At 40.5% G+C, this 132,057-nt stretch overlaps 1 protein-coding gene across 1 annotated transcript; it reads left to right on the plus strand.

Annotated features, from left to right (window-relative positions):
- Positions 1-43,829: 43,829 nt before the first annotated feature.
- GPRIN3 (GPRIN family member 3) lies at positions 43,830-121,534 on the plus strand. Its single transcript, XM_081091636.1, has 3 exons — positions 43,830-43,972; positions 60,953-61,204; positions 112,641-121,534. The coding sequence occupies exon 3, from the start codon at positions 112,755-112,757 to the stop codon at positions 115,089-115,091; it is 2,337 nt and encodes a 778-aa protein (XP_080947762.1). The 5' UTR covers positions 43,830-43,972; positions 60,953-61,204; positions 112,641-112,754; the 3' UTR covers positions 115,092-121,534.
- The last annotated feature ends 10,523 nt before the right edge of the window (positions 121,535-132,057 follow it).

A 132,057-nucleotide genomic window follows, 5' to 3' on the forward strand; every position in this document is an offset into this window, starting at 1 on the left:
CTTAACTGTGAAAATCAAAACTTTAAACTTGTACAAGTAAATTTGGAAAGATCTGCTAATGAGGATATGAAAAAATGGAAGGTCATGGTTTGAGTGCAATTGGCTTCACCACACTGGAGAGCAATCTGGCCGTATCTTTCTAATATGTATTACTAACAATTTAAGCTGAAAGTGTGCATATCCTAAAATCCAGCAATTGTACATCTAGATTTTCCCTTAGAAAAACAAACATCTATTTTCAAAAGACATCACAGGATTATTTAAATAGTAAAATGTAGAAAAAAAATAAAATAAAATGAAATTTGAAAACTTAAACATTAATCAATAGCATAGTAAATTGTGGTATATTCACAAATTTTTAATGGAATACTATATAGTAAATATAAAAACAAACCATAGCTACTTGTATCAACATAAATAAATCTCAAAATAAAGCAAGCTGCAAAATTATATACACAGTATAATACTATCAGCTTAAAGTATAAAAAGATACAAAACATTTACCTGTGTGCATTCAAAATATGTACAATTGCATGGGAATTCTGCACAGCACTTCATGGTAGTGGCAATATTGAGGGAGGTAAGGGATCAGGATCAGGGTGGACTACACAGAAAGCTTCAACTGTGGCTGTAATTTTCCTTTCATATACATAGAAGACATGGAAAAATGTTAAGATTTGATAAAACTGGTGTATAATTAACCAAGTTTGTTTTTTATTTTTCTCCATATTTTTCTGTATGTTTAAAATATTTCATAATAGTCAAGCATTTTATAATTCATTAAATAAATATTAAGCATATTTATAAAATAGTGAACAAATGAATCAATAAAATTTGTAATTAAGTCCAAATAAGAGTTAATGCAAGATATTACAACATCCATCTATATAAAGCCCTAATATGCAAATAGGCCGAATGGTGGAACAACCCAACAACTGAACAACCAGTCGCTATGATGTGCACTGACCACCAGGGGGCATGCGCACAGAACATGGTGGATGTCGGCAGCAGGCAGCAGAGCACGGAACATGGTGGGCATTGACCACGGCGGGATGGTGGAGCAGGTGAGCGGGGGTGCCAGACCAAGGCAGGGCACTGGTCGCTGTCATCAGGATGAGCCTCTGGTGGTTACTGAAAACTCTTTGCTCCCACATGCCGTGGTCCTGCCTGGTGCTTGCACCTGCTGCCGGCACCAGCCCCACTTGCACCCGCTGCTGGTGCCTGGCATCGGCCCCGATCATTCAGCGCCATCAGCAGGTGCGAGCGGCAGCTGCAGGCACCGATCGCCCCTCAGAGCTTCTCCACATCCTCCTGCTCCTGAGGGGCGATCGGGGCTGGAAGCCGCCTCTTGCACCTGCTGCCGGTGATGGCCCCACTCACACCCACTGATGGCGTCAGCCCCATTCTCTCCACATTGTCAGAGGGTGAGAGCAGGGCCAGCGCCGTCAGCACGTGGGAATGGTGGCAGTGGGAGCGGGGCTGCTGGCAGACAGGGGACTGGGGACCATGGCAGGAGGGGCCGGATGGGGGCGCAGAGGATGGGCCAAGACCCGCCCCTGTTTCCACACAGCCTCATGGCCCACAGTTTCTTTCAAGGTGCATGAATTTGTGCACTGGGCCCCTAGTTATTAATAATTTGAAGAGTTTAAGTGCCTTTCCCAATGTCACACAGCTAATAAGTGGCAGAGCCAAAATTTAAATTGAGCCTTTCATTGAGCACCTCATTCCTCTGCTTAAAATACTAGAATAAAGTATAGAAGCTAATTTTGAATATTGGAGTGGGTAGGCCTTCTTAAATAAATTATAATACCCAAAGGTAATAAAAGTGAATAATACCAAAAATACAACTAAAATACAAATAACTATTAGGAGAAAATATTTGCAACTTACATCTTTTTTAAAATGGTTGGTAGAATGTAAAGAACTTCAACTCTGAAAGAAAAAGATGATGTGATTAAAAAAAAAAATAAAGCCTATGAAGAGTCAATTCATGAAAAATAATACAGAGGGCCAAAAATATATGAGAAAAATGTTGTAAAATAAAATAATATTAGATAAAAGGAATTTAAACTGCTCATCATATGCACCGTTGGCCAGAGTGTGGAAAAATGCTTTCCTACATCATTGTTGGGATTGAAACTGAATGGTAATTTGGTGGGGTCTTTCAAAACTAAAACTGTAAATATCATGTATAGTGTAGAACAGTTTTCCCTCAGAAATGGAAAGCTATATCTAAATTATTTGAAATAATGAAAAATTGGAAATATCTAAAATGCACATATTGGGGGAATGATGAGACAGAGTATCTATACTATATAACATAGTACAAATTTATTATATATGGTATATATAATTATATACAAAAACTATGTGTGGTATACAAAAATAATGAGCTATGTACATGTGTACTAAAATGAAAGGATCATCAAGAAAAAAAGCAAGTAAAAACATCACAGTAAAGAACAATTTCTTTAGGCCAATTCTATTAACTTTGAAAAAGAAAAATAACAAAATTCAATTATGTTATATATATATTCATATGTTTTCTATATCATACATATTATGTGTATATGTTGCACATGTTATGTATATAATTATAACACATTACACACACATATGGATCTATATGGATGTTTTCTGAGAGAAACATATCAAACTATTATTGCCACTAGAGATGCCGTGATTTAGAGGGGTGAACGGGTAAATAGTCAAAGGAACTTTAACATTTTACTCTGTGTGCCTCTGTTTTTTAAAATGTGAACATATGACTTTGAATTACTTTGTAATAGAAAATTATAAAATATTCAAGGGTTGAACTGTGTCCCCCACAATCCATATTTTGAAGTCCCAACCCTCAGTACCTCAGATCATAACTGTATTCAGAGATAAGAGGTGAAGAGGTGATTAAGTTAAAGTGAGGCCCTAATCCAATATGACTAGTATTCTTATGGGAAAAGGAAGAGACACGGGCTGTGAGAGGCCCAGACGAAAGACCAGAGGAGGTCACATAAGAAGGCAGACATCTACAACCCAAAAGAGAGGCCTCAGAAGAAATCAAGCCTGCTGACACCTTGATCTTGGACTTCTAGCTTCCAGAACTGTGAGAAATAAATTTCTGTTGTTTAAGCCTCCCAGTCTGTGGAATTGTTTTATGGCTGCCCGAGTAAACTAACACACATGCTCAGGACAGCGTTTGGCTTTGCCTGTGCAGAGATGAGCTTAGCAGAAGGTTAGTGGGAGAATAGTATGTGGGTGGCTCTGTGACCTATTCACTTTTTCTTTTTCTTTCCTTGGATATAGTTATCTAGGCAAATAAATGCCTTACAGGGTAGTATGGATCATCTCTAAACATTATTAACCCTTACAGTATACCATTTAAGTGCATTACATAAATTATCTCATTTATTACTCACAATAACCTTTTGTAATAGATGCAAATTTCATTCCCATTTTACAGACACAGACACTAAGCTTAGGGAGATAAGTGAAGTTGAGATTCAAACCCAGGCGATCTGGCACTAGGACTTGCTTTTGTAGCCACTGTTTACTGTAGCTCCCAGACTCCAAAACCACATCCAATTCTTTTCATCTCCTCTCTATTATGTCTGCTGCCTCTGGAGCAGTGGGATATAGTCAGGATTAAATCAGTGTACTATCAAATCCCTTAAACCCTCAAGTTTAATAGACTCCAACAAAGTTAAAAATGAACTGGCCATGCACCATATTACTAATTTACTCACAGACCAGTAATAATTATTCCTTCAAATAGACTGTATGGTACTGAATTAAGACACCCTGTCAAGTGTTATTTTGGTATTCTTTTCTTTTATTGACTACTCCGGCAGCCATACTTCATTCAGAGTGACAGTAAGTACTATCTTACTTACGTCTTTTGTTACAGAGCATCAATATGGCTCCTTTCCCTAGCCCCACACTCTCAAGGATAGCACTGAATACCTACTACTAGCTTTGACTGAAAGCATGGTAAATGATAAGATATCAAATTCTAGAAAGTTACAAATTTTTGAGACGACAAAACTTATTAGATTTAAAGGATATTATTTTAAGGGGGTTTTCTTTCCCCCCATTGAACTGTGATACAAGCATCAGTTTCCTCTCTTTTCCATTGTTACATTGTTATTCTCTCCTACTTTAATTGGGGGGTAAAGAGATTTGTCTAGTATATATTTCTGAATAATTTTTCAGCCAGCTAGCTGAATAGATAGATAGATAGATAGATAGATAGATAGATAGATAGATAATCATATGCTCTGGTCACCTCTTTTAGCTCCTTGGGGCTACAGATCATTGATGAGCCTACCCTGAATTCTGGACTATACTCAGATCTTCTCTCTGGACATCAGTGGAGAGATAACTAAGAGATGTGCTTTGTGTTTAGTTACTGACATATCCCTTTATTGTCTACATCATTATTAGATTATAATGGTGTATTGGAATGTACTGAAGGATTCAGATAAATATATTGAATCTAAATACAGAAAAATTTTTTTAACTATACATGTGATTTTATATTTTAATAGTTCAAAAAATGAGCATTAAAAAAACACAGGCCTTCTCCATTTGGTCTTTTGAATATCTAGTCATGCTCCCCTAGCCTCAGGTTCACAGCAGTAGAATAACACTCAAGTCTCCAAATTATTGTGAGGAAACTCACTCTCTACCTCAAGGTTGGTTTTGCTTTTAAACATGCCCCTATCATCAGAAAATTTATGGATGATGGATATTCCCCAGCAATACATTTCCCAGCACCACGGTCATTCTCCGGGGTGGCCAGAGGTGGTTCTAGACTATCTAGAGACCATAAAGTAGGCTTTTGTGCACTTTATGTAAAGTTAGCAGTCAAAGATTTTCCTGGTCTTCTAGAAGCATCAGTGTAATCAGACACATGAAGCTCTTCCAAAGATAAGCATTCATTCTTTTTTTTAAAATATATTTTATTAATTTTTTACAGAGAGGAAGAGAGAGAGATAGAGAGTTAGAAACATCGATGAAAGAGAAACATCGATCAGCTGCCTCCTGCACATCTCCTACTGGGGATGTGCCCGCAACCCAGGTACATGCCCTTGACCGGAATCGAACCCGGGACCTTTCAGTCCGCAGGCCAACGCTCTATCCACTGAGCCAAACCGGTTTTGGCAGCATTCATTCCTAAACAGAGTAGAGTCTAGATCCATATTTAGGACTAAAAACAATTTCCTAAAAGCAACATGTTCTGCACTGGCCCAGCACACAATAGAAGTCTGGCTTTCCACTATTGAAAAGAATTCCAGTCCTGTCCACCCCTGATTCTCTACTTTTGGCTTGTTTATTAAAAAATACACAACCACAAACCAGTCATTGATCCCTAGAAAAACAAACATTGACACTTTCCACTTCTCTCTACCGTAGGCCTATTCACATTGGCATGCTACTCTCTGTAACAGAATGATGATTAAATATTCATGTCTCCTGAGAACGCCCAGGATGGCAAGACGGCGAGTGGTCCTTCTTCTAAATAGAGAAATAAAGATGGCTGTATCATGTCTTTCAGTGTGTAAATGACATGTGTTTTGGTTTGTGTTAAAGACTGGTTTTGTCTGTTCTTGGCTATATTTACACAATTCTTTAATAATTTTTTAATCTTGAATGATCTCAAGGCATTTGGTTTTTTAACTAATTCCTCAGATTTACAAACAGTATAGAATTAGGATAAATTTCCAAAAGATCATTTTATATAAACAATTACTTCTCTATGGAATGTAAGTTAAATTAAGAGTTTTGCTCAAGTAATTTCTTTCTTTACATTAATGTTGAGCAGGTTGATATTGTCAAAGAAAATAGAATAATGACCTCATAACTGAATTGCATCTTTCTAAACAAAGAGATGTTTGTGGTGTCTAATAGAATAACCTCTGTCATCCTCTCTTCTCTCTGAATTCATCTACTTTCTTAGCTTTATTATTACACAGAAGGTTTCCTTGGAAATGGTATTGATAGTTATTTATAATGCATGGGTATTTTAGGAGATGATTAGAAATGTGTATTTCAGAACTTATTTGCATGTTTAAGAAGAGTTGAAGTTTCTAAGCATGTCACTATTACTTTAAAAATCAAAAATAAGATAATTCAGGATGGAGGACAAATTCTTTACAACTTGAAGATTCTCCTGATTGAACCAAATGGCCTAATTTGTGGATAGGCATAAGAGTAGGCTCCATAAGGGCAGGAATCACTCTTTTGCTTGCTGCTATAGTCCAAGCATCTAAGATAGGCCTGAGTTAGTTAGCAAGAACTACTTGTTGAATGCTTTAATTAATCAATTAAAGATCAAAATTTTGTATTTATATGTAGAGAATGAAATGGAAATGATTTGCCATTTAGCTGCCATACTAAGGAGTAAGGTCCTATTTGCAGAATAATTAAACTATGTTATGGCTAGGCCTTTGTCCTTCCTCTGCCCTCACATACAATTAGAGACAGATATCACAATAGTTGTTCCTTGAATAGAAGAAGCAGCAATTATAAAGTTAGAAGAATTGGGGGCATTGTGGACTTGAGGGGTTGATTTGGGCACTTTAAAATCCTCTACGTCTTGTACTTTTGATGTTTTTAATTCAATACTCACTAAATAATTATTGAATACTGAGTGTGTGCCAAGCACACTTTTAGGCACTGAAAATATAGCAATGATTAACATGGGAGAAGGCTCTTCTTCCATTCAATTGAGATGGATGGGACAGAGACCAATAATTAAAAATAAAGAAGAATATAAAGAATGATTAATTGATCGGTGATTTCAAATGGTGATAACTGCCAGAGAGTAAGTTTTACTGGAATAGGCTGATGTGTAGAGAGTGACAGGTGGGGTGCATTACACATGAGAAAGGGAGTGCTTCTTGGTACTGCAAGAACTGAGATCCGAGTGAGGAGATAGACTCCGGAGCGGGAAGATACGGGAAATGTTTTCCATGCAGAGAGAAACTGCAAAGGCTCCCAGACAGAAATAATCTTGGCAGGTTGGAGGATCAGATCTCCTGCCAGAGTCAGCAGAGGAGAGCAAGCCAGGAGGAATGCGGAGTGGGGGTGAGAACAGAAAGGGAGGGAATGCAGCCATGGAAATACTGTTTTCCCAGTTCACTGGGAAGCCATTGAACATCGTAAAGCAGGAAAGCAATACAACCTGATATTTCAAAGATTATATTAGTTGTTTCATTTTGTTTTTCCTGTTGGTGCTTTATCTTTTGCCTAGAAAAGTAACTTAAGCTCTAGAGACATAAAGAAGTAAGGCCAATGCCCAGAAGAAAAGAAGAGCTAAGAAAGGACATGAAGGAGAGTTCCTTACAAGCCCCTGATGATTCAGATCTAACTGGCCTACACTTCACTTTGATGTAGTGATCATTTCAAGTTTAAGAGAAAATGGTTAAAAGATTTTTAGGTTGACCAACCCCACTCACCATTAGAGGAACGTAGCAGAGTTTGGTCACGGTGCTCTGTCCAGCAAACAACTGGACCCTCAATGAGAATTGGATCCCTGGTGGAAGTTTCCAGATCTTCCATTAAAAGAAAAAGACAGAGACAGAGTGTATAAATACTCTCAATAGTAGTTGGGTTCAGCTGACCCATTGCTTTAAGCAGTGCATCGCATTAAAGCAGCGGTTCTCAACCTGTGGGTCGTGACCCCTTTGGGGGTCAAACTACCCTTTCACAGGGGTTGCCTAAGACCATTGGAAAACACATATATAGTTACATACTGTTTTTGTGGTTAATCACTATGCTTTAATCGTGTTCAATTTGTAACCATGAAATTGGGGGTCTCCACAACATAAGGAACTGTATTAAAGGGATGCGGCATTAGGAAGGTTGAGAACCACTGCATTAAAGCAACACATTTATTCAGCCACTCAGTTTCCTAACCTGCCCCATGACTTTCACGCTTGCCTCCTTGTCCCAGTTCCCTCCACAACTGAAGCTCCGGCTTCTCTTCCTTGAGTCACTACGATTCTCATCGCTCAGGGTTACAGTTCTTTGGTTCCGGTTTTTGCATCTCTCTTTCAGGACACACACAAAAGCTACTGTAGATAGTGAGCCTTTGGACTCTACCCGGTTTTTCTTTCTTATGAGATACACAAGCTGACTTTTCTGATCCTTTTATAATTCTGAAGGTAGACACACCAAAAAGCCACTTTGCATATGCACTCAAGGGCCACTTTAAAATGTATCCACTTCGTTCTGCGACTGTGGTAGCAGGGAGTCAAACCCCAGAAAACAGAGAGAGCCGAGCATGGGGTTCACTGCAGAAGTCCACACGCTGGCATGGGATGTGGTCTAAAAATGTTGCCTTAACATATGGCTTCGAGGGGGGTGGGCAAGTTTCCTGAGTGACTACTAGAGCTGGACGCCATAGGCAGAGAGCCAGGCCCGACTGTGGCATATTGTCTACACCTGTGGGACAAGCTGGGCAACAGTATATCTTAATAGCCTATAGGGTCAAGGGTCCAAGCTGCCCGCTATAAAATTTAAAATGGAGCCAACACAAACAGAGACCATCTGTTGCCCACAGCCAAGAAAGCATGGCTGAGAAATGGGGTGAGATGGGGCAAGTGAAGCTATCACCCCACTGAATCTCCTGGGGGCCTGGACATATGCCAGGATACTTCCTGACTGCATGGAAGGAAGGAGTTGTTTACACCCATCACTTCGCTTCTTCAGCCTTGAACTTGATTCTTTCATCTGAGAACAGGAGCTGGACTACTCAGCACTGGCAGTCTGAAATTCCTTTTCTTGAAAAGAGAAACTCAGGCTCCTGATTCAATGGTGGTGCTGAAATAGGGTCTTAGACCCATTTCTACACAGACTTTCCAACCTGGATGTTTCCACCTTTCTAGGTATAAATACCAGAGTTTCCTAAAAGTTCATGGGTCGTCTAAGTTTTTTGTCCTAAGTAAGAGTACAGAGGAGAAATGAGAGAGAGCAACATGGTATTGACCAAAATTACAGAAATTCTGGCTTGAACCACCTGCATGCAGGTCTGAGGGTGGCGCACTTATAAGAGTGTTCAACACATGCCCACCCAGCGTGGCACAGTGGTTGAGCTTCAATCTATGAACCAGGAGGTCATGGTTCAATTCCTCGTCAGGGTACATGCCAGGATTATGGCTCGATCCCCAGTGGGGGTGTGGAGGCAGCCGATCAATGATTCTCTCTCATCATTGATGTTTCTATCTCTCTCCCTCTCCCTTCCTCTCTGAAATCAATAAAAAATATATTTTAAAAAATAGATTCAAAGACATAGAAGCGTAGAACAGACTGATGATTTTCAGAGGGAAGGCAGGGGTAGGGGGCTGAGAGATTAACGTGGGAATGTATATGCATACTAGAGGCCCAGCACACAAAATTGTGCATGGTTAGGGTCCCTAGGCCTAGCCTGGCCTCCATCGCAAGGCCTCTGCTGCCCTGCCCTGCGATGCTACATGAAGCTCCCTGCCCCAGGACGCTCCACGAACCCCGTCACTGCTCCTCGAGGCTCCCCCCACTCCTCAACTGCTCCAGGAATCTTGCTACCGCCCTGCAAAGCAAAACTCCCCCTCCCCCCACCCTGCGGCTGGTCTGCGAAACTCCTCCCACCCGGTGACTGCTCTGCAAAGCTTGCTGCTACTGGGGTGACTGCTCCACTAAGCTCATGGCCACCCCGTGAAGCAGTTCGCTGCCACCACTGCTCAACAGTTCCCAGTCCCATCTTGCCACCAGCTCCCCCTCATGGTGAGCGGCTCAGGGGTCCGGGGAGCAGGGGACGGAGAGGTGCTCCATGCACTTCATGGTGACCGGTTACCCATTCGGTTGTGACGGCACCTAGCTCTTTATATATATTAGGATATGCATAGCCCGTGGACACAGGCAATAGTATGGTGAAGGCTTGGGAGGAGTGGGTGCAGGGCCTCGGGGGTCAATGGGAAAAACAAAGCAAAACAAAGGATACATCTGTAATACTTTAATTAAAGATAAATTTTTTAAAATAAAAAATAATGCCGAAACCGGTTTGGCTCAGTGGATAGAGCGTCGGCCTGCGGACTGAAAGGTCCCAGGTTCGATTCCGGTCAAGGGCATGTACCTTGTTTGCGGGCACATCCCCAGTGGGGAGTGTGCAGGAGGCAGCTGGTCGATGTTTCTCTCTCATCGATGTTTCTAACTCTCTATCTCTCTCCTTTCCTCTCTGTAAAAACTCAATAAAATATATAAAAAAAATAAATAAATAAATAAATAAAAAATAAAAAATAAAAATCAATGGGAAAATATCCTCGGGTGAGGATTAACTACAACAACAACAAAAGTATATTGTATATATATATATGATTTATTATTTATAAAAATAAACTATACTTAACTTTAAAAAAAGGACCTGCATTAGTATCATTTTCACTAAACAAACGAAATCCAAAGAGCATTTTCACTTTTACAAAAATGTCTCCACCATGCTAATGTAGGCCTTTCAGAAAAGGGAAGTAGCCTAAGGCAAACTCTCAGAAAGCAGGGGATACCTGTACTGTGGATGAGCTCTTATTTCATTAGATTTTCCAAATGGAATAATACACATTACTGTTAAATGCTTCTCACATGTGATTTTAGTGAAATTTATTTATTACATATACAGTTTCTAGGTATCACTTTACAACTGCAAATAATAATGTTGCCTTCACTCTTCCAAAATGTATGTAAAACTTCTTTCTATTCAGTCTTAATACATTAAACAGAACTTACAGAACGTTGTTAAATAATGTCATTGTCAGCAGACTATTTTTAAACCCTTCCATGTGGCAAAATGGCAATAATTTAAATGCTTCCTAGCTCACTTATAATTAAATTGAAAATCAGAGGAGAAATAATCCTAAAGGAAGGATGGAAGATGGGAGGAAGACAAGCATATGTAGGAATCAGCGTGTGGAAAACTGAGAAAGAAGACACAATTGAAAAATCTGGGGTCTGATAAAATTTGATCCTAAATGAATTATTGGGTCCAGTCTGTGCTCCTCACTATTGCACATGAATGAGGATGCCAGACCCTTTCCTGAAACCAGATCTTGAGAAAGAAAGAAAGAAGCAAAGAATGCATGATGCATGAGAAAGTTAACTATAGCCTCATGAGTGGAATCTAAAGGCAGGGTGCTAAAAAAAGGAACGAGTGGATCATATAAAACACTTTTGTCTTCCTCATGATTTCACTTGTGTTAGAGTATTGAGTTCACATTTTGACCTCTGAATTCCTATTTTGAAGTAGAAGCAAACTTTTGTTGTCACTATCTTAGGCATGATCAATTTAATTCATTTTGGGAATGGAAGGAACAGTTTTTCTGAGAAATTTGTGATAAGACTAAAGATGAGGCTTAGAGTCAAAGCAACAAATAATTGAGAGAGATGGAATGAGGTTTTTTCCACAAGGAAAGCTTGAATTTTCTAAATGGAATCAATGTATTGGCAGAATTTACTGGAAGAGGGGAGGTCATTAGAATTGACTACACAGTCACACTGAGATACACTTTCATAATAAATGTTGAACTTGCAGATAGAACCTATGACTCTAGATTTTTTTAAGTTGAGGTTATTCTTCTTCAGAGGAAAGATTCAGAAAGATGCTCCCACAATTGTCAGTTGTGAGCCTCTTCTTTACAGGAAAATGTTCTTTTTCCAGTCAGTTACTTTTCTTTCAGAGAATTTAATTTTAGGGAGCAGGGTTAGGGCGGCAAGAGCAATGAGTGGAAAGAACATGTCTTTTGGAAGCAAATAGCATGAATCTGGCCTTACCACACTTAATAGTTTGGCCAAGTAACTTGAGATTCTGCAAACCTCAATTTACTCATCAGTAAAATAGAAATAAAACTATCTATATAATAGGGTAGTGTAAAGATTAAGCAAAGTATATAAATTTTATGACTTGAGGATAACTGGCATCCTTAAAGTAAATTAAAAGTGTTGGTTCTCCTTTATTGTTAGTTATACAGCGTTTTGAAATATGTTGTAACTTTAATATTTGTACTTTTTAAGCCTTTGTTCATGGCCTTCTCCTTAGCAGCCTGGAGCGTCCATTGCCTCAAAGAAGTTTAGTATCTTTATGCTGGATGAGAGCATAAACAAAAAAAATTATGTTCATTTCTGGATTTCCAAAATAGGCATTTGAAGTCCATTTTTTAAGCAACAGTCCTCAACTCTTGGCTTTTGATTGTAACTTCTGGGCATTTGTGATTAAAGGAAAAAGATGTTCTAAATCCCAAAAGTTTCTCTTTAAACATCAAGGAACAAAGCCTGAAGGTCAGAACATAGTGTTTTCACTATAAGCCACACAACAGGAATGTGCGGGATATGACACAAGTGCATCCTCGACATCCAGGAGATTATAATTGCTGGAACATGTGCATTTTGTATTCCAAGTACTTTAGATATGTCAACCCATTCATCTTTATAACAACCTTTTGTACAGATAAGGAACCCGATGCTCAGAGAGGTTAAGTAACTTACCCAAATTTGCACAGCTCATAATTGACGTCTCTGGTATTCCATCTCATGTGAACTGGCTCCAGTTTGTGCTTTTAACTGTTGCATCTTAGCGCTATAAAAGTTGGTCCTGGGCTCCAGAGGAGGTGCTTGGAGAATATTGGCAGGAACAATCTAAAATCCAAACAATTAGAGGGGGTAATAAAAACATTCTCCCAGTCATTTTTAGAAATTCCAAAGCAGCGGAGGCAATGGAAAAATGGCCTCACAGAGGGTCCCCACACCCACCCCCTCACCCCTGCACCCCACGATGGCACGGGAGCAGTAGACACAGTGACATGGAGCAGCTGTTCAGAAAGAGGACTTGCAGTAGCATGCTCTCTGCTTCCCACGCCCTCCATGACCTGCATGCCAGCAGGGTACCCTGAGTGTCACTGGGGTCCCATCAGGTGCTCCTGGAATTCAGAAATGGGGAGGTGTGCTGAAATGTGCATGCTTGGGAAACACTGGCCCGAACGTAAATGAGGTCTGGACCAGGAGAATGCAGAGATCCAAGGCCCCATCATGTCAGCACACACTGTTCACCAGTCACAGGGCATAAGGAGGGCAAAATGGGTTTTGTAGGTCCTGATGCTTTAGGGAGCCCTGGGAGAAAAAAGAATACAACATGATAAATGCAATGCTAAGAATGAAAGTGAATGTTTCTTTAAACTAAAAAGAAAACAACAAATATATAAAAGCTAAAAAAACCCACGTATCATTAAATCTAGATAATAACAAGTTTTACAATTATTTGTTTATACCTCAATAACATATTTTTATACATTTTTTGGCTGCAGACTCTTTGATCACCTCTTGATATGGTAATTATTTTTGTAATACATTCTATAGTGAAAATAAGAAGGTAGATAATTTCCTCAAGGAGAGTTGATTGACATTTATTTTCTGTAATTGATAGTTGGAAAGCATACATCAAGTGGCCTCACACAGATGTGCCTGCTTTTTTGCCTGTGCCGTACAAACACAGGAATTCCAAGTTCTATTTTGCATAATTTCCATCAGAAAGAAAATATAGGAAGCATTTATAACTGTATACTCTGCTGCATTATTGAGGGTCTCCCTGGCCTGAAAAGTCTCTGTATCAAGTCATCAATGAAAACTGAATTCTCCGTTTACAATTTTACCTTGTGGTAACTGAAGACTCTTCCGTAGGCTTTCTCCCAGGCTGTTTTCCCCTGCATTCCCACACATTCCAGTGCCAGGCATTGTGGGCCTTGTATCCTAACACCGCCCCAGCCCTGCACATTTCCGAGGTGGTGCAGCGGGTGACAGGTATATCTCTAGAAGCCATTTCTACCCAAGGCTGGCCAGCATATAACTTAACTATTCACAAAAGTGATTGGAAGGTAAGTATCACACTCAGTACAAATTGAACTATCCCCATGTCAACTTCCACTTAGTCAGAGCTCCAAAATGACTACAGCCACTCCAAAGCTACTTTACACAAGGGACAGTTTTGATGGAGTGAAAATCAAGTGACAAGTGACAGTAGTCTTAACTCTGTTAAAATCTCTTACTTCTGTAAGTATTATAAAAGCTGATCATCTGAATCCATCACTGTGGCCCCTTCCAAGGGCTCAGAAAAAGCCCTACAAATGAGAAGCCCTGCAGCTTAAGCTTCATGAACTGTAAATTCCACTCTGGGTAGGAACACCTCAGGAAGACCAAGCAGGACAGGAAGACCAAGCAGGACAGGAAGACAGAACAAGGACCAGTGACCTTTTCCCAGGGCTCTAGTTGTCATCCTGGGAACAGGAGTGGGAGCAGAAACACTGACTTATCCTGGAAAAAAAATGAAGACTTAAATTGAAAGTGATAAGAAAACTTGAATGGGCAACTTCTAGTTCTTCCCCATTCCTGGCCAGAATTTGGGGCTCATGGGCAAGTTGAGATCAGTTCCAGAAAATAAAATTACATTTCTGCATTTCTAAGCAGTGACTTTAAATATAAAACCCATGACATAGGAAAAGGAAATGAGTGAAACAGAGAAAAGCCAAGGAATTTAACCCTCTGTCCTAAAAGGAGTGTAAGGGATTATAAAATGCTAAAAAAGGAACAGATAACAGCTTGGATATCTTTAAATAACTTTCCATGGTAACCTCTAAATCCCCAAGGTTCTAGAAATTTTGACCGAGACACGGATCCAAAATGAGTTTATCTTGTCTTGGGTTGAATGTGACATGAACTACTGATTGTGCCAGGTTTGGAAACACTACCTGGTAATTGGTCGGGACACTTACCTCTCTTTTTACCCTTCTCTCACCAGAGAGTGATGGACACAGCTGAAACCGAGTAGTCCATCAGAAGACAATGCAAAGAAATAAATTCAGTGATCCCTGCTATGGAATGAATTGTATCTCTCCCCACCCCCACCCCAAATTCATAAGTTGATGTCCTAACCATCAGTACCAGACAATGTGACTGTCTTTAGAGATGGGGCCTTTCAAAAAGTAATTATATTAAAATAAAGTCACATGGGTGGGCCCTACACCAAAATGACCGGTGTTCTTATAAAAAGCTAAAACTGAGACACAGATAACATTGACAGAGGGAAGACCATGTGAGGACACAGTGAGAAGACAGCCATCTTCAGAAGAAACCAACCCTGCCAACACCTTGATCTGGATCTGGCCTCAAGCAATGAGGAAATAAATCCCTGTTGTGTAAACCACCTAAACCAGCCGTGGGCAAACTACGGCCCGCGGGCCGGATTCGGCCCGTTTGAAATGAATAAAACTAAAAAAAAAAAAAGACCGTACCCTTTTATGTAATGATGTTTACCTTGAATTTATATTAGTTCACACAAACACTCCATCCATGCTTTTGTTCTGGCCCTCCGGTCCAGTTTAAGGACCCATTGTAGTCCTCGAGTCAAAAAGTTTGCCCACCCCTGACCTAAACTGTGGTACTTGGTTATGGCAAACTAATACAATCCCCGACTGGGGTCTGGGCAGAATGGAAGGTTCTCTTTCGGTTAATAAATGACCTTGATATTCATGAAAAAATAAAGTTTTAATACTTTCACATTTATATCTACCATCTTTACCAATTTTTCTCCTCTGGGCACTGCTAGGCCATTCTTACAGGGAAATGTCTTAAAAATTGATATTGTAGTAGGACCTATATCCTTCCTGTTGGGTATCTTAAGCACACAGTGATGATGTCCATGTAAAAATTTCTCTTTCTCGGTGATTTCTCTTGCTTTCTCTGGCAATTTAACATTTCTCTAGGAATTTAATATTTTTACCTTTGAAGTAAATTGCAGAACCTATATTTGAGTTGGGATTGTGTCCTATTATTTTTTTCTCCTATTATATCTGTAAAACATCCGTGTGCACACACTTTTGTTTGTTTGTTATATAGAATATCAATACTTCCTTTTAGTGCCAAAAAGAGTTGTCAGCATTTGAGGATGGACACATGTTTTATATATCAAATAATGGGGGGAAAGTTAACTCATGTTCTATATTTTGCAAGCTTTTGTGTAAAATGAAGTCTCCTTTTGTAGTAGAGAGTCACCATTTAAGCAGAGTCCGTCATGGTTCCCTGTTGAGGTGTGTACAAGTGCCATGGCAACGGTGAAGATTCTCCTTGGAAAGCACCTGGAAGTCCGGGGTGTGTCGGGTCTGCTGTGTTTCCCCTGCATGAGCTTCTGCTCCACAAAGCAGAGTGTGGTAGGCTGAAGAATGGCCTCCCAAAGAAGCCCACGTCCTAACCCCCAGAGCCGGGGACTATGCCTCCGGAATGGTCAAAGGGACCTTGCAGGTGTGATTAAGTGAAAGATCTTGAGATGGCAAATTGTCCTGGATTACCAGGCGGTGTGAGGTGATCGCAAGCGTCCGACTAAGTAAAATGCTGCGCTTTTAAGATGGAGGAAGGGACCACAAGCCAAAAACACAGCTGGGAAAAGGCGAGGAACTGGATTTGCCCCTAGAGCCTCCAGAAGGAACACAGCCTTGTCAACCCAATTTAGATTCCTGACCTCCTGAACCCTAAAAGGATAAATTTGGGTTGTGTTAAGCTACTATGTTCTTGGTGATTTGATACGCCACTAATAGGAAACTGATACTCAGCATGAACTGCAGAGCCTTCCTGCGAGCCCACGCCCTTTCTCGGCACTGAAAACATGAGGAAAAGACCCTCAGTCCCACTCACTATTGGAACGTGAAATAAAATATGTCATCTGTCTGGCCCAATAAATAGCTCATGGGGAGAAATGTGGTGATTTTGTAGCCCTTGAATTCATAGCACTTCCTGTCTGCTCCTCCTTCCCCAGTCTATGTGGGCCTCTTGAACACCCAGCTCCTGTCTTGACCAAGGCCCCTGGCTTTCAGAACCCTGACCACCTAACTCTCGTAAACCCAGCCACAAGGCACACTGGGAAGGAGGATCCCATACTGACATAGAGCAGGGTCTTAACAAAGCAGAACAGAGATGCTAAACCACTTGGGGGGGTGGGGGGGGTGGGGGGGGAGAGGAATCAACATCCGAAGCCACAGGTCTGAGAGCAACTTCTTAAGGTCTAGTCGAGTGGAAGGACAGAAATTATAGCTCACATTTCTCTGAGTGCCCAATTTGTGCCAGGAACTTTATGCACATTATTTTTTAATCCTCAGACAACACCTATGAGGGGGGTATTTTAGGATCTCCATTTTACAAATGAGGAAACTGAGGACTCGGGAAGATAATTAGTTTGCCTCACGTTACCCACCTGGGACTGGGATTTGAACCCCAGGTAGTCTAACTCAGAGCACCTGCAGACTTGAGGCAGTGAGGTCATGTGTGGAAGTATTTTGAAGCTACAGGAGGAAGAGTCAGCACTTATCACCTCCTGGGTGAAGGAGGCGTGAGGAAGCTAAGCGAGAGTGTTAGTGCCCCAGATAACGGGATGGCGTTCAGGGTAGGTCCTCAGTCCTAGAGAAGCAAAGAATGAAGGCAGAAGATCGTCCACAGGAGGACCTGGAGCAGAATGAAGCTGCAGCCCTCAGCTCACCAGGGAACCCAGGTAAACCAAGTTCCTCCCCAGGACGTGGGAGGGGTTTGTTGGGGTGGGGCGGGCAGCAAACTTCCTCAGATGTCACTGACAGCAAAGAAGGAAGTCCCCACTAGAGTTCAGTCCTGGTTTTCACTGCCTTGGGACAAGAGAGGGGCTGACGCTTTGGGTGTTCGGCCACTGTTACTGGCACAGGAAAGGGCCGGATGGAGTACCAAGGTTGATAATAAGGTATGTGGTAGCGTGGTGATGATGGTGGGCATGGAGCCCCTCTGCGTGGGCTCCCGTCCTCCCTGTCGCTGACTATAGTAGTTGTAAAACCTTGAGCCAGTTACTTAATCTCTCTGGCCTTGGCTTCCTTACTGCAAAACAGGGATAATAATAGAACCTAAATGGGAAAATATGTGTACAACTGTGTATACCACATAACAAACTTGCGTTATATAATAGCTGTTCTCACCTGCCCCTCGGAAAGTTTCTTTCTCCCTGCCCACCCCTCATTTACATGTGGAATTTCCCTTACCAACAAGCTCCTCCTACCAGGTGCAGCAGGCAGGATCGGGTTAAATGTATCCCCCTCACCCCGCCTCAGGTTCCCTCAGATTCCCAACACCTGTGCTCACACATCTATTTAGGTAGCACTGTCCTCCAGGCTCCTCATTAACTAGGCTGGTCCTGGATAACAGAACTAATCTCAACTCTCGAATTTGGGGAACTTGAGCCAAGGATTTGACAGTCAAAGTGCAAACTCTGGATTGCTTCACATTTCGTGGTTATAGTGTGTGCTAGGACATCCCAACAAGCATCAGGGAACACTGGGTTTACCTATCACTTTAGAAACCCTTGGGGAGGAAGGGTGTTCATGTTCAGGAGAATTTCCCGTCCTCAGCCTTAAAAAGCAACCTGAATACACATTATCTCGTGCCCTTGCTAAGATGATTCTGGGACATAAGATCCTTGCACTCTGCCTACTAACACTGGAAAAATAAAACCTCCCAAGTAGCTTAGATGCTCGTGAAAATCTCTCCCAGAAAACATGCGGACAGGCACGTGCTTGAAAATTTGCCCATAATCTCAGAAGGTTCACAGCACCCCTGAAACTGGCTGTGGAACCCAAGTTAATTCCTAATTATCAGCTATAAAGCATTTTCCTTTGTATTATCATCTTTAATTTTGCCTTCATTTTTCTATCACCCCAATTCATTCACACTTAAATCCTAATTTTAACAACCACATACAAACACATACATATGCATTCTGCATCTTGATTTCCAAACAAATATCAATCCAAGAAATTCTTAGTGAGCAGCTAATTATAGGCTCAGCATAGGATTACTACACAGATAAAACAGTAAGAAACGTTCCCTTCCATTAATAGGCTTATAGACAGTCCTATTTATCAATAGAATATAGCCCACTATAAAAAGGGGATTGAGAAGAGAGATATATAGGTTCAGAATCTTATCCATCGTGGCTAATAAAATGAAACTGGACTTAATGGAGAACATCAGTGAAAGAACATCTTGGAAGGGTGCAAATTTAATGCTGGCAACATTGCTAGTCTGACCTCACTTTGCTTTGGCTTATGTTAAATTAAAGATCAACCAAAGGACTTGTATGCATGCATATAAGCATAAGTGATGGATGTGGACAATAGGGGGTGAGGGTGAGGGCAGGATTGGGGGGATGAGGGGACTTTGGGGGGGATAAGGACACATTTGTAATATCTTATTCAATAAAGGAAAATAAAATAAATTTCAACCAGCACCAGTATATTTAAAGCTTTTGGAGTCTTCCTCAGAGCTAAATCAATAAAAAGGCCTAATGGCTTCAGAACAAATTGATCAAATTTCTATTTCAAGTCTGACATTTAAAGCAGAGAGTTATAAGTAGCTTATTGGCCCATAAGGAAAACTTACATGTAGAAGTGCTGTAACTTCAACTGTTCTTCTGACAGTGAGAAAGGTTGAGATTTATTAAAATGATGATGACCATAATGATATCTGCCATTCATTGAGCATCAACTATATGCCAAACACCGGTGGGTCCCTCACATGCATTATCTCTAGTCCTTGCAACAACTCTGAAAAATAGGCATTATTTCCTTCACATAGGAGAAACTTGAAGTAATTTGCTTAAACTTACACAGATAATATATGGAAGTATGCACATAAATGGGTAATATTTGCATGAAAGATAAAAGTCACTTTGCTTTATTCACATGAATGTTTTATAATGTAACATTATTTAAATAACACCTACTTTTGTTTTCTCCTATTCCTGCAGCTTATCTATTTTTAAATATCAAATCTCTATGTAGTGTTTCCTCTAAGTTCTGAGAAACAATGGTAGACATGTATTGTTTTTGCCTGCCAAGCATTCATACCCACTTTGAGTAATACCACCTCTATCAACCCTCGGTCCATGTGAATAAGGTGGGCCTGACCCCATCTCTTGGCTCCAGAGCTGAGCATATGAGTCATGCCTAGCCAATAAGAGCACTGCATTACCCTAACTACTGGGTAACTAGTGCCAAGCAGGACAAAGGAGAATTCTCCCCCAAACTTCTGTTGTAATTTTTGAAAAACAAACAAGCAAACAAACAAACAAAAAACTTTTCTTTCACTGGAGTTGTTAGCATAATAGGACAAAAGCCTAGAGACAAAGAAACAACCTGTCTGCATTTGTAATTAGCACAGAGAAATGGAATGTTGCCTGTTGAAGAAAGGCAAATTCCTGGGTCCACCAGTGTCTGAAGCCATCTGGGTTTCTCCATTTAATCATCAAATGAATATCTTTTTTCCCCCTTATTTAAATTTCTTTAACAAAAACAAAATACTTCTAATATAGAGCATAATCTCATTCTGTAATTTTCTATTGTTGCTCATGTTTTTGGAAACACTAAGACAATAAGAATTACTTAGCAGATTCTGTGGTCAGCAGAATAATGACCCCCACCAGATATGCATGTCCTAATCCTCAGAACCTTAGAATATGGTATTTTACATGGAAAAAGACTTTACAGGTATAATTAAGGATAAGGACCTTGATAGTAGATGGCCCAATCTAATCACATAAACCTTTAAAACCAGAAAAGGTAAGCAGAAACAGGTCAAGAAATGAGATGTAAGATGAGAAAAGATTCTAATCAGGAGAGGGACTCTACTTGCCATTATTAGTTTGGAAGCTGGAAGAAGCAGGCCATGATCCAAAGAATGTGATGTTCTCCAGAAGCTGGGAATGGCCCTCAACAGGCAACAAGGAAACAAGTACCTCTATCCTACAACCCCAAGGAACTGAATTCTGCCAACAACCTGAATAATTAGGAAATGTATTCTCCTCTGCAGCCCCCCGAAAAGGAACAGAGCCTGCTGGCACCTTGATTTTAGTCTAATGAGACTCACACCAGACTTCTGGCCTACAAATTGTAAAGTAATAAATTAGTTTCCTTCAAATTCACTATGTTTATGTTAATCTGTTACAGCAGCAATAGAAAACTAATCTGGATTCTGATCACTATATTTGCCTTGAAGAGTCTGGGGATCAGACCATAACACCAACATGTATATTAGCAGGATTCCCTGGGGTTTGGGGCTGAGGGGGTGCTTTGGGCCTAATCTGCAGGCCCATAATATCAACACACCCACACAGAGATGGGAGTAGGAGGAGAGGCCTCACAAATATAACAGAAGGAAAAGATCAGATCTTAGGGTGATAAAACATGTGCCTCATTTTGTGTCTCTGAGCAATCATTGATGAGGCATATATTTGCTATGCTACCCCTGGGTTTTGGCAATCACGTTCCAAATTCCTAATACAGCATTCGTAAGGACAAAGTAGCAAGGCTGAGCCCCGGAGGCCTAGAAACCACAAATCAGTGGCAGAGAAACTTCTCTCCCTCACTGTTAGTAAAATGGCAGAGGTATTGACAGCAAGGGGGAAAAGTGATATGAATGAGAACAGCAGCAGCAGCACTTACAGGCCTGGAATTTTCTAGGCTTCTGCAGCAGCGAAGTTATAGCAGCCACTGAGAAAGAACACGGAGTCCCAGAACCTTCCAAGTAAGAGAGGAAAGAGAGGGCCGGGGTCCCCATGAGAATGCCGGGGAGGGGCACAGGAATAAAACAAAATGCAGGTCCTCAGTGTAGGGCGCTGCCCTACAGCCTGGCAATCTAAGGGTTACAGTGCACACTGGTTTTATATTTACAGAACCTTCTCAGAACATCCAAAGCGAGCTCAGGTCCATATTTTCAAGAATGTTGCTGCCTTCAAGATAATGCCTTGGAGGCCATCTCAAGGCCCATTATTCAAGGCTGTTGAGTATGTTAATAATAGTTTTGTTCCAAGATGGCAAGACACCAAGGTTTCCAACTTAGGACTCACTGGTGCTGATTTGACTCAGGGAAGAGAAAGGTAGTGCCTTCCTTTCTCAGTTTGCCTGGCTTCAGATGTCTTCTGAAAAGAATGAATCAGGGAGTTATTTAGCCATAAATTTCTCGAGATAGAATTTGAGAGAAAGACACAAAGCTTATAAAGTAGAAATCTTAAGAAATATTTTTTTCATTCAAGGAAAGTAGCATTTATTACTAAAGCAGCCAAGCTTTCTGTCTTAAGTAAATCACCATTTTCTTTTTTTTTTGTAATATGCTAAGATTGTACTCTTTAAATGAGAAGTTAATCATATGAAAGATTATCCTATGTTTTAAAAATCCAAATAATATTTGATTACTCATTTAACTATTTAAAAATACCAAGGCCCTATGTATAGACACTTCTAGCTATTTGGACTTTGATATTACATGGGGTCAAAAAAGACAGAACAATAGCAATAAAAACAAGAATTCATGAAGGCATATGCTTACTGTAGGCTGCAGAATCACAAGAAATTCACAAAGGATAAATAACATTTTTAAAAAGTCATAGCCTCTAAGTTTATCCATGTATTCTTTTATTATTATTCATACATAGCTACAATGTCTTTATCCATTGATAACTCAGTTGATCTAATCTCAGATAATCTAAAAAATGGGAGCTAGTGGCCTCTCAATATACACAACTTGGAGGAAAGGGTCCTAGTTCACATTTGTTATAGGACTCTGAGCTTGGGAAACTTTAAAGAAGACAACTGGAAATAGCTTTTTCTGTAGAGCTATATTTAGTTTTTATTTGTTTATCTTCCTTGCTGCTTAATTGAAATGTAAACATAGAATAACATGGTTTCTGGTTTACCAATCTACATCTGCTAAACAGAAAGCAACGGCATGTCCTTCCTCACCTCCGGGGTTCTCGGATCTGGGAAGGGCAGTGAATTGCATTCAGATTATTCCCAGTAGTAAAGAACTTCTTTCCTTTGATCATTCAGATCAATTGTTTTTTCGTAATTCCCAGAAATAGCAACCTGTAAAGTTAATAATATAGGTAACACAATGTGCGTTTTTCTGCCCTTTGCTTTTCTTAACAAATAAAGGCAAGAGTTTAAAGATATATTAAGCAGTATTGCTCATTAAACTCAGACTCTTCACTCTCAAACAAACAAAAAAACAACAATTATGTGGCTAAATTCTGTTTTTCCATGAATTGTTTTGATACCTGGGTTTATAATAAGTTTTTCCATATATCAGGAGACTGGATATTTAAGTCATTGTTAGAAATTGTGTTTGTCTCCTTACTAGTCAGCCACTCCCTCTATTTGACAAAAACAAAAATAAAAATTGAAAACCTAATACAGAACACAAACAAACAAATAAACCAAAACACACAGGAATTTAGATTCCATCAAATCCTCTCATTTTATTTGTGCTTGAGTAATGGTAGACAAAGTATCTAAGGCAGTGGTTCTCAACCTTGGTTGCACATTAGAATCACCTGGGAATCTTTTATAAATCCTGATTTCTGGGCCTCATCCTCCAGAAATTCTGTTTCTTTGTTACTAATGTTGTGGCCCCACCCCATAACAAAGAAACAGAATTTTAGGGAGAAAACAAACATGCAGTCCATTGCAATAGCTTATGTAAAAAGTACAACAATAAGCAAGTCTCTCCTTGATCCATTAAGTACTGCTTCTCCTCTAGGACCTATTTTCTTTTGTAGCTAAAAAAATGACAAACTGGAACTCCAATGGCACCTGGTAATCTCAATTTTTTATTGGAGTATCTAGAATATAATTATAACATTCAACCCCATGTTAGGAGAGAACATGGCTCCGTTCTTGATGTATAACAAGGAGGAAGAAGTGAGAGGCAGGTGAATGTGTTTCCTTTCAAAGGCCAATTGTCCGCGATCATTAATTCAAGGAATTTAGGAATGTTTTGAGCAACTTCCTTATTTGGGCCTTTGAAATATAGGGTGTCCCAAAAAATGTATACACACACTTCGAAGAATTATAAAGGCAGTGTTTATTAAAGTCTCCTGATATATGGAAAAACTTATTATAAACCCAGGTATCAAAACAATTCATGGAATTGTTTTGCACTGATTCATGCACTGATATCCCAAGCCCTAATGTGATGATATTTAGAGATAGTGCCTTTAGGGAGTTAATTGGTCCTGAAGGTGCATCTCTCACAGGTGGGATTAGGTCCCTTATACTAGGGACCCCAGAGAACTTGCTTCCCCTCTTGCCCCCGGTGAGGCTACAGCAAGAAGGCAGTTGTCAATGACCAAAAAAGTGGACCTTCACCAGACATTGAATCTCCCAGAGCCTTGATCTTGGTTGACTCCCCAGCTTTGAGAACTGTGAGAAATGAATGTTTATTGTTTAAGCCACCTAGTGTATGGTATTTCTGTTATAGCAACCCGAACAAACGAAGATACCTATACTCTACATTCCATTACTAGACTTTCACACTCAGCAGAGCATTTGGGGACCCTGGTGAGATAAGCATTTGAGTGGGTTTAAGATGTTTGAGCAAAGGAAAACTTAAAGATGGAAGCTTGACACTTCTTAATCAGAAAAATATTCAAATCCAAAAAGTGAAGCAAAAATGCATACTAACTCTGGGATAGAGTGGGAGAAGGAAACAATAAGATTAAAAACGTTTTAGAAATACTAAGTAAGATAGAAGGAATGTAGGAGGTGGTAAGGGTGATAGTGTGGTTGGTAGGGGTAGAGTTTTAGCATAATTTTAAGTGTATACCTAAAAAGATTTAAACATGAGCTGTCAGAGAACTAGTTTCTAAGTTAGAGCTAGGTATAAATATAGACTCAATAAGATCATAAATTTATTACTGTCTCTTAACTTCCTGTAAAATATTACAGAATTATGTTGACTCCCCCAGCAATAAAAATTGACCTACCCTTGCCATTAACGTGGAAGTTAAATCTTGTCTAGGGTTATTCAACAATCTTGTAACACTGAGATATTAACCAAGTAGACTTAAGCTTTATGTTGTTAGTGAGATTAATGATTGAGTTGGTTTATATATTCAATAAGTACAAAAACAGTGTTTCTGAATCCAGTGTCTCCCTCCTATTCTAGTGATGAACTTAACTCTCATCCAAATCCTGATAGGAGTAGCATATTTTTTCTCAAAGGCAGTAATGGATTAGAATGGACTAAAGAGAAAGAATACATGCCTCTGTAACCCAGGAGTAAAAAGAGTATTAGATCTGTTTCCTAGGACTCAGCTGTGAAGCAACATATAAAAGAGGAAATCTTGTTACTATTCACGCTAAACTTTGTAGGCCTCATCACTATTGTAATTATATTGGTAACAACTACTCCGAAAATTTCTGTTTGCTATAGAGCAATAGGTAGGTAGATGATGGATGGATGGATGGATGGATGGATGGATGGATCCATAGGTAGATATAGGCAGGCAAAGATATAAATATGTCTGTGTCTATGTGATGTTTGTATACTTTATTATTCTGATCAAATTTGGTTAATTGAAGTATTTCTGGACTTCAGAATATTTAAATATCCATTACCAGGCTCATATGTGACTATCTGTAGTCTGGATTTTTTGGCATTAAAATATCTTGAAATTACAAAATTAACCTGTGTTGCTAGAAAGAGAATAAAAAATATAAGAAAGAGAAGCAAGCAAACACCCTTGCCCTTTCTCCCTTTATTCTCACAGAGCATTCCTCCTCTGAGGTAATCTTCATTGTCTTTTCACCTTTGTGTGGTATTCAGCTCAGCTTTAGGTTTCGTTCTGTTATCTCAATGCATCTAATAGTTTTTAATTCTATTTTGTAGCCATCGGGTGATAGAAATGTGTGCCACATGTCCCGAGGCTTATGTGTGTGCATAAAGTTATAAGATTTTCTATCAAAGAGATGTCTATATTTTCAGAAGCCCTATGAAAGCTTAGATTTCTCTGACATCAGATCAGTAGAATATGTAAGGAAATAGTTCATCAGTTATAAGGCCAACACAGAGGATGAGGAGTCTAACCCTTCCTATGGTTTGAATCTGGGGAGGGTTCTAAAAGAGAAATGTTTTAAAACATTTGCTCTCATCTACCCTAACCTCTGTGGTTAGGAATGTTACTCAACCTGTCCAGAATAAGATGTCTTTCTTACCATTACAATGTAAGGTTGTTCTTTACTCATTTTTATATTAACAGTATGACCCATAATCATCTTAGCAAGGGCACTGGAGATAATTTGTACTGTTACTCAGAATTTTTTAAAGATAACACATGAAATATAAGTTATCACTCCATACTGCATATTGGTTATTTTGTTGCTAAGCAATACACTCTAAAATCATTAAAAGTGCTATAGGGAATCAATGTGTATTTTATTCTTCTCCCTTCCATAACTGTGTTTTACACAATTTCTGGGCTTTTTGCCCACAACCAAGATTCTTTCTTAATGAGCCCTGAAGCATCTACTTGTACAGAAGCTGCAGGAAGGTACAGGTAAGTAACTTTTAAAGAACATTATACTGTACATGAAATACCTATAAGAAAGCCTAGAGAGGATCACAAACAGTAAGCTCTTTGGTCAGATATTTGGAGAAGAACACACATCACACAAGCAACAGTTACTGAGTTCAGCTGAGGATACAAGATAGATACGATACAATTCCTGCCTTCTATGGGTCAAGGGTATTAATATTGACTTATGAAGAGTTCAACAACAAATTAGCACTTGGTATAAGTAGAGATTAACGATAAACTAGGAAAGAGTCAGTGACAAGAGTCATAGTTAAAAAGCAATGTGGACAAATCTTTTCCATCCCATGAGAAAACTTTGCTGGGCCTCATCACATAAGTCAGCAATTGGTAAACAGTCTCTGTAAAGGGCAAGATAGGAAATACCTTAGGCTTTCCAGTCCATACAGTCTCCGTCACAACTATTCAACTCTGCCATGTTCCAATTACACTTAATTTACAAAAACAAGCGGCAGGCAGATTGAACCCAAGGGCCAAAGTTTGCTGACCCCTGATATAAATTATTATGGTTTCAAACTGATACCATTAATAGAGAAGGAAATAGAAGGATATGTAGATCTTATTAGAAAAAACAAATTTGATATTAATAGATATTTGATTAATATGCCAAATATTTCCTCAGCACGTACTATGTCATAGGCATGGCATTAGATGTAAGGGTTAAGAGAATGGATAATATATGAGCTCTGCCGCAAGGTACTCATCATCTATCACACAATGTAATGAGATTATACTCTGGACTCACAGCTTTAGGGAAATATTGTGTCCTGGAATAAGTAAGTCACGCACATGGGCTCAGTAAAGTGCCTCCATTCAAATCACTTTAGTCCACAAAGCACACTCACGGCTCAGTGAGCTGAGCTGAGAGGGCAAGCTGAAAAACTGCCAGTGAGTCTTGGCAATGTGAAGGCAGGAGCGCTTGATGAGTTTGAATCATGTGGATGGAAATGTAATTTCAAAATCGAGACAGATCAAGGGTAAATTGTTACTGGCAGCTGAAATCATGCTTATTCCTCTAAGAGGAAGAATGAAAGTTGGAATGGGACATGAAACTTGAAATGCAGAAATATCATAAGGATATTGACATTTTAGGTAAGCATATCTCCTACTTTAAACAGGATGTGTTCTGTGTGCCCAAAACCACCTTTATAGAAAGAGAAAAGGATGTATCACCGATGTTGCCATAGAGTTTGCCTACATGTCACATCTGTGGTTTGGATGAAGGAAGGGAGTATACCAATCCCACTCCTGATGAATTGAAAGAAAAAGAGAAATATCATTATGATGATCTAATTCAATGATTTCTTTTAGGATTTAATGAGTTTACAAACTCTTACAAAATGTAATGAAAAATAGAGATAACGTTCCCCCAAAAATGTGTGTTTATATATACAACAAAAATTTTATGTAAATATAGAGGATCAAAAATTCCCTGACTCTTATGTATGGGTTCCACAGCAGTCTGTGCACAAAAAAAATTTGAGAAATCCTGCCTATAATAAGCCAGTCATTTTCATAGTTATCTTAGCTGGTCCTCAGACAACCGAAAACAACAGTTGACAAGGATCCTATTGTTACTATTTTAGAGACATGAAGAAACTAAGGATCACAGAGGCTAAGGAATTTGTTTCAGATCACAGGCTAGAAAGTGGGGAAGCTGAGTCTCCGAACACCCTGCTCACTAGTATAATTGAACTTACATGTGCCTTCATGCTGCCGCAGCCTACCTGCAAATTGTAGAGAAAGAAAACAAAATTGTTCTTTTAGAAACAATTCTATGACATTACAACTGAAGCTTTACCAAAAAGGAAATAATTTAGTTAGTCTTAAAGGTTGAAAAAATGTGGTAGGCTGAAAAGTGTGCCGTTTCTCCTTAAAGATATCCAAATCCTAATCCTCAGAACCTATGCATATGTTACTTTACATAGTAAAAGGGACTTTGTAGATGTGACTAAGTGAATAATCTTTTGATGGTAACATTACCCTGGATTATCCTGGTGGGCACAATAAAATTACATGAGTCTTTAAAAGGACAAGGTAATATTTGACAAAGGAGGCAAGAGCATACAATGGAGTCAAGACGGTGTTTGGAATAAATGGTGTTTGGAAGGTTGGACAGATACATGCAAAAAAATGAAACTAGATCACCAACTTACACCATACATTCAAAATGGATAAAAGAAGAGATGGGAAACCATAAAAATCTTAGAAGAATCCATAGGCAACAAAATATCAGACATGTCGTAGCAATATCTTTACCGATACATCTCCTAGGACAGTGATGGCGAACCTTTTGAGCTCGGCGGGTCAGCATTTTGAAAAACCCTAACTTAACTCTGGTAACGTGTCACATATAGAAATTTTTTGATATTTGCAACCATAGAAAAACAAAGATTTATATTTTTGATATTTATTTTATATATTTAAATGCCATTTAACAAAGAAAAATCAACCAAAAAAATGAGTTCACGTGTCACCTCTGACACGTGTGTCATAGGTTCGCCATCACTGTTCTAGGACAATGGAAACTAAGGAGAAAATAAACAAATGGAACTACATCAAATAAAAAGCTCGACACAGCAAAAGGAACCAACAAAACAACAAGCGAGCCCACTGCATGAGAGAACATATTTGCCAATGTTACATCTGATAAGGGTTTAATCTCCAAAATTTATAGGGAACCCATATAATTTAACAAAAGTAAGATAAACAATCCAATCAAAAAATGGGCAAAGGACCTAAATAGACACCTTTTGAAAGAGGACATACAGAAGGCCAAGACACATATGAAAACATGCTCAGTCACTAATCATCTGAGAGATGCAAATCAAAATGACAATGAGGTACCATCTCATGCCTGTCAGAATGGCTATCATCAACAAATCAACAAAAACAAGTGCTAGCAAAGAATGGGAGAAAAAGGAACCCTCGTGCACTGCTGGTGGGAATGCAGATTGATGCAGCCACTGTGGAAAACAGTATGGAGTTTCCTCAAAAAATTAAAAATGGAACTCCCATTTGACCCAATAATCCCACTTCTAGGAATTTATCCCAAGAAACTAGAAACACCAATCAGAAAGGATATATGCACCCCTGTGTTCATAGCAGCACAATTTACAATAGCTAAGATGTGGAAACAGCCTAAGTGCCCATCAGCAGATGAGTGGATTATAAAATGGTGGTATAGCTACACAATGGAATACTATGCTGCTGTAAAAAGGGAAGAACTCTTGCCATTTGCAACAGCATGGATGGTCCTGGAGAGCATTATGCTAAGTGAAATAAACCAGTCAGAGAAAGATAAATATCACATGATCTCACTCATTTGTGGGATATAATGAACAACATAACTGATGAACAGAAATAGATCCAGAGACAGAGAAGCATTGAACAGACTGTCAAACATCAGAGGGAAGGTAGGGGAAGGGAGAGCAGGGGCGGGTAAAAGATCAATCAAAGGACTTGTATGCATGCATATGAGCATGACCAATGGACACAGACAATAAGGGAGTGGGGGCATGTGTTGGGGGGCAGGAGCAGGTGGGGAGAGGTCAATGGGGGGGGGGAGGAGACATATGTAAAACTTTCAACAATAAAGAATTAAAAATAACTATGTGAATTCTAAAAATATATAAATAAATAAAATAAAAGAAGGACAAGGAAGTTAAGATAGAGGAGATGGTATACAATGATAAAAGCAGAGATTAGAGTGATTTGGCCACAAGGAATGCCAGCAGCCTCTAGAAATTGGAAGAGACAAGGAACAGATTCTCCTTTAAAGCCTCCAGAAGAAGCCAGCCTGCCTATGCCTGGACTTTCGTCCAATAAGACTCATTTCAGACTTCTGACCTCCAGAACTATAAAAGAATAAATTTGCGTAGTTTTCAGTCACTAAATTTGTGATAATTTCTTATCATGGCAAGAGAATACATACAGAAAGTAAAACCAAGCTTGGTAATACTATAATCAAATTTATTTTTTCTTTCTTCCTAAGCTCCATGAGAGCTTGGAGTTTTATATTCCTAGAACCTAAAACAGTTCAAGAATCAGAGTATATACTCAAAAATAATAATGAAAAACAATGAAGTAATGAATGTTCATTTGAGAAAGATGGGAGAATTAAAAATGAAGCTAGAGGGACATTTCTATGAGGAGAAAATGTTTTTAAATGCTTTGGGAACTAAGCATTTTTAAACATGTGCTTACACCCAAAGATGCAGATGTAGTAGAATCATTATATATATTTCAAAGTGAATTTATTTATTATTCAATCAAATTATCCAGTAACTGAGTCCTTTTCTCATATAATCTTTTGTTATTTATGAAGGTAGTCAGCATTTCAATTCTATCTACACTAATAAAAGAGAAACTTGCAAATTAACCATCACTCTGTCACTCTGTTACACCCACAAGCCATGGCCACCAGCCAATCGGGAGCTAGTATGCAAATTAACCCAACTAAGATAGCAGCGGCCACGGAGCTGGAGCGAGCAGGAGGCTTGGGTTGCCCCCAGCAATAGAGGAAGCCAAGCTTCCCGCCTGATCTAGCTGGCCCTGGGCTCAGTTCAAGGTACAAAGTTTCAATTATAGAAGATAAATAAATCCCAGATACCTGCTTCCAGCCCACCATGGCCTCTGATCGAGGAGGTGCTGAAAAAAAAAAAGAAAAGAAGGAGAGGCTGGGAGCTTGGGTTGCCGGGGGGCATGACCAGCCTGAAAATGGCCTTCAGCCCCTCACCCAGACTGGCCACACCCTCATGGGGTGAGGGTTCCAGCTGGGGGGCTTGGTCAGTCTGAAAACAGCCATTAGCCCCTCACCCAGGCTGGCCAGGCACACCAGTGGGGACCCCCACCCTGAAGGGTGTGTGACCAGCCTGAAAACAGCCCTCAGCCCCTCACCCAAGCTGGCCAGGCACCCCAGTGGGGACCCCAACCATGAAGGGGCTGTAGGCAGTCTGAAAACAGCCCTCAGCCCCTCACCCAGGCTGGCCACACCCTCATGGGGTGAGGGTCCCCGCTGGGGGGCTTGACTAGCCTGCAAACGGCCATCAGCCCCTCATCCAGGCTGGCCAGGCATCCAAGCGGGACCCTCACCCTGATCCGGGACACCCTTCAGGGCAAACCAGCCGGCCCTCATCTGTGCAATAGGCCTCTATCCTATATAATAAGAGGGTAATATGCAAACTGACCCTAACAGCAGAGCAACTGGGAATGACTGGTCACTATGACACACACTGACCACCAGGGGGCAGACGCTCAATGCAGGAGCTGCCCACTGGTGGTCAGTGCACTCCCACAGGGGGAGCTCTGCTCAGCCACAAGCCAGGGTGATAGCTGCCAGCACAGCAGTGGTGGCGGGAGCCTCTCCCTCCTCAGCAGCGCTAAGGATGTCCGACTGCAGCTTAGGCCTGCTCCCCACTGGCAAGTGGATATCCCACAAGGTCTCCCGGGCTGCCAGAGGGATGTCTGACTGCCAGATTAGGCCTGATCCCCCAGGGAATGGGCCTAAGCCAGCAGGTGGACATCCCCCGAGGATTCCAGGCTGCAAAAGGGCACAGGCTGGGCTGAGGGACCCCCGAGTGCACAAATTTTTGTGCACTGGGCCTCTAGTTTAATAAATAATTACTTTTTTCCTCCTTCCACACTTCTGATTACACCCACTATTCTTCTTGGAACTAGTAAGGGAAGAGGGAATCAGGGCCTTGTGGGGAAAGGCTGAAGCTTATCATTCCTACAAGCCTTGAAATTCATGTCCATGCCACTCAGTGTCACTAAGACAAGGAAGGGTGACTATCCTCCTCTTTAAAACAAAAGTCTTCAAATTTATCATCTATGGACACTCTGCTTCTTTAAGGTTTTCCTAACTTGGGGGGCAGAAGGGCAGATATAAGATAAATAAAAAAATAAAATGAATATGATAAATAATTTAAAAATAAAATGAATTTAAATAACAAATTCAGTAGATGGCCCTTTTTCAAACCCAATGTACTACAAAGCTTTATTAGTCATAGTCACTGGCTACTCTACCACCACCCCCCCCCCCCACCCCGGGTCCCCAAATATTGGTAGCCCAGAGTAGTTAACTGTATTTTGTGCTTATACAAAGTCCAAAGTAAATGTTCCTACTCAATTATCAGTCTTCCATATGGTTAGTCAGAGAATAGGCCTTGGAGTCCTCCATGAGATAGAAAAACAGAAAGACGGGAGAATCCCACAGAACATTTATGCGAGTAACTCTGAAAGTCATCCATAGCATTTCCACCACATTCCAGTAGGCCAAACTCTTTCATATGGCTGCATATCCCTAAATGCAAGGAATTCTGGGAAATACACTATAGCTATGGAACTAGGAACTACAGCAAACAGCTTTGGTAAATAGAAAGGTTTGATGTAAGCTGGTCTCTGCCCACTTCCACCAACTCATTTCCTGTTATTCTTCCTCTCATTTCAGGTGCTTCAGCTATTTTGGCCTTCTTGCTGGTCATTAAACATACCAAGCCAGGGTTCTGCCGCAGGGCCTTTGTACACACTGTTCTAGGATCTGAAATGCTGTTCCCCACTTCATATGGCTTCTCACCTAACTTCATTCTGTTCAAAACCACCTCTTCAGTGATAATTCCCCTGACAACTGCCCCACCCCCACATCTAAAGTAGCACCCTATCATTCTCTAGTTCCTGAACCTGCTCCCTTCCTTTACGACATTCATCACTATCTGACCCTATGCCATAAATTTATTTGTTCATTCAATTTTTATCTTTTTTTCCCCCACTAGAGTGTAAAAGGTCAGGGACTTTTTTGTCTCTTAATCATTGTATTTGCAGCACCAAAACATTGCCTGATACATAATACACTCAATAATCATTTATTGAATGAACTATGTCTCTTAATAAGGACTTCCAACGGGTAAATAGTGCAAAGGCTCTATTTTCTAATGACCTAATCTTGAGCACAGCCTAGGTTACCTCTCTCTAAAATATCTCCTGTTCTTTTCACTTTTTCATCCCACTAATTCCTATACATTTTGAATTTAAGTTTCATCTTCTTTTCCAAAACTCCAGCTGCCTTGTGCTCTACAGTTGCTCATACATAGCTCATGCCTATATGGAAATCAACTGTTTATTCATCTGTCTTCCCCACAGGACCATGGACTCCTTCTGGGCAGGGCTATGTATTATTCAACTTTGTGTCCTCATTGCCTGGTATGGTATCTGGCATATGGTAGAATCATAATAAAAGTCTGCTAGTCAAAACTATTCAATGATTTTGAAGATGACTTATTTTTATAGCAGGAAAATTTACCCATAACAAAACAAAATACATTTTAGTAATAATTTGGCAAAGCATTATCTCTCCCAAATTATTCTGAATTGTAAGAATGCAAACAAAATTATTCCTTGGATCATGTATAGTTAATGCAATGGTTATTAGAGCTGGATTATTTGTTTTAAATAAGTCATTATGATACAGTACAGTTATAATAGTTAAGTGTTATATATGTATATTGTGGCACATCAAGATTCCTTGAATAATTGATATACACATTTACATCACTTTATAGACTTTACTCATTTTATAGAATTTACAGAATAGTCTTATTTTAAATGATTATAGGGATTTTAGTGTTTGTTAGTTTTTAACTCTGAATTATTTTGTTGTTGAATTCATGCTCAGAGAAGCTAGACCTCATTGCCATAGGGAAAGAAATCCACTTCACACTGATATGCTTTGTTATATACCTTCTAGGAATGTCTCACAGAGAATCATGGAGATTCCTTATAGTCCTATCTAATAAAAGAGAAACATGGTAATTAGTGTACGATTGCTACCCTTCCCATTGGCTAATCAGGGTGATATGCAAATTAACTGCCAGCCAAGATGGCGGCCGGCAGCCAGGCAGCTGACGCAAACAGGGAGGCTTGCTTGCTTCAGTGATGAAGAAAGCCAAGCTTCCCCGCCTGCCTTGCCGTCCTCTCAGCTGCACTCTAAGCAACATTGTAACAAATATAGAAGCTAAACAAAACCCCGGGCTTCAGCCAGCAGGACCGCAACATTGTTCAAACACAGAAGGTAAACAAAGGCCAGAAACCTGCTTTCAGCAGCGGAGGCCTCAGAGCTGGAGCCGAGCCTCAGGCCGAGCCTCTGGGCTAAAGCTGGCCCAGAATAAAACAAAAAGGAGAAAAGGACAGGTTGGGAGCTTTAGTCACCTGCCAGCCTGAAAACAGCCCTCAGCCCCTCACCCAGGCTGGCCAGGCACCCCAGTGGGGACCCCCACCCTAAAGGGTGTGTGCCCAGAGACAAACAGCCATCATCCCCTCACCCAGGCTGGCCAGGCACCCAAGCGGGACCCCCACCCTGATCCAGGACACCCTTCAGGGCAAACCAGCCGGCCCCCACCCGTGCACCAGGCTTCTATCCTATATAGTAAAAGGGTAATATGCCTCCCAGCACCGGGATCAGTGTGACAGGGGGAGCTCCTCAACCCCCTGATTGGCCCTGTTCTGTGCGTGACAGGGTGCGGCGCCCCAACCCCCCCCCCCCCCGCCATCGGCCCTGCCTTGAGTGTGACAGTGGCAGCACCCCAACCCCCTAATCCCCCCTGCTCTGTGAGTGACAGGGGCGAGCTCCTCAACCCACTGATCGGCCCTGCTCTGTGTGTGACAGGGTATGGAGCCCCAACCCCCAGGATGTGACCTGCTCTGTGCGTGATAGGGGGCAGCGCTCCAACCCCCTGATCGGCCCTGCTCTGTGTGTGACCGGGGGTGGCGCCACAACCTCCCTATCGACCCTGCCTTGAGTGTGACAGGGGGCAGTGCCCCAACCCCCCAATTGGCCCTACCCTGAGTGTGACTAGGGGTGGCATCGCAACCTCCCAATCCGCCCTGCTCTGTGCATGACAGGGGGCGGCGCCCCAACTCCGCAATCGGCCCTGCTCTGAGCCCGACCAGGGGCTGCACCTAGGGATTGGGCCTGCCCTCTGCCACCTGGGAGCAGGCCTAAGCCAGCAGGTCATTATCTCCCGAGGGGTCCCAGACTGCAAGAGGGCACAGGCCGGGCTGAGGGATCCCCTCTCCCCTCCCCCCCGCCCCCCCCCCCAGTGCACAAATTTTTGTGCACCGGGCCTCTAGTAAGTGTATAATTAGGGAGACAAGTTACTCCTAACTAATGCAAACAATTATCTATTCAGTGGTTAGGAAAATCAAGTATTTTTTTTTAACTAGAGAAGTCTATTTTTTCCATTCATCCTTCATGTGTATAAAAGATTTCCATAAAATCTGGCAGCACCTAGACAAATGTAATCTTGTCAGTGACATCGTCAATCTACAAAAACTAAAATATTTTATCTATGTGTCCATACTTTAGGGATCCCCTAACTGTAGTTGTTTAAATTATATCACCAGAAAAAGAGCTCCATCTCTTCTCCACCTGCCAGCTCTGCCTTTGTTTCCTTTGTCTTCATGTCTTCCTCCAAGTGGTCCCCACCAGTAGTTCCAGTTTTACATTTTACTAAGTGGAGGACCCCATCTTCCCCAAGAGTTCCAGCCATAGTGTGGGTGTTACTTCCATCAGGAACCAATCACTGTGGCCAGGGACTGGTGGTTCTCCTATTGCTTTGTCTTAGATCACACATTCACCCCTGAGTCAGGGTCAGCCCCACTTAATCACATGGTCTGAGGTGTGGTTCCTCAGTGGAAAATTGAGATGCAGTCATCAACTAGGGAAGATGGAAGCCTGGAAGCCGAGAAGACAGAAACACCAGCTGCCTTCCTTACATGACTACTTGTGTGTCTTTACTTTCCTGTATCCTTTACACACATCCTAAATAGCTGAGGCCAGCTGAGTACATTTTTTGCTTCTCATAGCCTAAAAGTTTCTAGCAAAAAGGATCATTTAAAAAATTCCTGTATGAAATAGATTTTCTACATTCATGATATACAACTTTTAAATAGAAGGCAATGGTTATCTACAAGTGTAGGCAGCTAAAATGGCCAAATGTAACCTTAATGTGAGTCTTCGCTCTTTCTATACTGATTCTCCATGAAAAGAGATGATCCTAGAGCAGTGATGGCGAACCTTTTGAGCTCGGCGTGTCAGCATTTTGAAAAACCCTAACTTAACTCTGGTGCTGTGTCACATATAGAAATTTTTTGATATTTGCAACCATAGTAAAACAAAGACTTACATTTTTGATATTTATTTTATATATTTAAATGCCATTTAACAAAGAAAAATCAACCAAAAAAATGAGTTCACGTGTCACCTCTGACACGCGTGTCATAGGTTCGCCATCACTGTCCTAGAGCCTACCTTTCTTCTCTTCTTCTTCATTCCACCTAACATTGCATACCTATGAAGACAGCATAGATACAACCACCATTTTCAGAGCCTAAAGCAAATTAGGACTCCTCCATTCTCTTAAAGTTAGCTGAATATCTTTTATTATAAAATAATCACTCCATCTTCTCTCACTCTAAATCTAGTTATATATTAAAATGCTTAGACAATAACTGGAGCAGAGTAAGTCCTTTAAAAAATTGAGTTTGCCTACATTCTACAAATGTTAACAAGGAAGGGGCAATGTTTCAAGTTTGATATTAGAAAATAATATCATACAAAGACTTGGTTCTCATAGAACTCAGAGTTTATTAAAGGAGACAAATAAATAAAAACACCAATTATGGCATAGCATTTTAACTATAACAAAGATCAATACCAAATATAGATGTAATTTAAATATGGGAATGGGTCATGTGGGCAAGGATTCCTGGAGGAAGTAATAGCTAAACTGGATTTTGACAGATGAATAGGAATTTTATAAGTGGCTAGAAGGAAAGGGCATTTTAGGCGAAAGATGGACGGCTCAAATAAAAGCAAAGCCAGGGTGTTGTGGAACAATATATTAGTGTGTTATAGAAAGTATTATTGTAAGAATGGGAAATGTGAATTTAGGGAGTAACAAGAGATGGCATGAGTAGGAGAAGCAGTAAACTGAGGGTCTCTTATCCAATCAATTGAACAAGCCAACTTTAAAAGTATTTCAGATGAGAAGAATCTAAGTATTTGACATTAGGGCATTGATTAAGTACCTACAGAATATAAATATGACAAAATAATGATGCTACAGAAGATTGTGTAGTGTGAGGAAAGGGGGAGGGGAAAAGGAGGATGGGGAAAAAGAAGAAAGCAAGAAAAGAGGCAGGGAAGGAGAGAGGGAGAGAGAAGAGGAGGGAGGAAAGTACATAGAAACCTAATATGGCTTGCTATGGTCTTCCAGAAATCCAGATGCAGTCAGAAAAAATCAAAATGGAACCTTAATGTGAGTCTTCACTCTTTCTATACTGATTCTCCATGAAAAGAGATGATCCTAGCGCAGGGGTCCTCAAACTTTTTAAACAGTGGGCCAGTTCACTGTCCCGTAGACCATTGGAGGGCCAGACTATAGTTTAAAAAAAAAACTATGAACCAATTCCTATGCACACTGCACATATCTTATTTTGAAGTAAAAAAACAAAATGGGAACAAATACAATATTTAAAATGAAGAACAAATAAAGTTAAATCAACAAACTTACCAGTATTTCAATGGGAACTATGGGCCTGCTTTTGGCTAATGAGATGGTCAATGTCCAGTTCCATATTTGTCACTGCCAGTCATAACAAGTGATACAAGTGTGCATCAGTTAGTCTAGATCTGGATGGAGATTTCAGATGTTTCATTCTGGAAAAAGGCTCTCCTAACTTAAAACAAAAAAAAGGCCCTACTAACTGCAAAATAAAAAAAAAAAATAGACCTCCTAATTTCAAAAAAAAATAAATCCTAACTTGTTCTTACCTTGGTCCTCAGGCAGCAGCAGGCTCTGCACAGGCAAGCTCGTGACTCGTCCAATCACACCCGAGACTGAGAGGAGGAGTCAAGAGACAGAGAGAAGGAGGGGAGTCGGAGAGTGTGGTGCACATTCCACACCTGCGCACTGCGGGCCAGGACCAGTTGGCTGCTAAGCAACAGGCAGCTGCGGCAAAAACACCCAGCGGGCCGGATAAATGTTTTCTGCAGGCTGCATGTGGCCCGCAGGATGTAGTTTGAGGACCCCTGCCCTAGAGACTACCTTTCTTCTCTCTTCTTAATAGAACCTCAGTCTTGATTGGGGCACCAGGATGTCTAGCCTAGAAAAATCATGGCAAGTCCATTCCTCCTTGCTAGGTGCTCACATTCACAGCCTCCCTGAGTGATTTGGTGACCAAATTCTGGCCAATGACTTGGAAGTAGGAGAGTGAGTTCTGGGAAATGTTTTTTCTTTCATGAACAAAAAAATAAAAAATAAAAAATAGAGATTCCCTTTTCCGCTGGAATTCTTTTCTTCCTATTGTAGAGGATAAACAAACAAACAAACAAACACCTTTTCCCTCTACCTTCCTAGGTTACTGATCAGGGCATAACAAATTAGACAGAGGACAAGATAACAAGAGAAAAGGAAACAGAGTTTAGTAACATGAGCAGCCTACATAGATGCAGGAGAAACTAAGTAATGAGTAACTCAAAAGGGTGGTCAGAATTTGGGCTTATATAGCATCTTAACAAGGAACAGTAAACTTGTAGAGAAGTAATAAGATGAAGGGAAAGAGGTATAGGCTTTGAGGGGTGGCAAATTGTGGGAAGGGGGACCTACTGGAAGACACGGGTTATTTGAACAAGATTTCTTTCTAGACCCACATTCGTTTCTGTCTTCCCCGGAAGAGAGGATTATGGCTGTCCTCGTTTCTCACAAGTTCCTGCTTTTAGTCAGATAAGGGAAGCTCTAAGAAGGCGTCTTTCTGCATCTGTTAAATTTCATTTGCCTCCATCTCAGAATAATCATGATGCCAAGGTGGCATATTTGGGGATGGCTTATTCCAGCCGTGGGCAAACTACGGCCCACGGGCCGGATCCAGCCCGTTTGAAATGAATAAAACTAAAAAAAAAAGACCGTACCCTTTTATGTAATGATGTTTACTTTGAATTTATATTAGTTCACACAAACACTCTATCCATGCTTTTGTTCCGGCCTTCCGGTCCAGTTTAAGAACCCATTGTGGCCCTCGAGTCAAAAGGTTTGCCCACCCCTGGCTTATTCGGACTTCCTATACTGTCTTGAATGTGGTTTGTAAGGGTGTGATTTTTAGAGAGATGGCCACCACCTTATAACTATGCCCAGATTGTCTATTTAGAGTCCAGTATTGGGCAGAACGCAGGGATATAAAAGAAATAGAAGTTATGGTTTCTGAGTCCAAAAGTCCTATAATACAGAGTGTCACACAACGAAATAATTGGAGAACAATTACAAAAAAACACTTACTCAGTGCCAACTAACGTAGAACTTATAGCAGAATCTCCTATTGGTAACTCCATGCTGCCACTGTTTCTTGCCAATGCAGCTAAACTGGTGAAGTTTTCAGAAAAGATGTGACATTTAGAGCAGATTCTAGTCTCAAATTCTTATCTTTTTAAAATACACTCTTGCCCTTGTTTAAACAAGACTTCACTCAGAAAGGAAACTATCAAAAAGGCATTGGATTTTAGTCTTGGTAAAAGGTCCTTAACAGCTGTAAGACTCCCCCATATAAATATAACTTGCAAATAAAATTTTCACTGTATGTAATTCACTTGGCAACGGATCATGTACCATCCCATGTCGCTTCTCCTATTGTTTCTTCTCTTTCAGTCCTGCATGATTTCATTTTTTCACAAATCCTGTGTCCCCAATGAAAGGACAAACTTCTGTATGAGAATCCATAAATACCTTGAGCATCAAGGCTGTTCAATAATATTTATTGATTTTGTTTGACACACTGGTTTAGGTTCATCATTACTTTGAAAGCTCTCACTCTGGAATTTGGTGATATAATGGTGGTGACATAGTGGTGGTCATTTAAACATCTGGCATTTTGGTTCCTGATTTGTAAATTGGGGATAATGGTTCATTCAACAAATATTTACTGAGCACTTAACAAGTGCTGGGCACTGCTTTAGGCAACTGAACAAAAGAGACAAAGTCCCTGTCCTTATAGTAGACACACAATAAACATATATTCTATCAAAAAGTAGTAGTAAGTCCAGTGGGGGAAATGTAAAGTGGGATAAGGAAGACAGAAGGAACAGCAGGTAAGTGGGGAGGAGATCTGCTATTTTACAAGAACGTAGTGGTCAAGACAATCTCTTTGCGAAGTGCCTTGTACTTCCTTCCCCGTGTATTTGCACTTGCCTGCTTGTCTGGCGGCAGAAGGGAGGAAGTCAAATGATTGAAAATATGTAGAATGCTCTTGTTAAATTACTCACCACTATGTGAACCTAAGGTATCATCATTATTATTATTGAGGATTAAGTCTAAATTCCTTAGCTTGACATAACATGAGCCTTTCAACCTATCTTTCCAGTTTTACCCCCGCTCCCCCATATAAATGTAACTTGCAAATAAAATTTTCACTGTATATAATTCACTTGGCAATGAATCATGTACTATCCCATGTCGCTTCTCCTATTGTTTCTTCTCTTTCAGTCCTGCATGATTTCATTTTTTCACAAATCCTGTGTCCCCAATGAAAGGACAAACTTCTGTATGAGAATCCATAAATACCTTGAGCATCAAGGCTGTTTAATAATATTTATTGATTTTGTTTGACACACTGGTTTAGGTTCATCATTACTTTGGAAGCTCTCACTCTGGAATTTGGTGATATAATCAATTTTGCATGAATTTTGAATTTCCTTACTTATCATGGAGCAGTGTAATCCTTGAGAAGCAAATTTTGAAAAATTATGTAATATTGCTAACAAACACCTTTAACTGTGGTTAGGACTTCCCTAGGGATTACTTCAGTGTCATTTAGACCAATAAGTAGATCTTAATCCCATGTGCCCTTTTCAGGACTATAATCCCATGCATCCTGATGGCCTTTTCATGACCTAGGGAGTGTTTCTTGTCAGTGTACATTTGTTGTTACATCTTAAATGACGTTCAAGTAAATTTTTCCATTGAAATAACTTCCCAGAAGTCTGAGGAATCCAGCAGAAGAGAAGAATAAGTAAGGCACAGTAGAAATTATAGGATAAATCTAAGAGAGGTTTTAGAAAGCATCATAATGACCTTCCAAAAATAGCCATATCCTAATCACTGGGACTTATGGAGATGAGATGATAAAAACAGAGGTTAGAGTGATGTGGTCACAAGCCAAGGAGTGCAGGCTCCCTCTAGAACAGCCGTGGGCAAACTACGGCCCGCGGGCCGGATCCGGCCCGTTTGAAATGAATAAAACTAAAAAAAAAAGAAACAAACTGTACCCTTTTATGTAATGATGTTTACTTTGAATTTATATTAGTTCACACAAACACTCCATCCATGCTTTTGTTCCGGCCCTCCGGTCCAGTTTAAGAACCCATTGTGGCCCTCGAGTCAAAAAGTTTGCCCGCCCCTGCTCTAGAAGCTGGGAAGAAACACACACACACACACACACACACACACACACACACACACATAAGGAAAAAACAGATTCTTCCCTCAGAGCCTCCAGAATGAATGCATGGCCTTGCTGACTCTGATTTTAGTCCTGTCAGACATATTTTCAGGATTTGAAACTCCAGAATAGTAAGATAATAAATTTATGTTGTATGAAGCCACTAGATTTGTGGTAATTTGTTACAGCATCAGTAGGAAATGAATACAGTGGTAAAATAAAAACAGCCCTGAACTAGAGATCTGTCACAACCTGGCCTCTGCTGCCTGCATATTAATTGTCTAATCTCAGGAAAATCACTACTTCAGTTTCCTTCCCTGTAAAGTGAAATTAGACCTGCCTTATAGTGTTGTTGTGAAGTTATCATTGTTCATGTGAGCACTTTGTAAAGTGTTTTGTGTTGTACAAATGTTAGCTGTACTTTGACTTAAGGTTATCTTAATGAAGGCAAGAACAGGAATGAGGACATTTGTCTTTCATGTATTAATACCTTAAAATTTACACTCTAACCTCTCCTGGAACAAACATGTTGTTTCCCAAGTGGCCTACTGCAGGGATGGACATCCAGCACACTTGTCTCAGCCTTCCCCCCATCAACCAAAGTGAACATGGCTAATTGGTTGCAGAATCCTTTGCCCAGGAGTCAAGACACAGCCTTGGAGTCCTTCTTAACCCACCTGCAGGAGGTTGCTATCAATCAGCTAGAGCTGGCAGGCAAGAAGAAACTTAGAAAGTTTGGTCCCGTGGCCAACAGCATGGACATCACCTGTGAGCTCATTGGAAATGCAGATCCTCAGGCCCGTCCTGGAGCCAGTGAGTCAGAATCTGCATCTTGACAAGATCTCTGGGTGTGCCCGGTGTACTAGCTGAGAGGATATATCTTGGGGCGGTTTGAACTCCGGCTGTACAAGTTACTATTGTGTGACCTCAAGCAGTGTCTAAAGCATCAAAGCCTGTTTTCTCATCAATAAATGGAGAATAATACCCACCACGTTGGTTTGTTATGAGAATTAGAGAGGCTGCTCATGTAAGGCATTTTGCACAGTGCCTGCCAACAAATGCTCAGTTAATAATAGTTCTTTTCATTGTACCATTTTGCACCATCTACAGCTGCTAACCAGACTACACATTCATTCAGCATTGCTTGAGCCTCTCAACAGGGCGGATTTCCAAAGCCATCCACGCCCACAGAGGCAGGAGGAGCGTGGGGAGGTGGACAGAAACACGGTCAGCAATGCCATCCCCAAATACCCAGGATCCTGTACATTTTGCAACACGTCTCAAATGCCAGGTGGTCTCCTTGCTTTCAGATCTTCGCTGCCCATGGCTTTATTAGAAACCTGCTAGAGTCTCTAGACAGCCATGGAGCCGGGTGACCTGCGGGAGAGAGCAAGGGCCAAAATTCCTGCTGGGTCGCTCTGGGCCCATGCCTCTATCTTAATTTCCTTCCGAACTTTCCGTCTGCCGCTGGTTTCCATGCAGCAGAGCCTTAACCAGCCAGCCCCTGCCCGGCTGCGCCCCCAGGGCGCGCAGCTGCAGCGGCTGTGGCAACCCCTTCCTGGGGTCCGGAGAGGGCTGGGAGGGGGTGCGGTGGGGCGGAGCTCGGGGTCCTGCTGTTGCCGCCTTGGCTGCTGCCTGCAACGCTGCCGCCCCTGGCTCGGATGCTCAGGCCCCGCTGCGCTGCGCTGCCCTGCGAGGACAGACGGGTGCTCCCCGGGCCTGACGGATGAGCAGCCCGGGCCCTGGACTCCCACCTCCGATTTGGCTCTGTGCCGGGTGGTGGCGACTGCAGCCTGGCGGTGGGGGCGGCCCCGCGGTCTCCGCCGGCTTCTGCGCGCCGCCTCTGCTCTTTGCATAGTAATTTCAGTTCCTGCAAACACTCTGCTCGCTCCGCTCCCGGAACAGGTCTCAGAAGAACCGCCGCTCCGAGCACACGGGAGCCATCCCCGTGGCGCCGAGAGCCGCTGCTTGGGATATGCGACGGGAGCCCCCACCACAGCCGAGGCAGTGGGCCAGCCGCGCCGAGAAGAGCCAGGCGAGAGGCAGGTAGACGACCGACCCCGGGCCGCGGGAGGAGACGCCCCCCACCCTGCACCCCCTCTGCCCAGTGCCCAACCCCGGGGGACCGGAGCGGAGGTGTGCTTGGCACTGATGGGGGGTTGATTCGGTCCCACATTGCCCTGGTGATCTTTTGCCTGTTGCTCCCGTCCCCATCCCATTCTGCGCTCCGGGAGGGTCTGTCTTTCTCCCAGGTGATGAATTTCTCTGCAAGGTCATTGCTCCCTTAGGCTCTGACTCTGAAGGTAAATGGGAAAAGACGCTGCAGTTCTTGTTCTTGGGCGGGGGGATTTATAATCAATGGGTCTGCACACTGTGAATATCCCAGTAGGTAGATGTGGGGTGTGTGTGTGTGTGTGTGTGTGTGTGTGTGTGTGTGTGTGAATACTACACTGACATGTTTCTTATTTTCCTGTGCTTATTCTCTTTAAGGTCAAAACACTGTTGTACATAAAATATATGCGTTTATGTGTGTGTATACAGACACCTTTACATATATATTGTCTTTCTTGAGATAGGCTGAGACAGAAGAAGGGCGGGCAGAGGTTGATAAAAGGGAAGTCACTGTAGAGACCTGTTCAGTGTCTAGAGGTGAACTTTGGAACCAGATTAAATCAGGGTAGAGACTAGAGGCTATAAATGGCTCTTTGGAGATGGATTTTAGAAAAGAGCTAAAGAACAACTGTCAACAGTACACACCACACATCTTCATGTTATCCAGGCAGATCTGAAAGATACAGGCAAATTTCAGACTCAACAATGGGCAGTGAAAGGGGAGCGGGGAAAGAGGGTACTTAGACACTGGAAAGTGAATTTGGGGCGGTGGGAAGGCAGCAAGTCCCTGGCAGGTTTAAAGGGCCTTCTGGAGGGGCACTGGGAGAAATCTCTGCTCCGAACGTAGGCAGTTCAAGGTGAAGATGATGTGAATGTCCAGCAAGCAGCAGAGGCGGTGGGGAAAGGGCGAGCGAGGGTTTGGAGGAGGAGGGGAGAACCGAAGCTCTGAGAGTCACCTAGAAGCAACCACCATGTATCAAGGCATCTCTTTCTTCGTATTAAATCAATACCTTGGATATGGTCCATCTAAAAAATTTTCACAAGACATTAAAGACCCATTGGTCCATGTTTGCATTTTGTTTTTGCAAGGAATCTGGGTCATGGTGGGACTGGAAGTAACTGAAGTGTTTACAACACCAGCAAGATTTGGAGAGAGAGAGTTGATTAAGGCTTAGCTTCATGAAATATTTACACATCTCTTACGTGGGCTTTTGTTTGCGCTTGTTGGTGCTGCTGCATATTTTACTGTGATCATGATTTGAGTGTACTTCTCCCAATGTGCTTATTTTCCAGTTATAAACTATTGTTTCTTTCCCATTGTGTTCACCATTGTCCTGCCCTGAGTAACAACTGTGGGAATAAAGATACATGAGTCACAGCATAGAGGCAAAAAATATTTTCTGTTGCTATCTGCAAATGGCAATAGTTTGTATTATAGAATGTTCTTTTGCAGTAGAATCATGAAGAATATTTTTTTAAGGGTTTGTGGGTTTTTAGTAGGGGGAATAGGTTGTTGATTCATAAACAGAAAAATAAGTAGTCAGTGCCATTGCAAGTCTAGATGTTATTTCATTGGAATTTATTTTGGAAACAGTGCGGAGGAAGTCGTAGAGACCCATGTAGAGTGTGTTGTGGTGTGGTGAGGCTTTACCTAATCACTAACTAGCCTTTCATGAAAATGACAAGGACAGAAATCTGAGGTGCAGATTGAATCCTATGGAGGATTGAAGTGGAGGATTGAAGCAAGATATGAATCAGATCAATCTGTGCCAGAGGTCAGGTGGGTTCCAACTCGCTGTTTTTAAAACTTGGGTATTTTTTCATTGCCTCAGTATACTTACCCATTACATTTAATTATTTGTCCCTGCAACATTTCTTTGTGCCTCAAATATACATGAAAGAATATATTAGATACAGCTCTCCTTCACTGTATGGATTTTCAGTCATAAAACCTGCAGCTTATCGGGAATATCGTTCATGGAATCACAAAGTCATAAAAAGATTGGCCTCAGAGAGTCCAGACATGCAATTCCAGTCCCAGCTCACACTTGCACTCGTTCAGTGGCCGCTGTTTCTACCCTTTATATGCTCATTCACTGATTCAGTCATGCATTCAGCATACATTTCTCCTGAACTAAACAGGGTCCTGAATTGTGGGATTGAAGAGTGAGCGAGACACAGTCTCAGCCAGCAAGCCTTGGGAGAGAGAGGGTAAAGCAAGTTAAGTGCTATGTCAGGGCGAGCACAGGGTGCTTGGGAGCAGGCTGTGGAGGTGGAGAGGACAAGGACAGTCCCCAAGGACCTGAAGAATAAGAGGAACTAGTCTGGCAAAGAGGAGGGAGAAGGGCAGTCCTGGTACAGTGACCCAATATGTAGACCCCCAGGAAGCACAGGGAGCTCTAGGTCAGTGGTTTTCAACCTTCTGGCCCTTTAAATACAGTTAGTTCCTCATGTTGTGACCCAACCATAAAATTATTTTCGTTGCTACTTCATAACTGTAATGTTGCTATGGTTATGAATCGTAATGGAAATATCTGATATGCAGGATGGTCTTAGGCGACCCCTGTGAAAGGGTCGTTCAACCACCAAAGGCGTCGTGACCCACAGGTTGAGAACCGCTTCTCTAGGTAGTTGAAAGCTGTGAGAAGGTAAAGTCAGGAAGACGCAGATAGAGAAGGGAGCACATCATCTTCAGGGTGAAGTCTAGAAGAGCCGCTCACTCATCTGTTCAGTCCCTCATTTGATCTGGAGCAGTTAGGTAAATGCATTCATATCAAGGCTCTCTGTTGTTCACATTACCCAAGTTTATATGCTTCAAATATCTAGAAACTATATTTACCTTAATTTATAAAAGTCTGATTAAAAGGGAGATGTGTCCTTAAGAAAATCACAATTTTCTCTGCCTCAATTTCTTCATCAATAAAATGTCTACTACCTACTTTGCATACTGTGAAAATGAAAAAGAATGAGAGAATGGAGCTTTGATTTTTATAGAAGTGAGTTTTATAGAAAACCAGGAAATCTTATTTTTATAACAACAGTGCTCAGGGCAAAAGGATAAAAAAGTATCTGTATGTTCCAAGCATTTCACTGTCCCAGATGATTCCAAAAGAGAAACTGAATGAACAAAAATGTAACTTAGGAACACAGGCAATAGAAAGCCCAAAGGCCACATGCAATTTAAAGTTACTTTTTTAAAGTGAGGGAAACATATACCGTGCTCCCCTAGTAATCAGTAAGTGCCCTTCTAGAAATAGTCACAACCCATTGTGAAGTCAGTTTACTGTGTATGATAGCATTTTATTTTCAAAACATAAAGTAAAACAGAATAGAAGGATAAAGTTCATTGAACGTTTAAATTAAATATACGGTGGGGCCTTGACACGAGTTTAATTCGTTTGGTGACGGAGCTCGTAACTCAAATTACTCGTCTGTCAAATCAAAAAGTGAACGAGTGAGACACACTCCTTGATGCTGGGCTGATGTTGTGGGTTCACTGTGACGTTCGCTGCGCCAACTAGCGGTGGGGTATCTGAAGCTGGCTCATAACCCGAATTTTAGCTCACAACTCAAAGCAAAAAATTGGCCAAGAGACGGCTCGTATCTCGAAAAACTCGTTAGTCGGGACACTCGTAAGTCAAGGCCTCACTGTATATTTATATGTATGAACACACTAGACCATGATGCAAAAATGTGTATCTTATTATGCATCATGTTCCAAAAAAATCTAAAAGCTACTGCTTTCAGTGGATTAAAAAACAGATGCTTCCAGTTTGCAAGACCCCAAGAGTCAACTAGAAGATTGGACACATAAGCATTTATACAAAATTCTGAATAGTAGAATTGTTGGGAGAAAGGCAAGACATTATGACTTACCAGTAGATTCATGGCAGTAAAGTTAGAGACTGAGAACCTTGGGGACTGAATTAGTCTAGAGAGCTTCAAGGAGGAGGTAGAACTTGAGCTAGTTTATAGAAGATGGACAGATCTGGGTGGGCAGTGAGGAAGAGTTGATGATATAGAAGAAGGAAGTAAAGAATGAGGTGGCATAATGTGAGGCTTGTTTAAGAATCATCTAGGGCCATGGCCAGGTAGTTCAGTTGGTTAGAGAGTTGTCTGGATACACCAACATTGCAGGTTCGATTTCTGGTTAGGGCACATAGAAGAATCAAGCAATGAATGCATAAATAAGAGGAACAACAAATCAATGTCTCTCTCTAAAAATTTTTAAAAAATCATTTAGAAAATAAAAAATGAATATCAAATTATGGGGAGAGAATTGCAGCAGAATTTTTATTCAGACTAAAATATTACTCAAGAGTTGCTATTTATTTTATATCTAAGATTTCTTTTCCTAATACATCTACTCTAAGAAAATCTGGACAGAATGGCCATAACATCATAAATCTGTCATTTCCTGCCATTTTTTTATTTCTTTCACAATAATTTCCAGGCTTGGCCTGTTTCAGCTGAATTTAACTGTTGAACTATTGAAATTATGTGATGCACCATATTGTAGCATGATTAGTTCATTTCTTAAAACACAAGTACAATCTTTAGCACAGGGGGCAAGGGTGATCGAGTTTTACACTGAGCGAATCTTTCAACAAGTCTCCTTTTTTTGTGAAAGCCATTTTTTTAAATTTTAAACCTTAAGGTTTGAACCATGTTTTTAAACAAAAGTTAATATTTTTTTTTTGCAATTCAACTGAGCATGCTTTTCTCTTTTTTTAATTTAAATTCTTTATTGTTTAAAGTATTACATACGCCTCCTTTTTCCCCCATTGACCTCTCCCTGGCTGATCACCCCCCGCCCCCAACTGTCTGTTTCCATGGGTTATGCTTATATGCATGCATACAAGTCCTTTGGTTGATCTCTTCCCCCGATTTTCCCCTGCTTCCCTCTGAAGTTGGATGGTCTATTCGATGCTTCTCTGTCTCTGGATCTATTTTTGTTCATCAGTTTATGTTGTTCATTATATTCCACAAAAGAGTGAGATCATGTGATATTTATCTTTCTCCAATTGGCTTATTTCGCTTAGCATAATACCCTCCAGGCCCACCCATGCTGTTGCAAATGGTAGGAGTTCCTTCCTTTTTACCGCGGCATAGTATTCCATTGTGTAGATGTACCAAAGTTTTTAATCCACTCATCTGCTGATGGGCACTTAGGCTGTTTCCAAATCTTAGCTATGGTGAATTGTGCGGCTATGAACATAAGGGTGCATATATCCTTTCTGATTGGTGTTTTTAGTTTCTTGGGATATATTCCTAGAAGTGGTATCTCTGGGTCAAATGGGAGTTCCATTTTTAATTTTTTGAGGAAACTCCATACTGTTCTCCACAGTGGCTGCATTCCCACCAGCAGTGCACAAGGGTTCCTTTTTCTCCGCATCCTCGCCAGCATTTGTCATTTTTCAATTTGTTGATGGAATCTCCTTTTTTGAGTGTCTCTCGGGTGCAAAGCCCAGTGCTAGGCACTCACTGCCTTCTTAAGATGAACTAGACCATTCGTACCCATAACAACAAAAGGAGCCCCAGGTTCTGTTGAATGTTCTCTTTTGGGTTGTTTGTGGTACTTGTCCATCATTTTAGTTAAGGACAAATGGTCCCGACTTTCAGTGATTTGACTTATGATTTTTCTACTTTACGATGGTGCAAAAGCCAGATGCATTCGGTAGAAACCATACTGCGAATTTTGATCATTTCGTCGACACTTATTGCACAGTTTGATGCTCTCTCAAGATGCTGGGCAGTGGCAGTGAGCTCGGCTCCCAGATCACAAGGGTAAACTACGGATACTCTACAGTGGATTCATTGTGTAGCAGTGGTTCTCAACCTGTGGGTCATGACCCCTTTGGCGGTCAAACGACCCTTTCACAGGGGTCGCCTAAATACATCCTGCATATCAGATATTTACATTATGATTCATAACAGTAGCAAAATTACAGTTATGAAGTAGCAACGAAAATAATTTTATGGTTGGGGGTCACCACAACATGAGGAACTGTATTAAAGGGTCGAAGCATTAAGAAGGTTGAGAACCACTGTGTTAGAGGATTTTGCCCAACTGTAAGCTAATGTAAGTGTTCTGAGCATGTTGAAGGTAGGCTGGGCTAAGCTATGATGTCTCATGGTAAGGTATATTAAATGCATTTTCAACTTGTGATATTTTCAGCTTACTGTGGGTTTATCTGAACATAACCCCACCTTAAATCGAGCAACATGTGTATTTAAATAAGTGTGCATACATTTTTAGAGATTAACATCAGTGTTTTGCTATAGCCTAATAGATATTTTGAGGAGACTAAATCAGAGAAGGAAGGCTTTACCTGTGTTTTTGAAAACCTTTGTTGAGCATCTTTCAGTGCTTCTGTCTCTCCTATGAAATAAAATGTTATGATATTTATATCCTTTTAAATAAAGCTATACCTTTACTGAAAAACAGTGCCAGTTAAAATAGAAACTCATATGCTTAAATTAGTTGATTTGGAGTGCAGTCAAATATGGAAATTCGCTTTTTTATGAAGATGTCCTAGACTGTCTTTCATCTTCCTTCTCCACATCTGAATGTTTGGATTAGTGATAATCTAACTTTTTTGCATAAGAATCAAGACTAAAATAATAAAAAACATCTTGAGACTGCATTTGAATTGAAAAGACATTTATTACATTTCATGGGGAAAATGCAAATGCTTTACAATTTAGATTACTTACCGTCTTGAATGCCAGTGAGGAAATTTTTCTCAGAGCTTTGGAGCCAGGTGTATTGAAGTTGGCAACACAGTAACAGCTTTCTAACTTTTCTATGTCTGTAATTAGATTGTTGGTTTTATTTTGAAGCTACCAGCATAATTTGGGGCCTGAATTATTATTGCCAAGCAATAATAACTGACCTTCACTGGAAGGTTAAATGCTATGACCTTCGCTGGAAGGTTAAATGTTATGACCTATTAAATCTAAGTCCAAATCTGGAAAGTGGGGCTTAAAAAAAATCTATATTTTGCAATGATTCCAAAAGCATTGCAATAGTCAGGTGTGGATATCACTGTTTAGTCCTGCCTTTATTTGCAAGGGAATAAAAAGGTAACAGATGAGTCCCAGGCACGTTAATTAACTTGTCCTAAATAACCGTTAGAGCTGGGGCTAAACTCCAGACCTCTTAGCTGATTATCAGCTCAGGGGAGGAAGAGCAGGGCCTGCAGAGGGGTGGAGCATCTCGTGAGTGTTGGGGGAAGGAAATAAAAAAAAACTGTTCATGCAGCCCTTCTTCCAAAACTGAGAGTAAGTGCAGTGCGTCTTTCTAAATGACAACACAGTGATCTCTGTCCCCCGGGTCTGATGTGGCAGAAAAACTGTGGGGATCAGCTGTGTGATCTGAGGCAAAGAATTTTCTCGGCTTTACACGCCAGATTCCATTTTAAAATGGTAATTCTTGGATCCTAAACCCAGTGACTACCCAAGTCTCCCCTAGGAAGATTGCTTTAGTAAGTAATCACGGCCTGTGACACTTGCAGAACCAAACAAACCTTGAAAAAAAAAAAAAAAAAACCCTCAAGGTGAGACAGTAAAAATCTGTAGTCACAGGCGCCTCCAGGGACCTCAATGTCATTGCTAATTCAGTGGACAGCTGGACAGAGTGCCCCGAGCTCCTTAAAAAATCACATTTGCATCTACTGATTTCTGGGGGAAAGGAGTTGCAGAGAATCTTTTTTTTTTTTTTTTTTTAAGCCTGAATTACAAATAGTTCAGCAAAGTGGGAAATCTAGTTGAGGGGGAATCATCAGGATGTTTTCTGTGGGTAGATTCTTGATTGTTCTTTTCAGGATTTGATTTTTAAATAGCCTAAAATTAAAACAACCATTACTATATCTATGAGACACTCTTCTCTTCCTTTATAATGTCCAACTTTGGGTAAATAAAATTCTTGAGGGAGTTTAGTGTTTGTGTTCACTATATTTTCTGAGTAATCAGAGCATCTTTTTTGTTTCAATTCGTGTCATCAATTTTTCTAAAATGTAATAGCCTGTGCCTGTGTGTTTGCCTTAATAAGTATAATATGGCAGATATCATCAGGGTTCAGAGTTTTGCACTGCCTCCAGGTTTTTATTCTGAATTATGTCTGTGTAATACAGGGCTGCTGAATGTAATATAGGAATTTTTATTATTTTTCTTCTTTTTTACCCTCATATGAATATGCTTTCTTATGATACGCTTTGTAAAAAAATGTGCTGTTGTTCAAAAATGCAAAGGACATTTGATTCATTGAGGGTTCCACTTTGTTGACTTTGGTCTTTGCCTTTGCCACTGTGTCATTCCGGAATGCTCATTTCTTTACCCTACTTTCTCAAGCCGTTCCAAACATGGTTTAAAGCTCAATTATTCCAGTAAACCTTCTGAGATTCTTACAAGCTGTTTCCAACTACTGTTTTATATACAGTATGAATTTTTTTTTTTTTTTTTTATATTTTATTGATTTTTCACAGAGAGGAAGGGAGAGAGATAGAGAGTTAGAAACATCGATGAGAGAGAAACATCCATCAGCTGCCTCCTGCACATCTTCCACTGGGGATGTGCCCGCAACCCAGGTACATGCCCTTGACCGGAATCGAACCCGGGACCCTTCAGTCCGCAGGCCGACGCTCTATCCACTGAGCCAAACCGGTTTTGGCACAGTATGAATTTTTAATTTATACTTAGTTATATTGTTCCCTAAGCATACCTTTTTTAAAATCCTATAAATTACTTCTCCTGGAAAAAATGCAGGTAAAGATGTAGCAACTAGAATTTTTATGCTAATAAGAATTTTAATCAGAGTGGAGCTTAATAAATACATGTACGTTTTCAATAAATGCGTGGACATTTTCCCTGCATCCTTGAATGAGTGAAAATTGCTTATGACAAATGGGTGTGGAGGATTGGTCTTGTTTTCATGTTGAACATATTATGAAAGCAGTCAGAGAACAGAAATCTATCAATGTCAGGTCAGGGGCTAAACTCTGATTAAGGGAGTGAAAAATGCCTGTGCAACCTCCTTTCACATTGGGGATGATTCCTTGCCTACATGTATATATTCTCAGAGCAGAGGAAGGCTTTGCCATGAGCATCTCAGAGACCTGGTGCACTTTACTTAACCTGCCAGGACCTCAAGTTTGAGGATGTAGGTATGAGATCAGAAATTGGAAACTGGCAGTCTGTAAGCCCAGCAGGAAGATCATGGTTTGTTTGGCGTGCAGATATTTATTTTTAATTAAGCCAATAGTTAAAAACCCGAATATCTATTATTAAAAGAAATGAAACACCAGCCCATATTCTTTAGGACGGAGACGAATAACAGTGTGTGCTACCTCTTTATTTCACTCCAGTCTCCACTACTCCCTACTGTCTCTCTGATACTGAGGCTTCGTATAAGTCACTTGTACCCAACAGCTTCACTACCTTGTGTTAGCTACCTAGAACCCATAGGTATTGAGTTCATGAATCGGGGCTAGATGCTTTCTCTGTTCCATTGAGCTCTACAATGCTCTGTGTTCATGAAATTGACCTTACTGTACAAAGCAGAGAGATCATCGTACTGAATGTAGTTGACTCCCATAAAGTATGGTGAGAGTCTAAAAATTTCCACCATCAAAATAATTTAGATTCTGTGAAAGGTTAAATGAATACAAACTGAGTTGACCTGGTCTATTAGTAAGAGAATGGTGGAATGTTTTGTTTGTTTGCATGCTTGCTTACATGGGGCCAAAAAATAAAATAAATAAAGGCAGGACAGTTTTAACAATAATTATGTATTCTTTCATTTGACCAGTGACTACAATTTTACATTGAATTACTTTATGAATTTGTTGTTGTTTTATAAATTTTTAAGTGCACTGTGTCTTTATTTTACGTACAGCTCTTTAGGTATACTAGTACATCAAACTTGCAATAGCCTCCTGAGAACCCAAAGCATACCTCAGTCTTCCAGGTAATGGTGCATGCTATTTGATAGGCCTGGCAGCTGAGACAAACCTGTCAGAAGAAGTATTGATTCGTATCCCAGTTTGTGGCTGTGTCCGTACAGCTGAGAAATGCACATCTAACAAGGGCAGTTGGCTGTGCTTTCAACCCATCACTGAAGCTCATCAGATCCCTGCGCCCCACAGTCCAGCCTATTGTGTGGAACGGTTCAAACGGCCAGAAATGAGGTGACTGGGTCAGGGCCGAGTTACGCATGTTGTAAATCAAGGCAGGTGCCCTTCTGAGAGAACAAGATGGAAAACTCAGGCAGATCTCTAAAGTAGAGAAAAGTCTTAATAGCTCTCTGAAATCTCTCCTTCCTTCTCAACTTCTGCTGCCACTTTCCTTTTCATGCACCCTTCGCTGCACACCACCCCCACATCGTACCGCCTACTTTACTTCTAAAAACATCCTCACATCTAATTATTAATCCTAAGGTGTCGCTGCGTCAGCAGCTTCACTCCGAAAAGACAGTACTGAGAACAGTGTCAGCGGAGGCCTACCGAGGACACAGTGCTCCGCCAGCAAGGATACCTCCTTCAGAGAGAGCGCGTTTAGGAGGTCCAGGTCTCTAAGTCAAGTCACATCACCTGAAATGGATTGATAATATATAAAACACTATAAGTGTTAAAAAGTTCTTTAGGGATAAAGCAAATTTTTTTTCTTAGTGATTTTTTTTTTAAAATATGTCTTTATTGATTTTCAGAGAGAAGATGGGAGAGGGAGAGAGAGATAGAAACATTAATGATGAGAGAATCATTGATCAGCTGCCTCCTGCACGCCCCCTACTGGAGATTGAGCCTGCTACCTGGGCATGTGCCCTCCTGACCAGGAATAGAACCAGTGACCTCATGGTTCATAGGTCGATGCTTAACCACTGAGCCGGATAGGAAAAATAGTTTTTTAAGGAGGATAACTAGCACTATGCCAGAGGTATTAATATTCATAGCTTTTCCTAGTTTTAAGTTTATACAATAATGATCTTTTTTTAATTTCTTTATTGATTAAGTTCTTAGTGATTTTAAATAACACACATTTAGTTACACTGAAACTTTCATGCTCTCTTATGAAGACACTGTTCCCCTGTTCCCCTGGGGGTTATTCTGATGTTTAGAATTGTGATGGTGGGTTTCTAAAAGATCGCCCCTCTGGGGTTTGTGGCTTTTTTGAGTGGTGAGTATAAGTCTCGTGAAGGGATGATAAAAGTTAACAACCCGAGCTGGATTGAGAGTACATCAGTACTTCTGCTTTGCAAATCAAGGAAGAGCATTCCTCAAAATGGAAGTAGACATTTATTTAGGAGATGAAGTAGAGAATGTGAAAGGTGGTTGGCAAAAGGCCCTGATTTAGGGAAGATGCGTGCTTGGATCATTGACTAAATTTGTACTTTGAGTACTTGCTATACAGGGGTGGGCAAAAGTAGGCTCACAGTTGTAAATACACAAAACACCGAGTTTACTCTGCATTGTTACTTATTAACTAGAGGCCTGGTGCACAAAAATTCGTGCACTGGAGGAGGGGGGTCCCTCAGCCCAGCCTGCCCCCCTCACAGTCCAGGAGCCCTCAGGTGATGTCCTACTGACAGATTAGGCCTACTGCTGGCCCTCCTTGGCCCTTGAAGCCACAGCGGCTTTGTCAAGGACGTCAGGAAGATGTCCGGTCTATCAGGTCTAATTAGCATATTACCCTTTTATTAGTATAGGTTATTGTATTGTTTTTCAGATGAACAACTGTAAACCTACTTTTGCCCCACTCTGTATATGTTTAGACCCTGTACTATGTGCCAGGGACTTAAAGTTGAAAAAAATTATTTGAGAGTCTAAACTCTCCAGTAATTCCCAGACACAGTACTAGGTGTACTTATGAATAAATACGGCACAGTATGGAGTGATGGAATGGGCTCCTTTACTGAATCCTTGGGAATTCCCCTGGTGGCCTAAGCACCAGACTCCTCTCTCTGTCCCAACCAGGCACCCCTGTACCTTTCTCTTCCTTCCTGTAGGCTCAAGCAGTTCAGTGTAATTTCAGTTTCTCTTCACAGCTTCACCACCTGCTCGCCACACCTGGGTTCCTTCCTTCTCAGCCAGGCCACCTTGAAAATGAGAGGAGCCTTTCCCACACTACACTTCCTTAGTGTCATTGAAATAAAAACATAGACACATGTATTTTCTACTTTATTCTGCTAAAAGCAACTAAGAAACACAGGGTAGTAAAAATGACCAAGATGGGGCAGGTTTCAGATTAAAAAGTCTTCTAAATTTCTGCTGATGAGTTGATCTATTTACTATAAGAAATTTCCATCCCAGGCGTATACCAGATCCTCAGTGTAACTTCATCCCTCCTCCTTTTTCTATTCAAGGAAAACATCTACCAGCGCAAGTGAAGTGGATGAGGGTAACGTTATTATAGAAATTACTTTATGATCAAGATTAGCATAATCGATAGAGAAAATGCTCTAAATTACTCTTCATAAATCATTTGTCATTAGTACTTTATCATTGCTCATATATGGTTTGTGACACACTAGTGTATTTGAAGATGGTTTAAAGGCTACTTTCAGATTATGCTTAGATTCTCAGGGATCACCTCCAACCTTGAGAAATAATCTTGAATCAGATCATTATTGAGTAATGTACCCATTTCAAAGTACTGAAAATACCCAGCTGTTTTCATAGCTGCTCGGAAAAATATTCCAAGCCCTCATGCTATCTTTTCTAAGGTGGTTCTCATCACTTTTTCCTAGTCTTCCTCTCCAGGATTAGGGCCCTCGGAGTTCAAGTGTTAATCCATGTCTCTGGAATGACTGGTGAATGATTGCATCTGTGTATTTATTCCAACTCAGAGGTGAATTTCCTTGCCTTGCTGCCCAGAAGGTAGCAGCACGGGGGAAAATGAGGAAATAACAGAGCTAATGATGAGTAGAAATGAACAAATGACAACCAAACACATGGAGAAAGAGGAAGTAAAGTGAGATAAAGGGGGAACAAGAAATAAAGGAGCCAATCATGGCACTTCGCCATCCGGGTTCTAGGGCATGAGAGAACTCGAATACACTTCTCTTTATCCATCTGCTTTCCATTGTAAGGAAATGGACAATGGAGAGACTGTAGATCTGCAGAGTTAATGATCTCCACTTTCAAAAACTTCATTCTTTAGACTTCTCTTCCAATGGCTTCATACTAAAACAAGCCATGTCCCTGTTAACCAATCTATGTGGTTTGTGTTGTTATTTTCCCCATATTAGAGATTAGGAAGCACATTAAATAAGTTGGCCAATGTCCCAAACATAGTAATTGTCTAAGCTGTGCAAATTCAGAGTGGCCAACTTTAAAGGCCACACGCTTCACCATTGTACTATACTACAATATTATTAAAATTAGTGCTATGAAGCCCTGGCTGAGTAGGTTAGAGCATAGACCCTATACACCACGGTTGTGGGTTTGATCCCCAGTCAATGCACATACAAGAATCAACCAATGAATGCATAAATAAGTGGAACAACAAATCGATGTTTCTCTCTCTCTCTCTCTCTCTCTCTCTCTCTCTCTCTCTTTCTCTCTCTTGCTCTCACTCTTGCTCGCTCTCAAAATGAATCAATAAATAAAAATTTTAAATTAATACTATGAACACTACTAAGTCAAAATATGAGAAATAGGCAGGATTTTATAAATCCAAGATTTATCCTATCTTGGATTTCATATGGTGTTGCTTAAAAACCAAATGTAAAAGTTTCTAATTCAGTGATGTCATTTTTTAAACAAACAGGGTAAGTTCAAGGACAATTTAGGTTAAAACTTTATAAATCATTGTATTGGCAGTGCAATTGAAAACAAAACTTTTTATCAAAAATATCCAGATGATACATATGTTCAGCAAAAAATATTTCTCAAAAAAAATAACCCAACTACATATCACAAAGTCACGTGCACTTACACATGTGCATACACACATATAACAAGAAAAACCAGGCATGGGTCTGTGTTTAGCCTGTGGACTTTGGACTTAGAAACTATTTATAGAACTAGTGTTTCCGGATTGATGTTTTAATCATCCACTTTCATTTACTTATGAAAGTTGAGCAATTCCTTATTATAGCTTGCAGCTAAGTGTCCTAGTTACAAATTGAAGGCTAAATAAAAGGTAATCTATGTGCAGGAGGCCCATTTGAATCACATTCCTTCTTAAAGCCGGTTTCTAATAAACTAATGGTAGGAGTGAATAAACTTGGCGGGAGGATGAATACACATAGCTCTGTCCATTTTGAAAATGAAAATCCACTCATTGTTTGTAAAGCCATGACTTCTGCCTTGATTTTTTTTTTTAGTTCCTTGATAAACAATTGCTTTTATTCTAGTAAAAAAAAATGACAAAACAAGCACTAGTCTTATTTTTTTTTAATACATTTTTATTGACTTCAGAGAGGAATGGAGAGGGAGAGGGAGAGAGAACATCAGTGATGAGAGAGAATCATTGATCGGTTGCCTCCTGCCCACCTCCCACTGGGGACCAAGCCCACAACCTGGGCATGTGCCCTTGACCAGAATCAAACCCAGGAGTCTTCAGTCCCCAGGTCGACGCTTTATCCACTGAGCCAAACTGGCTAGGGCACTAGTCTTATTACTGGATTCTTGTCATCAATCTGGAATGTCTTTACCTCTTTGTCTTGTTCCACAATCTGAACTCTTTGTTCCAGGGGGTGGTACAGTAGAATTCACTGCTTTTAAAAAATGTAGGAGATTCTCATCAGTGATCTGTGAGATGATTTTAGTATATAGATTTATTTTTTATTTGAATAGTTATGATTTTATTTTAATATAACATAAGTATAAATTTAAAAGTCTACTTAAAAATATTCTTTATGAAAAACATATTACTGGCACATCAAACCTAATTTTACAGATAACATTTCTTAAGACGAGCTAGCATTTTTAACTAGTACACCAGTTACAGTCAATTGAGTGAAAAATATTAAGAGATGGTTTAGATAAGAAGCACATTAGGCAAAAATCATGAAAGAGGTACACAATGTCACAACCTGTGAAAGTGGCACAGGAAATTGTGTCATTGCCCTAGGCACCTCAGCTTCTCTAGACATGAGAGGGTTAGTCCAAAAATCCCTAAGATCAATTCTAGCTCTAATGGTCAAAAATTTTTTAACAGTTCTGCATTTTATTCCTTCTACCTTAGGCCTGTTTTCTGAATTTTAGGTCTCTTCAGCCTTTTCCTAACTTAGAGAGAACCTTCTTATCTCCCCTTTATCTTCATCACTGCCAAGCATTTATGCATTCATTCATTCATTCATTCACACATGTACTCATGACACAAGTATCCTATGTTGAACTTATATACCAAGAAAGATGAGCATACAGGAAAGATTACAGAGTTTTGTACCTCTGACTTATGTGTTAAATGAGTATAAATGTCTGTGATTCCCATTGAAGCTAAAGCCCTTGAAAGCCCTGGACTTCTGCCATAATCTTTTCTTTGTACTTCCTGAATGACGAAGAGATCTCCAATGGAAAGTCCCTCCATTGATAAAAACACATTTGAGGCTTATATTACAAATTTAAAACATGTGTGGTACAAATCCTGAATGGGATTATACATGAGAATAGACAAAGGGGCTTCTATGTTTCATAGCTAGAAAGGTCTAATTCTTGGGCCATTTTGAATACAAAGGGACGGAAATTGGCACTGTCATTATTTTTGAGTAGAGGGTAATGCCTCTGTGGGTCAATTAGAAGTTTTAACAGGTCTGAGTCAAATGGGGAATTTTAACACTTACTGGTTTTTAAAAATCAATTACATTGAGGGAGGAATTAAATTTCAGTGGCCTTTATTGTTTTTTAATGTAATTTATTGCCCACACGTAGTTTAATTATAACTATTATTATCAACATTTTTTCTTGGGTATTTGTCCTTTAGAAACTGCAAAAATTTTGTAAAGCAACTGAGTGTGGTGAGTAGGAATTGTCACAATCATCTATATAATGTTAATAGGGCTGTTTTGTGCTTGCCAGTAATTCGTAAGAATTTTCTATCGCAGTAAAAAGGATATAGCTGTGGTTTCCTGCTGGAGTTTCCATACAATAGTGAGAAAAGCATCAGAGGATGCAGTTGGTTGTGGTTGTTTGCTCACACACTGCTGCTCTTTTCTCTTTTGTAAAAAACAGGAAGCTGAAATGTGTTCTTTACTTAGTTCAATTGATGTTTAATGAGGACTTACCTGTGTACCACTATGGGAAGATGTAAAGATGAAAAGATACATGCTTGATTTTAAAGACCATAAAATCTTTATATTAAGAAGTCTTAAAGAGGTGTAAGCACTCATGCCAGTATTTATCTATTTTCAATGCAAAACATTATGATAAAAACTTATTAACTGAAGTTGTTTTCAAATTTTCAATGTCCATGTTTTTCCATGAGTAGATAGAACTTTCTAAGTGTCACGTTCAAACATATTTTGAAAAAACAGCTAGTTAGCTCAGGGGGTTTTGAGCTCTAGTAATTGCACCAAAATTCAAATTAGTTTGTTAGTTTTTCTCTAATTATGGAGCAGACTCCTAATTTCCCAGCCCACTAGTTATGAGAATTGGGCAAAAGAGCATATTCCAAATCCCTTTCTCAAAAACAAGGTTAAATAAAATGACACACTTAGGCTTAATAAATCAGTACTGTTGCATTTGAGACTATCATAATTTTTTCAAAAAGGAAGCCATGCACACAAAAAATATTTATAACCAAGTACATATTCTGAATGCAAAAGACTTACTGTAAGCCACATCAGTTTGGAAAACAAAACCATTATGATTATTTACTATAAGCTTTAAACCTCTCACAATTGTAGGAGCTCTTAAAGAAGTCTACGGAAAGCAGTTGCTTTTGTATCTGATGTTGGGCCTGAAATCATTGTAGGTTAGCAGAGCTGGCAATTGGGAAGAAAAGCTGAATGTGAAATGGAGCTGAGCAGGAATTAACCGGAACCTGCAAGACAAACCAGAGCCTGTGTTGGACTTCTACCTCTTCCAATCCCAGTGACCTGGGAGAACCATAGAAGGAGCTGGCACTATTCACTGGAACACTATTCATGCACCGACCAGAAGCTGGAGATGAGGACCTGGTGGGAGGCAAAGGACCATAGCCTGACTGCCATCTGACATCACCAAGGTGAGCTGGGAGATCAGCACACAGCACCTGTTGCACCACACCACCCCTCTGAGCCTAGTAACGCGGCTCCTTCCCATGTCTTCCACATCTCACACAAATTTCCCTGATGGCAAACTCTAATGAAGAACCATCTAAAGAAGGGAATTCTGGGAATGGGTTTCCCCCCGAAGCTAAATTGACACCTAGCACAAAATCACCGCAGAAACTAGCCAATAGAAAGAGAAATGTCTAAGGTCAGAAAGTCCCTTGTTTTAGAATTCTGCAAGATTCCTTTCTGCCACAGGACTCAGAATCCAGTCTGCCTATTGGTTATGTTTAAGACGTTTTCTTCTATAGATTTAAACAGATTTTCTCCTGTATACAACTTTAAGTTGTCAGTTCACTTTCATTTAAGAACTAAAATTTCAGAAGGAATATCTATTTTTGAAAGTTCCAAGATTCATGTCATTTAAGCCACTGAGCTCATCTCTTCAAAATATATATCATCTTTCGATATAAAAATTAATGAGATTAACTCAGCACCGGGATTGGTGATGTAACGATGAACATATTTTCTGCCAAAATAGATTCCAAACTCCATTTTTAGATTTCTGTAGGTGCTACTGAAGGTTCATACAATGTTAGAGAAAAGCAAAAGCTCAGTTAGAAAGCAGCTACCTTCCCATGTTTCTTTTGTTTATTTATTTTGTTTTGAGACTCTTGCTTATAAGGATGTATGCGGTGGTCCTGTATGAACTGATGAGCTTCCAGGGGTGGAAGCATTCAACCAGCTATTGTAACCATAAGTCCTGCAATGGCTGGGAAGTTGGCCGATAGAGCTTCTAAAACTCCTTTCATTTATTCTCTGAGTCTTTATCAGTGACTCTCAACCTCTTTTTTTTGCCCCAGCTTACTTGATAAATGATGTTTACAGGAGGGTCCCTCTGTAATTCCAACTTTTTGTCTCCTACGTAAATAGCCTATTGAAATGCAGGTGAGTGGCAAAAAACAAACAATTCAATTTTAAAACTGGTCAGAAGAACTGAATAGATATTTTTCCAAAGAAGACATTCAGGTGGCCAGAAGGTACATGAAAATGTGTTCAATTGCACTAGTCATAAGAGAAATGCAAATCAAAATCACAATGAGATGTCATTTCATGCCTATTAGAACAGCTATTATAAAAAAACTAGAGGCCCGGTGCACAAAAATTTGTGCACTCAGGGGAAAGGGGGGGGGGGTCCCTCAGCCTGGCCTGTGCCCTCTCGCAGTCTGGGACCCCTCAGGAGATAACGACCTGCTGGCTTAGGCCTGCTCCCGGGTGGCAGAGGGCAGGCCCAATCCCTAGGTGCAGCCCCTGGTCAGGCTCAGAGCAGGGCTGATTGGGGAGTTGGGGCACCGCCGCTGTCATGCACAGAGCAGGGCAGATTGGGATGTTGCGATGCCACCCTCAGTCACGCTCAGGGTAGGGCCGAGGGGGGGTTGGGGCACCGCCCCCTGTCATACTCAAGGTAGGGTCGATGGGCAGGTTGCGGCGCCACCCCCTGTCACGCACAGAGCAGGACCAATCGGGGTTGGGGCGCTGCCCCCTGTCACTCACAGAACAGGGCCCATCAGGGGGTTGGGGAGCTCCCCCCTGTCACGCACAGAGCAGGGCCGATCAGGGGGTTGGGGAGCTCCCCCCTGTCACTCACAGAGTAGGGCCAATAGGGGAGTTGGGGCACCGCCCCCTGTCACACACAGAGCAGGGCAGATCAGGGGGTTGGGGTGCCACACCCTGTCACACTCAGGGCAGGGCCGATGGGGAGGTTATGGCTCTACCCCGTCACACACAGAGCAGGGCCCATTGGGGGGGAGGGGGGGTTGGGGCGCCACACCCTGTCACACACAAAACAGGGCCAATCAGGCGGTTGGGGCACCGCAGCCTGTCACACACAGAGCTGCAGGGCAATCAGGGGGTTGGGGCGCCTTCCCCTGTCACAAACAGAGCAGGGAGGATAGGGAGGTTGTGGCCCCACCCCCTGTCACACACAGAGCCGCAGGGGGATCAGGGGGTTTGGGCGCTGCCCCCTGTCTCGCTGATCCCGGTGCTGGGAGGCATATTACCCTTTTACTATATAGAGGCCTGGTGCACAAGTGGGGGCCGGCTGGTTTGCCCTGAAGGGTGTCCTGGATCAGGGTGGGGATCCCCACTGGGGTGCCTGGCCAGCCTGGTTGAGGGGCTGATGGCTGTTTGCAGCTGGTCACACACCCTTCAGGGTGGGGATCCCCACTGGGGTGCCTGGCCAGCCTGGTTGAGGGGCTGATGGCTGTTTGCAGCTGGTCACACACCCTTCAGGGTGGGGGTCCCCACTGGGGTGCCTGGACAGTCTGGGTGAGGGGCTGAGGGCTGTTTTCAGGCTGGCGGGTGACTGAAGCTCCCAACCACTCCTTTTTTTCTTTTTTTTTATTCTGGGCCAGCTATCGCTCTGGCTCTAGCTCTGAGGCCTCCGCTGCTGAAAGCAGGTTTCTGGCCTTTGTTTACCTTCTGTATTTGGAAAAATGTTGCGATCCTGCTGGCTGAAGCCTGACCGAATGAAGTGGGTTTCTGGGGTTTTGTTTAGCTTCTATATTTGTAACATAGTTGCTTAGAGTTGCAGCTCAGAGGCCGGCAAGGCAGGCGGGGAACGTTGGCGTCCTCCGTCACTGAAGCAAGCAAGCCTCATGTTCTCTTTAAGCTGCCTGGCTGCCGGCCGCCATCTTGGCTGGCAGTTAATTTGCATATCGCCCTGATTAGCCAATGGGAAGGGTAGCGGTCATACGCTAATTACCATGTTTCTCTTTTATTAGATAGGATGAGAGCTAACAAGTGTTGACAAGTATGTGAATGGGTACCCTGATTGTTGTAAATATAAATTGGTGCATCTACTATGGAAATAATATGGAGGTTCTTCAAAAAAAATTTAATAGAACTACTAGATGATTCAATAAGTCTATTTCTGGGCATTAATCTGAAGGACACAAAAAATACTAACGCAAAAAGATACCTGCATTTCCATATTTACTACAGCATGATTTACAATAGCCAAGACATGGAAGCATCCTAACTATCTATCAATGTATGAATTAATAAATAAAATGTGTTCTATATATTGGAATATTATTCAGCCACAAAAAAGAAGAAAGTCTTGCAATTTTTGACAACAGGAATAGACCTTGAGGGCATTGTGCTGAGAGAAATAAGTCAGATAAAGAAAGACAACATTGCATGATCTCACTTATATGTGGAATGTAAAAAAAAATAAAAGAAAGAAAGAAAGAAAGAAAGAAAGAAAGAAAGAAAGAAAGAGCTCATAGATATAGGGAACCAGATTGGTGATTACCAGAATGTTTGGGGTGCAAAATGGGAGAAGAGGGTTTATATAAACTTCCAAATATAAAATAAGTCCTGGAAGTGTAATGTACAGCATGGTGACTATAGTTAATAATATTCTATTGCATATTTGAAAGTTGCTAAGAAAGTAGATCTTAAAAGGCCTCATGATATAAAAATAATGTGTAACTCTGTGTGGTTACAAATGTTAATTGGACTTACTGTTGAGATCATTTTGCAGTATATCGTAACTATCAAATAAATCATTATGCTGTATACCTGAAACTAATAAATAATATATGTTAATTATAGCTCAATAAAAAATACAAGTTAGTATTTTAATTTGTAAAATAAATAAGTTATAATCTCTTACTTAAGTACTAATAAGAAAAAATATTATCTTTCATATAAGCACAAGAAATCTGGTACTCAAATTTTTCAACATCCAAACCATATTTTTATAATTTACTCCTTGGTAAAGCAAGAATAGCAAAGTCTACAACTTAGATAAATAGCCACAAAGGCAAATAAAAATGGAAATATCCCTGAAAATGAGGAAAGTACATAGTTTTATTAAAATTCCTTTGATATACAACAATTGATACAACTAGGCAATGCTCTATTACATTTTGGATGCATTCGTGTCAAGTGCAGAAGCATTTATTCCAGTAGCATGTATTTGCCTGTTACAAATTCCTGCACTGGGGTGGGATAGCAATGCATCATATACATACAAAGATGGCAAAGATTTCTTTTCCTTATACACGAATGACTGTAATCTAGTGGGAAAGATAATACAAGGATCCAAGTGGGAAAAAAAAAAAAAACAGGAGGAGGAAGTGTTGAGTGGGCTTAATATGGAAATGGAAATACTATGGTTCTAAAACAATAAAGTTTCAAAATTCTATCCCACACTGCATATCTAGAATGTCAAAGACCAAAAAAAAAAAAAAGTTTAAAAAAACTGACAATACCAAGTGTTGGCAAGGATGTGAAGCAACTGGAGCTCTCATATGTTCTTAGTGGGGATACAAAATGGAATAGCCATTATGGAAAATATTTTGGTAGTTTCTTATAAAGTTAAAAATTCACTTACCATGTATCCTGGCAATTCCACTTCTGTTTGCCTGAATAAAATAGAAACCTATGGTAACACAAAAACCTATGTATAGCAGCTTCAATCATAAATGCCAAAAACAGGACATACTCCAGATGTTCCTCAAATAGGAAATGAATAAATAATGGCACATTTATGCATGAAATACTACCCAGTTAGAAAAAGGAATATACTATTGATACATACAAAAACACAGATGACTCTCATATACATGATACTAAATAAAGAAGCCAGGCTGAAACAAGTAGGTACTTTTATATTTATAGGACCATCCAGAAAAAGCAAAACTAGAGGTGGAAAGCAGATGACTGGTTAAGAGTAGCAGAGAGTATGACTGCAAACAAATAGTCAAAAGGAATTTCTTTGGGGGGTGATTGGACTGTTCTGTTATCTTGATTGTGGTTCTACAACTATGCATTTGTCAAAACTCATACAACTGTATACCAAAAAGAGTAAATATAACTGTTCATAAATTTTCTTAGTTCTTAAAAAAAAATTCAACCTAGCCTGCATTCATGGTCCAGAATTTAGCATCCTCCTGGTTCTGGGATCAGGAAAGCAGGCCATATGGAGAAGATGCTAATTCTATTCCCTGTTTATTGACACAGAAAAATGTGCAAATTGAACAGATTTGTATTCTGATGGCCAGAGATCTTGGGTTAGTTTTGACCTTGAAACTCTCGTTAAATGGACGGAGGCAAGTATCATGGGACCCTGGATATAAGCTGAGAGTTCGGTTGCCTAAAATAATGTTATGTTAACCATCTGGTGTGTGTGTGTGTGTGTGTGTGTGTGTGTGTGTGTGTGTGTGTCTGTGTGTCTGTGTGTGTGTGTGTGTGTGTGAGAGAGAGAGAGAGGTATGTACTCCCTTTGTCCTCCACTTTCTGTGTGTGAATGGGGGTGGGGGAGAGGAACATGCTGCTCTCTCTTGCCCCAATCTCATATTCACAAACTCTGAGAGAAATTGTTTATTTCAATGTTATTTATTGAGGTCTTATTATATGAGAGTTACAGTACATAGTACCGTGAGGACTAAATATTGTAATATTTAGAGTCTCTACCAAAAATGGAGATTACAACCTAGGGTGAGAGATAAGACATGTGACTCAATAACTATAATTCAGTCATGTTCTGATGACATCTACAATAGAGGTTCCTCACCCTGCTGTGGTTGTCGAGAGAAGGAATTTATCACTTTCTACAAGGAGTATCGGGGAAGGCTTATTTTGCAGAGTGTGGCATTTTCTCCATAATGTTAAGAATCCAGTAGACCCTAAGCTCTTTGAGAAATGGATCCTTTCTGTCTGTATTCACTGATTTCCCCCAGATCTAGCCCAGTTCCAAACACACTTTTGATATATTAATGTTTGGAATTAACTAATGAAAGAAAGAAAGCACAGATGGCATTTTCAAAGGCAGAGCAGAGGAATGCAGGCAAATGTTTGAGAAACAACTGAGTGAGGACAGTGCACTTTGGCTGGGGTTTGGGAGTGTTGTGGGAAGCAATGTTCCAAAACTGTTGAAATCAAACTGTAGGAGGTCTTCAGCACCAGGTTAGGTAATTTGAACATTTTCATTATAGGAAGGAAGCCACTGAAGGATTTGGAGCTGACAGTGATGTGATCAGATCTGTGTTTTAAAACAATGTCAGTTTGGCAGTGATTATGACACAGTGCCTATCAGGGATTTTATGAGCAGTATTGGAGCAAAGTAGACAGACTGTGCCCAAAGCACTGTGCCAGCTCTGGCATGACTTGGAGAAGGCGGTTATTGGAATATTGCATATGGAAGACAGGAGTCAGAAACCCTGGCATCAAGTCCTAATTCTGCTTCTAAGTTTCTGAAGCCCCAGTCTTTGTATCAATGAGGTTAATGTGGAAATTATAAGAAACTAGAGGCCCGATGCATAAAATTCATGCATGGTGTGTGTGTGTGTGTGTGTGTGTGTGGCGGGGGCAGGGGGGTGTCCCTCAGCCTGGCCTGTGCCCTCTCGCAATCCTGGACCCCTTGATCCTAACTGCCTGCCTGCCTGCTCCTTACCACTTGGCTTGCCACTCTTTAGTGATGCCACAGAGGCGGGAGAGGCTCCCGCCATTGCCACTGCGCTCGCCAGCCATGAGCCCAGCTTCTGGCTGAGCAGTGCTTTCACTATGGGAGTGTACTGACCACCAGGGGGCAACTCCTGCATTGAGCGTCTGCCCCTTGGTGGTCAGTGCACATCATACCGGCCAGTCATTCTGGTCATTGCATCTTAAGGGTCGCTGGGCTTTTATAGATATAGACTAGGGGCCCAGTGCGCAAACTTGTGCACTTTGAAAGGAGCTGTGGGCTATGTGGCTGTGGTGGGCACAGGGGCAGGTCTCAGTCCATCCTCTGTGCCCCTGCCCGGCCCCTCCCGCCTTGGCCCCTGATCCCCTCTACCGGCAGCCCGGCTCCCACCGCTCCCACTCCCACATGCTGATGGCACCACCCCAATCGCACCCACTGATGGTGCGGAGTGATTGGGGCAGGCACCAACACCAGGTGTGAGTGGGGCCAGCGCCATCAGTGGGTGCAAGCAGCTGCTGCTGCCCTGATTGCCCCTCAGGATCAGGGGGAGGTGGAAAAGCCCTCAGGGGCAATCAGGGCCAGTAGCTGCTGCTCGCACCCGCTGACAGCACTGAGCAATCAGGACAGTGCTGGGTACCAGCAGTGGGTACAAGCAGCAGCTCTGGCACTGGCTGTTGGTGCGAGTAGGGCCATTGCCAGCAGTGAGTGTGAGAGGTGGCTGCCAGCCCTGATCACCCCTCAGAAGCAGAGGGAGGTGGAGAATCCCTGAGGGGTGATCAGGGCTGGCACTGGGCACTGGCAGTGGGTGCAAGCGGTGGGTGGGACCGTGGTGTGCAGGAGCAAAGAATTTTCAGTAACCTCCAGAGGCTCGTTCCAATGACAGCAACCGGTGCCCCGCCTTGGTCTGGTGCCCCTACTCACATGCTCCACCATGTTCCACACTCTGCTGCCTGCTGCCAAAGCCTGTCATGTTCCACACACACACCCCCTGGTGGTCAGCGCATGTCATAGCGACCGGTTGTTTGGTTGTTCCGCCGTTCACATATTAGGGTTTTATATATATAGATAGTATTTGCAGGAGCTTTTTATGTTTTAAAGAGCTACATAAATGTACGAGGTATTGTCATTTGAGTCCCAGTTATTGGAAAGGAAGTTGAAAATATTTCTGGCAGAGATGTGACAGGAATTGGTGACTGCATGATTATAGGGGCAAGAAAGACAAAGCTGTCAAACCAACCCCAGGATTTTAAGTCAGACCCGACCAGCAGAGCATTGGTGCCATGAACAGAAGTGGGGATGTCAGGAGGGAAAGTGCGTTTTGGCAGAATGATGTTGAATCCTGGCCTGGACACTGAGTTTGGGATCCTGGCACGGTACCTAGGTCAGATATCAGGCCTGCAGTTACAACATGGAGCAGGACGGGAATGTGAGGACAAGGTGATGCCTGGAATTACAGCGCCATAAGACAACGTGTGAAAGAGATCTCCAAGGACAGGAAAGGAGAGAACCCAAGAGGAGAATTCCTGGTAAAACCCGTATGTAGGGTCAGAAAAGAAATAAATTTCATCTAAGGCTACAGAGGGACCATCCAAAAGCAGAAGGGAAAATCAACAGCAGGGGAGAGGGGATCAACGGTGAAAACAGTGCCAGGCATTCAAGGTGGATAAGGAATAAAATTCAGTTTCCTCATTTTAAAATTGAGATGATTACAGTGTACCTCCTTGCTGGCTTATTATGGAGAGTAAATAGGAGACAGCACTTAGTGCAATATTTTATGCATAGCAGGTTAAAAATAGGAGCTATTTCCCAGCAGGTATGGCTTAGTGGTTGAGGGTCGACCTATGAACCAGGAGGTCTCTGTTCAATTCCCCGTCAGGGCACATGCCCAGGGTTGCAGGCTCAATTCCCGGTAGGGTGCATGCAGGAGGCAGCCGATCAATGATTCTCTCTCATCATTGATGTTACTATCTCTCTGTACCTCTTCCTCTCTGAAATCAGTAAAAATAATTTTTTTAAAAAAATAGGAGCTATTATTAATATTGTTGAAAATTAATACTCATTTTAAATTGTAACCCAGACCTTGTAAGTTTTGTATGCGTGTGATGTTGCCTTTTTAAAAGATAAATCATGGGCTAAATTTGCAGCATAATAACATCTCCTGACCTTTAAAGGGTAAAATGTATTCCCACCCCAGTTTTAGAAGATCTCCATACTGTTCTGACAGGAGCTTATTATTTTTCGGTAACTCTCATGAGGCTTCCCTGTGTGGAAAAACAATTTTTTCCCATCTAGGCCAACGCTGAATCATAGCAAGGTACCCGGGATAAGAACTTGCTCATCTGCTTCCCTCTGCTCTCGTGTGGCGTGTATCAGTCACATGGAATTAATGCTAAATTTCAGTCCTGAAGGTGGCAGTGAAAGCTTAGTGGACCCAGAAAATCATTAGTTAAGGGAAAAGGAACTTAAAAGAATATGGGTTTGTATGCACCCTTTTTCATTATATAGGACTACGTGACCAAGACATCATGGAACAATCACCAAATCTACTTGTGTCACCTTGGTTATTTTTTAAATTTTTATCTGAGAGGCTGAGCATCTCTGCTTGGACTCATGTAATGGCCAGTTTGCTTTTCAAAGAGGAAAAGAGAAAACAAGCTCCCTTCCAGGATCACATCTTGTGCTTCATCTCAAATTGGCCACCTTGAAAATGCTTGCCATTAGGGAAACAGTAGAAAGGCAGAAAAGGCTGCGGGTATCTGCAGTTACTCTGGGGGAAACTATCCAAAGCAAGGGGCAGGTTTCATGATCTTGTGGCTCTAAAATTTGATGACACATTATTCCATGTGTTTAAATGATTAATCGAAACATGTGGGCCTTAGCTTGTTTGGCTCAGTGGATAGAGCGTTGGCCTGCAGACCAAAGGGTCCCAGGTTTGATTCCGGCCAAGGGCATGTACCTTGGTTGCAGGCTCCTCCCGGGCTTGGGCCCTGGTCAGGGCTCGTGCAGGAGGCAGCCAATCAATGTGTTTCTCTGACGTTGAAGTGTCTCTGTGTCTTTCCCTCTCTCTTCCTCTCTCTAAAAATCAATGGGAAAAAATATCCTTGGGTGAGCATTAACAAAACAAACAAATAAACAAAAAATGTGTGGGAACTTGCAAAGAAATTGTTAAACTTTTTTGTCATCATGTTATATAAGCTTGCCGAGTCAACACTGAAACCAGAACAGATTTTCTTCTATATTTGTAGCAATCAGTAAAAAATCAAAATTATCATGAAGGCTAATCAAAATTAGCCAGGAAATCTCTCTTAACTTTAGAATTTAGTATAATTTTCTTAATATTAAAAAATGCTTCTAAACATACATTTGTACACTTTCATTCCATGTTTCAGTTAATAAAGTCATTTATTTGTCACTCATTTCAAGGTATAGAACTTTGAAATCATTTCTGCAATGAAATTCAATTTCTGAACCTGGCATTGAAGTCTATTCATAAGAGACTTGGGCCTAGAACAGTGATGGCGAACCTTTTGAGCTCGGTGTATCAGCATTTTGAAAAACCCAAACTTAACTCTGGTGCCGTGTCACATAGAGAAATTTTTTGATATTTGCAACCATAGTAAAACAAAGATGTATATTTTTGATATTTATTTTATATATTTAAATGCCATTTAACAAAGATAAATCAACCAAAAAAATGAGTTCGCGTGTCACCTCTGACACGCATGTCATAGGTTCGCCATCACTGGCCTAGAACTATGTTTCCCAATGACTATCGCACCCCACGCCCCATTCACACCCCACTCCCGGCTCTCTCCCTTTCAATAGTCTCCTGTCTTTGAACCTTTAATTGGGCTCTCCCCTCTGCCCCAAAGGCTCAGCTTTTATTATTATTATTATTGTTATTGTTTAAAGTATTACAAATAGTAGTATATATGTCTCCTTTTTTCCCCATTGACCTCCCCCTGCCCTCCCCTACCCCCCAGCACATGCTCTCAAACCCATCCCCCGTGTCTTGTGTTCATTGGTTGTGTTTATATGCATGCATATGAGTCTTTCAGTTGATCTCTTACCCCGCCCCTCCTCAACCCTCCCCTGCCTTCCCACTGTAGTTTGACAGTCTGTTCAATGCTTCTTTGCCTCTGTATCTATTTTTGTTCATCAGTTTATACTGTTCTTTATATTCCACAAATGAGATCATGTGGTATTTATCTTTCACTGACTGGCTTATTTCGCTTAGCATAATGCTCTCCAGTATGGTACATCTGCACAATGGAATACTACGCTGCTGTAAAAAAGAAGGAATTCTTACCATTTGCAGAGGCTCAGCTTTTAAAACTCAACTCAAATCTTTACCCTGCACTAGAAAATAGCACCCAGCCTAATTTGGTCACTTTAGATGTATTAACCACAGCAAACTAACCTTTAATAAACTATAGTCCTAAAATTTCAATAGCTGAAGGAAATAGAATATTTATATATTTTTAAAAACCTTTACTCTGAAAAGCCATTTAAGGTCCCTCTAATGTCACTGCATATTTGCCCTCGTGTACTCCCAGAGTACTTTTCTCTATGTGTCTAGTATGAGAATTGTTTTTAGGGGTGTATCTTTCCTAGTGTTCAATTTTAGCCCAGCTAGTGTGGCTCAGCCGTTGAGCCTTGACCTATGAACCAGGAGTCACCGTTCGATTCCTGATCAAGGCACATGCCCGGGTTTTGAGCTCCATCCCCAGTAGGAGGCATGCAGGAGGCATCTAATCAATGATTTTCTCTCACCATTGATGTTTCTATCTCTCTCTCCCTCTCCCATCCTCTCTGATATCAATAAAAATATATATATTTTTAAATTTTTCTAAATATTCAATTTTGGAGTATATCAACCAGCTTTTATTTATCTTCATATTGTATAGCTCCCCCCCCCAAAAAAAAACACCTTAGCACAGTGACCAATACATAGGAATTCTCAATAAATGTTTACTGCATTTAGTTCAATTTTCCATTGAGTTCAGTACTGAATTCTTTATGAAACTGAGATTAGAGAAAAAAAAATTTTTAATTTATTTTGTAAGTATTTTTATGGTTCTACTTTCCAAATCTTTGTGAGATTAACAGTTGGGGTTTTGTGTGTGTGTCTGTATTGTATCTAAGGCACTTATTGTATTTAACATGAGAGAAAGCACTTATCTTTCGTCTCAGTACTTGGTGATTTTTCTTCTTTGATATTTTTGTTTCCTAATCATTCCAAAAGTCGAGAAGTTCCTGGAACAAATAACAAGGAATAAAAGAAAAATGGGAAATTGATGTTTAAAAGGAGATGCACAGATGAAATGGAAATATATTGAAAATGGAGTCTCATTTTTAAAACATGAAGAATAAAGACAAAAGAACTATAGCTTTTTGAATATGGGTGGATACTCAGATAAAAAGAAAGTACATCTGATGTGATAATAATGGAATATAGGAAAGCACCCATAAAAGGTGAATTTGGCTGAAAGGAAAATATCAAAGCTGTTCTGATGCAAGCCCCAGACAGAGAATAAGAAAATCAAAAAGCTGAGTACAGATTTGGTGGGTCATCATTGCACAGTGGCTATAATGAGCATCATTCACCTGATACTATCATCTGCACAGCTTTAACAAGATGATCAGCAAAAACCACAGTTTCGTTGAAGCAAGGTGGGCTTTTGAAATGAACATTTTCATATTTTGTAAATCAGTGCTCCTTCTGACTTCTTCCTTTCACAGCTCTTGTTAAAACATTCAGAGAATGTAACTACTCAAACATCTTGCCTTCTTTAATTTTTATGTAAAGACTAGTGGCCCAGTGCACGAAATTCATGCATGGGGGAGGGGGTGTTCCTCAGCCCAGCCTGCACCCTCTCCAATCTGGGACCCCTCGAAGAATGTCCTACTGCCAGGTTACAGGGATCAGGCCTAAACCAGCAGTCGGACATCCCTCTCGCAATCCAGGACTGCTGGCTCCTAACCACTCACCTGCCTGCCTGACTGCCCCTAACTACTTTGCCTGCCAGCCTGCTTGCCCCCAACTTCCCCCCTGCCAGCCTGATCACCCCCAACTGCCCCCTGTGCCAGTGTGCTCGCCCCCAGCTGCCTCCCCTGCCAGCCTGCTCACTCCCAACTGCCCCTCCCCACTGGCCTGCTCACCCCCAACTGCCCCCCTGCTCATTCCAAACTGTCCTGATCACCTCCAACTGACCCCCACTGACAGCCTGCTTGCCCCCAACTGGCCCTCCTGCTGGTCTGCTTACCTCCAATGGCCCCGCCCCCCACCAGCCTGATCACCCACAACTGTCCTCCTCTCTTGGCCTCTAACTGCCTCTACCTCAGCCCCGCCACCATGGCTTTGTCCAGAAGAACATCCAGAAGGTCTCCTGGAAGATCTCCCAGTCTAATTAGCATATTACCATTTTATTAGTATAGAGGCCTGGTGCACAGGTGTGGGCTGGCTGGTTTGCCCTGAAGGGTGTCCTGGATCAGGGTGGGGGTTCCCTTGGGATGTGGGGTGGCCTGGGTGAGGGGCCTGTGGTGGTTTTGTAGGCTGGCCATGCCCCCATGGGGTAAGGGTCCCCTCTGGGTGGGGCATGGCCAGTCTGGGTGAGGGACTGAGGGCTGTTTTCAAGCTGGTCACACCCCCTTCAGGGTGGGTGTCCCCACTGGGGTGCCTGGCCAGCCTGGGTGAGGGGCTGATAGCTGTTTGCAGACTGGCCACAGCCCCTGATGACCCAAGCTCCCAGCTCCTTTTTAGTTTCAGTGCCTCCTTGAGCAGAGGGAAGCAGGTATCTGGGATTTATTTATCTTCTATAATTGAAACTTTGTAGCCTTGAGCGGAGCCCATGGTGGCCAGGGTGGGTGGGAAGCTTGGCTTCCTCCATTGCCGGGGGCAACCCAAGCCTCCTGCTCTCTCCAGCTCCATGGCCACTGCCATCTTGGTTGGGTGAATTTGCATACTCACTCCTAATTGGCTGGTGGGTGTGGCTTGTGGGTGTGGCAGAGGAACAGTCAATTTGAATGTTTCTCTTTTATTAGATAGGATAGGGTGTGCCAGAAAATGTGTACACACTTTGAAAAATTGTTCATTCCAGTGGGTTAAATCTGAAAAGAGAGAAACATCAATTGAGCTATTGGGAAAAAAGTGTGTATACATTTTTTGACACATTCTGTATACATGAGAAAAACATACTCCTTCTAGTCAAAAAAATTAGTGTGATTGAAAAGAAAATGTCAAAAAGTTAAGGGAAAATATGTGTTCTGCAAAAGAAAAGGGGATAGAGCTGAGGCTATAAGCAGCTGATGAAGTCAAGCTAGAAAGTGATTAATCTAAGTGAAAACCTCATGCATCCCTTCTTTCTCCATGGAAGATACATGAAGCAGTTGGAGCAGCAGATTGTAGATTTAGGCAAAGACTGGGCATTCTAACAAGCTCTTTGTCCATGGCGATTTCCTCCTAAACACCAGTTCCTCCACCATTCTTCTTGGATAGACAGATTTAGTTTCTTTTTTAAATTTATTTTTATTATTTATTTATTTATTGTGTTTTAATTATAGTTGAAATTCGATATTATATTAGTTTTGGGTGTACAGCATAGTGTTTAGATGTTTATGTAACTTATGAAGCAATTCCCCCTTTAACTCTATTACCCATCTGACACCATACATAATTATTACAAGATTATTGACTGTATTCCCTATGCTGTACTTTACATCTCCTGACTATTCTGTAACTACCAATTTATAATTAATCCCTTCATCTTTTTCACCTAATGTCCCCTCCCCATCCCCTCTGGCAACCATCAACTTGTTCTCTAAATCTGAGTTTGTTTCTGTTTTTAGATTCCACATATATGTGAAATCATATGGCATTTGTCTTTCTCTGACTTATTTCACTTAGCATAATTACACTGATTTATTTTATATATACCTTTTTCCCCATCAGTGTCAATTTCAGTTTACGTACAGGTGGGTCATTAGTAATTTCTTTTAGGAATAATTATTTAAAAAAGGACATAGCAAGAAACATAAGTAAGGACATTTGTGAAAATAAAAAGTGATGGATAACAGTAGAGAATTGAGATTTTTTTTGCAGTGCAGCCTGAGATTTCCAACACATTTTCAGAATTAAAATGTCAAGTTATGGACCAGGATCAAGTTTATTCTGTGATTATGGAGTGGGTGGGTGAGGAAAAGACACTAGGGAATGGGCAGTGTACTTGAGTAGAAAATACACCTGGTGGTGAGTTTGTATTCGTAAGAAAGCCCAAGTAATTCTACTACCACTATCACTAATGGTACTGCTGTTGCTAACTCTATGTGCCAAGCTATCTTCCAAGAATTCACTGCAACCATATGAGGTTGATGCTATGTTCATCCCTGTGTTACAAGTCCCAGGCAGTAAGGAAGTAAGTAATTTACCTGAGGCCACACAGCTCTAAGTGACAAGCTGGGTTTGAGTCCAAACTGATCCCAGAAGCACACTCTTACCACCATGCTTACACAGCCTCTCCTGCAAACAAGTGTTTCCAGAAGGTGAGGGACATGGTCATTCTGAATGGCTAGTGTGTACTCAAATGTGTTGTTTTCATCCTCCTTCCTCTGCTCATTCTGTTTCCTTTGCCTTGACGGTCTCATTCCACATGGCTGACTCTTCATCCTTCAGGCCTCAGCCCAGGGGTCATCATGCTCTGCACAGCTTTCCAGAACCCTCCTCAAGGAGTGGGGTCCCTCTTGTCGAAGCTTCCCCCTTACTTCCATTTGGAGGCCCTGGGTGACCCCTCTCTTGGATGCATTAATAGTGCGCTCTCATAAAGCCTGTACCTCGCTCTCCCAAGGGGCTCACCACCTTGTCTTCTAATCATTCTTTTATGACTCTGCCTCACCCCCTAGATAGAAACTTCCTGACGGTGAGGACTAGTATATTCACCATGATATTCTCAGTGTCTCAGACATAGCAACTACTTAAATGTTTGATGAATGAATTAATGAGTGAATATACATGTTAAAATGTCATGTATAGAAGTATGTTATTTCCACTTTTCAGGCCTGATGCTTTACAATCTTTCCTTCCCCCTTACTCCTCATTAAGCTTGGAGCTGTTCCCGAGGCCCACCTTGTGTGTACAATATCTGTGAGATTACTTACACACTGTTCCTGATGCTTTTTCCTCCCCAGGATTGTACCAGGTCTCTATTGGTCCCCAGGAGGGCTTCCCAGGTTGCACAAGTTGGAATGAGTCTTTCTCCTGTGTTACTTTTGAAATCTCTGGTACTGAAATTGTCTTTCTCCCCCAAAGATGCCAGATGCTGAAGGCGAGGATTGAGTCATACTCATTTTTGTGGCTCTCTAGAAACTACCATAGGCCTGGCTCTAATACATGTTTGACAATTTGGGATAGCCAAAAAATAATATGTTTCATGTTTAGAACTTCAGTTCCTTTATTTAGTTGCATAAGACTTGAGTGATTACTAAGAAAAATAATTATTCCAATGGCCCTGCTTTAATCTCATCTCATAGCCTTCATTTAAGCACAAGGTTTTATGATCAAAACATAAAAGTCCTTAGCTAGTCTGAACGTACGTAGATGATGTTCTTATCACTATGAGAAAAAAATATCCCCCGTTACCATCTGAGGGTAATATAGTTGCATGTGTGGCAAATAATCAGATCAATGAATTCTTAAAGTAAACAAGTCCAGCTTGTTATATCTTTGTTAGGTGAATTTCCAAAGATTTGGGAGGACTGTAACATAAACTCAGAGACTGATCCATAATTCCCATGATAACATGGAAGTAGCCCACTAAGCCACTTCAGGCCATGAGGAGATCATTTCTAGTGAGTAAAGTGCTGTTACTTCTGACAAGTGACTTCTCAGGCTAACCTTCTACCCACTTAGGATTGATCCTTCTTTAATGAGCTCTTGTAAACCTGTGTGTGTATAAAGGATGCAGACCACTAAAGCAAGTGAGAAATCACAGCTGCTCAATGGTCAGGTTAACAAGACATGGTATAAACTTTCCTGACTTCCAGTGATTTTACATGGTATATTTTATTACTTAGAGATTCATATAATATTTACTTCTGTTGTAAACTGCTAGTCAAAGCAGTAAAAAAATGAAAAGCAAACAGTTCATGATTTGAAATAACATGAACACAATTCTCTTCATTGCTAGTGAATAAAATGAACTTCAGTAATGGAAACATCTTTTATGTTAAAGTAATTTTGTTGGCAATGCCTTGAGCATTATTGGTCTAATGTGAGATCTTATTTCCCCATTAACTTATAGCCACTCTACTTGATGATTTGCAAAACTCCATTTGAAGGAAATAAAAATCACACTCCTTTTGAGGCATGTTAACGTTCACCAAATGTTAACTGCACATCTTTTTTTTCTTGACATTTTTGTGCAGGATACTGGGATTGCCAGGTAGACACTCATTCTGCTCTCTTGAAGCTTACCATCTAACAAAGGGAAAAACAACAATGATGACAGCATTGCAATGCATTATAATAGAGATAGGCATAGTCAGAGTGGAAGAGGCATCTGAATTAGGGGTTCGGAAAGGCAGGGCATAAAGAGTGGAAAAGCATCAGGAAGGTTCCCCAGAGGAGATGCTGAGCGGAATTGAGGTTAGCAAGGGAATAAAGAGAGGAAGGGTGCATTCGTTTCCTAGATCTGCCATAACAAAACACACTAACTGGGTGGCCTACCGCAGCAACAATTTATTTTCTCGTTGTTCTGTAGGCTGGAAGTTTAAGATGAAGGTGTTGGCAGGGCTGGTTTCTTCCATGGCTCTGAGGGAGAATCTGCCCATGTCCGTCTCCTGGCTTTGGGCGGCTGCCAGTAACCCTTGGCGTTCCTTGGTTTGTAGATGCATCACTCCAGTCTCTGCTTCTGTCTTCACAGGACCTTTTCCCCTATGTCGGTGTCTATGCCCAAATTTTTCTCTTCTTATACCAGTCATATTGAGTGTAGGGCCCACCCTAACCCAATCTGCACTTGATTATATCTACAAAGACCCTATTTGCAGTTAAGCTCACAGATTCACAGGTTCTGGGTGGGCCTGAATTTTAGGGAACAGCATATAACCCAGTACAGAGGGCATTCAAGGGCATCCTGGAGGAAAGTGGAGAGGTTTTGATCAACCACAGGTCCTTCTCAGTGGTTGGATTGAAAGGCAATGAGGATCCAAAAATGTTAGGAGGGTTAAGAGGTAACAGGAGCCTCATCACAAAGAGCTTGTGTGCCAAGCTCAGGAATGCGAGCTTCCTCAGGAAACCTGTGGGTGTTACTGAAGGATCTTGATTCTGAGAGTTCCACGATCATATTTGCATTTTAGAAAACCCTCCAACAGCAGTGTGGAGAATTGAAGAAGGTACAGATTGGAGGCAGAGAGATTATATAAGAAGCTCTTGAAATAATTATGGCAAGAAATGGTAAGTGCCCATATTATATCAGCAATAGGAAGACTAGAGAGAAGGTGGTAGATGGAGATATCAAAAAGGAAAGATGTAGCCCTAGCCTGATTGGCTCAGTGGATAGAGCCTTGGCCTGAGGACCAAAGGGTCCTGGGTTTGATTCTGATCAAAGGCACGTACCTTGGTTGCAGGCTCCTCCCTGGCCTGGATCCTGGTCCGGGCACGTACAGGAGGCAACCAATCGATGTGTTTCTCTCACATCAATATTTCTCTCTGCCTTTCCCTCTCTCTTCCACTCTTGCTAAAAGATCAATGGGAAAATATCCTCAGGTGAAGATTAACAAAAATAAAAAGGTAAAAAAGGAAGATGTATAAGACTTGGTCGTCAGTTAGATATTAGGAATTAGAAGAGAGAGGAGAGAGTGGCTTTGAAGTTTCTGGCTTATGTGAGGATATGGAGGTGACATGCACTGAGATTACTAAGAAAGAACATGTTTAGAGGTAAAGTGGATGAGTTTTTGGACATATTTAATTTGAGGAATCTCTAACACATAAGCAGAGAGCTGCTATTGTGAAGATTGATAGGCAGTTCTAGCTGGAGATGGATTTCAAATTCATGACATATAAGTAATTGTATTCCCCAGGATGAGTATAAAGTGAGAGGAGCAAGTCTGGGAAATGCCAACGTTTAGGAAATGAACTGAGGAAAAAGAACCAAAATATGGCAATAAGGAGGAGACTTGAGAAAAGAGGAAAACCAAGTGAGAGCACATCAGAGATAAGAAAACTTCCACAAAGACAGTGCTCAGAATGTCAAATGCTGGAGAAAAGTAAACAAATATGAGAAGAGGAAAGTGTTTACAATCATGTATCACTTAACAATGGGGATATGGTCTGAGAAATAGGATGATTTTATTGTTATAGAACATTACAGAGTACTTACATAAGCTTCTGGTATAGCTTACTACACACCTCGGCTACGAAATGCTATAGAGTACTACTGTATGAATAGTGCAGGTAATTGTAACACAATGGTAAGTATTTGTTTACCTAAGCATATCTAATCATAGAAAAGGTACCGTAACAATACAGTATAAAAGACAGGTCACTTGCTATGAATAGAGCTTGTAGGGCTGGAAGTTGCTCTGGATGAGTCAGTGAGTGAGTGGTGAGTGAGTGCGAAGACCTAGGACATGACGTGCACTACTGTAGACTTTATAAACACTGTACACTTAGGCTACACCAAATTTATAAAAAACATTTTTCTTTAATAATAAATTAAACTTAGCTTACTATATTTTTTTACTTTATAACCTTTTTAATTTTTAACTCTTTTAATGACATTTAGCTTAACACTCAGCTGTACAAAAATATTTTCTTTTTGACATCCTTATTCTATAACCATATATATACATATATATACATTTATATATATATATATACATATATATATATATATATATACATTTATATATATATTAGTTTTTAAACATTTTTGTTAAAAACTAAGACACAGACACACATATTAGCCTAGGCCTACACAGGGTCAGAATGATCAATACCACTGCCTTCCACCTCCACTCTTGTCCCACGGGAAGGGCTTGGGGAGCAGGAACACAATGGAGTTGTCTTCTCCTACAATAGCAGTGTCTTCTTCTGGAACACCTCCTGGAGGACCTGCCTGAGGCTCTTCTGGAGGAGGTGTCACTCTTCAGAACTATGTCCATGGTGGCTTGCTTGGTTTGTGTGGGTTTTTGTTTTTTTCATTATAGATTTGTTTATAAGCAGATAATAAACTGTGAACATTCTTCTCTATTCATGAAAAAATTTCAGTGTTGGAGTTTATGTTTTCAAACTTTTAAGGATATTGTTGAAGTCTGCAAAAGCTTCTGCTAGCCCCTTCACTGTGAATTTTCTTGGGGGGAGTTCTTCTTTAGCTTCTCCTGCCTCTTTTTCAGTTATGCATTCTTATTCTAGTTCTAGCAACTCCTCATTAGTCAAATCCTCAGAAACCATCTGTAGGAGCTCATCAACTTCATCCTCATCCACCTCTAGGTTAAAGTTGTTTGCCCTCTTAAACACAGCCTTGTTGATTTTTGCAAACTCCTCATTCTCTGCAAATCCTTTGCAGTTATGGACAAACCTCTTGAGTGTCTTCTTCCAGATGCCATTCCTGCACTCCTTGGCAGCATCACCCGAAGCCTTAGCAAGGTTCCTGAGGCAGTCATAGATATTGTAATCTTTCCAGAATTCCATCAGAGTCCTCTCGGTGTCCTCCTTGGCTGCAACCATAGCCTTGGCAAAGGTCCTCCTCATGTTGTAGGCCTTAAAAGTTGATATAGCTCCTTGATCCATTGGTTCAAATAGGTGGTATCTGGAGGGAGAAAAACCACTTTGATGTTGGGATAAAGATCACCAATATGCCCTGGCTGGTTTGGCTCAGTGGATAGAGTGTCGGCCTGCAGACTCAGAGGTCCTGGGTTCGATTCCGGTCAAGGGCATGTACCTTGTTTGCGGGCACATACCCAGTAGGGAGTATGCAGGAGGCGGCTGATCGATGTTTCTCTCTCATCGATGTTTCTAACTCTCTATCCTTCTCCCTTCCTCTCTGTAAAATATCAAAAAAATATATTGTTTTAAAAAGATCACCAGTAAAAAGAGGATTTCCGGAAGCATTATCAACAATAAGCAAAATATTGAAAGGTATGTTGTTCACCAAACAGTACTGCTCCATTTCACTGGCATAGCCATTGAGGAGGGCATCTTGGAAGAGGAGCTGAGTTATCCATGACTCCTTATTGCTTCTGTAGTATACTAGCTTAATGGAATGCTTGAAGACCCTGGGGTTCTCACCGTGCCAGATAACAAGGTTTTCCATTTGTAGCCTGCAACATTTCCCCCAAGCACTTATTCTGTTCTTAAATACCTTGAAACCTAGCACTGGCTTGGTCTCATTATGGGTGAGAGCCCTTCCAGGCATCCGTTTCCAGAATAGACAGGTTTCATCCATATTGAACATTTGCTCTGGCAAGTAATTTTCCCCCATAATCAGCTTGTCTAGAGTTTTCCAAAATTCTTCAGCTGCCTCCACATCAATACTCGCAGACTCACCACTCACTTTCACTTTATATGAGTAATGATTCTGGGAATCATTTAAATCACCCAGAGCTAACAGTAAATTTAGTGTCATAACTGAGTGCAGACTTTTAACATTGCAAACAGACTTGTGCTTTGACTATGATCATCATGGTGCTAAGAGGGATACACTTCTGTGTCTGGTCTTCAATCCAGGCCATTAGGAGTTTCTCCACATCTCATACAGGCCCTTCTCAAATTTTTATTATTCTTGTTGCCTTTGATGAAGTAGATCCTTTAACAGCTTCTATCACTTTGTTCTCATTCTACAAGATCAAAGCTATGGTGAAATGTGACATGCTTGACAGACAAGCAGTAACCATCACTGATTTTCCATCTTCGTAGTCCTAATCACTGTTAATTTCATTTCCAGGTTAAATACTCAATGCAGCCTCTTACTGGCAATATTAGCAATGAATTTTGTACACTTAGGGGCCATAATGAACAATACAACACGAGTTTAAATCAACCGTGAAAGAAAATGATGCAATCAAGAGACGCAGTAAACACAAGATGTATGAGGCTCCTGCCAGCATAAAATGGCATACCGTTTTACAGTAACCTTTTTTTAATAAGTAGATAGAGTACATTCTAATGTATCTATGTATAGCATAGTAAATACATAAAACATTAACATAGTCATTTATCATTATATGTAGTGTACAGAATTGATGTGCCATCCTTTTATACACTTGGCAACACAACAAGTTTATTTATACCATTACCACAAGCACAAGAGTAATGCATTGTGCTATGACATTTTGATGGCTATGACTAGGCAGTAGGAACTTTTCAGCTCCATTATAATCTTATGGGCCTACTGTTGTATATGTGGTTCATTGTTGACTGAAACATCGTTATGCAATGCATGACTTTGTTTTGGCAAAATCCAATCATCAGTGACTTTAGCAAGGGCAGTTAGTGGAATGGCAGGAAGGACAGGAAGAAACGAGGTGATAATAGATTTGGGAGTGACTGTGCAGGAAGGAAGGGGTGTAAGGAAGCTCTACATAGTGGCCTTGGGGTAGGGTATAGGAGGGGGGAAAGAAGTAGGGACACTTCTTCCAAATAAAGGAGTCTACTGAGAACATAGTCTTAAGGCAGTTGAGGGATTTTTCACGCAGTTGCCATTGTGAACTTTTAAAAATATGAATAAAAATAAGGACACATATGTAATACCTTAATCAATAAACAATATATATTTTCTTCATGCTTTATGTAATGAACATTTTTTGTTGCCCACCCACTTTTATCTCCTCTTGGAAAACTGATTCTTCTTCCCCTTGGTGTGCAGCCTTAGTAGAATTCTCAGTCAAGGTGTCCTGCCCTCACCTAGGCAAGGGCCAACTGAGCCTCTCTTCCAAGATATTAAATCTGGAGACTTTAACTGATACTGGGGTTTTAGAATGGGGTGGGGTTATTACAGTTCATTTATCCCAGTGACAGTTCTCTTCTATGCCCTGCTCCTATAACCTACCCCTCAATTCTATGGCAACCCGTATACTTGGCTGTGGTACCTTAGATTCTGAACCACAAAACTTGGGTTCAAATTCAGGTTTGGACACATACTAACTGTGAAATCTGGATCAAGTTAGTTAACTTCCATGTTCTTGGTTTTCATATTTGTAAAATGTGACTTGTAATAGTGCCTACATATAGTCATTTGTCACATGACAACATTTCAGTCAATTATAGACTACATCAAAAAACTAAATAAATGGAGAGATATTTCGTATTCATGGATAGGAAGACTCAACATTGTCAATATTGTCAAGACTCAAAAGTTCATCCCAACTTTATCTATAGACACAATACAATCCCAATCAAAATCCCAGCAAGTTATTCTGTGGATATCAACAGATTCCAACCAACATGATATTGAAGGACAATAAAGTTGGAGGATTGATGCTACTCAAGTTCAAGAGTTCAAGACTTATTAGAAAGCTACAGTACTCAAGAGTCTTATATTGGTGAAATAACAGAAAAATAGATCAAAGGAAAATGTATATGTCATGAGAGTCTGGAAATAGGCCCACATAAGTACAGTTAACTGATCTTTGACAAAAGAGCAGAGGCAATGCAAGGACGCAAAGATAGTCTTTTTAACAAATAGTGCTGGAACAACTGGACATCCACATGCCATAAAAAAAAATGAATCTGGACACTGACCTTACACATTTCGCAAACATTAATTAAAAATGCAATATAGCTCTAAATATAAAATGCAAAACTATAAAACTCCCAGAAAATAAGATAGAAGAAAACCTAGATGACCACTGGTATGACAAGAATCTTTTAGATACAACACCAAAGACATAATCCATCAAATAAAGAATCAATGAGCTCGACTTCATTAAAATTAAAAACTTCTGCTATCAAGAGAATTTGAAGACAAGCCACAGACTAGGAGAAAAATATTTGCAAAAGACATATCTAATAAACGGCTGTTATTCATAGTGTACAAAGAACTCTCAACACTATGAAAACAAGCAAACCAATTTTTTCAAAATGGCTCAAAGATCTTAACAAATACTTCACCAAAGAAGGTATACAGATAGCAAATAAGCGTATGAGAATATGCTTCACATCATATCTCATAAGGAAAATGCAAATTAAAACAATGATACATCACTATATGGCAATTAGAATAGCTAAAATCCAAAACAATCATAACACCAAATGCTGGTAAGTGTGGAACAACAGTAACTCTCATGTGTTGCTTGTAGGAATGCAGAATGGTGCAGCCACTTTGGCAGCCTCTTACCATGTGATTGAACAGTTGTGCTGCTTTGTATTTACCCAAAAACCTGCACATAGCTATTTACAGCAACTTTATTCATAACTACCAAAATGCAGAAGCAACCAAGATACCCTTTAGTGGGTAAATGGATAAATAAACTAGGGCATACTCAGACAATGAAACATTATTCAGTGCTGAGAAGAAATGAAAAGACATGGAGAAAACTTAAATGCATATTACTACATGAAAGAAGCTAATCTAAAAAGGCTACATGCTTTATGATTCCAAATATATGACCTTCTGGAAAAGCCAAAACTAAAGAGACAGTAAAAAAGATCAGTGTTGCCCTGACTGGTTTGGCTCAGTAGATAGAGCGTCGGCCTGCGGACTGAAAGGTCCCAGGTTCGATTCCGGTTAAGGGCATGTACCTTGGTTGCGGGCACATCCCCAGTGGGGGGTGTGCAGGAGGCAGCTGATCGATGTTTCTCTCTAATAGATGTATCTAACTGTCTATCCCTCTCCCTTCCTCTCTGTAAAACATCAATAAAATATATTTTTTTAAAAAGATCAGTGTTTTCCAGGAGTTGAGGAGTGGCATGGGGAAAGGGATGAATAGGTAAAGCACAAAGGATCTAGGGCATCTGTGTAATACCATAATGATGGTTGCGTGTCATTATACATTTGTCCAAACCCAGAGAGGAACAACACTATAAACATGAGGTGATTATGATGAGTCAGTTTAGGTTCACTTGTAACAAATGTACCTCTCTGGTGGCGGGGTGTTGATAGTGGGGGAGGCCATGCATGTGTGAGAGAGGGGCATATGGGAAACTCTATACCTTCCTCTCAATTTTGCTATGAACCTTAAGCAGATCTTTAAAAAGTCTTAATTTTTAAACAAAGATTAATAGTGTTTGGGGATGGTGAGATTAGGGATTTTTTAATTTTTTTAGTTAAATTGTTTGTATTCTAAAATTTAGTTATACTTATTGTTGGTGGTTGAAGTAATCATACTTCTCAACTGATTTTAGCTTATGAGCACTGGTCTGTAAAGGACCCTGTCTTGTTTAGTTAATTTAATAATAATTTCTCTTCATTCTTCTACCTCACTTCTGTCCCTCTCTTCATGGGCCACCATGGCCCATCCTTCCTTTTTCATATGTTCTTATAAAAAGGACATAATATAAAAGTATATGTATATTTTTATTGCATAAAATTTTTAAAAGAAACCAATTGCTGATTGTCTTTTTCAGATCATCTTTCTACATATATAAACAGTTAAGGGAAATAAAAATTCTATGTAATAATAGAAGTGACTAGTGCAATAATAATTAATGAAAGGGATCTATAATTAAGAATAGATTGCATTAAAATATGAATTATAATATCATTAGCAAAAGCTATAATAATCTAATTAAAATAAATATTCTGAAAGGAATCTAAGGTCAATATAGAGACCATCAGTAGAATAAACAAAAACAGGAGTTGTATGAAATGCAATTATTCATGATCATACCTGGTACATAGAGAGTGATCAATAAGTTTTGTGAAAGAATGAATGGTATATTCGAAGTTTTTTTTAGTATCAAAAAAATACCTGACATTATTTGCTGTGAGGCAGAGAGACAAGATAGCTCTGAGCTCCAAGACAGGGCATACTGTTTATCTCTTTTCTACTAATTTAAGCAAGAATTTCCTGGAATGCAATTCTCTTCAGGCAGGTTAACCTCTCAGAATCTTCCCTGAGAATACTCTGCCTGGCCAAGCTCAGCTGTAGCCATTATTCATTACAGATCAGAGCACTCAGCATAAAAGTGACCCACTGTTAGGATCAGAGAGGCAGCTTGGGGTTTTGTTTTTCTTTATGAACCGTGTCAGCAAATATTAACCAGTCTGATTAGGATCCCAGATTGCATTACAGTGACGACGTCACAGTTCGTTATTACTGGTGATGTGGACAAGGAGGCACACGAAGGTCTGTTTCACTGAGGAAGGAATAAAGAACAACCGAGAAAAGGGTTGCACAATCATTTTTCCTGCCGCTCTGTGCAGCGCTGGTAGGAAATGAGTGAGGAGGAAGGAGATTGGCATTCTGCTCCTCCTCCAAGAATGGATGCAATTTATTATTGTGTTGCCGGGGCACAGACCTGCCAGAGCACATCTTATCCAACTGTCAGGGAGTCGTTCTGAAGAAAGAAGAGGAAAACTATCCTTTTTTGCCTCTGTTTTTATTCCTATTTTCCTACGGATTCCAAAACACTCAACTACAACCTAAGGTCAAAGAATGTGCTAATTCCATCTAGCATTGAGTGGCTGCTGGCTCTGGGCAGGGTGCTATTATTTTATTATTGATTAGACTATCTTGAATAGCAAAATGTAGACATCCTTGGTAAAAAAAAAAAAAAATTAAATTGGATATTCAGCTTTTGTTCTGTTACAGATCACAAGGTCAACCCTGCCTTGTATTTGAGCTGTCTTCTCAAAGACACTGCTTTACTTAAGTTAGTGCCTTCCACCCCACCCCCGTGTGTGGATGCACACAGCGGCCACTGCAACACACACACACACACACACACACACACACACACACACACACACGCAGCGTTTGCCTGGCCCCTTACTGGCAAATGTACAAGTCACCAGGACACAGTACTTGCCGAAAATAGTGACGCTCCTCTGGCCACATCTGTAGCTCCTATGCCTGACCTGCTTCAGTGGTTATATTCGATGCCAACCCCAGGCATCCATTCCTGCTTCATTTATCTGTCAGTGATTGGCTTTTCCCAGGTCAGCCAGCTGGTCTTCACTCTCCCATGTCAATGCTGATCTAATTAACTGTGAAAGGTGATCAGGAAGGAGGGCAGCACTGGAAAGACAGGGAATGGGGAGAGATTTAACTAGGGACAAGAGTAGCACCTTTTTACCCTCCCCTTCCCCACCTCATAGCATCAGCTCAGGAGGTCCCAGTCCCTGCCTGGTCCTATAAATACCTGACCTTGATTCCTTGTGAGCTGTTTCCCACCCCAGCTCCTTACACCTCTGTTCCCTGACCCACTGCCCACTCTCCAGTTCCCATCCAGGCAACCAGCATTATGCCCATGGCTGGGTGTTAAGGGAGTGCTGGTCTGGATTGCTTGCCAGGTGGGAGAGGGAGTGTTCCTTCAAGGGCTCCTTATCACAGGAAGCCAACTCACTAAGTTACCTGGGGCTGTAATCACCAAGTAACTACATGATGTTAGATTCTCCGTGTGTGTTGTATTGAGATTGTGTCTGCAGTGGGTGTTGATAATACCCTCTTAAAAAATGTGTTTGTAGCCATGCTTGATGGTCCAGAACGTTTTGGAGCAGAGCCAGAATAGTTTTCTCAAGAAAATTTTGGCCCTGTGAGTAGCAGTCCCTTTGGCAGCTGAGATGGCCTATTATCCGGGCAAAAGGCTCACCAAGACCACCTGATATTTCACAAGAGGATGTAAATACCCCCTCCATCTTGGCTGGCTTTTATGTGGAGCCATTCCTAATTACACAGATTGATTCAATAGAGCTGGAAAGAGGGGAGCTCAACGACAATATGTAACTTCTTTAAAGCTCCCCAGATAATTCTGATGCCCAGCTAAGTTTGGGATCCACTAATCTAGGCCAAGCCTTAAGGAGATACTGAGGCTCTAAAACTTCAAGCCTTGGATCTTCTAAGTAGCAGTGTTCTTCCTACTGCCTCATGCCATGTCCCTGCAAATTTCCCTTTGGAAATGTCTTCAAGGACACTATGAAATTGAACATGATTACTATCAAACAATTAATCCTCTGGTGCCAAAGTGCAAATATCAACATAGCCAAAAAGGCAAGTAAGTTCTTAGTGCTGTTATGACCTCATAGACCAGTGATGGCGAACCTTTTGAGCTTGGCGTGTCAGCATTTTGAAAAACCCTAACTTAACTCTGGTGCTTGTCACATATAGAAATTTTTTGATATTTGAAACCATAGTAAACCAAAGATGTATATTTTTGATATTTATTTTATATATTTAAATGCCATTTAACAAAGATAAATCAACAAAAAAAATGAGTTTGCGTGTCACCTCTGACACGTGTGTCATAGGTTCGCCATCACTGTCACAGACCCTCAGAAAGGGACCCCCCCCCGCCCCCCCACAGACTATGCTTGGAGAACTTCTGAAGTAGACAATCACCTTCCTAGCTGTTGCCCCATACCTTAGTAAGAAGAGCAGCATCAACAAGCAAAAGTAAACATGCATTGTCCTGGCCAGTGTGGCGCAGTTGGATAAGCATCACAATCGATGTTTCTCACATCGATGTTTCTCTCTCCCTTTGCCTTCCTCTCTCTCTAAAAATCAATAAAAACATTTTTAGAAAATAAATAAAATAAAAATAAAACATGCTTCCTCTTAATATGCAAAAAGAATAGAGAGCTTGTGAAAAAGGTGCTTCTATAATCACTAAGCTCATTTTTTAAAATTAATATATATTCTGACCATTATAGCTCTGTTGCTATAAGCCTATTTTACTCTCAATTAACTTTCCTTGCAGCTTGCTAAAATTCACTAAATCACTGTAATATTCTGATTAGATCTGAATATGACTTTCTGGAGATTTGAATCCCAATTTATAGTGATTATTGGATTAATGCTACAATGGGAATTATCCATTAACTTGAATTTGGGACTTGGGAACAAATTTACAAAATTGATAGATGGTGAAAACTCATACATTGCCACATAATAATTTTACTGAATCGTTTTTAAATTAAGAAAAGTAAGTGATTTATCAAAAGATGTGATTTTCTTCTGCTTTCTTGTTTTCAACATTTCCAAAGCTCTATGTGCTAGACTAGAGTCTATACGGGGCACCAGAGGGCCCAAGGTGAATACATGGTTACCTCAGATATGGAGCTCCAAGGCAAGCTCCCTGTTTTTCAATCTGTGAGTCACTATGGTTATTAATTTGGTGGATTTCAGTCACCATTTTAAAATGGAATTAAATGGAATAGAAAGTATCAGGGGATAAGTACAGTGGGGCCCTGACTTACGAGTGTCCCAACTACGAGTTTTTTGAGATACCAGCTGTCTCTTGGCCGAATTTTTGCATTGAGTTGATAGAGTAATTTTAGTTAACGAGCTCCTTAACGAGCTCAGTCTCGGAACGAATTAAACTCGTAAGTCAAGGCCCCACTGTATTGTTTTAGTAATATTTTATTTTAGTGGACTAGATAAACAGTTGGATATGAATGGTGTGTACTGGGTTACAGTTTTTGTACACTGAATTGTGTCCAAAGTGCTTGAAATTCACTGGTTTACATATTATGTTGACAAAGAAAATTTGTGATATCTTAAATATTTCGTTGAAGCAAAAATCCCATGAATCATAATTGTTTAAAACAATTACAAACATCGCATCAGAAAAGTACCAACAAAATTGGGGGAAATGGAAGTTTGAGTTGACTACCCAAAGAGCAGTTGAGAATGTGGAAAGAAAATTTTATTTTCATAAACTTTAATATAGTAAGTGTTATGATAATCATAATTGCCATAATGGTATGAGTAATCTTGAAACTCCCAATGGAAATTCCTTATGAGATTAGCTAGCCAAGGTGTGTGTGGTATGGTACATTGTGACCCATCTCAATAACTGAAACCAGCAATTGCCATCCGTGACTATGCCTCCCCCTTTCTACCCACCTCCCATAGTCTTTTGTTAGAAACCTAATTTTTACAGCCTTCTCACCAAGCTATAGACTTTGTTTTCTCTATCCTCTTCCCTAACCAGCTAGAATCCAAGTCCTAGTAATTCTTTTATCAAAAAATATATTGCATCCATGTCTTTCTCTTTCTACTGCCCTTCTCACTGTTTGTCCAGACTATTACTTTAAACACCTGTCCATCTCTGTTACTTTGCTCTCCCTATATGTCCCATATATCCCATGTACTGCCAGCTGGTCTTTAATGCTGCCATTCCTATCCTGTGCATTTCATTTCTATCCTAGCCCTTCCCAAGTGGAAAGATTTTTGAGCTCTGAAGTCATCTTTGTTATTAGTTATTGACTTTGGGCAAATGAAATGTTCTGAGCTCCTGTTTTATCAACTGTGAAATGTGAGTTAAATGAGTACTACCCGATAGAGTTATTGTGGGTTTTAATTAAGATCATGTATATGAAGTCCTTAGGACAGAAGAACCTGTAGAGTTTAGTAAGTGCTCAATAAAATGTTTCTACATCATTAACCTATATGATGCAGTATACCCTCTTCAAGACACTACTTAACTTTCCTTAGTCTAAAATACTATATTCGTAATATTAGTCAAAGCCTCCTGATTCACAGCCTGGCCCATCCTTAAGCATTGCAGCCTCTGAAATGTTTGTCCTCTCCCTCAATGCTACTTCTCTAATGCATACTCATCCTTTTTGGCTGCACCAAGTTCCAGCTTCTACATTGTACTTCTTGTCTTCTTTCATTCGCTTGGCCCTTAGCAATATATGTGACTTTTGTTTCTCCTATGTGTATTTTGATGTATGACATTTATAGGAGAGATGCCATAGCAAACATAAAAGTATAAGTGCCAAATATGGTACAATACATATAGGAAAATTATATTTGAAATAATAAGAAAGAAGTGACCCATTGCTGTTCCCAGACTCAGTGAGGTACCGTGTCTGGCAACTTTCATAAGTTAATTTGATTCTAGGTAACTGACCTTTGTTTTATTATCATAAAAACAAACTTCAGGGAGATACTTAATAACTGGATTTTATGTGGACCTCGGGGTTATCAGTATTAATCCTTCTTCAACTCTGAGAGGCTGTATGACCACTACCAGATAAATGGGAGCCCTTCATCTCTGCTTTTCTCACTCCTTTTATCTTTTTTACTAGAGGCCCAGCACACGAAATTGTGTGCAGATAGGGTCCCTAGGCTTAGCCTGTGATCAGGGCCATCTTCTGCCTGTTCACCAGTCCCACCCCACCGCCAACACCCACCCGGGTTCCCCATTCGCCATCTGGCGATCTATCAGAGCTTGCGGGCCGTGGGGAGGGACCAAGAGGTCAGCCGTTCCAAGTCCCGCCCCAGCACCAACACCCACCCTGGTTCCCCATGGTTCCTGGTTCACCAACCAGCAATCGGAGCCTGCAGGCCGAGGAGGGGGGGGACCCAAGAGGTCTGCCTTCTGTCCACTCGCCAGTCCCCAGTTCCATCCCACCACCACCCACCCCAGTTCCCCATGATTCCCCATTGGCCATCCAGCAATGGGAGCCTGCAGGCTGGGGGGAGGGACCAAGAGGTGGTCAATGCCCCTCACAGCAACTGGTTGATCAGTCGTTCTGGTCATTATGCCATTATGGTCGCTGGCCTTTTATTATATAGCATGGTAAATAAAGTTACCACATTTCTCCCCTCACTTCCTTATTTATTTATTTTTTTTGTTGCTTTGTATTCTGTTTTGGTGATTTTAAAATGGTAATTAATCAACACATGTTGTGAAATATTTTCTACCTAAATGAGAATTGAAGTTACTCAAACTAAGTGAATGAATATGCAAGATTTATATGCTATTGAGTAAATTAATCCAACATTTCTAAAATGAATTTTAAATGAAAGGGACATTTATTCCCTTACTTGCTCAAATATTTGATTTAAGTTTGGGTACAATGGCACTCTTCTACTACAGAAAAATACTCCTGTCTTTCTACAAACATTTTTGATCACCAATTGTGTATTAAACTACATAATGAGAGACTGGATTCTTCTGTAATGCCTAATAATTTTCTTGAGGATAATATTAGAATCCCCATTTAAAAATCTACAGTGCTTTGTTTTTCCAAACACTTGAATCGGCTTGAAGAACTGCATTTTGTCCTCTATGAGAGAATATGGTTCTAAATAATGGGTATCTTAATCTTAATCTAACTAAAATGTTATTTAGGCATAATCATCTCTTGTATCCTGCCTGCTGTGGTTAACAATTTCTGAAACATATGTCACAGTTTAGATATGAAGCCTTAGAGATGATTCATTATGAAAAGAATGAATTCAAACCACACTAGCCTTTTGGAGGAAAAAGGAGAAAGGCCGGGCAGATGGGGTTGTTGTGGGATGGGTTTAGATAATATAACACAGACCTAGTTCTAAAAAGGTGACCTGGAAGAGAAGGTTAGTGATGTACTATTTAGGTGCTTTCTAGCTCCTTAATAACTGCTCCACACATTCAGCACACTGGCCCGAAAAAAAGTCATTGTTGTTTAGTTGAAGTGCTAATCTAATTCGTAGAGGAAATCCAACAGAACTATTATAACAGGAGAAATGAGAAGGAAGAACCACTTACAATTGTCATCTTTGAAAAATGTAATTTATACCAGAGTATGCAGTCTTGTTTTGAAAATCAGAAGAAATGTTTCCCTCAATGAACCAGTAACTAACCTAGAAATTTTTAGAGATCCCTTCTGGGTGGGAATAAATCCTGCCATTACACTTTTCGTTTACCTTAATGGCCATGTATATATATCAAGCAAACCTCAAAATCGTATGTGCTTTTCCTTTTTCTCCTTCTAACTGACAGTCTTACACTTTACCTTACAATCATTTAAGGACTTAAACAACTTCACTATTTTTCTTACATTAATAGCCAATTTTTCAAAAGAGGTATAAATATTTAATAACTGACTCTCTGGGAGAACAACATCTGAGTTTGCCAATTTCTGTGGTGCAAATATTCCCACCAAGGCCAATTGCCAGTTACTTATATGATGTTACTGATTACAGAGTTGGAAAGATCACAATCAGCTGTGTGAGCCAGCTCCAGCACACTACTGGTTGTAGGCATGCTATTCCCTATCTTTCAACATGTATGATCCTTAGTAGTGGCTCCAGAATTTCTATATAAAAGGGAATTATAGGACCAACCTAACTGGAAAGGAAGGCTGCATATTAACTTCACTGTTTTTATTTTATTATATGTTTCTGTGAAGTAAATTAGGGGCATAGTCAAAGATAGCAGTGGTAAAAGTAGCTGCAGCTCCTCGGTCCATGCCATTCAGCCACCCTTAGCACAGCCACCCATTAGAAATCTTCTAGTTCAGCCTTGTTCCATGATTTTGAGTCATTTTGGAAACTTCCCCAACATTCTTTGAATCACTGTGGTTTGAAATATTGGGATCATCCTTGATTCCTTCCCTAGCCTTGCTTCCTACATGCCACCAGTCATTAAATGCTGCCAGTGCCACCACTGCCATGGTTTTCATATCCCTTTTATTTTTATATTCTTAATCTAACAGCGCTGAAGGATTCTTCCCTACCTGTGGATTCTTCCCTGCTAGTCAGTGATATTTGAAATCTGCTTCTTTCGTAAACTTCCTAATTGTTTCATTGGCCTGTTGGCAACCCTAGTAGCTTCTTACTGCCTAACAAAAAGGACCAAATTTTAAACAAAGCCATTAAGGCTTTTTGTTTCACCCAATCTAACATCTCAGCTTTTAGCTCCTGGTAGCCACTTTTGTGTAACTACATGCCAATATCAGTTATTGTACAAATAGCATCCAGTCTGAAAAGTCAGGCACATACAGGGGTGTACTAACTGATAAGTATTTCTAATGACTTAATTTTAAAATATTTTCATGCTCATGAGTACATTATGTTTAAATTTTCAGGACAACCCACCCTTCCCTGAATAAGTGTTATGCTCCACTCCCACTAAACCATTCTCTTTGTGGATTCCAGTGAATTCCTCCTCCTGTGCACTTGAAATCATTCCTATTATTCAGGGTTGGATTCAAATGCATGTAGCACTTATAGACATTAACAATCAGCAAGAGGAGATAATACTTCTTAAAACCAGAAGTAAAAAAGAAGTGACTAGCATCTAAATGGTTCAAACCAGAAACCAGAGATTGACTGTGGCCCCAGGAGGAAAGAATGTCAAGGACCGATGAGGAGCAATGATAAGCAACTCCTAGGAAAGGCACGTGCATGCCATTGAACCAGCGCCATCTCACAGCTCAAAGTCGGGGTCGTTATAAACCTTCTAAAGTTGGTTAAGTACTCTAGAGCAGCAACATATAAAACTACCTCAGCTGGTCAGGATTAACCCCAGATATCTTCCCGGATATCTAGTGAGGTCTAACTGTATGCTTGGGACTCGCGTGCAGAACTGGGTTAGACAATGTAAGGAGCTAATGCGATATCTGAAAACTCAGAGAGTGCATCAAGGTAAAACAAGATCTGAAAGTGCGACTTCAGAGAGGAACACCGTTCCCATTTTTGCAGTCTGAATATTCTCAGCAATGGGAAACGCAGGGTTTTAACATGGATTATAAAATGGGAAATCTTGGGGCTCTAAGGTTCAATTTGGTAGGAACCTCGTTTCTCCATTCTTACTCTTCTTTATGTGTTGGGTGTTTTGTCTTGTTTTTTGTTACATTTTACACAGTTGAAATAAAACTGTGTTTACTGGGTTTTTAAAAATACAAAAGAATCAAGTTTTAAAAATCACCCATAATCCCACCATATATTAACTCACTAATATTTTAGTATATTTCCTTCTAATATCTTTCTACATACATATTTTCTCTACATATTATTTCAGATAAATATTTATTTCAGCCCAGGACATCACAACTCATTGATACAATTGATAAAAAAAAATTAGAGAAAAATAAGGAATTATAAAAATTATACTAGAGATCCAGTGCACAAAATTCATGCATATGGGGGGGGGGAATCCCCTCAGCCCAGCCTGCACCCTCTCCAATCCGAGACCCCTCTGGGAATGTCTCACTGCCGGTTTAGGCCCGATCCTGGGGACAGGACATTCCTCTCACAATCCGGGACCACTGGCTCCTAACTGCTCACCTGCCTGCCTGCCTAATCACCCCTAACTGCGCCCACTGCTGTCCTGGTCACCCCCATTGCCCCCCCTGCCGGCCTGGTTGCCCCACGCAGCCTTCTGCTTAGTCATTTGGTTGGCCCTCACTAACCCCCCAACCAGCCTGGTTGCCCCATGCAGCCTGTTCAGTCGTCCATTCGGTTGTTTCAGTTGCAACGGTCACTTAGGCTTTCATATATATAGTTTCCTAAGACTCTTCTTTCAATTTAAAATATTTTTATTTGCATTATTCACTAGCCTACTGATACAGGGCAGATGCTTTCTTGAGACCAGAACCACTGGCTGATGTTTTACATCCCCTTTCTTTCATAAACTCATAATGGACTCTCAATATTTTTCTGCTTGTTTTTTTTTTTTTACAGTGAAACAAAGCATTCCTAATTAAGAATTAAACTGTCAAATGTTTATAATTATTTCCCCTTCTACAGCTGTCTGACTCACTCCGAATTCAATAGCTACATTTTTTTAGCGACCCATCTTTGTCAAGTCTCACCAAAGCATTCAACGTAGTTTCAAGCAACAAAATCGCTTTTCCCTTGTTTCCTCCTTTGTAGGTAATGGAGTTGTAGTCAGATTATGTGGTCACAAGGACAAGGACACCTGGCATGAACAAGTTCAGCAAGAGCCACTGACTCTTGGTCTCCATACAACAGGAGTGGTAGGAGCAGAACCGGGCAGGCCCATCTGAGAGGGACCTACCAGCCACCAAGTCCTGGGCTTTAGCAACAAATCTTCCATTGGGAATGGAAAGCTCAGTAGTCGGTGGAAGTTATTTAGAGAGCGTCTACTGTATAACCTATGGTGAACTTTATTGTTCACTAACCTACCAGTTATTTTGTTTACTTCCTTAGGCTTAATTCCCAAAAGTAGAATTATTGGTTCCAAGGCTATACTAGTAGATATTTGTAATGTTCTGGAACTGTTCATCGATTTGTGCTCCCATAAGCAAGACTGAGGATGCCATTTTCACTCCAACTTTGCAACCGTTGAACATTATTTTTAAACTTTGATGGCTAAATGAGCAAAAATCTGGTGTTTTGTGTTAATTCACCTGAATATGGTATTATATAATGGGGTGGTTTTCAACTCTGCAGTTTTGTCAGCTTCACCTGGGGAGATTCTTAAAAATGTCTGTATCTTATAATTTTAGCTACAAAGTATATTACAAAAAATGGCATTGATTTGTATTCTTGCTTTATACTCTACTAGTATTATAAAATATTGATAAATTATATTAGGCCTATACCAACAAAAATATGTGGGAGAGGGGAGGGGAGAGGAGAAAGAGGAAAAAAGGGAAGGAAGAAAGCAAGGTAAGTCCAACAATAGTATAGAAAATAAGCATTAGCTGAAATGTTATTTGGAACATTTTAATGTTTTGCCTTCTATGAAATTATAGCAAGCTGAAATTTTAGTCTCAGCATAAGTTCCTAACCACTATTATTATTTATATATAATAATAAACATATATATTTATATATATAATAATATATATTAATATTTATATATATTAATATAACCAAATCTTTAATTAAATTGAGGAAAATATAAGAATATTTATGGTAAGAATATAACTCAGTATTTGGAGGGGTTTTTTTGTTTGTTTTGTTGTTTTCTTTTTATTTGTCTTTATTGTTGAAAGTATTCCCATTGACCCCCATGACCCCCAACCTTCCCCTCCCAGGCCTTCACCACACTATTTTCTGGGCTATGCTTATCCTATATAATAAAAGGCTAATATGCAAATTGTCCCCACGGGTGGGAGTTCAACCTATCGGGAGTTAGATATGCGCTGACCACCAGGAGGCAGCTCTAAACATGGCTGGCATCGGCGATGTGGCACTGGCAGCAGGCAGCAGTTGAGGCGCTGCTGGCCCTGATGGGCCCTGACAAGAGTAGGACCACGGTGGGATGGTGGAACAGGTGGTGGATGGCACCAGGCCAAGGCAGGTGTGAATAGGGGCCCCGATCGCCCCGCTGGTCACCCCACAGATCAGCCCTGATCACCAGCCAGGCCTAGGGAGCCTGCCTGTGCATGAATTTTGTGCACCAGGCCTCTAGTATGCATATAAATTCCCCAGTTAATCTCTCCCCACCCACCCACCCACTCATGCCTTCCCTCTGAAATTCATCAGTCTGCTCCATGCTTCTATGTCTCTGGATCTATTTTGTTAATCACTTTATTTTATTCATTAGATTCCACATATGAGGGAGATCATGTGATACTGATCTTTCTCTGACTGGTTTATTTATATATAACTCAGTATTTTGAACTACACTTATCCATAAAACATACAGAATGTGTGGTTACCTTGCCTATACAAATCCTCAAGGAAAAACCTATCCTTACTGGTAAATGCAATCAGTAAAAGCTAAATGAAATCATAGAAACCATGGCATACTATGAAAGCAGACTAAAATGAATAAGGCAATATTCAACTCAGGTTTCTTGAGAGCCATTCACTGCCTAGGCACTTCCAGTACATCAATGAGCACAAGTAGACAAATGTTGCCCTCTCAGAGCCTGCCTTCCAGCAGGGATGATGTCAACATACAATACTCACAGTAAGTGGGTAAATGTTTTGGTGTTTTAGAAGCTGATTAGTGTTATGAAAAGAAGTGACAGTGAGTGAAGTCAGAGGACATCCAATTTAATAGTAGCTTGATCTGGACGGACCTCATTGAGGAAGTGACACTTGAGTGAAGGCCTACAGAAGCCCTGTGAGATGCCTCCACCTTATTTCTCTACCCTCCCCTGCTGCTCAGCTCCTGCTGCCATGCTGAACGCTTCACTCTGCCCACCAGTTCCTGCCTTTGCCCTAACTGTGCTATCTGCCGGGAGAACAAAGCATAAGGCAAAATGTGAGAAGCGCCCCGAGATTGGTCAAACAATTTTTAAAAACTGCTCCTGAAGATGAGAGCTAGGACGATTGCTTGCTGTTGATGTAGTCAGAAAGGGCCTAGGGAGGAATTCTCTTTCAAAAATGCTTTTCAGATTTACCCCACTTGCTGGCTTGTCTTTTATCTGCCTACATCCTGAATTCCTTTTAACCTCCCATTCTGTGCTCTTGGAGGCAGTAGAGTTTGGGAGTCAGACTCACCCAGTTTTGAATTTCAACTCCATCACTTCGTAAATGGGCAACTGTGGCAAACTGGATTTCTTTGAGCCTTGGTTTTCTCACCTGTAAAACAAGACAGTAATTCTTTTTCTTACTGTTGTAAGAAAAACAGTAACATACAAGATCTGGCCAATGACAGCGAGAGAGGATACCAGTCCTGAAAAGAAATAGATCAGGACTAAAATGGGCATTTTTTAGACCAGGCTAAGGAGAATGTACTTTATTTTGCAGGAAATGGAGAACCATAACAATTATTGTGCACAGATAAGGGACATATCTGTGTGTTTTAGAAAGATGACATTAGCAACAACTCTTCAGAACTGACCTTGCAAGACCAAGTGGTACGACATTGCCATGTTATGATCAATTCAGTTAAGCCTGATAGTGACAGAAAGGGTAGATTTGATAACTAGCCATTAAAATATGTTTCTAAACTTTATATCTAGACATTCAGTCAATTCTCAATATAGGCAAAATAAATTAATTATTCTTAATCATTTTTATTAATGTCTTAACCCAATTTCATGGAGCCTGGCTTTTCCTTATATTTACTATTTGAGGGATGTATGATTTGAGGACCAACTGCTAAAATTGCCAAGAATAGAAAAGGGGGGGTGGGGGTGGGGAGAGAAATCAACTGATAAACAGGAGTCAGAGAGTCTGGGAAAAGAAATTTAAGTAAACTATTTTGTGGCCCAACAGATATCACTTTAAAAAGTATTTCTCAGCTGTTGACTTTGAAAAATAACTGCATTGCCTAGCTTTTAGTTTGTAGATAACCTAGATGGATAAGAAATCATGATTTCCTTTTACTAGTTAAATGGCTAGGCTGACCCCCTTGCATAGCAAAGAGCAGATGGGAAGGGTGTGGAAGGAGAAACCAGCATAAATCCATCACCATTGATAGAGGAGCTTGAAGGTGCACACATGTTCAGGTTTGCCAGAGTGAGGACCACCAGCTTTTCAATCGGCAATATATTCATATAGTTTAACATTCAGAAAGTACAAAAAGATATAGAGTGAAAAGTCTTCCATGTATCCTATCCCCCACACTTCCAGTTCCCCTCTTCTAAGAGCAATTTCTTATTTATCCTCCCAGAGATATTTTATGTATATACAAGCAAAATATATTCATTTTTTCCCTTTTTAATACAATGGTAACCTATTAAACACACTGCTTTGTATCTCAGGGTTTTTTATCATTATCATTGGTTTTTGGGTTTTTTAGTTGTTGTTTTACTTAATATATTTTGGAGATTGTTACATATCAATACATAAAGAGTTTCCTCATTATTAAGTACGGCTGCTTAGTATATTATTTATGGAAGTAACTAACCCCTTCCTATTAATAGGTTTTGTATTTTTGTAGCTAACCCTCTCCCTATTAATAGACATTTAGGTTGCTTCTAATATTTTGTTATTTCATACAACGAATAGACTTAGGTAGAATTGCTGAGTCAAGCTGTGTGTGACCATGTATTTCTGACAAATACTGCCAAATTGTTCTCTATAAAAGCTGTACTAATTTGCATTCTCACATGTAGAGTATGAAGAGCACTATCCTTGACTTGAGAGCTGAAACTGTATCATCAATTGCTATCTAGGTGGAGTAAGTTCAAACTCTCTGACATCAACTCACAAGTTGTCATTCTAAGGGTTTTTCTTTCTATCAAAGGTGAATATACTCATCTCCTAGACCAGTTGTCGCCTGGGGACAGTTTAGTCTCCCAGGAGATATTTGGCAATGTTAGGAGACATTTTTCTTTCTTTCTTTTTTTAATCTTTATTGTTGAAAGTATTACATATGTCCCCTTTCCCTCCCTTGACCTCCCCCAGCCTGCCCCCACCCCCCACCCCAGGCCTTCACCACTCTATTGTCTGTGTCCATGGGTTATGTATATATTTACATAAGTTCATTGGTTGATCTCGTCTCACCCACCCACCCATCCCTGCCTTCCCTCTGAGTTTTGACAGTCTGTTCGGAGACATTTTTCGTTGTCACTCCTGGGGTGGACATGTAGTGGGCAGGGGCCTTGGATGCTGTGAAATGTCCTGCAGCGTACAGGACAGTAACCCCTCTTTCTCTCCACAAAGCACTATCTGGTCCAAATGTCAGTCGTGTGGAGGTGGGAAAATCTGCCCTACAAAACCTCTGTTTCCTCTCGATCATGTTAAATAACATCTTGCAAAGCCTAAGATTCTCAAGTAAAATAACAATCCTCTCTCTGTGTTTCACAGCACATTTGTGTTTTGTTCCTTTTACCACATTTATATTGTACTGAAATTAATGATTTGCAGGAACTGTGAGCTCCTCCAAAACACAAATGTATCTTAATTTATATTTGTATCCTGAATATCTGGCACAAAGAATGCACTTAATTATTAAATGAATGAATAGAGGTTATCAGTGTTTCATAATTGTCTCAGTGTGATGACTTAGGGGATTTATTTATTTTTTAATCAAAGACTATTCTTTTGGAAATGTCAAATGAATAAGAAGTATTTGAACTTCTATAATAAACTGTAGTTTATTACACAGTATCAGCCACTTAATTGTATACTCTCTTGCTCATGGGGAGCTTTTGATTGAATTTGTCTTGTCTCCTCGAAAGGATTGCAACCTCCTTATGGGCAAAAATCAAAACTTTTAAGTATTTCCTGATGACTTAGTGTTTTACAGACTGCAAAGCAAGGAGAGTGATGGGTTGTTTAATTCTCTTTCTTTTCTTTTCGTTTCTTTTTTTAATCACAACTCATAGGCCAAACCCAAAGATCTGGACCTCGCAGAGAAATTATTCATTCTGAAGAGCAGAGCCCTCCCTACCCCCTTTTCTCTCAGACACTCAGGTCCTCCTTACAAGGAGCAAAATAGTAACCCCGCAGAGGGTTCCGACCAAGCCCTGAGGAATCTGTCTGCTTCATAACGTTGCCTTCTCTCAGTTTCCCTGAGTTCTCTTGAAGTAAAAGAACCCCAACTGACCAGCTTCATGCCCAGCCCCCTGTTCACATTTATATCCATCACATCCATCACTGCAAGTACTGCCACCAGACACCTTCCCAGCGTTCAATACGATTAAGGACCCAAGTGTGGGAACTGGAGCAGGGACTGGCTGGTGCCTGACATGAGCGAAAAGCAGAAATGACTAACAAGCTTTCACCTGGGGCCAGGTAGCAGGGGTCTCCGCTTAGGTGCCCACCTCTCCACTTCGGAGCCACCTCTGCCAAAAGGAAAGCAGGTGGAGTGGACGCCTGGTTTTACTGAGAGCGCATGGTGTGGGGGGAGTGGGGCAGCCAGGGAAAAGAGCAGCAGATCAGCAAGGTCAGGGAGGAATGAAGCAAGGTCAAGAATGCTTTTTCTAAGGCTGAGTGGCGCTAAATATATTCTGCAGAAAATTGGGATGCAGGGCAGCTTTGATCACACTTAACACACGGTTGTGAAATGCAAATGCAAAAAAGGAAATGCCAGTGTAGAACTGCCTAGTCTATTTCTAATGGCTTTTTAACCACCGGTTAGCCCTGAGATCCTTTTGCATTTCTTTGCAGTAAGGAGAGGCTTACAGTGGTCCTTCAAGCCTCAGTTGCAAAAGAAGGAAAACATTCTAATATCTGTCAGGCAGACCAAGTAACTGATAAGAGCCAGCTTGATTGAAGAAGGTTAAAAATAACAAAACAACTATTTTAATCATTTCTTCTCTAGAAGAGTTCAATTTTAAAAAAATAACTTAGGCGCTTTTAAACAGCAACTTTGATATTTAGCCATGAATTACCTCCACAGATAGGCAAATGGAGCTATTGAGGGGTGATTTTTTATAGATAATAAAACCTGAGTCTTTATTTTGCTGAGAGAAAAAAACGAAAGTCCACATTTCCCACCTGATCCAAAATAAATAGAGCTCATTATTGTGTTAATCTTCAAGTTAGCGAAAAGTTTCTTCTTCTATCTTATAAATGACAGTCTTTAGGTGGGTGTGGGAGAATGTAAACGTATTTAAGTGTTGGACCATTTAAAGATGAGCTCTCTATAAAACATATTGCATTGATCCTGCCTTCTTGGGTAAGTGATGTCAAAATAGTAATTCATGATTATGTATTTTTTATCTTCCAAAAACCATAGTAAGTGTCTAACTTATTTCATTTAAGCTTTATACCAACATTTTGAGGCAGGATGTTCATGGGTGGTCATGGAAAGGTTTCCAAGCATGAACTCCCTACAATTAACTGCAAGCACATAGGTGTGTGCACTTTTGCATTTCTAGAAAGAAGGCTCATAGTTTCCATCAGCTTCTCAGAAGCATCTGGGACCCTTAAAACATCCACATTGGATTCATCATTATGAAGAGCAGCAACTTCTGTCAGGATTACCTCTATTAGCTTGAATTCGTAAAGGCAAGGCTATGTGTTTTTAGTTTTTTGTTGTTTTCCTTATTGTCTGAGTATGCTTCTTGCCCCGGTCATGAAGCTTGTCACACACACACACACACACACACACACACACACACACACACGCCCTGACTCTCCCTTCTGTAAAATTGGTTAATAATATGGACTCTGGAGCCAGAGTATCTGGTCTCTACCACTTCCTGTTTGCGTGACCCGCCTCTGTTTCCAGATCTGCCAAGTGGAACTCATAGTAGGTACATCCTCATCGAGTTATTCTGAGGATTAAATAAGTTTACATAGAGAACAGTGTCTGGAACTTAGAAAGCAATAAATAAGTGCTTGCTGTGCCGTATGATTCCAATCTGTTGTGAATTTAGAAGCCGTCTGTTCAAATTGTATTTGACAAAAGAGAAAGGATACATTTGGGGTCTTCATGTTTCTCAACGCCCTTTTTTATTTCTTGTTTCTGTCCAGTCCTGCTTACAATGGAATTCAGTGAGATAACAGGCCATGCATTCATTTCTCTAGAACAGTGCTGAACAAAAGAACAGGGTAGGGAGAAGGGATGCTGATCCTGTCTCATGAGCCCTCATTAAAGTAACCATTATCGCTGACCGTCCACAGGACACTGTTCCTGGTGCTCAGCAAAGCAGCCTTCTCTTCTCTTCAGCCCTTCTGATTTGCGTTAGACTCCGTCTGAAAGGAAGAACCAGTTTTTCTGCTAATATCTTTGAAAAGTGCATTTGAGGCAGCTATTAGTGTGAGGGTGTGATTTTTTAGGAAAGTAGGAACTGCTTTTTGTGGTCTGTGGGTGCTTCCTGGGGTCAAATCGCCTCTTCTTAAAACTGCACTGACAGGACCTGCTGGGTTCAGAATGCAAATGATCTAGGCAACAGCTCCCAGTTAAAGGAGCAAATAAAACAGAATGGAGCAGGATGGCAGGCGGCATTTTTTTATATATATTTTATTGATTTTTTTACAGAGAGGAAGGGAGAAAGATAGAGTTGGAAACATTGATGAAAGAGAAACATCGATCAGCTGCCTCCTGCACACCCCCTACTGGGGATGTGCCCACCACCAAGGTACATGCCCTTGACCGGAATCAAACCCAGGGACTTTTTAGTCCACAGGCCGATGCTCTATCCACTGAGCCAAACCGGCTAGGGCGGCAGGCGACATTTTTAAATAGTCTCTTCTCTTGCCTCGCTGTTCTCTCAGGGTCTTTGCACCATCCCTCTGAAGGCTAACCGCTCTGTCAGATGGCTGGTGACAAAGGTGCTCACCCAGGTGCCTGTAACACTTGCGTAACATTACTAAAGAGCTGCGATGCCATCTGGGAGCCCTTGTCCTAGCAAGGTGGCAGTCCTGAAGTGGGCAAAGGTGATTGCTGCCCGCAGGACTACTGCCATGACCTGCAGGGATCAGCATCCTGCAGGCCCAGGACTGCCAAGCCTCTCTCCAGCCCTTCTGTCCTATGCTCTTCCCACCAGAGCAGCTTTGGTGCAAGTCACAAAGGGATGAGGTCCCCTGCTGCCTGTCTTTTTAAGCATGAGCGTCTGTTATGAAAATAGGCAGCGTGGCAGAGTAGTGGAACCCACTGTTTTCAGTGGTGTCAGCCTTCAACAAGCCAGGCCTTTCATAAAGTGACCCGTTGTGAGTGTCATCATAGTCGGTGTTAATACTATCCAGGCTGCCCTGCACGTGTGCATGCGCGCGCGCCGGCACACACACACACATAGGCAAAAGTAGGTTTATAGTTGTTCATATGGAAAATATTTTAACAATAAGTAATATTACAAAAATAAACTGTTTTGCATACTTGGAACTGTAAGCCTACTTTTGCCCACTATGTATTTTTTGTTTTGTTAATCCTCACCCAAGGATATTTCTTCCATTGATTTTTAGAAGGAGTGGGAGGGAGGGAGGGTGTGAGAGGGAGAGAGAGAGAGACAAATGTTGATATGAGAGAGACACATCGCTTGGTTGCCTCCCACACATACCCTGACCAGGGAATGAACCTGCAGCCCAGGAATGTGCCCTTGGCTGGGAGTCGAACCTGCCATCCTTTGGTGTAGTGGGGCTAGTGCTCTAACCACTGAACAACACAGACCAGGGCTACCCTGTATGTTTAAATTTGTCCTTGCTTTCCATTTTCCTTCCAGCGTTACAGAGAATAAAGAAGAAGCACAGGAAGAACCAGGATTAGCTTTCATTAGAATCAGCTCAAAGGGCATTCTCTGTGTTCAGCCTTGGGTAGGTTACTTGAGGTCTGGGCCTCAGTTCCCTTTTCTGTGAGAGGTGGACGTTGTTTACCTTGCAGGCTTGTGCATGGCCAGAACAAGGCTTTAGACCTTTGCTCATGATTTTCAGGGCAAAAACACCAAAGGGATCTGCCATCAAGAGTCCAGTTGCCATCCCACTTAAAGAAAACTCATTTTGTGACCAATTCAGAAAGAATTCATAATGCTCTAGCCAGTCTTATAAGGAAATCCCCATTCACTAGTACAGGGACAAAAACTCCCATTAGACCAAACTTTAGTCAGGCTCTGAGCTCTCTTCTGCACTAGAGCATAATCTCGAGCTTCATGTCTATCCTTGCAGAGTCCAGTTTTAGCAAGAATCCTACTAAGCCAGTTAGAGAGAATCCTCCCAACCTTGATATCTGTCACCCTCAATATCTAATCAAATCCCCCACCAGCCCCCAGGTGACAGCTGATCACCTCGCCGGCCTTCAGCACCAATCCATTAAGTGGTTTAGTAAGAATTCCCCTACCCTTGATGTGTCCTTTTAGTAATTTTCCATCCACTGACCCCCACCCTTAACCTGCTCCTTGGTTATAAATTCCCATTTGTTCTTGTTGTATTTGGAGTTAAGCCTGGTCTTTTTCCCTTCCTTTTTAAAAATTCTTTTATTATTTTTAATATGTTTTTATTTTTGGAGAGAGAGGGGGAGAGAGAGAAACATCGATGTGAGAGTAAAACATGGATCCAATGCCTCCTATATGCACCCTGACCAGGAATCGAACCTGAAACTTGGGCACGTGCCCTGGCCGGGAATGGAACTGGTGACCTTTCAGTGCACGGAACAACACTCAACCAACTGAGCTATATAGACCAGGGCTTTTTTTTCCTCCAGTTTCTTTATTGAAATATATTTGACATATAAAATTATATAAATGTAAGGCATACAACATATTCATTTGATACATTTATATATTGTAATATGATTTCCATTGTAGTGATAATTAGCACCTCTATAACATCACATATTTTTCATTTCTTTTTAGTGGTTTGAAGAATAAGTTCCAGTCTCTTAGAAAGTTTGATGATTATAATACAATATTATTGTCTAATTTTACTATGCTGTGCATTAGCTATGTAGGATTATTTACTGCTCATTGCAAGATTGTACCCTTAAACATCATCTCTCCTATCCCCCCAAGTCCTCCCACCCCCATATAACTACCATTTTATTGTTTTTATGAGTTTGGCTCTTTTAGATTCCACATATAAGTGATGTTATACAGTATTTGTCCTTGTTTGACTTATCTCACCTAGCATAATGTTCTCCAGATTCATCCACGTTGTCAAAAATAGCAAAATTTCCTTCTTTTTCATGGCTGAATAATATTCCATTGTGTGTACAATGTCATATTTTCTTTATCCATTCATCTGTTGATGGGCACATAGGTTGTTTCTGTAGCTTGGCTATTGTAAATAAGGCTGGAATGAACATGGTAGTTTATTTATCTATTTGATATACTATTCGAAACAGTTTAAATATCTGATAAATTTCTCATCTAAAATAAGTATCTATGCCTTAGTACAACAGTTCAATTATGAGAATATAAAGTCGTGAAATTATAGTCTGCCATAAAATAAAGTACTAAACATATTCTCCTCCTGAGATCGTCTTGACACCTATCACATGAGTCCTAACTAAAGTCTTCCTTACCATTTTAACAAGTGTCAGAATAAACTTTTAACACAGATCAGTGCGTACTAGATATATTGAGACTTTTAAGGAGACTAACACTTATCAGGTGCTTAATATATGCCAAGGCGCTATTTGTTCTAAATGCCAAACCTGTTCCCTACAACATCTCAGTGAAGCAGTCCTCTGACTGTTATCCTCAAGTTATAGATTAAACTGAGGCTCTGAGAGGTTATTTGCCAAAATACATAGAGTTAGAGTTAGGGAGTGGAACTGATACTCTAATCCAGGGAATTCTGGCCCCTGCTTCCATGTTCTTAAATGCAATGCCAAACTGCCTTCAGAGGACTAGAAGTTAGGTTGGGAATTCTACTCTGTCAGTGCTTTTGGGGCAAAGCTCTCAAACTCAGCTGTCCACAGGAGCCCAGGTAAGTAATGTGAAGGAGTGAAACAGGGCAGGTGGGGAATGGGCCATCCAGGGGAACAGCCAGTGGTTCTCAACCTTCCTAATGCCGCGACCCTTTAATACAGTTCCTCATGTTGTGGTGACCCCCAACCATAAAATTATTTTCGTTGCTACTTCATAACTGTAATTTTGCTACTGTTATGAATCATAATGTAAATATCTGATATGCAGGATGTATTTTCAGGGTTCGCGACCCACACGTTGAGAACCGCTGGAACAGCCCTTATCAGCGCCTTCTGGTGTTACTTTCTGGAAATGCATACCTTCCAGGTTTTTAAAGAGAAGCAAGAGGGAAATCTGGATTTTTATGAAAGTTCTCTTCAATTCAAAAAGACAAAGAAAGAAAAGAAAAGGGAAGGAAGGGAATGGAAGTTAAAACCATGCAGGACACTCTCATACACACACACACACACACACACACACACACACTCAGACACCTGCAGGAGGAATTCAGTCAGTATGTGGGCCACCAGTTTGCAACCTCTAAATTTTTCAAAGTTAAATCTTATGTTGGACTCTGGTTGATATTTTTTACACTGATTGATTTTAAGACATTCTCATTCTAAACTACTGAGTAATTACACTTTTTAAATGTCTTATGTGTCAATCTATTGGAGACTAATCATTTCTGCTATTTGGTGGGTGAGGGAGGGGAAAATGCTCAGGGTGGGGGCGAGGAGGTGGAGGGTTGTGGAGGGAAGATTGTCTCAAAACATAGGCAGTCTCTTCCAAGCACATGGAGATGCTGTGAAAATTACACCAGCATCTGTGTAATCCAGTGGTGTTGACTTCCTATCTGCTCATAAATCAAGAGATTCTTAATTACAGGTGTTAATCTGGGCTTTCAATCTTTATTCCTTAAATGATGGATAAATTAACCTCAATTAACAAAGCAAACAAACCCTTTCAAAGTTAAACGAGTACAATTAGCTATCTGTAGGACAATGGAAGTAAGCTCAAGGATTGAGTTTTATGAAATCTCTCATCTTTTTCTAAATCTTTCAACTTTCAGTTGCTGAACTTTGAGCTGTTCAAAATTTATAGTCCTCTTGGCAAACCAGGTTTCTTGGCTCTAGGCCAAGGTATAACGTAGGAGGCATTCTGTATTCCTGGCTTTATGAGACCTTCCAGCGTTTTGTAGCAGGTGTCCAATGTACTTATCTTTAATTGTCTAAACCTACATTGCAGATACATAAAATTTAATGAATAACATACAACTGTTTTCTTACTTCCAAACACAGCATTCTTTTTTATTGTGTTTTCATTTCTAATTCATGCTATAGATTTAAATTTCCTATTATTTTGAAGTTTGGTAGGACATTAGTAGTGGCCATCTTGGTAAGAAATGGGATCAATTAATATCTTTTTTAAATACATTTTTTAAAATATGTTTTTATTGATTTCAGAGAGAGGAAGGGAGAGGGAGAGAGAAATAGAAACATCAATGATGAGAGAGAATCCTTGTTTGGCTACCTCCTGCACACCCTCTACTAGGGATCAAGCCTGCAACCTGGGCATGTGCCCTGACCAGGAACCAAACTGCGACCTCCTGGTTCATGGGTCGATGCTCAACCACTGAGCCACACCAGCTGGGCCAATTAATACCTTTTTATGCACAAGATCCTGTGAACAGAAAATAATCAATAAGCTTGTCCTGTTTCCTCCTGAGGCTTAAAGTACTTTGGGATAATTAAGGCATTTATACAAGGAACAACAGTACAAAAACTGCATTAAAAGCATAATACAAAGGACCCAGGTTAACGTAGCTATAGGCTTTTTAAAAAAGAGAGATACTTGACCTGGCTGGCATGCCTCAATAGAGTGTCGGCCTGTGCACCCATGAGTCATGAGTTTGATTCCTGGTCAAGGGCACATACCTAGGTTGCAGGTTGATCCCCACTCTGATCCCCTGCCCCCTCTTGGGTTGGGTGAGGTAGGCAACCAATCTGTGTGTTTCTGTCACATTGATGTTTCTTTCTCTCTCTCTCCCTCTCTCCTCCTCCCATCCACTCTCTCTGAAAATCAATGAAGAAAATAACCTCTGGTGAGGATTAATACAAAAAATAAAGAGAGAGACTTTATGATTTGAAGGCTTTAGAGACCTTCAGAAAGTAAAGTAAGTGGGATTTAAGTGGGACCATGAAGAATAAATAAGCTTTTTCAGGAGGGAGAGGGCAGAGAGTGGAAGGAAGGGTATAATAAAGACAGATACAAAAGAAGGAGAGGGAAAGATGTGGTTGGGGCACAGCAAGTGAATGCAATAGAGAATTGCAGTAAGGAAGAAATGGACTATAAACCTAAGATGTGGGGACTGTCATACTTTCAACAAGATAAATTTAAATATAAATAAATAAACAAACAGACAAACTGAGGACGTGGTCTGAATGAGCAGGAAGTAGTAAAAACCAAAGATGGGAAAATATTCAACCCATTATCATTAATAATAAAGTTAGCAGGAAGAACTGATTTAGGGGAGAAGATAAGTTGGATTCACTGCTAGATTTCATATGATTATCGGTCAGCCAAATAACATTAAATTAAAAGATAAAATTATGTGTTTTCAAAATCTGGGCCAACCAAATTTGCCTTATTTTGACCTTTTATAGTCTGAGTCAAGAGTGTGCTATTTGATTTATTACCCATCACATGCAAATATGTAAGATCCTTGAATTTTGATACCACAAAGCTCCTCTGAAATCATTTATTTTTCCAATGAGCTAATTAGGAGTCCAGAAAGTTTAAGTGATTAGCATGAGCTTACAGACTCTATGAGAAAAAGAGGTAATACCAAAACATAGTCATCCACTAGTTTCTGAAACATTGCTTTATTCACATCACCTGGTTATCTTTTCTTAAATAAAAAAAAAATGTTTATGCATAAAGGCACACAAATAAATTTTTAGATATACTTTTTAAAATTTAGTATTTTCCCACCTTTGGGTACCTCCATCTCTCCCTGTCTCCAACTCATCACACTCCTTCTACTTAATACCTAATATGTCTTCTTCTGAATATTTTTAGAATTTATATAATCACATACAAACATATCTGTACACATACACACATACAAACAGCACATACATATGTAGTATTTTAGGTCAGTGCTTTACAAAAATTAAAACTTATATACTCTTTTCTGTACCTTGCTTTTCTCATTCAACCATACTTGGGGAAACCTCAAGTGAAAAGTTACAGCCTAATTAGTATTTTTTTTTGGGGGGGGGCAGTGTTAGCTTTAATTTTTTTTTAAATCCCCATCCAAGGGTATGTTTTTATTGATTTTAGGGAGGGGAAGATAGAGGAGGAGAAAGAGAGAAACATTGATGTGAGAGAGAAACATCGATCAGTTGCCTCCTGTACACACCTTGACTGGAGATTGAACCCACAATCTGGGTATGTGCCCTGACCAGGAATCAAACCCATTCTTTTTGGTGTAAGGGACAATGTTTAGACCCACTGAACTACACCGGCCAGGACAATGGTTTCTTTTAATGGTTGCATAATGCTCTACAGTAGAGATATGTCTTGATTATTTTTGCTATTCCCCCATTCATGGAGATCAGCTTGTTTCCAGTTTTTGCCTCTACAAATAGTACTTGTACCTAAATATATATGCTGGTATTTTGTTTTGATTGGGATCACTGGGTCAATGATATGTTTATTTTTAGTTATAAACATTAAACTGGTTTCCTAAGAAAGCTGTAACAATACACATTCATACCTACAGTTAATAAAAATACTTTCTTTGGCTAGGTGTCTCCCCAGGCTATAGTGTTATAACTGTTTTTTAAAGTTCTTTTAAGTGCAATTGGTACAAAGTAAAATCTAATTGTTACTTTTTTGCATTTCTTTGACTACAAATGAATGTGATCGTCTTTTCATAAGCTTGTTGGTTGTTGGACTTCGGATCTTGCAGATTGCATTTTCATGTTCTTTACCCGTTTTTGCAACAAGCTATTTTGTCTCCTTGCAAATTTTTAAGAGCTTCTACTGTATTATAGATATTTTTCCTGTCTCCTAGAGCTGCAAGCATTTTTTTTCCCAAATCTATTGTATTTGTTTATGGTATCTTTGCCACGCAAAATTTTTTTACTTTATTTAGATAACTATGCTTATATTTTTCTTATAGTTGCTGTATTTTCTGCCTTCCAAAGGAAGTTTATCATCCCTGTCCCTAGATTATTTTATGGTTCCTAGATTCTCTTACCGGACATTTATTTATTAATTGATCTATCTTTTTGTTTTTTGTTTATTTTATATTTTAACCTTTAATCCATCTAAATCCATCTAGGATTTCTTTTTAGGATTGGTGTAAGATAAAGACCTAGTTTTCTTTTCTTTCAGATGAATAAATAGTTTGACAGTCCCTTATATTAAGTAGTCCATCCTTTTTGGATTACTTAATTGAAATGCCTCTCTTGTTCTACATCCAATCTCATTTATATGTGGATCAATTTCTAGATGTTCTATTTCACAAGTCTGTGTAGGCCCTATTTTCAATACTTATTGATTTGATCACAATAGCTTTATAGGACTTTTGGATTTTCTGATAGCTGGCAAATCAGATTACACAAATGATTTTTAAGGTATCAAATGCTTAGGCAAATACATTAAAAACCTATTTGCTAGAGAGCAATGGAATGCAAAATCAAACTAATATATCAAAATAACACCTGTATAGTTTTTTTAAAAATTCCAAAATCTACTTTCCATGATCTAAGTACTTTTATACAAACAGATTTGGAGAGGCAAGATTTTCAATGCACTTAATAGTCCTTATACAAGTAACAGATGTATCTTCAATCCTTAAATTCCCTATCATATTAATAGTACTGTTTCTTTGATTCACAGATCGGTCCTTCAGAGAAATCATCCCTGATTGTGTCTTCACTCTGACCTACGACAGCTTCCCAGTGGGAGCACTGCTCAGGGGAGAGCTCTGAGGTTTTCCTGAAGAGAAATTCCATGGGGACTGTACCTGACCCTCTGATATTAGCTAACACTTCCCTGATCACAGCTACCGGAAAAGAAGAGGACCTAGGAGAGGTGCAGGCTGCCTCCCCTCCGCCTCAACCAGCCCTCCTGTGTAAGAACACCGATGGCCTTTCCAGCAAGCCTCGGGAACCAGCCCTCAGCCCCCGGGCAGCTTCGGAGGCCCTGATGCAGGCCTGTGAGCATGAGGCCGCGCGGCCAGACATGTCTTCTCCTGGCATCTTCAATGAGGTGGAGCAAGCATCTCCCACACTCAACTCCCCTGGCAATACCCAGCGGCCAGGAAACAGCAAGCCCACAGCACCAACCCCGTGCTCTGTGGCAGTGAAGGATCTTATACACACAGCGTGTACCATGCCAGCCAGTCAGCACCACCACCAGGCCATCCCAGCGGGCCAGCCCAATGCCAGCGCCTCCTCGGGATCTGAAGAGACACTGGGGAAATCACAGAGAACCTCAGATGGAGAGCAATCTGAGACGCCGAGTTGTCCTGTGGGAGGCACTTGTAGCAGCAGCCAAGATCAAGTGCCCTGTGATTTTCCTTCTCAAGACACAATCCCGGGAGTGGTGCAGACTGCAAACACAGCGCCCAGGATGCTCAGTCATGCCGCCCCTCCTGCAGGCGGGCCTGAAGGGGACAGGCAGGGAGCCACGTCCAACGCCAAGACCAGGGCCTGTGACTCTCCAGCCGGAGAAGACGGATGTTCAGGGAACACACAGCCCTCTGCCACCACTGCTGACACCCAGGCGGTGAATCCTGGGACACCTCAACCATCCCACCTCTCCAGCAAAGGTTCGACGTTTCCTCCAGAGCCAGAGAAGACGCTGCTAGCAGCACAGCACCAGGCGTCCAGGTTCAAAGAAGCCAGTACGATGACCAATCAGGCTGAAAATGAGGTCAAGGAAGTTCCCAACAGGGCTCAGCAGGATGCGGAGGTGCAGGCCGTGGCCCGTGTCGAGAGCAGATCCGTCTCCACCAGCCCCAGCATCCTCACTGCGTTCTTAAAGGAAACCCCCGCTCCTGAACGTTTGGAACAAGAGCAGCTACGTGTGGTTTGCCACGGCAGTGGGAGCCAGGTGTTGGAGCTGTCAGTCAACAAGCTATCCCCCCAGGAGTCGGGGCGGTGCCCTGGCATCATGCCAGAGGCGCACAGCCAGGCAGCTGCAGCTGTCTCCATGGCTCTCCAAGGGGATAGTAGATGGGTGAGCCTGCCAGGGGAGGTCCCCAATACCTCATCCATCAATGAGGCATCCAGCAATGCCCAGGATAAGCGTACAGATGATGGGAGGTCATCTGGAATGACCCCAGGGAGGGCAGAGCCTACTTCTAAACAGCTTTCTGCTAATTCTAGCTCCCTGAAAGCTAGCCTCACCGACCAGATTTCCATCAATGCAGGAAGTCAAGATGAAACCAGTCACGGGTTGGGGACATTTGGAACCAAGCCATCTGAGCTTGCAGTGAAAACCACAGCTGGGCGCAAAACAGACCCTGATTGCAAACTCTCCGCCTCCTGTGGGCCTGCCAGCAAAGCTGACCAGCTCGGGGGCTCTGACCCCACGGATAAAGGAGATGCAAGAGAGAAAAAGCCTGCATCTCTTCCGGTAGGAAAAGAACAAGAATCGAAAGGCACGAATCTCCTGGATGGGAAAGCAAGGGCAGAGGGCAAAGGCCTACTGCTCAATCCTAAAGCTCAAGAAAGTGGAGGCTCGGGGTCAGCTGCCAGTCCCATACCCTCCCCCGTTAGAAATAACCAGGAGGGCACCGTGGAAGAACACAGGCCGGCCAAACCAGCCACCAGCCTGAGCCTGCCGTCTGAACCCATGGGTGACTCCAGTCCTGGTTCGGGCAAGAAGACCCCTTCTCGCTCGGTCAAGGCCAGCCCGCGCCGGGCCAGCCGGGTCAGCGAGTTCCTCAAGGAGCTCAACGTGACGGCGGCCGCCCAGGTGGGACTCACCCCAGGAGAGAAGAAGAAGCAGCTTGGCGCCGACTCCAAGCTGCAGTTGAAACAGTCCAAGCGGGTCAGGGACGTGGTGTGGGACGAGCAGGGCATGACCTGGGAGGTGTACGGCGCTTCCCTGGACCCGGAGTCGCTGGGCGTCGCCATCCAGAACCATTTGCAGAGACAGATCCGGGAGCACGAGAAATCCATCAAAGCGCAGAGCAGCCAGGCCCGGAGGTCCATTTCCTCGGATACGTCTTCGAATAAGAAGCTGAAAGGCAGGCAGCACGGCGTGTTCCAGTCCATGTTGCAGAACTTCCGACGCCCCAACTGCTGCGTCCGCCCTGCCCCGTCCTCGGTGTTAGATTGACGGGGAGCGTGTGTGGGAGCCCTGGTACACCTTGAGGGTCTTCCTACGGGTCCATCAGATCAGAGCTTGCTCGGTTTCCACCCACCCCCATCCCCCAGAGACCAAGAAGAGAAAGCGAGTATTAACTACAGGAAATTGCTACTAAGAATTGTTGGGTCCTTTGACTGGAGCTCCATAAATTAAAGTATCTTTTCAGTTCGGGTCACACAAGGGAAACGAAGACATTTCACTCTGCAAGAAGGAACAAGAGAAAAGCAAGCGTCCCTGAAAGTTCTCCACCTCAATCAAGAGGAAACAAGATTCACTGGGGTTTTTTCATAGGTTGTTGCTTAGAGAACCAGCATTGTCATTATACGTGTGTCATTTTGTGCCACTGTCTCAATTGAATGCACTATGGTATTTCCATTAAAACCCCGGCTTTGTGTTAAAAATACCAGAAACGCTATTAGCAAAACCACCGTTACACTTTCTAGTCCTGTTGCAACAAGAATGCTGTTACCATGCAAAATTTAAGTAGCTGATAAGAACTATAATGGAAAAAAGGTAAAACAAATTTGACTCATTCCTAGGCCAGAGGACATGAAGTAAAAGCATTTAAATGCATACGATACCAAATATGAATTAATATTTGTAAATGTCTACAGATAACCATTTTTATAAACCTTGTTATACCTCTTCATAAATTTAAGAAAGTTATAGGAGGGAAATTAGCTATGCTTTCGAATATGAATACTGCCCACATAATACATGAATTTATATATTTAGATTTTCCAGCACCAAAGGCAAGATGCATCTCCGTGATTCAGACTAGATTAAATTCCCATTTCCTTACCCCAGAGAAAGTACATGTGGCTGAATTCTTGAAAAGAGTCATCAAGTTATTGCTAATATTAAATTTTATGTTGTACGGGTGTTCTCCAAAAGCATTCTACTGAAATGTTAAGGTTCTGGTAAGGAATCATAAACAACCAGTTAACAAACACTCCTCTCTGTGTTGAGAAAAAAAAAAGGAAAATTTCCTGAGTAACAAAAACAATGGGTTTAATTTAGACTCCACTAAACAGGAGGCTGTTTGTGTGTTCCTTTTGATCTGGTTCAGTAACTTCTAATAGGAAACGTAGTCAACAGCAAATAGAACACCAGCTTCCTTATAGTTTTTGGATGTAGACTAATATCATGTGATTGCTTACGTTTCTAATCTATAGCAATAAGGTAACCTCTGCAAATGTTGATTTTAAGAGAAATATCGTCATATCTCATTCTTCAAACCCAAGAAAAGAGAGGCTTTTACTAAAACACAGTTTGAGCTTTGGTCCTGGAAAACATAGGCACCTGTTTGAGCTCAGCCCCTTCCTGCTTCCAGAAACTGACCCTGTCCATGTGATCCATGAGCATCTAGCAGGCACTGGGCTAGGATGACCAGCAGTGGCTTGAGAATTGGGGTAGCGAGGAAGAGGGGAATGAGCTAGGGCCCTGGAAAGGCTTCCCCTCCTGGATTCACTGTAGGGAGATCGCTGCTCACCACCTTGCATTTAGAAAATCAGGTTGTTAGATGTTGAAGAGGCACTGCTTGCCTTCACTAAACTCACTCTCCTAGATGAGACAGATGGCCATGTATTCTCTCTCCGGAGACTCATAAATACCATTTTTGCATGAACTCAAAGTCCCTGTTTTGGGTTTTGTTTTTGTTTTTTTTCATTCTTTTTGGCAGATGCTGAACATATTGGAGGAAACCATACTTGAACTTTAACACAAGCTACACTGGACACAACCTAAATTAGTAATAGCCATTGATTTCTTTCAAATCAATTGGACTGTATACAAGGCCTGCATAGGAGACCATAGTCACAGCATTCTCAGAGCCTGAGAATGGTACCTAACAGTGGTTGTATTTGGAATTTATAAGGAATTTTTTCATGATACAATTTTTAGTTTCTTAACAGTTGGCCTCTATTGAGAATGCTGTCTAAAGTAGAAATTACTATCAAATTAACAATCACATTATTATTTAATGATTAGAGATTTGGTCTAAAACTCTCTTTTGGCCTTAAGTATCCATTTGTTGTAATGTTCATGTCACTTCTGTCAGAGATGCCTTTCCCGGGATGTAATCTCACTCCTGTCTCTCGCTCATGTTGTCTCCCTCACATGTCGCACGTGCTGTGTACACACAGAGAACACCCTGTGTACACAATGGCAGCTGTCAACAGCACCCACTGCAGCTGGGTGGGCCCCAGGTAATCCTCTGTGCAAAGTGGCTAGAACAGGCTGTTCCTGCATTAACAGAGGAGAAAAGGAAGAATTCAGCATCTGGTAATAATATTTATTTTCATGCGTTTGGAGTAACCACATGATTTATAAATAGTTAAATGAGGCAGAGGCCTCAAAGAGTTGTAGGCATTTGTTGCACATTAAATAAATTTAAAATTAAATTAATTAAAACTAAACTTGGTATAGTTGTGCCTCTCAGTAAAACTTAATGTTTGAGATAGTAACTTAAACTGGTTTTCTTTGGTGCTGGCACCAGCCCTGACTTCTTAATCTTTAATTCTTTATTATTTATCTTTACTGCTGCCATACTGTAGAAATTGTCAGAAAATATTTCAAAAGCTTTCTTGTTTTGTTGCTTATTGAATCTTATAGAAGGAACAGCTTTTAAGAACAGGGTCACAGTTTGATTCCTGGACAGGGCATATGCCCAGGATGCAGACTCGATCCCCAGTGGGGGGCATGCAGGAGGCAGCCAATCAATGATTCTCTCTCATCATTGATGTTCCTATGTCTCTCTCCCTCTCCCTCTTCTCTGAAATCAGAAAATATATATAATTTTTTTAAAAAAATAGTAACAGAAATAGATCATCAAATGGATAAATAAGATAGGAGCCTGTTCAAGATAACCATGTTTTTACATTATGATACCCTACATACTCTCACAATAAAACCTTGATTTGAAATTTTGCCTTCACTTTGGTCTGTGACACAGCATAAACATTCACTATGTCATTCATGACTCCTTAGGTTCACTCAATAAATGGGGTTGCAAAACAACTTTAATGGCAGACTCTTTGAATTTGTTTAGCTATTCCTTGCCTTCAGGACACACATTGGGTTGAAAGTTGTTTGTTTTTGTCCTTAATTTCTTTGGTTATGGTTTGATTCTTCTTAATGCATTTTAATTGTTGAAATAAATGAAGGAAGTGTGTTATTAAGTAAATAAATATAAAATATTTCTTGAACCAATAGTAAAAGAAAAATGAGTTAGAACACAGAGTCTGGGAGATAATGAAACATTTAAAATATTAAGAGACCATGCAGCCTACCCAGTAAATAATAGATTTTTTAATTTAAATCATGATTTCCCTATTTTGGGGATGACAAGAAAATGTCATCCCTTCAACTGTCATGTTTATCTTTAGTGCTTTTCTAATTTTGTCTTTCTTGATTATTGGTTTTAATGCACAGACCAACTACTTCACATATAGTAAGTTTGTAATCAACCTCTGTGTGTTTTGGATCTGTGGCATGAGTTGAACATTTTATTAGGTTAAAGCTAACCAGAAACCTTTTTGTTTGTATCCAAAATGATATATTTTATACCCTATATGAGTATTACTTCCTACCTTAGTAAGTTCAGACATATTGAATATCATTTGATTTTTTATGGGTTTTTTAATCTTTAGAATTATCTGATACTCATTTCGGATACCAGTGTTCTCCACGCTATAGGTTAAATATCAAAATTTAAATGAATTTGACTGAATATGCATGTATAACATATAACCTGGAGCTTGAATTTTAAAACTGAATCTTAATAGAATTGAGCTTGTCATCTTAAAATAGAAAGCCAGAAAGAAGTTCCTATCATTCTGGAATACCTGTATATACCACGTGAAAAATATACTATGACATGACTTTAAAATGTGTTTGCAGGGGATCTATATGAGTATGCTATTAATGTAAATTATTTGGCCTTTTCTGTATCTTCTCTGATTTACTGGCTAAATGTGAAAATGTTCCTCCAACATATTGTACACGTGTTAAAAGATTTGTCCACTTCTAGTACCATATAACTCACCACATCCCTTGTCCACTTTTTAAGAATCAACATAAAAACAGTGCATTAGAATAAGGTTTGCATATATGTACATGTGTTTTTACTGAAAATTAGGTACTTGTAGGCTTTTGTAGGCCTCTACCTGTCTGATTTATCAGTCATCTACAATGCTGCCATGGAGATGATGCTGTTTATTCTCTCCTGCTTTGTCCTAAATGGTGTTTGAGAAATGAGGCCTGTGAATTCCCCTTTGTGATAATTATACAGTGAACTCAGCAGTATCTTGGTGAATGAGCTGACCATCTTGTCCCCACCCCTGTTTTTTCTATACAGTAAATCAGAAATCTTGTCCACGTTTGCTTCGGTATTTACTATTTTATATTCATATCTGAGCATTTGTTTCCTGTTAGCAATGTTCCTTGTGTGAAGCCCTTTTGGTTGAATCTCTCCAAATGCTGGGCAGCTGCTGCCACTTGGCAAACAACAAGTGATATGCAGGAGCTCCTGTCCCTCTTTCTTAATGAAATTCTGCAACTGGCTGAGTAATTATAAATGTCATTTGTGCAGACGCGTGGACTTAGGATGGCTACAAAATTTTAGACATTTTTGCAAAAAAGGAAAAAATAGTCTTGTAAATATTGAAATAGATTTTCATGAACTTTATTCTAGTCTTGGGGGAAAAAACTCTCCTTGGCTACAGAAATCAAATAAACTTGATTTGCAATGACCAAGGACCTAGATGAAGTGGATGAAGGTGGGAAAATTCTGTCTCACAAGTAACCAGAGGTCATGACAACTACTTTTAACTGTGAACACTCACCAGCTAACCTACTCACTTGCCACAACCAAAAAACCTCTCTAAGTAAGTCCAATACATCGGTATATATGTGTAGATAGAAATAACAAAATAGCCTAAAAAATTACTGTTGGCTCTTAGGTAATCAAGGTGATGATCATTTTAAAGGACATTTAAATAACCATGGGCCTTGGTGAAATGACTGTGGAGGCCAGAATGGTGCAACAAGATGTGATTTACAAGTTTGGTGTGTGTGTGTTTTTTAAGTTCCAGATATTTCAGAAACTAATCATGAGAATAAAGACTGTTGAATATGAAATTAAAGCCGAGCAATAATGTGCCAAAAAGAGGCAGTTATACCAGCAAGTGCATCTACTATGGGCACACCACTACATAGTCATGGTCTGCTCCATGAAGACTGTAACCCACAGGATACAGATGTAAAGGCTTCATTTCTCCTTTCTTACTGGAAAAGCTTGATTATGAGCTTATGAAAGAGGTACAATACCAGTGAGCATTGTTAGGGATTTGGTTAACAGCCCAGACAGGAAAGGAGTCAGAAAGTCTTGCTAGCTTAAAACTCAAGACAGCTCCATCTGGAAACTTGGAGAAATTAAACATATGGTAATTACTCTTCCTGGACACTTGCATGTAAAGCAATTGGATTAACTCTGCCTGGAGGATTGCCCACCTTAGCTATGAAAAAAAAATTGTTTTCCAAATGTAAAGTAACTAAAACATGAGTACTCATATCAAAAGGGGCCTCAAATAATGCCTTACAGAACGAAAATGATGTTCCAGATGGGCGTTCCTAAATACTACTTCTTCATCAAGTATCTTTTTGGTTTCAAGCTCAACTCCACTGGCTGCAAAACAATAGGAATAAAAGTCAGATAATTTGCACTTCAGAAAAAGGTACTGATGATCAACCAGCATGCTGACAATTATGGTGATACGCCAGTGATTTAAGTGTATTAACGAGAATTAAATGGGAGAGAAATGCTGACTTCTCTTTTGATTTCTTAAGATGTGGGGATGTCATCCACTTATTTCTGGGGTGAAAATTATAGCTTGCTTTTTGACATTGCTGCTAGCATTACTCTTTATTACTTTAAAATTAAATTGTCTATTCTTTAGAAAAACTTTTAAGCAGTTACACAATTTTTTCTGATTCTTATCATTGCTTTTAATATCAAGTAAAGACTATGTATAGAGTAAACTATATTAAATGAGTAAAAAAGCTTATCCAGGTTTATCAGTATCTTTTAATGATTTTTAGATTAGATTCCTTAACGTTTATTTTAACTGCATCTTTGAGTAAAATTATTTTTCATAATGTTTTCCATCATGTCTTAAAGTGATGTTGATAAATCAGGAGATTGCAGTATTATAGTCATACTCCTGAATCCCAGAGGAGAGGAGAGACTAATTCTTGTCTTAAGGGCATCTTGAGATACCTTAACTAAGGTTGAGAAAGGTCAATGGGGCCTGGAAACTCAAGAAAGAAATATACTAACAATGACTAAATGTCTAAATGTATTTATCTCTGCTGTACTAATATGTTGTGAACAATATGTTGTGCATAATACTGTAGCTGGCCGTGGTATGTCAATACTTCTGTAGGTGTGTATGGTCTGCGAGTGGTTGGTTTTCTATTTTTATGTGTAGAAAAAAATAACATGCCATATCCCATTTTAAGGCCAAGTTCTGTCATAAGGTAGGCACATGTACAAAAGTGAATAAAGCCAACAAAAGTGTGCATGTGTATTCAGTAACAGTCCTTTCATTTTTGAAGGTCAGAAAGGGCTGTTGTTTTTTTAATCATCTTCAAAAGTAGATTACATAATTATCACAAAGACTGAATATAGTAATCAGTACATTGGCATGTTACTAAATATGCCAGGGCTAATTAACCATGCCATTAGTCACAGGTAAGGTCAGTTCTTTGACCACTGGGATGATTTACATTCCTCACACATCCTCTCCATGTTAAGTGTGTGACTAGGATGTACATACTATGGGTGTGATTGTGTACATACCTCGTATGAATTATCTAAATCCTCAAAGCAGCTACAGGAAAGCAGGAAGAAGAAACAGTTGTTCAAAAGCCTCGAAAGGGCTAATCAATGTGTATTTTTATTTTCTACACATAAAAAGTGTACATAACATACTGTAAATAGCTTGCACACATAAATGCATTTTATTCATACTAGTATATTTAAGTAAATCACAAAACAACTCATTGAAAACTGCATTTTTCTATGGCTGTTCTGTTTTACATATATTAGTATCAGGTCAGATTCTCCATTAAATGGTGTTAATCCCTGGTAGCAGATTTAGAAAATTAGGAAAGCTCCACTGGGCCACAAAAGTCTACTTAGCATCTTACTGAGGCACACACTGTTCATGAGCAGCTATAGAGGTTTAATTCGTTTCTTTAAGCACCTAATTTTATATCTGAAAATGACAAATACTGGGGAAAACCAATTATGTTTCATAGACTCTGTTTGTACATTTATTAGTGTATTTATTTGCACAGGCTGATAAAAGCCCTACTTTTTTTTTTAGAGATATATCCATAGATTTCAAGAGTGTTATAATCACATGAAGTGAAAAATGATTGTAGACATTCTTTTTTTCCCCCTTATGATCAGCCAAACGATGTTTAGCAACACCAAAGAGAAGTCTAGAGTAAAAAATTTGTTTTAATTATAGATGATGTTGGTAGGACAATGGGATATGAACAGTTGTGAATTCTTTAAGATGGATTCAAATAAATTACTATTATTAATAAGAGGTGATGCTGTGTGGACTTGATAACAAGATTAGAGTCATTCACCAGCAAATGTCAACACTGGACAACATTTTTCAATTTGTCACAATTCCAGTCTGTGAACTGATGTTGTTTGAGTTACACTCATTTCTTCTGAAAGGAAATACACTATTAAAATAAAAAAGTCTGATCTGGTTCCTAAAACCTAGTCTGATTTGACCCCAGTTCCTTGACACTAAAACTTATGTTGACTAAGTATTCAGTTTAAGATATGAATGGAAAATACCAGAATTTCCCATTAACAGAGAATTCTGCATAGTAAAGTACAAATATAACCACTTCTCAGTAGAAAGTTAATGATACCATTTAATACGTATTTGTATTTTAGAGAATGAATGTGCCATCTTTATATGTTAGATAAAAATAAAAGGTTAACCAACCATAAGAACACTATAATTACAACTATAGCTGGCTGTGTTTTTTAACTAATAAGAACATACTTGTTTATAAGAACAGCATACCTGAATTCTTGATTTTTTGTCAATATTTACTGTTGCTTAGAAGATAAATTTAAGTAATTATTTTGGAAAATATGTATTAATTTAAGTGCCACCCAAAAAAATTATAGCTATCCATGTGAGAATCATTCATGTTTGTAAATACTCAGCTGAGAAAGACCAAAAGTGTAGTGTAAGGTTAAATCACTGAAGATATAGTAATACCAAAATGAAATTCCATTTATGAATGTACCAATATTAATATCTAAAATTACCTCCTCACTCTAGCGGGTTTTGCTCAGTGGGTAGAGCATTAGCCTGAGGACTGAAAAGTCCCAGGTTCGATTCCGGTCAAGGGCATATGCCCAGGTTGCAGGCTCAACCCCAGTGTAGGGCATGCAGGAGGCAGCCAATCAATGATTCTCTCTCATCCTCTCTCTTTCTCTCTCTCTATCTCTCTCTCTCTCCCTTTCTCTCTGAAATCAACAAATATATATATATATATATATGTATATATATATACATATATATATATTTACCTCCTCATGATGTCTATATACAATACAAAAGTCATAAAATAGTTTATTTGAGAAAGTCCCCATCCTCTAGAAATTGACCTACCAATTAAATTTTATTTCCTAGAAAAAAGATGAAATGTTATGATTTATAGAAGGATAGATCAAGACTTTGGAATTATATACACTTCCACCTTCATTTTGGATTTGATTTTTGAATGGATGAATGAATGAAATTCAACTGATGACTTAGTTTTACCCTTTAAAATTTTCAAATATTTTTTGCATTTCACTTTCCATAATAAACGTAACATAGATGAAAATTTACTGTGGGTTTTTTTTGTCATTATTGTTACTGATTTTGCCACTGCTGTTGAAATTGTCCTAGGTGTTTATAATCAATTAATTTTCAATGTGACACACTTCTAGGAACCTGCAGTGGAGCGGAAGGTAATTTTACAGTGAAAGCAGAATTTCCATAGAATCAACAATACATACCTGCAATCACAAGAAGCAGTGGTTTTTCTGGCTCCTGATGGCACAGCTGTGTGTGTGTGTGTGTGTGTGTGTGTGTGTGTGTGTGTGTACATACTTTTGCTCTTGTTTGGTGAGAATGGTGAGAGGTTGGCATGCATGAAAATACAGGAAGGGGTGAAAATTACAAGGCCCATCTACTCTTGTGGTGGCACAGACCACCTGTATTCAAGCTTCTATTGTCTCATGTCTGGGCTTAGCTGCCTCTTTTCCAGGACCATTCAGGTGTGTGCTATGGATTTCCAGACTCACTGTCTACTCCTCGGCAAAGTCGGGATCCTGCTGTCTAGATTCTAGGAGATAGAAAGCCCAGCCATGCCTTCCAATCCAGCTTAACCATTAATAAAACTAAGACTATAATTGGACCCCTTTTGCCTGCACGAGTCTGACTTCAATTCATCGAAGAATTGTAGAGTAGGAGGGTTACAAGATTTATGAACCCCAAATCTCAAAAAATGATTTAGTGAATTTTCTGTGAACTTTCAACAGCAGTGGTTTTAAAACTTCCAAGGGCCATACACTCCCTCAATTACTCTGTGTGTATAAATACACACTGTTTCAGACTAAAATAGTGTCCTAGGGCTGCCTTTATCTAACCCACATACTTAGACATTCATTCTTGGCAAAATTCAACCTCAAATGTTTCCAAAGGTATGAATGCTCTTCGTGGAGAAGTTAGATCAAGCAAGAGTCCTCGTGGGGCTGAGATTGTTTGTCTTCGGCTGGTAGCTGATTATGTCCCACCAGCAGGTGTTTTTCCCATTAGGTGCCATTTCCAGCCAACTGTTCTTACTCATCCACCTCTTTCCTGTTGAGTAGTAAACACGAGAACAGCCTTCTTGGCGTAACTGGGTTTCCCTGGACTTACTGTGAACTCAAAATACTTCTTGTGAAGGTTCTGCCTTCTGTGAACCACACAGGATCTCTTTCAATCTACCACACATCCTTAATGAACTCAAGAACACAACATTCGTTAATCTTCCTCACAACATTCTCTAATCTTTCTCAAGACCATCCACAACTGTCAGTGAGCTGAATTGCAGAGTTCTAAAATCTTTAGACCCTTAGAATGATCCAAATGTTCTGCAGCCAGTTTTTCTAAATATATCACAGAGGACACACATAGTCAAAATTCAAATTGTCAGAATGGAAGCTGAAAGTGCTCAGAGAGATTTATGGTGGGAGTATCGGCATCTCAGAGAAATTTCCCAACTTTTTTTTTTATTCCTCTTGACACCTCTCAATCAAACTGCATAAGAACACTGGCCTGCTATTCAAAACAGGAAAAAACTAAGCAGAATGTCATTGTCAAAGATATTAGAGGAATTTAAAAGCAAGATAAGTTTCTTAAAGGGCTGGAAAGTATTTGCTTGTTATTTATATTCTTTTTGTCCAAAGTCAATACAAAGAATAATGGCTATGTGCCAGACATTCTGCTGGGCACTTCCACTTATATCTCAACTTTGGTGAGTATTGTATATAAATGCAAACTGTTTTTCCAGCAGTTTTTTTTCCAGTGGCAGGTACTTGAGACATGTGAATTGGATGTTCAAAGAAATATATTAGTAAATACCTAGGCTTAGAACAAAAGAACCCTGAATTCAAATTTCAACTTTAAATATATTTTTATTGATTTCAGAGAGGAGAGGAGAGGGAGTGAGAGATAGAGACATCAATAATGAGAGAGAATCATTGATTGGCTGCCTCCTGCATGCCCCATGCTAGGGATTGAGCCACAACCCGGCCATGTGCCCTATCCAGGGGAACCAAACTGTGATCTCCTGGTCGATGCTCAACCACTGAGCCACGCCAGCCACACTCAAATTTCAACTTAAAAGCCAAATTCATTGGCAAAATTATTTAATGTTTTTGACCCTCAGTGCATTCATCTGTAAATGTCAGATAACAATACATACATTGCAAAATTGTGTGATTCAATGACAGGTCCTCCCCCTTCTCCTTTGAGTTTTGCTTTCTTATTTGCTTGAAATTGTTGATCTATTATAAATAGACTGGCATTCTGCCATTTCCTTCCATTTAGTAAGCTTTTTTATAAATCTAGGTAAATACTAAGAAAGGTTTTAAATATGACTATGAGATAGCTAAATTGTGACTTTAAATGTATTTCCCTTTTTGTTTAAAGCATGAGGATAATACATTCAAGCATTTAGAGTTGTCAGATCTTCAAGAAGTAAAGATTTTTAAGTTTGTCACACCAAATATGATTTTTAAAACATATAGTTAAATGCTAATAAAATGTTACTAATTCAAAAAAAGGAAAACAATTGGTAACTTTACACTAACACTTAAATTTACATATAATAAAAGGTTTCATATGCGAATGGAAGTCATATAACTGACAAAATAATAGAATCTAGAAAACTAGGAAGAATACCTACAAAACAGTTATAAAAAGATGAGCAATACAACAGAGATTGTCAAACTGTATAAGCAAGCATCATGAATGTATGAAAACATGCTCCACTTCAGTCACAAACCTTTATCCCTCACAGTTGAATCCTGTGGGAGGAGAGACCTTCTGGATTCATGGGGCTGAGTTAGCAGCTTTGTGTCCAAGAGCTGGAAGAGAGAACCTCGCCTGCATTAAGAGATCTGCAAGTAGAAGATCCTGGTGATATGTATATGTGAAGGAGAAAGAGAGAGAGAGAGAGAGAGAGAGAGAGAGAGAGAGAGAGAGAGAGAGAGAGAGAGAGAATACCTCCACACATGTCCTGAGCAGCACACATGCACATCCAAGGGAGAAGGAAAACTGTGGGAAGAGGGCTGTCTAAAGAATCTACAGAAAGCCCAGGAGAGCAGGTTGGATGTGAACACCTGCCAGAATAAACTTTCCAGGTTCCCTGTTCGTCCCCCATAATCTTCAGCCAGATTAGTTGGCAGAAGCAGAATCTCTAAGAAGTGGAAAGAAACAAAAATCCAAATGGTATTGTAAAAAAGCTGGCATTTTACCATTTTCTTCCATTTACTAACTTTTTATAGATCTGGGTAAATACTAAACCCCCTCCCTCTATGTATTTGGGTCTATGGGGCTGATTAGGAGAGCACTTTCATTTGTAAGTAATTGAATAATGATTATCACATGACACTGGGCATTTTGCATTGGAAATAATGAGACCGTATTTGCAATTTTGAATGACCTGTGCCTGTTGAATCCAGGGGGAGGCCCACCAAAGTGAAATAGATGATGTCACCGGTGATGACTTTGCCACCTGACAAAGTTTTGTGTGCACAGAAAGTAATGGAAGTTCATAAGACTGAGCCATGCTACCTGCTTTGCCCCTGAAGGCTTCTGCATTTGCAGCTCCTGCTAGAGCAGTGGTTCTCAACCTTGGCTGCACATTAGAATCACCTGGGAATCTTTTTAAAATCCTGATTTCTGGGCCTCATCCTCCGGAAATTCTGTTTCTTTGTTACTAATGTTGTGGCCTCACCCCATAACAAAGAAACAGAATTTCCGGAGGATGAGGCCCAGAAATCAGGATTTTAAAAAGATTCCCAGATGATTCTAATGTGCAGCCAAGGTTGAGAACCACTGGTCTAGGAGCTGAGAAGAATCTCCATCTGACAACTAGAAGAAAAACAGCAACTCAGCTGTCCGACCTCAAGGAAATGAATTCGGCCAACAACCAGTGAGCTGGGAAGAGGAGCCCCAGACTCAGGTAAGAACTGTAGCCCTGACCAACACATTGATTTTCGCAACTCAGGACCCAGAGCAGAGAATCCAGATACACTGGACCCGTACTTCTGACTGACAGAAATTGCCTGATAAATTTGTCTTGTGTTAAGTTGCTAAGTTTCTGGTAATTTGTTGCATAGCAATGGGAAACTAATACAGCATTCAGTTAGGGATTTGAAATGGCCAAGATCGATTTTGCAGGCAAGGACTTGTCTATTTTTATGCTACCCAAACCAGGACACAGGAACCCTTCCATCCTACCCATTTTCCTGAAACATCTAATGGAGTTTTCATGGGCAGGTACTTAAGTCACTTTAACATTGAAGCAAATATAAATTTATAGTTGCTCTTGTCTGTCCACTCTTCCTCATTCTGCCCTGTGCACATGGAGGCTGACTCGTACAGGCAAATTCTGCAGGCTCCCTGCCAGGCTGCTGCCCATTGATTTCAGTCTATCAGAGGTGCAGGGAGGAGAGTGACTTTGGAGCATTTATTTCTGGATCCCCCCGCACCGGGGTACCTTGTGTTGGCTGTGTCATACTCAGCAAAGCCGGAGCCCCTACCAGGCAGACCTCGCCATTAGGATGGGTCCTGGTTACCCCTTTCCTACACTCCTCAGGCCCCTATGTTATACCCTTCCCCCCAACTTGTCACTAGACCCATGATCTGTACTGATATTTTGTGATTGCCCTAAAGCCTACCTACACCCTTATAAATCATCTCTTTATAATATTCTCAACTACCAAGTTTGAAAATACCAACAGTTTCCTATAAGAATCTGACTGATAGAGAAGTCAAAGGGCAAATTTATCATCTTTAAATGATACCACATGAGACTTCAGGTAGATTTCTCTCATTTGGCTGGCTTCTTCCAACTCTGCCCCTTTACCTTCCAGTATTATTAGCTTATTATTCTCACCTACCTTTGGGAATAATACTGTATAAAATTTGAAAATTATTGTCTGGTGTAAATTATGTAGATAATATGCACATAAAATTTTCTTTACTGTATGATAGTGTCATTTTCTGCAAAGGAGAAGCTTTCTGGTGTGAAATAGGCACTAGGTTGTTAAAGATATCTTCAGGTATAGTGCTTATGTCAGGGTTCTTAGGATAAACATTTAATAAAATTATATGCTTCAATTTCCCCATTTACAAAATGGGACAATTGGTATTACTTGTCCCTTGCTCATAATTAAATTTATATATGAATGATTATGCATTAGCATTTTTTTCTAGACTGTTACTATTAATAATAGTGAAGGTACATTGAATAATTAGTACACACTAGTCATTATTCTAAGTTTCTTATATACATGACTAGAGGCCCAATGCACAAAATTCGTGCAAGGGCCTTGGCCCTCACAGCCCTGGCTTCATCCGGAAGGTCATCCAGAAGGACATCCGGAAGGTCGTTCAGCTGTCTGGTCTAATTAGCATATTATGCTTTTATGATTATGGATGTTACTACTCCTCACAATAACCCTATCATGTATTATCATTATCCTGCCCATCTTACAGATGAAAACTGAAATGCAGAGAGGATAAGTGCATATAGCTAGTTAGTGATGGTACCAAGACTCAAACCCATTCAAGCTTGGCATCGTCTTCTTACCTAACTAGTTCACTGTGACTACCTTACTTTACAAGAAATGCTAATGACAAAAAGGGGGATTATCAGGATGGCATATACTACTTCAATAAAACCTAATGGTTTTCTCATTATGACCGAACTTATTCTTCTATTAACCCTTACAAAGTTGTATTAACTCAGGCTACTAGAGTATTATTTTGATGCATCACTAATAAAGTCACAATTCTTCCCAAATCATGGGTGGAATATAAAAGAGGGGGGAAATCACTTCTAGAAAAAAATGACATTCACACAAATATATTTTCTCTAGTGTGTATAATGGAAGGAAAAAATAAACAGGTGAAGATATCAAAATGTCCATCCATACTCTATGCAATCTGATATTCATAATAACAATTCATTTTATGCAAAAAGATAGAGGAATACTTACTAAAACTATATAGAATTACTTGCCCTTTTCTAGGAAAATGTGGAGAAAAAGATCTGGGTGTATGAAGGCATTATTTTATGTGCAATCGGAAGTATAGTTGCATAAATTGACTCAAAGCAATTTTTTGTCTCATAGCAAATGAGATTGTTTTCTACTCCCACAGAATTTTAATAATTAATTAAATTAAATTTGTATGAACTTTATGAATGTAACTCATAAGATATATGAACAAACCTTGAGCATATTTAAAAATAACTAATAAAATTATTGGAAGGTATGAATTTTTAATTGTAGTCTCCTTTATAAAATAATCAAGGCCTGGTATAACTTCTTTTTTCCCTGGATGGTGAAATGCTCATCTAAAGATACTAACTCTAGTAACATTGGCCAAATTATGAATCAACACATTTGAAGTAATTAAGAATTTATAAGTGATGTAATCATTTCACTTTGAGAAGGTTTTTTATTTATTTCCAAGGAGATATATCGCAACAGAGCAGGAATCATCGACATGTTTGATTTAGATAAAGAGTGAAAGAAAGCAACAGACACTCTGTATTAATATTTCCTGTCTGAGAAAAATATTGGAAATACTTAAAAAATAAGCATAGACTCATGATTTGGCAGATAACTTCTCAGTGTTAAAAAAGCAGAAGCAGATCATATCTCATTCTAAGAACTTTCCAGCTCCACCTATAATTGGGAGAATTTTTCTACACTAAGTCAAATGTCAACCAGAACTTTATTCTAAGAACCCAAAATATATTTCAGCAAAATGACATCAAAAGAACCATTCTTTCATTCTGTAGACGTAAATTAAACCCCTGTATTAAGCACATGTGTGACAAGCAAGCATTCAAAATGTGAATGACCCACAGCTCTTACACTTCAGAATTTTCAGGATATGTAAGCCACAAAACAGCAATATCAAAAGGGCCACAATAGAGTGATTATCAGTTACTATAGGAGCCCAAAATTGAAGCACTGATCCCTGCCTATAGCATTCAATCAAGAAGATAAAGAATGGAAATAGGGAAACAAAGTATAGATAATATCAGGTTATAAATTTGTACTCCTGTGTGCATTTACATTATCCTGTATTATATTGGTAAATTTTAATGTATTTTTAGTCACATATTAATTGTGAGATTGATAGTTTAGCTGCTGCTAGTAGCATGAAAAATCATTCTGTGAATGAACACTGAAAAGAAAAATAGTATAATATATTATACTAGGGGCCCAGTGCACAAATTCGTGCACTTTGAAAGGAACTGTGGGCCGCAAGGCTGCAGTAGGCACAGGGGCGGGTCTCAGCCCATCCTCTGCACCCACCTGGCCCCTCCTGCTGTGGCCCCCAGTCCCCTGTCTGCCGGCAGCCCCACTGCCACCTCCGTTGCTCTCACGTGCTGACTGCACTGGCCACGCTCGCACCTGCTGCTGCCCTGATCGCCCCTCAGGAGCAGGGGGAGGTGGAGAAGCCCTCCGGGGCAATCAGGGCCAGCAGCCACCGCTCACACCCACTGATGGCACCGAGTGAACGGGACTGGCACCAGGCACTGGCAATGGGTGCAAGCGGCAGCTCTGGTGCCAGCTGCAGGTGTGAGCGGGTCCAGCGCTGGGAGTGGGTGCAAGTGCCAGGCAGGACCGCAGCACATGAGAGCAAAGAATTTTCAATAACCACCAGAGGCTCGCCCCAATGACAGTGACCAGTGCCCTGCCTTGGTTTGGTGACCCCATCCCTGCTCCACCATCCCGCCACGGCCAATACCCACTATGTTCTGCAAACACCCCCTGGTGGTCAGCGCACGTCATAGCAACCAGTTGTTCTCCGTTCGGTCTATTTGCATATTAGCCTTTTATTATATAGGATAAAATATCTATACTAATAAAAGGGTAATATGCTAATTAGACCAGACATCTTCTGGACATCCTTCCGGACAAAGCAACAGTGGCAAGGGCCAAGGTAGAGGCAGTTAGGGGCAATCAGGCTGGCAGGGGAGAGTAGTTAGGGGCAATCAGGCTGGCAGGCATAGGTGGTTAGGGGTGATCAGGCAAGCAGGCAGAGGCAGTTAGGAG

The sequence above is a fragment of the Myotis nattereri genome (genome assembly GCF_964212035.1).
Source record: "Myotis nattereri genome assembly, chromosome: 1".
In the NCBI taxonomy this organism is placed as follows: Eukaryota; Metazoa; Chordata; class Mammalia; order Chiroptera; family Vespertilionidae; genus Myotis; species Myotis nattereri.

What these genes read in the sequence shown, in the direction of transcription:
- GPRIN3 (XM_081091636.1), top strand. Translation starts at nt 112,755, where the DNA reads ATGGGGACTGTACCTGACCCTCTGATATTAGCTAACACTTCCCTGATC.